We start from the raw sequence: 130,275 nt of genomic DNA on the forward strand, positions 1-130,275 counted from the left end.
GCATATTGATACTGTTTTTTTGTTTTTTTTAATTATTCACAACATTTTAACACATTGTTGGTATTTAACACTGTCATTTAACAGTTAGTATGTATACTAGAAGCAGAAGTAGAAATAGTAGCAGTAGTAGTAGTAAGAAAAACAGTATGAGTAATTTGGTGGATTTTGTAGGCAGGTTAAGACATTTTTAAGATGTTAAGATTTTAAAAATGTAAAGAAATACAGATGCTTTATGTTTAATAATAATAATAATAATAATAATAATAATAATAATAATAATAATAATAATAATAATAATAATAATAATAATAATTGCATGAATATTTAAATGCTATGTTTACATAGTTTAACATAGTTTAAAATTAACATAGTTTAAGACTGGCTTTATATGTTTAAAAATGTACTGTAAGGGAATACTAATATTTTTATGTTTTAAAAACTATTACAATAATGAAAGTAATTATGTTTTTGGAGTTCATGTAATAATTTTCTCATAATGTAAAAAGTTATAATATAAAAATAATAGTCATAATGTAAAAATAATGTAAATAACTTTATGAGCTCAAGATTTTATTACATTTTGAGAAAATTATTACATTATGAACATTTTACTACAATAATAATGCAATACTTATCAACATGATCACATGTAGTACAAGTGTGTAATCTTGTGGGATGTATACGCCAAAATGAGTTTTGGCATGAAAATAATATACACTTTATGGCGTGTGTATGACACGCTCTTGGGGTGCCACTAGGCAAAAACGGTTCGGGAATGGTTTGAGGAGCACAACGAGTTTGAGGTTTTGACTGACCAGTCTAATCCATGGAGGGTCCATTGCGCAATTTACAGGACTTAAATGATCTGCTGCTAACATCTTGGTACCACAGCACAGATACCACTGCACATTTTCAGGAGCCTATATTGGAGTCCATGCCTCAATGGCTCAGGGCTGTTTTGCCAGTAAAATGGGGACCAACACAATATTAGGTTATAATGCTATGCCTGACCTGTGTCCATTGACGTACTGTAAAACATTTCTCTCCATTACATACAGTGACAGAAATGTACAGATAAAAGAAGCATATTCCATTTGACACATTATTGTTAAATGGCATGCCACTGATATCTTTAGCATCATTTGAACGTCATCTCCATGGTCATGGGGATGCAATGCCAATTCTCAGAATTAGCTTCATTCTGAGAGATGCAGTAAATGTGATACTTTCTCATTCATCAGAGGATCTAAAGAAAGACTGCAGTGAATCAAGCTTTTGCAGACATTGCATATACACATTTACATACACTTAGGCATATACACAACCCGATTTAACCACAAACTCACCACATGAACATTTACACAGACCAACCTCTTTCTTACTTCTGCCTCATATGCACAAGCAATAAACTGAATGGAAATAAAACGTGGTTAAGATGGTTATCACTTTAACTGGAAACAAAGCAAGACCTGTCCTCAGAAAAAGACACAGACAGTGCACTTCAATAAAACACCTTTGAAGATCAACTCTGATATGAATATTTAAATTTGTTTTGATTTCGATTAGATCTTAACTGTTCAACGGCATTAAAATCACAATTCGGAAAAAAAGCAGACCTAACATGCACCAATTTTGAAGGAACAAGGAAAAACAAGAATGTATCTAGAAGCAACTAAAGTGCTAATTTCTCTTTCAAATGTAAAGTTATAAGATAGATAGTTTTAAGGTAAGATAGATAGTTTGACTGTTATCCAAACATGCTACTCAGCACAGAATGCTTCTTCCGCCATGGATTATGGTTTGAGAAAATGTAATGAGGCTAGTTATAAAATGAGTAAGAAAAACGCTGCAAATAATGAGTTTAAGAGAAATATAAATACCTAAAACTAAATATTACTATATGAAGGAAACCTACTTCTACATCCTGTTATTCAGGTCATCACCACAAAGACATTTTTAATAGAGGAAAACAACACTGTAATGCTCCCATAACAACCGGGAAACAACAGTAAGTATAACAGCATGAAAAAAAAACACTTCACTGTGTGAAATTTGTGAAAAAGTAATAAAATATCCACTCACTTTTTATATTAAAAAACTGGGGGAAAGTGTTTATTGTCTTCATTTAGTATTCACAACACTTTTGCTTCTCTTGAGGGTAAGTTTAAGTATAGGTTTTTGTGGTATTGATATGTTTAAGGGTGGGTCAAGAATGGAATGATCATGTAATTATAGAGGTAATTACAGATAGTATTTAGAGCTACATGCAGATTTTGTTTAAACGTGCAATGTAAAAACATGCATGTACATAATAAGGACATTGCATCAAATTTTGCAATGATTAGATTAATTTAAATCTAGGACCAAGTAACCAAATATGGAATTATATATCTTTTACATTCAGATGAAATGGTAGAAAGTCCTCTACCTTGTATCATTACAAGCGATGTTACATAAATGCTGCAAACTTTATTAAATATTGGAAAGTTTCAGAAAGCACCTCAGTTCTATTTTAGTTGTCCTCCATATCTGTTCTGACCTGAGCATATGTACTGAAGTCAGAACACTGCACTCGCTTTGTCTTGCGTTGTTTTTGTCTCCTGGTTATCACGTCTATAGATGCATAACACACCTCTTCATCTTGACCCTGGAATAAAAGAAAATAAATTTGCTTTCTGAAACTTTGCCTATACAGTACTATATGTCTATAATGAATGTGCATGTTTGCGTTGTTCATACCTCAATTGTATTTCTATCTTTCAAATGGTCTTTTTGATCTGCTGCAGCATCTACAATGGATTGATTAAATTAGAAAATCACATAGATTTACATAAATTGTTTAGCTTCTGCAGTGGTTATGTATTACATTTCAGTTTCTACATTACTATCAAGTTTTGTTTGCTGGCTTTGCTCCAGATTCTGCTATTTGACAAAGCTGTTTATCTGTGTATTAACTTATAACTGTGGCAATGAAAAGAAGTTTATAAAATTATACCTGTTTTCCTCTGATAGAGGCAGTACAGACAGACAGAGGAGAGGAGAACACACACCGGACACACACTGAACAGCAGCGTCCAGCAGAGAACACAGTCTGATAGAGGAGTGGAGGTGATGTTCAAGGGTCCAGAACACGAAGTCACTTGCTCTAAAATAAGCATAAACATATCAATGCATGTGGATTATATATATAGAGAGAGAGTCATGAGGTATGGAGGGTTCCGAATACAAAGTCACTTGCTCAAATATTAAATAAACACAAATGTATCAATGTAATATTATATTTTTGTTTTATTCATCTTGGTCCTTCGGTGAGAAAATTCTCCAAAAATACACAAGCAATAAAATAATAAAACTAGCAGAAATCTGTTTTCTTACCTGCAAGAGAGAGACGAGTTGTTCGCTTTCCATAATTGTATACTTCAGATGATGAGATGATGCCTTTTTCATCTTTATATACCTTAGTCCCCATTTCTGCACAGTAATACAGTCCCAGATCAGAGACACTGATGTTAGTAATATATAGATCAATAGAATTACTGACGTTGTTATAGACAGAGCTGAAACGCGGAAATATATCCAGGTTCCATTTCATCAAATCTAATACGAAAGGGGGTTGATTTTCATGAGAGCAGTTTCTTATCCATAAAAAGTGGTAACCATGAGTTACAGGGAGATCACAGTAGAGAGTGATGTTGTCTCCTGGTCTGACTTTAACCTCAATTTCTGCTCCATAGATTCTGTTCAGATTAAACAACAAAACACCTGTAAAAGAGCAAAATAGCTTAATAAAGCGCTACAATTTGAAATATTTAATACAAAAATATTCACAAACTCTCAAAAGAGCTGAAAACTATTTTTCTTACACATAAACACGATGATAGAATTTCTTGACCCCTCCATCTCTGAGTGACAGTGAATAACTGACACTGGTGAAGGTCTTACAGACGGCAGCTCTCGTCTCATTGGGTCACGTCAATGGAAAATCTTTTAAAAAATGTCTCACGTCACAGGGGGTTGTCATTAAATTAGGTTATCATGTGTGCGTACAAAGAGTAAGAGCAATATTAACCAATCATTGGTTACCCTATAGACGTTTTTGCTCTGATTTGCTTCAATTGGTTCGCAAATAACCATCAAAAAGATATGAAGAGTGGGTAAAACTTTTGTCTGATAGATATGAAAGATATGTTTAGCATAAAATAATTTGGATTCAGACATGCAGGTAAGTATCTTACCTTGAGAAATGTTGTGCTTTACATTTCACATGGTCATTTTTTTTAAACAAATTAATTCTCTGTTGTACTTCAAGCAAGCAACATGTAAACATGTCAAAACAGGAAACCACAACTCTTATATTCAGACCACTTACACCATACGCCTTCACATTTGCTGCTGTGACATTGTCAAACTCAAACTTCACATCTCTACTTGATCACTGGTGACCAAGCACAAATGTTTCCATTGGCCTTGTGTGGTTTAGTTTGTTGGTTAGAGTGCACACATTTGCACAAAGGAAGTTTGCTCCGCTTGTCTAAACTATGGTTACTGACACTAACAGCTGTCCATTGAGCTGAAATTAGCTGCATTATATTCTAAAACAGAAACAGCAACACATGTGAAGATCAAAACATTATATGATAAATCAGCTACACAATACACAAAAGTGTGTGATAATTTTTATAACAACCATTAAACAAGAAAAAATTTGAAAATGTAAGATGGGACTTAATTTTGTCCATGAGGAATTGCTTTGATTGTTGTTAATTTGATATTGCTGTGATGTCATGTGAGTGACAGGTAAACAGTAAACACATAATCAGAGAAGAGAAGAGATGTTACTGCAAGAGGGAGGGGAAGTTATATTGATTTAAGGTTACAGGGGCACACTTATAAAAAAAAAAGTGTGTGTGTGTGGGGGGGGGCATGTTTTTGTGACATATGAGGACACAAATGTGTATAATGACATAGGTATGACATAGGTATTACAAGAAGTGGGTAAAATATGAGGACATTGGCCATGTCCCCACTTTTCAAAATGCTTATAAATCATACAGGATGACTCTTTTTTAGAAAGTAAAAATGCAGAATGTTTCCTGTGATGGGTATGTTTAGGGGCAGGGGCAGTGTGGGATAGAAAATACGGTTTGTACAGTATAAAAACCACTACGCCTATGGAATGTGACGATTCTGGGGAAATGTTCCAATCAGGTTTTAAAGTATTCCATAGCACAGTGTTGGTCTTATTAAAAGTGTTGTGATATCTTTCTTGCCTTAGATAAAGTGACAACGTGATCTTGGTGCTACTTGACTTAAGTGCAGAATGTCTAAATTATATTAAATCAAGCGCAGCGAAGTTCAGTCAGGCCACGTAGGCATAATGCCGCCGGCAGCTGACTCTGTCAGCCGTCAAATCGTCCAATCACTACCCTTCTCCTATTAGACCGGGGACATATATACGTGGCATTTCTGCTCGGGAAGGACGCTTAAACTGCTAGCAACCCACCCTCCCTCCCCACTGTAAGTATCAAAAAAATTACTGTTCACCTTCTGGCTGCTGTTTCTTCCCTTTCTTTTTCAGATCACCAAAGATATTATTTAGATGTTATGGACCTCACTGCTGAGAGACATTCATCCTCATAGCCAAGCAACAGTAGATGTGCAGAGTTCAACGCACGTACATGTCACCGCCGTCCAGAAGACAATATTAAGTGTCTTAAATCATCTGTGTATCACTCAAGCTGATGGTTCCATGGGGGTTAATGCAAAGCTCTCGTGTATGTTCTATTAATCACGGAGCAAGAACCCCATAAGGAACCATACCGCCAAAGATAATTGTGTTCAATAAACTAAAGTATTGCCAAAGTGATCCTGTCTGAAAACTTGGATGGCAGAAAACTGTTTGATCTTAAATGCGGATAAAACGGAGGTTATTGTTTTGGGCCATCCAAAAAAAAAAACACTCAAGCGCTCTTAGATTCTTGTCCCCTAGAACCATATTCTAAACTTTTAGTAAGAGACTGAGGTATCCTAGTCAATAATCATTTAAAAATAGACAAGCAAATAAACTCTGTGGTCAGAAACAGTTTTTATAACCTGCGCCTGTTAGTCAAAGTAAAACCATTTTTATCACATGCAGATTTAGAGAGAGTAGGCTACTCCATTCTTTCATCTTTTTGCGATTGGATTTCTGCAACTCCCTGTATTTCGGAATCAATTCTGCATCCCTGGCCCGATTGCAGGCTATACAAAATGCTGCAGCGCGGCTTAAAGGTGTCATGAACTGGCTTTTAAAAAATGTTATACTGTTGTCTGAGGACAACTAATGATGTTTGTGTGTTTTTTACATTCAAAAACATTATAACTAATAAGGAACAGGCTATTTTCTCAATCACAGGGCTCGTAAACGTCTTTATCAAACAAACACAATGATTTATTTATTTTTCAACGACCCGCACATGAATTGACGAGTATTTTTACATTACACATAGCCCGCAAGATTGGATGAAATAAGCGCAAACCGCGTGCACACACACATACACGTGCATGCGCACCGCCCTTCAGATGTCAACTTGAGAGAGAACAGCAGAACAAGAACGGAATATAATGAGATTCATCAGCCTGCCAGGCTTTGCAAGCCCTGGCCCATACGTGTCTGAGTCCAGCGTGCTAAAGGTATGTTCTGTTAGACGGGTACATATACGCAAAACGATCTATAACAATGCAATACTATCACATATAAAAACACGTTTTACTCACCTCTATGAGTTAGTGGGCAAGGCTACTGGATTAGACGCGCTGTAGAGGCGGTGTTTCATCACGCACTGACGTCAGTATGAAGCAAAGGACTGTTTGCTGAGCCTGGTGTCTATAAAAGCTTTTATTTGACTAACAAGGAAGTTTTAAGCTTTGAAGCTTACAGGATATTCTTATATTACCATGACCTTTTATGTATCAAAAGCTCAAGGGAAAGTTCTCAATTCATCTCCCCTTTAAAAAGGGTCAAGAAACACAATTATGTTTCCCCAATATTAGCCTCGTTTCAATGGCTACTAGTTCACCTTAGAATAAGGTATAACATTTTATTATTAAAAGATCACTCCGTTCAGAAAACCTAAACCTACTTGTAGTGCTCAGGACAACCCGGGTACACAAAGGCGACCAAGCCTTTGCAGTAACTGGGGCGAGACTTTGGAATGAGTTACCCTTATCCATCAGGTCTGTCACATCCCTGCAGGGGTTTTAAGAAGTTGCTAAAAGCCTATTTAATGAAGGGGGCATATACTGTATAAACTGCATGTTTTAAAAAAATGTTTTATAAATTATGGTTGTTTATAGAATTGATTAAATAAAGCACTTTGGTCAACTCTGGTTGTTGTTAATAGTGCTATATAAATAAAGAAAAGAAAAACAACACAACAAAGTAAAGCATGATATAAGAGACTATATATATATCTCCAGCTCCTGACCAGAGTCCTGAGATGGCTCCAACCCCTGACCAGAGTCCTGAGATGGCTCCAGCTCCTGACCAGAGTCCTGAGATGACTCCAGCTCCTGACCAGAGTCCTGAGATGACTCCAACCCCTGACCAGAGTCCTGAGATGGCTCCAACCCCTGACCAGAGTCCTGAGATGGCTCCAACCCCTGACCAGAGTCCTGAGATGGCTCCAGCTCCTGACCAGAGTCCTGAGATGACTCCAACCCCTGACCAGAGTCCTGAGATGACTCCAACCCCTGACCAGAGTCCTGAGATGGCTCCAGCTCCTGACCAGAGTCCTGAGATGACTCCAACCCCTGACCAGAGTCCTGAGATGGCTCCAGCTCGTGACCAGACTCCTGAGATGACTCCAACCCCTGACCAGAGTCCTGAGATGGCTCCAGCTCCTGACCAGAGTCCTGAGATGACTCCAACCCCTGACCAGAGTCCTGAGATGACTCCAACCCCTGACCAGAGTCCTGAGATGACTCCAACCCCTGACCAGAGTCCTGAGATGGCTCCAACCCCTGACCAGAGTCCTGAGATGGCTCCAACCCCTGACCAGAGTCCTGAGATGACTCCAACCCCTGACCAGAGTCCTGAGATGGCTCCAGCTCCTGACCAGAGTCCTGAGATGGCTCCAACCCCTGACCAGAGTCCTGAGATGGCTCCAGCTCCTGACCAGACTCCTGAGATGGCTCCAACCCCTGACCAGAGTCCTGAGATGGCTCCAACCCCTGACCAGAGTCCTGAGATGACTCCAACCCCTGACCAGTTTTTCGAAAATGGCAAGAACTCCAAGGTTTATTTTTTTTTCAGGAACCCCCACAGGAAAGAATATATATATATATATATATATATATAGGTTCGCAAATAATGGTCTCTTTCTCTTTCTCCCCGGGCGGGGCACCGGTGCTCCAACTATCCAGCTCTGAGGAGGTGAAAGTTGAGAGCATCGCGACTGAAGACTCGCCACTTCAGTCACTTCAGAGCTGTGCCCAGGTTAAATATAATAAAAATAAAAAAAGAACAAGCTGGCTGGCGGAAAGATCTGAATCCCATCGAAATCAGAGAAAAAGTAATTAGATGAGCGATTCCTGCCCTCTCGTGCAGAGCCTCAACGTCGGAGCCTGCCGTTCTTCCCCGACCTGCACACCGAGGTGTCTAGGTCATGGAGGAAACCGGTATCATATAGAGTGTTCAGCCCACAAACATCTGCATATAGTAATATATTAGGGCTGAGACACTATGGTTCTGGGGCGATGCCGAAGGTCGAAGAGACGCTTGCGAGCCATCTCTCACCTTCAGCTGCACCGTCCCTGGCATTTCCCACCAAGCCGTTAAAAACAATTCTGGCGTTGGTGGGTAAGGCGTACTCCAAGTACGAGCTCGTCACATAGGGCGCTCGCACCGAGGCCTTCGAGGGGTAGGGCTGTTCTGAGGACAGTCCTTATCGCCAGGGAAGCCTCGTCGGAGAAGTCCTGACGCCAGATGGGTCAGGACGATGAGGGGTTCCCCTCCGAAGGAAGTCGGTGCTTACCTCAGCACACGGTACCCGTCTTCCTTCGGTGCCCACAGGGGGCCGCGCTGCCAACCCCGCCGCAATGTCGGGGCGCAGAGGGTCTCCGCGGGCCATCTGAGGGTGGTCTGCCCCCTCCTCGGAGGGCATGCGAGCAGTCAGGTCAGGTGTTCCCTACCGGTTCGCCGCTTCAGGGCACTGCACTCGCTGCTCAAATTACACCAGAGGCCAGCCTCGAGAGGCTGGTTCCCTTAGTTTCCCCTCCGTGGGAAGACGGTGCTTACCTTAGCATTCGGTACCCGTCCTCCTTCGGTACCCTCAGGGGGCCGCGCTGCCAACCCCGCCGCAATGCCGGGGAGCAGAGGGTCTCCGCGGGCCACCTGAGGGTGGTCCGTCCCCTCCTCAGAGGGCATGCGAGCAGTCAGGTCAGGTGTTCCCTGCCGGTTCGCCGCTTCAGGGCACTGCACTTGCTGCTCATATTACACCAGAGGCCAGCCTCGAGAGGCTGGTTCCCTCAGTGGGTCCTGCAGATAGTAGAAAGGGGGTACGCAAATCAGTTCAGAAGGCGGCTACCTCCATTCAGCGGTGTCCTACCTAAAGAGGTGGGCCCGGAGCAGGCTCTGGTTATGGTACAGGAAGTAGAGACTCCTCTGCACAAGGGGGCTATAGCAAGGGCTCCTTCTCCCAGCAGAGAGTCGGGTCTTTTAAGCCATTACTTCGTGTACCAAAGAAGGACGCATTTCCATGCCTCCATCCTTCCACATCACAGGAAGTTTCTGAGGTTTGCCTTCGGGGGAGAGGCATACCAATATCGAGTACGTCCCTTCGGTCTAGCACTGTCACCCAGCACCTTCACAAGAGTGTGGATACAGCCCTGGCGCCGTTGCGTCTGCAGGGCATCCGCATAACTCAACTACATCTACGATTGGTTGATTTTGGCTCGATCAGAGCAGATGGCGGTTCAGCATCGAGATGCTGTTCTCACACACATGTCGAAGTTGGGGTTGAGACTAAACGCTAAGAAAAGTGTACTTTCTCCGGCTCAGAGGACCACCTTTCTAGGCGAGTTGTGAGATTCGGTAATTATGCGGGCGCAATTATCGCCGATACGCATAGCATCGATCCTATTGGCGGTGAAAGAACCGAAGCTAGACCGATTCGTCACTGTGAAGCAGTTCCAGGAACTGTTAGGCCTCATGGCAGCTGCGACCAACGTAATACCTTTTGGCCTGCTGAACATGAGGCCACTGCAGTGGTGGCTCAGAGCCTAGGGGTTCGGTTCTCCCCGAGGGGGAATCCACTCCGCACGATCAAAGTCACGTGGCAATGCCTTCGTGCTCTGGTCATGTGGACAGATCCTGGGTTTCTATCCCAGGGACCTGTGTTAGGGGCTCATGTTCGTCGCGTCACGCTAACGACAGATGCTTCTCTCACGGGGTGGGCGGCGACCATGAGTGGTCGCTCATCCCAAGGTCTATAGCAGGATCATCAGCGGCTATGGCACGTAAATTGGCTAGAGATGCTGGCTGTGTTTCTTGCTTTGAAACATTTCCTGCCTGACCTCAGGGGCCATCGTGTACTAGTCAGGACAGACAAAACTTCGGTGGTCGCCTATATAAACCATCAGGGGGGTCTGAGATCCCGTCCCTTATATAGACTGGCACGTCAGATCCTCCTGTGGGCCCAAGGGAAACTGCTTTCCATCAGGGCAGTTTACATCCTGGGGGTCCTAAATCAGGAAGCTGACATCCTGGGGAGGCCCGGGGAATGGAGACTCCACCCCGAGGCGGTGGAGCTCCTGTGGCAAAGATTCAGGAAAGCAGAATTAGACCTGTTTGCTTCGGCAGATAACTCTCACTGTCCTCAGTGGTTTTCTCTGTCACATCCAGCCCCACTGGGGCTGGACGCCATGGTACAGGAGTGGCCGAGGCTGCCCCTGTACGCACTTCCCCCGATTGCTCTGCTTCCGGGAGTTCTGGAGAGGGTACGCCGGGACGGAGCCCGTGTACTTCTAGTGGCTCCGTACTGGCCGACCAGAATCTGGCTCTCGGACCTAATATCTCTCCTGGAAGGCTCTCCCTCTACTCTCTCAAGCGGGCGGGAGATTCCTAAAAGAAAAAATCATCCCCGCCTAGAGTTATGGAAACTGTGGGCCTGGCCTCTGAGGGGGCCAGGCTCCTAGAGGAGGGTCTCTTGACTGAGGTCGTAGAGACCATCCTGCACTCCAGAGCTCCATCCACGAGGAAACTGTATGCTCTGAAATGGAGATTGTTCTCTGCATGGTGCAGAGAACGCCAGGTGGACCCAGTTAACTGCCCGGTTGGTACAGTGCTGGAGTTCCTGCAGGCGAGATTCTCGGCAGGGTTGACCCCCTCCCCAATAAAGGTGTACGTGGCGGCCTTAGCTGCTTTCCACACTCCTTTGGGTGGAGTGTCTTTGGGAAGACAACCTCTAGTTACACGTTTCCTCCGTGGCACTTCAAGGTTGAGGCTGGTGGTTCATTCAAGGGTCCCGACCTGCGATTTGGCCATTGTTTTACGAGGCTTGTCTGAGCCTCCGTTTGAACCAATAGAGGAAGTATTCGAGAAGTTCCTCACCCTGAAAACTATCTTTCTACTGGCTATCTTGTCCCTTAAAAGAATTGGGGATATTCAGTCCCTGTCGGTAGGGCCCTCATGTTTAGAGTTTGCGCCTGGCATGGTAAAGGCTTTCCTTCACTCCAGACCAGGATATATCCCAAGGGTCCTACGAGCCCTAGGGGTCCCATGACTCTGCAAGCCTTCCGTCCTCCTCCTTTCGTGACGTCAGACCAGGAAAAGTTAAATCTGCTTTGCCCAGTTAGGGCACTTGACGCGTACGTCAGCAGAGCTGCCCTGTGGAGAAAGACTGATCAACTGTTTGTCTGTTTCGGAGCCCCTAAGAAGGGGGCACCCGTGTCTAAGCAGAGAATGAGCAAGTGGTTGGTCGAGGCCATTTCACTTGCTTATGAAGCGGTTGGAAAGCCGTCTCCTCTGGCTGTCCGGGCGCACTCTACCAGGGGTATGGCTGCTTCTAAAGCACTTCTGTCGGGGCTTCCCTTTGTAACGCGGCAGTCTAGTCTTCTCAGCTAACTTTTGTAAGGTTCTACGAATTGGATGTTGCATCTACAGTTGGGGCACAGGTGTTATCGTAGTCATGTGCGCTACGGTTTCACACATACGAGCACTTGGTCCTATGGCGATGTGGGTATAAGCGTTCTCACAGCGTTTCGACGCAGCTCGAGTTCCCAGATAGGGAACGTCTCGGTTACGTATGTAACCCTAGTTCCCTGAGGGGAACGAGATGCTGCGTCGCCCGGCCATACTCCCGGCATGCCCGTGATCACTTACTTCAGGCTGTTTCAGAAGCTAGTTCCTGTTTGTGTTCGCGGACACTTTATAGTTTCCGATCGATGACGTCACCGCGTCGATGACGATCGATCTCCCGAATGGACTGGTTCTACACGCACTTCACGACGCAATCACGCAGAGGTGTTCTCACAGCGTTTTTGACGCAGTGTCTCGTTCCCCTCAGGGAACTAGGGTTACATACGTAACCGAGACGTTAACAATACTCTAAAACTAGTGCAGTTATGCCTACATAAGCCACCATATTTTCTGCTTAACTTTTATTAGACTCTAGGTCGAAAGAAAAGTGCGTTTTTTCATTTATCACAATCTCTGCAGTCTGAGCTCGATGCGCGAATTAAGTTACACTGCAAGCTCACTAACACTCATGTCTGAGGAAACTCATTAACACCATCACCGCTTACAGTGTTTCTTTTAACTAAATACAATTACAATCGGTTAAAATGAATACGCAGGTTACTTTTCTGAACAAGAGTGCTCCCACATCCGTGTTTCTCACACTGTTCGTGTGAACCGTGGCACACAAACACACAATACCGGAAGTTCAAAAGGGAATGCTCATCTCTTAAAGGGGCCGCACTATCCTCGTGGAATATGGACCTCCTCCAGGTATGGTGTGGTACTGGTGTGCTTTCGGATCCGCATGACAGCTTTCGCATGACCAATTTTCATATGAACTGCACCCTGTTCTGAAATAAACTTCCAGTGTAAAAACGCCTTTTATTTATATTCTTAAAATGAGAGAAATCACTGCTTATTCTGAATTTTTAAGCTTAGGCTTAAGAGACATGAACAAGTTCTTTGAAAAACATCTGTGACCTTTGACACATGTCTAGTCTTCATGCTCTGAGTATGGTTTCACTAATAATAAATGTACATTTGCATAAAGCATGTTTTATTTATACATACCCATGTTAATTAGAGTGTTTAAAACCTGAAACATATTGATTTAAGGTGCATTTAGAACTTCTAAAAATGTGTGATTAAATTTTGATTAATAGCGAGTTAACTCATGACAATGTGCGAATTATCACGATCAAATATTTTAATCGATTAACAGCCCTACTTAAAACACAACTACTTCAACTACACAACTACTACTTAAAACACAACTACTTCAACTACACAACTACTACTTAAAACACAACTACAACCGTGCTTCATTCTGAGAGATGCAGTAAATGTGATACTTCCTCATCCATCAGAGAGTCTAGAGAAAGACTGCTGCAAATCAAGCTTTTGCAGGCATTGCATGCAAACAAACCAATTTCACCACAAACTCACCACATAAGCATTTACAATCAGAAACCAACATCTGTCTTCCTACTTCTGCCTCATATACACACACACTAAACTTAATGGAAACATTTGTGGTTACAATGGTTATCTCTTTAACTGAGAATAAAACAAGACCCTTCTTTGAGAAAAAAAGGTTCTTTTGAAGAACAACTCTGGGGGTTCAAAAGAAACACTTTAATTTAAAAAAAACTTTCAATTTCAGCCAAATATACAATTTGTAAAAAGCAAACTTTAACATTCACCAGTCTGAAGGAAAAACAAAAAAGGTATATGTTTTACAACCCACTTCACATGTAGCATGTTTGCCTGTCACCAGTTGTTATCCAAACACTCAGCAGCCCCACAATCCCATGTCTTATTAAGCATGGAGTGTGTTTCAGGGAAATTTGATGATCCTTGATTGTACACACGAGTCAGTTAAACGTTGTGGTCATCAGTTTTGAATACATTAAACTAAACACCACTTCAAGAAACCCCCTTTTACATCCTTTTATGCAGGTCATTACAAAAACAGTATGTGTACTAAAGTACTTTATTTGCCAATTCTTTACATCAAATACAGAAGCATTATAAGAGTTAGATATTTTATCTACAGACACACATGCTACAGTATGAACATGATGTTTCAATGATCATGGCACCAGCAACTTTCTAATCGATTCATTCTCTGACCTGAGCATATGTACTGAAATCAGAACTCTGCACTCTTGTTTTCTTGTTTTCTTGTTTTTTTGGTTGTTTTCTTCTGGTCATCATGTCTAAAGATGCATAACACACCTCTTCATCATCATTCTCCTGGAATAAAAAAAAAAAGATTTTTAATTTTTTTTTACAAATTTATCAACCTTTTTTTTTTTAAATATAACAAACATTTTCCAGCATCAGACAAGAGCCAGATAATGAAGTTGGCATGAAATTGTGATAGCCTTTTCTTCCCTATTATGATATTGCTATTATGAAATTGCTTCTTGAACAAGAAAAAAAATATATATATTTTTTTAAATTGTGTGTGTGTGTGTGTGTGTGTGTGTGTGTGTGTGTGTGTGTGTGTGTGTGTGTGTGTGTGTGTGTGTGTGTGTGTGTGTGTGTGTGTGTGTGTGTATGTGTGTGTGAGCCTGTTTATGTGGTTTATGAGGACACAAATTTGTATAACTACATGGGTATTACACTGGTATTACACTATAAATGTGGTTTATGAGGACATATCAAATGTCCTCATAATTCAAATGGCCTTAAAAACATACTAAATGATGTTTTTTTGAGAAAGTAAAACTGCAGAATGTTTCCTGTGATGGGTAGGTTTAGGGGCAGGGGCAGTGTAAGAGGATAGAAAATACGGTTTGTACAGTATAAAAACCATTACGCCTATGGAGAGTCCCTGTAAACCACATAGACCAACATGTGTGTGTGTGTGTGTGTGTGTGTGTGTGTACGGATAAATCCGTTTTCATAATCACTGCAATATTTCCTAAGAATATAAGAATTCTCAATTTAGATTTCATGGTGACCCTTACGAAAAAGAAGTTTTTTCAAATGTGCTATTAGTATTCTGCTTTTAAACTAAAAATAAGAAAGTACACTTTCAGTCTACTTTTTATATACTTCTCAGAAATATACTTAAAATTGCACTTAAGTATACTTGACTTATACTGATAGAAAAGTCTAAAAACATCCCCACAGCATGATGCTGCCACCACCATGCTTAACTGCAGAGATGGTATTGGCCAGGTGAGAGGTGGGGTGCCTGGTTTTCTCCAGACATTATGCTTGCCAATCAGGCCAAAGAGTTTAATCTCTGTTTTTATCAGACCAGATACTTTTATTTATCGTGGTCTGAGTGTCCTTCTGATGCCTTTTGGGAAATTCCAGGCAGCCTTTCACTGAGGAGTGGCTACCATACAGGCCTGATTGGTGGAGTGCTGTTGTTCTTCTAGAAGTTTCTCCTCTCTCAGAGAATTGCTGGAAATCTATCAGAATGACCATCAGGTTATTGGTCACCTCCCTGACTAAGGCCCATCTCCCAATGCTTGCTCAGTTTGGCTGGGTGGCCAGCTCTAGGAAGAGTCCTTCATGGTTTGGTTTGTGTTCTGTCATGCACCGTTACCTGTGGGACCTGACAAAGAAAGGTGTGCCCAAGCAACTGAATTTACCACATGTGGACTCAAGTCAAGTTGTAGAAACAGCTCAAGGATGATCAGTGGAAACAGGATGCACCTGAGCTCTGAGTGCCATGGCAAAGGCTGTCAATTGCGTCATATCTGCATTACCCTCATTGTCCGAAAGAAACACTTTACTCTTAGCAGTGTGCAATAAGTGTCACAGCAGCCGCTTAACTAACACACAGAGTAACGTCATAACATCATTTTAAACACACTTAAAGGTATCTAATATGATAAACAGAGCTGCGTTACCTCATACACATGACTGGAAAAGAGGAAATGGTGCGGGTGACTGTGTCCGGTCATAATAAAAGTCCCGCTATTCACGAGCCACGTGTTGTGCAACAATTGCAACAATTCTGCTTCATACTACAGTAACATTAATAATCACATCTATGAACTTTATTTCTACCCGATTCCTATTCCGATTCTTTTCCACCGGCTGGGACATGAAGACCACATGTCCCAAGATTCTGAATTCAAACTTGGCGTCATCAAGCTATGCTGTTGTTTTGAATAAGCGGCCTCTAGTGGATGGAAAAGTTATATAGTGTAGCTTTAAGTATACTTCATAAAATGAATTTGAAGTATACTTCTTTTTCGTAAGGGGATTTTAAGCATGTTTGTTTGTGTATGTCATACCTGAAAAATGTTTCTACTTTTCAGCTTGTCTTTTTGATCCGGTGCAGAATCTAAAATGGATTGTTTAAATTAGAACATCATTTAATGTGACCTGTGCTGGCAAATAGAACCGCAATGAGCACATTTTTCTTATAATAATTCTCTATTAAAAAAACTTCACAATGATGTATGATTTGTATGATTACAACAAATTACTGAGAAATCGAGTTCAAGTTTTCTGAAGGTTCCAAAACAAAGTCACCTAGCAACCATACCTTAAAATCCCTGGTAATAGAGGGGTGCAGGTATGACATCACTTTGTAGGCCAAAACGTTGAAGCGAGTTAGCATTTTAGCACTTCCAGTTCCATCGTCCCAAAGTCAATGGGTTTTTTGAATGGGGTTTTGGTTAAATGTCTGAAATAAGGTTTGAAGCTAACACAAGCCCTAGACACTTTCACGTTTTATTTTACGACATAAACTACATGATTATCCCACTCTGGATTTTTTGAAGCTGTTACATTTCTTAAAAAAGGCAGTTACTAACCAGTGGCCAAATGGGACTACAGAGGCTGTCAAAAAGATTAAATGCCATCAAGCAAGAAAAGATAAATTCAGTCCGCTGCATTATGCTCATACTTTTGCTCTTATGAACTATTCTAATTATTTGAGACAAAAACTGAAAGAGTTTTCGGATACTTCATAAAATGAATTTGAAGTATACTTCTTTTTCGTAAGGGGAGTGCGTAAGGGGATTCTTGCGACCGTGGTGTAGTGCGTTTATTACCCACCTTTAGCTTTATGGCGAACTGCATTTAGGCTTCAAAATTAATAAAAGTTTGTTTTTTTGTTTTTAGCGATAATCCAAAATGATATGGGAAAATCCTATTGGGTTTTTCTCAAAGGGAACCAGTGCGATAACTGCATATTAGCCTACAAAGTGACATTATTTCTGCACCAGTCTATAACACCAAATTTGGCACACATCAAGTCAAAACCCATGTCTATAGGAAATTAACATTTATTTACCTTTTTTCCCCATGAAACCACAATTGTTTGATTAACATTAATGAAACAGACAGTCCTAATGTCCCACACAGATCTAAAATAATGTTCCACATCAGATGTTTTCCTCAACAGTTAACCAAATGTTCACATAAGACATAACAGATAATGTCTGTGTGAATACTCGCCAAGACAGATATTTTGAATGACTGTAATTCTGTGTATCAGGATCGCACCCTTAGGATCTGTCCGCCAGGGTGAGTAAGAAAATTTTTCATGGACAAGGGAAAGGTACTCCTCTCATAAAACATACAAATAAAGATACCTTTAGATGTTTAATTATTTAATAGTTGTAGCATTGGGATTGCTAGATGAGGGCTTAACCCTAACCCTATCCTCTCTCTCTCTCTCTCTCTCTCTCTCTCTCTCTCTCTCTCTCTCTCTCTCTCTCTCTCTCTCTCTCTCTCTCTCTCTCTCTCTCTCTCTCTCTATATATATATATATATATATATATATATATATATATATATATATATATATATATATATATATATATATACACTCACCTAAAGGATTATTAGGAACACCATACTAATACTGTGTTTGACCCCCTTTACCTTCAGAACTGCCTGAAGGCAAAGGGGCAACTTCACATCTTGCAGTTGACTGTCTATATAAATACACACACATATATATATACCATCTGAATGTCTCAACTCCTGTAATGAGGGAGGTCAGAGGCATTTTGTGTGTGTGTGTGTGTGTGTGGGTGGGTGTATGTGTGTGTGTGTGTGTGTGTGTGTGTGTGTGTGTGTGTGTGTGTGTGTGTGTGTGTGTGTGTGTGTGTGTGTGTGTGTGTGTGTGTGTGTGTGTGTGTGTGTGTGTGTGTGTGTGTGTGTGTGTGTCTGTGTGCCTGTGTGTGTGTGTGTGTGTGTGTGCACGGCAGTAATTCCATGAGGGCCTGCCGCATTTACTTTCATATTGTTTATTTTATTTATTAAAGTAATTTAAATGTTCGCCAGTTCCCGCCTCCTTCCTTCCATGAACTAAGAACTGCTTTACAGTCTACAAGTTGACTTTACATACCAGACTCATTCCTAAGGTTTAGGCAAGAGCTGCCATAAAAATGCCTTCAGGACCTCCTGGATGAAGCAGCAAAAGAGAGGCCACAGAGATCTATCTAAATCCATTCACACATGTTTGGAGGCCTTACAATACTGCAACTCATCCACTTCCTCTTCACACAAAGCGCAGTTTATGTTAATGGTTGACTGTAAACACAACAGTCCACAGGACACGACTCCTGCCCGTATCAATAGTTGGGAGGGGTGATACGATATACTCATAACCACCCGTGACACGTGATTTAAAAATCACTGTCATCTGTGAATTTAGTAAAAATCACTACAAAAGTAAATTTTTGGTAGTGCATAAAAAGAAGAGTTTTGATCTGTGAATTATTACCTGTAGTTTTCCTCTAACAGAGGCAGTACACACAGATGGAGGAGAGGAGAACACACACCGGACACACACTGAACAGCAGCATCCAGCAGAGAACACAGTCTGATAGAGGAGTGGAGGTGATGTTCAAGGGTCTAGAACACGAAGTCACTTGCTCTATATAAAATTAACATAAACATATCAATGAATGTAAAAATATACAGAACAGAAATCAGAAATATATATATATATATATAGAGCGATCACAGTAGAGAGTGATGTTGTCTCCTGGTCTGACGTTCATCTCCTCTTCTGCTCCATAGATTCTGTTCAGATTGAACAGAAATACACCTGTAAAAGTGCAAAATAACTTAATAAAGCACTTCAAATTGAACATACAAACATCTCCACAGTAATACCAACGTTTTCATTCAAAAACAGCTTAAGACATTAGCACAATATTTCTTACATATGAGCGTGACAAGAGCAAGTCTTGGCCTCTCCATCTCTGTGAGTAACTGACACTTTTGAAGGTCTGAGAAATGTCAGCTCTTATCTAACTAGCTCACGTCAATGGAAAGTTTTAGCTAGAAGTCCTGCGTCATGAGGGGCTGACATTAAACTGGGTTATTGTGTGAACGTACAAAGAGAGAAAGCAATTTTAGGCAGTCATTGATTAAATTACAAAAACATTTTCTTCAAATTTGGCTTTGCAATCAGGAAAATCTTAAAACTTTATAAAATCTTTTTTAAATGCAGAGAGGCTTCAATTTTTTTTGTTCAGAAGATCAACACGATAAGCATTAGAAATCTTATAAGCACAAGATTTCACATGCAGTCAATGCAGATTTCATATTTCGTGATAAAAGTCCTTTGAACTGGATGACTAGTGTAAAATTTTATGTTTTTTTTTTTTTTGGTAAAAGTTGGTAAAAATAAAAAGCTATGAGGTAACAACATCTAAACATGTCAAAACAGGAAACCCACAAGTTAGACCCCGTAAACCTCCTCACATTTGTTGTTTTTAAAAGTAATCAAACTCTCAGATCTAATCTCTCAGTAGATCACTGGTCACAAAACACAAATGTTTCCATTTGGCTTTGTTAGGTTTTTTGTGTTTGTTAAAGTGCATGTGTTTGCCTCAGGCCATCTCGCTCAAGTAGTTTATTCACTAGGGAACGTTTTCAATGCTTTCTTATATAAGTATCTCAATAATTGTAATAAAGTGTGTATTAAACTGAAGATTATTATATAAAGTCAATAATTTGTTAAATATATTTTTTTAAATATTATAACAATTGCAATACACCACTTAAGCAAATATACCAAATAAGCCCAGTAGGCTTTTAAAGTAAATGCTTCAAATTTAATTAAATAAGCACTTTAAGTTTTTTATACTTTTTTAATTAGTCAGCCCAACTAATTTAAGAATGACTGATATGGATGGCTAGATTTAAAAAAAAAAATCTGTGATTATTCAATTACTAAAACAAGCTAAAATGTATTATATGGAGGAAATCTTGCCTCAAAGAAGTCTGCAATCTGTCTGCTACATTAGTCTTTCTGTTTAGCTCTGTTTGTCTCATACACCATCAGGCATGACATTATGACCACTGACAGGTGAAGTTAATAACACAGATTATCTCTTCATCACGGCTCCTGTTAGTGGGTGGGATATATTAGGCAGCAATTGAACATTTTGTCATCAAAGTTGATGTGTTAGAAGCAGGAAAGGGATTTGAGCGAGTTTGACAAGGACAAGGACAAATGGCTAGATGACTGGGTCAGAGCATCTCTGAGACCATGTCAGACCATGTACACCTTTTCATGGAAACGGTATTCCCTGGTGGCTGTGGCCTCTTTAAGCAGGATAATAAGTACTACCACAAAGCAAAAATTGTTCAGGAATGGTTTGAGGAGCACAACAACGAGTTTTAGGTGTTGATTTGGCCTCCAAATTTCCCAGATCTCAGTCCAATCAAACATCTGTGGGATGTGCTGAACAAACAAGTCCGATCTGTAAAGGCCCCACAACGCAACTTACAGGACTTAAAGGATCTGCTGCTAAAATCTTGGTGTCAGATACCACAACACACCTTCAGGGGTCTAGAGTGAGTTCATTACTGGCAGCAAAATGAGGTTCAACACAATATTAGCAATTATGACTTTATGTCTGATCGTTATATATACATGTGCGTGTGTGCGTGTGTGCGTGTGTGCGTGTGTGCGTGTGTGCGTGTGTGTGCGTGTGTGTGTGTGTGTGTGTGTGTGTGTGTGTGTGTGTGTGTGTGTGTGTCAATGCAAATGTGGCTTTTCCTTAATACTTCCTTAATATTCGGGAAGGAGGAACTCATCTTTGTTTTTCAGAATCCTTCTGCAGATGTGGTTCATTGGGTTCAGCACTGGGAGCTGTCCAATGTGCTGAATTACTTCGGGGCAGTAAAGTATCTTTTCTAATTACATTCACTTTTTTTCCATAATTGTAAATTCAGTCCGTGATATGACAAGATAATGTACATTTCTCATTAACTGAACAATGTGTGATATACATGTCCTTGTCGGTCTTAAACCAGTAACCCATTAAATGTGGAAAGCTATTAGATGTCGTTGCCATTGAAAATCCTTATAGAAAAATGCATGGATATGGGAACTACATTACATTCGTTACATTGAGTAATAAATAATTAAAAGTGAGATCAACAAAAACTTTGAGATCAAATCAGCAACCTCAGGGTAATAAAATGTTCTGGGCGTGGTCTAATTGGATTTGATTTAAAATGTAATAAGTCAGTTGTCACAAAGGAAGCTTGGCAAGAGAGATGTAGTTTTGCCAAAACGCTGTGCTGTAGCAAACCAGAATAGCCCTGCAACTGTTTGATAAATGAAATGGTTTCAGCGTGATTGTTAGCAAACACCATTACAAACACAACTATAATTGTTTTTAAGAAAAGAAAACTTGTTGACTTAGCCGTTACAGTTCTTGGCTATATTCTTATGTATGTTCTTGTATGGGTATATATTTAAACTTTATTTTCAGAGGTTGAAATATCATCTAATACCATTCACATATGAGAACACTAATAATATATGCATATCAACACAAAGACTATCATTAAATGCGGATTTAAAGTTAAATGTAGGATATTAATTGCAGATGTAATAAAACTAACTGGAATTGAGAGCGAAATTAAGTGTACAAAACCTTGGGCATATACCCCGGTCTGGGCATTAAGGTAACCTTAACCCAACCAGGAGCGAAATCCAAACAAGCCTTGCTAACAGAGAGAGCCTGTAAGTCCCCTACTTGCTTCAGAGAAATTAGAGCCAACAAGAGAGCCACCTTGAGAATCAGGATCCATTCCGGAGCTGACTCCAAGGGCTCAAAGAGAGCCTCCGTTAATCCCTCTTAAACGTCTGACAGGTCCCAGGAAGGGATCCTTACTCAAAACTGATGGCTCTGTGCCACACCCACAGCTTCCAAATTTTGTGACGAGGATGCCAAATCCTGCCCTGAAGCTGAGAGAGCAGGTCCTCTCAGACTGGAATCTCCCAGGGAGGGGAGTCCAGAAGGAAAACCAATTCTGAGAACCACGTCTGGGATGGCCAGAACGGTGCTACAAGCAGGAGACTGACTCCGCTCTCTTTCACTACAGAACTGCCAGAGTCAGCATGATGGGCAGAAATGCGTAAAGCTTCAACCTTGGCCAGGGATGAGCAAATGCATCCACTCCCAACGGCACTGGAGGGCTCAGAGAAAACCAGAGCGGGCAATGAGACAACTCCATCAACGCAAAGGAGTCCTCTTCCGATCTGCCAAACGTCTCCCAAATCTGGGTTATTTTTTGCGGGTTCCACATCCATTCCCTCGATCTGAGATTCTGCCTCGACAGAAAGTCTGCTGCGAGGTTCTGGACCCCGGGGACACGGACTGCTCTCAGAGATGGGAATTTGCTCTGGGCCCACAGGAGGAGATGACGTGCATACCTGTCCAGGGTGTGCAACCATGAGCCCCCCTTGGCAATTCACATGAGACTTCACCGCCATGTTGTCCGTTCTGACAATGACATGATGTCCCCTAAAAAAAGGAGAAAGTCCAGAAGGGCTAAAAAGACAGCTCTCAGCTCTAGGCAGTTTATGTGCCAAGCTAGATTTTCCCCCGTTCAGACTCCACAAGCTGGCCTGCCCTCGAACACCGCACCCCAGCAGGTCAGAGAGGCATCCGTCATAATCATCTTGCGACAGGAAACAGCCCCCATGTTGACCCCTCTTTGAAGAAAAAGAGGATCTCTCCACACTGACAGAGCTCGGAACAACTTTGTGAAAGTTCTTGGTGCTAGGGCAAGGCCAAAAGAAAGCAGCTTGTACTGAGAGACATTCCATCCAAGGGCGGATCTGAGGAACTTCCTGTGTCGACGAACTATCTGAATGTGAAAATATGCATCTTTCAGGTCTATCGCAACAAACCAGTCTCCCACATGCACCTGAGCAATGATATCTCAGTGTTAACATCTTGAACTTCCCTTTGAAGAGGGAGAGGTTCAGACAACAAAGGTCTAAAATAGGCCACAGACCTGTATCCTTCTTCTGAACCAGGAAGTAACGGCTGGGTTGAGGAGTCCACGTCCTGCCTGTAGGGAGGTAACATGGAAGATACACGTATGGGCTGGTGATCTGGGCAGTACAAAATACGGAATGTCTCTGGGATAGCCCTGGGCCAGTCTAGGCAGGATACTACACTGGACAGAGACATCAGCATGGAATCTGTCGAGGGAAAGACATGGGCTCGCCGTGGGGAGCCATACCATGAAAGAATACACATATGGGACCATAGGGGTCACAACACACGGCATCTAGCCCAGTAGAGGGCGTAGCACTGGGGTGTGATTTTACCTTACTGACCCTAGCGTCAGATGCTCCGCCATATCCGAGCGTAGTAAGGAGGTGAAGAAAGTCACAGGGTTTGCCTAGCTGGGGAACCCTACTGGAGCAAAGGTGTGCACTTATCCTGTCCATCGGGAGGGGAAAATGCAGCAATGGAAAAACGTGTGATATTTAAGCAGACAGCAGATTACCGACTCAGCGCACATAAGGTGAGAAAGTCTGAAAAGTTCCCTTTCCTTCCATGCCGGATGTATATGAAGTCGGACCAGTCCTGCACATCGAGACACCCTGGGTGGCGAATGTGACAGTGTTGGATAAGTAAAGTGTGCTTGAGGCAGGCAGAAATGCTATCGCAGTCTTTTCCAACCTCGACCGTCAGAAAAAGCTTTTTTTGACCTGAGGCTCATGAACAACTCAAAGGAACAAGAGCGGGGGTTGGGGGGGGTCGCTTGGTGTCGAGGCACCTATGATGTGACAAAGGATTTATGTGAAGTTGAGCCATAGGTGGCACTCTGCAGCCAGCTAGCCAGACCTAGAGCGCCCAGCAATACGCAATTTTATTTTTAATTTTTTTCATGAAAATGGAGAAAGATTGTGTGGCCAGCGTGTCCTAGACTGCAGGATTTGGAGAATAGCTCTGCTCCACAGAACCAACAAGGTTGGTGAAGTCAGCGACTGCCGCGTTTGTCAAGCAAGCAGAGAAAGATCTGGAAATGTAGATCATTGAAAAAATGGCAGCATCCTTTTTACTGGTCAAGAGCTAGGACCACTTAAAAATATCTCATCAAGTTTAGATGACTGTGACTCGCGTGGTTTGTACGGTCAGTCGATCCCGAGCTTCGCAATAGCGTGTGAAAGCACGGCAATAAGCTCAGAGTAACGTTAGGCCGCAGAAGGCGGTAGAGCGTCATCCATAGAAACCGCGAGCCTAGGGTTTTGAGAAGAAGACTATCACAGAATCTGCATTTAGAAATGCCCTGAACCACCTCACGCACGTGTGAAAAATCCAAACATTTAACACATTTACAGTGCGGGTCATAAACCGCAATGATGCGAGTGCGCGGTGGCAGGTAACAACAAAACTCCATTTCACTTCACCACAAAGAGAGCAAAGTTCCACTTGTCAGTAGTCGCAGAAGTGCTAAAGACAAAAGATGCTCAAATCCAAATTAACGTAGTTTTGGGCTAGAGAAATCGCAAATGAAGGGTGTGAATTGATAGCTTCATGAAGGCAGAGAAATCTGAGTAGGGGAGTGTAGTAAGAGCGCCGGGGCGGTGCCCACACCATCAGCCAATGAATTGGCGTGATTCTATAAGGGCTTCAGACAATCGGCACACCCAGGGGGGCGTTCCCATTGTGTTTGCGCAGACTTGAATGAACCTATGAAAAAGGACAAATATACAAATACAAGATTGTCAATCAAATACTGTCATAGAATGCACACTTACATTTCAAACTTTGTAATGTTGTAATGTTCAAAATTATTCTGGTTTTGCCACAGTTATTTCTTCCCTTAGAAACACACTTTGAAAAGCCATTTGGGCTTTTTGAATAACTACACATTTTTGCTCTGAATGATTAACAGTTTGTAAACTTTAATTTAACCTAAATCCAACCTAATTTAATTTAATTTAAAGTGATTGTCTTTACAACAGCAAATGTGTAAGAACTTAAAAGAAAATTGAAAAAAATTATATCACAATGACTATGCTTCCTGTTTTGCATCTTTCAACTATATGGCTGTTGTTTTCATTGGCCCCCAGACCCATCAGAAGTAGCTCTGTTTTTATATATTTGTAAGAAATAATTTACTTGAAGTGTTTATTGCCCCATTTATATATTTGTGTGTGCCTGAAATGCTGTCAGAAAACTTTTACTTTTTTCCTGGCTGTAACCACAAATTTGTTCCATCACATTTGTACTCTCTATACAAGCACTAGACCTAGCACTTACTAGTGCACTTACATAATCACAAGCTTGTGGTTTCCTGTTTTAGCATGTCTAAACTGAGTTTCAGAATTGGGAAATGCAGCCTTTAAGTCTTTGCAAGACTGTACTGAATTACACATGAATTGAAGAGAATATTAAAACACAACAAACAGTGAACAGGTCCCTAATAACCACATCTAAACATGCTACTTTGTTCCATATTTGAGAATAATTACATGGTGATAACAGGACTTTAGGTGGACACACATTGGAAATAGATCATTTGAAAATGTAACTTTTTCAATGTAACAAACAAAAAAGTGACAATTTTTTATTTAACAAAAATAAACTAAACACAGGTTAAAAAGGAAGTAAGCATTCACAAGAAGAAAAAGACCACTGGAAACTTGTGTGGTTTGTACTTTTACTTTAGAAAAGCAAACAGAAGGCTGGGCTTTCTTTATTGCCACCACTGCATTCACACATGAAAACCACTTGTGGCATCAAAACGCCACTGTTGCAATCAATCTGCTCACACAAATGCATCTGTGCACTGAAGACCAAAAATGGCTTAATTCAGCATTGTTTTATCTTGAACATTGAGTGTTGTCTAATCTTATATATTTAGCACTGCGTAATATTAATAGGTACAATTATGAGAGGGGGGGAAACTAATTTGTGAGCTCCGTAGCAGACCTGACAGCCAAAGTGGCGTTACGTCATAAAAGTGCAGATTTGTGGGGAAGACCGTTTAGGGTGCAGGGCCTATATCTCTCATAAAAGCATTTGTGTGTGGCCTGGTAATCCCTACGTTATGGGGACAAAATGTCCCCACAAAGATGGCAATATCCGAAATCCTTGTCCTTGTGGGGACACTTTTAGGTCCCCATGAGGAAAACGTCTTATAAATCACACAGAAGGGTTTTTTTTGAGAAAGTAAAAATGCAGAATGTTTCCTGTGATGGGTAGGTTTAGGGGCAGGGGCAGTGTAGGGGGATAGGATGTACAGTTTGTACAGTATGAAATCCATTACGCCTATGGAAAGTCCCCATAAAACATGGAAACACGGTGTGTGTGTGTGTGTGTGTGTGTGTGTGTGTGTGTGTGTGTGTGTGTGTGTGTGTGTGTGTGTGTGTGTGTGTGTGTGTGTGTGTGTGTGTGTGTGTGTGTGTGTGTGTGTGTGTGTGTGTGTGTGTGTGTGTGTGTGTGTGTGTGTGTGTGTGTGTGTGTGTGTGTGTGTGTGTGTTCGTTCTAAGGAGGACCAGACCAGTTTGAACTATTGGCCACTAGATGGAGCCACTAAATGTTCATAATTTCCTCTTTTTTTATGTATTCATATTCTCAAACATAAGCATTTTAGACAATGCTGTCTAAACATATTACTGACTGAACAATTTTTGTGCAATTTACTTCTTTTGCAATTTACATTGTATTTTGAGTAAATATTTGTAAAATCTACGGATAAACAAACACAACAGACACAACACTGTATGTTTACTTTTATTCTAGAACAGCTGCTTGGAACATTTAAATAATAATTGTTGTTGTTTTTTCCATCTTGCTTTATTTTTTGTTACATATTTAGTTCTTCATCTTAACACATTTGGAACATAATTAATGTTATATGTTATATATTTTCTTGATATGATATCAAGAAAATAAAATGTAAAATTGTAAAATAAGCATTTGATCAAGCTTAAAATATTTTTTTTACATTTTTTTATTATTAGATAGATGTGAATCAAAACATGTGCTTATTGAAAGCATTGAACTATACTTTATTGTGATTTAAAAAAAGGATTTTTTTTAAAAAAGAATGCCATATGCAATTATACTGGCTTTACTAGCAACAGCTGAGAGTGTTTGAGTGAGCAGGTAGAATCACATCTTGTCATATGGATATGAAGATGTCAGCAGTCTATAAGAGGCTTCAGTGTGGAGGCAGATCTTTCCAGTTATACTCGTCTCTCACTGATGTTTCTCTGTAGGATCCCCTGAAATGAATGAATAGGGAGGAAAGGAAGAACAACCTAAACTTGTGTTCATAGTTGACAGGCTATGTCCCAATCCAAAAGCTGCATCCTTAGAAGGCTGCAAATGTCAGACTGAGTGTTGTTAAATGGGACAGTCTAGCCTATGGAGGACTGTTCTTGAGTGACAATATACTGGACTTTTTTTTTTTTTTTTTACTTTCTGAAAACAAAGCAGGGTTCACAAACTGTAAGATATCAGTCAACATTTGAACTGCTTTAAAGTTGTTGGGGTTTTCTTTTTGTTGCTGTTGTTGTTGTTTTTCTTTTTTACATTGTAAATGTATCATTAGACATTAGACATTAGTAAATTGAAACCCAATTCTTAAGTGTAATTTGCCAATTTCTCTCTCAAAACAAATCTTGTTGTCACCAGCGTGCAATGGCTTCTTGGGTATAGGCTAGGCTGTGAAGGATCCATCTGTTGTAGTGGTGTCTTAAATCAGTGGAAATTATCGAATGCATTAGTTAAATCCCATAATACACCGTAATGAAGAGTGTATAACCGTTGTACACTCAACGACCCTAGAGAATACTCGTAATGCACTGTTATGGTCACGCCAAATTAATTCCTATGTCTTGCCAGAAGCTGACACCGCAGATGAATCATCCATCCTTTAATTTTCCAAAAATGCATTAATTTTCCACTGGTCTAATATTTGCCCAGTGTAATAACATAGATATAAATTCCTTTTTAATTGATTATTAAATAGTTTGATTAACCACTCCAGAATGAAATCGTCATGTATATACTTTCGATTTTAAATGTCTGTGGAGGATGTCTATACTTAGTAGTAAAGTACTTAGTACATAGAATGCCTATAGATTAGAGTCTCTACTTTCTGGAGATATGCATCACTTTGGCATTTGTTTTACACAAAGTAATGTATTTACACTAAATTACTCTGGTACCATTTCCGCCTGTATTTGGCCTACCCAGTTTGAAAAGCCTCCCAAACACACATACATTGTCTAAGTTTTTTTTTTTTTTTAAACATTATTTCGTAGATGTGATTTCCTGCATTATGGTGTGTTTGAGGCCATATCCCTTGCCTATACCAATAAAAGACCTCAAACCAGTCAAAACCAATAGACTAATAAAAAGACAATATTATTTTAACTGCCATAGAAAACAGTTTCACAGGTAATGATAATGAACAAGTTGCATGTTTATTATGCCCAGTGACCGTGTCCAGATAGAAAAAGTGCCGTTTACTAAACGAATGATTGGGCCAAACAAATTTACAGAAATCACTGAGTTATTTATTGTGTTTTCACTCGATATATATCACGGAAATTCAAGCTCTTGTCGGGCAAGACTGCCGGATAATTTTTAGATGATCGTGGCACACTTTGAAAATGTTCTAAATTTTGTGGCACCCCCATGCATATGTTACACTAGGTCAGCAACGGTACAGATTGCTCACGGTTTGGTTTGTATCACGGTTTTAGGTTCACGGTTTTGGTACGGTTCAGAATTTGCTCAGCCTAGAAATCTAGACGCACCCTAGCAGCAGCAAATCTAATCTGCCCCGAGTATCGTCTAGCATCTCTCAATACACGTTTGAGCTGTAAAAACCAAACTCTGGTCAGGACAATCACATCATGTATAGAGTCGGTGGGCGGGGCGTGCTACTACACAAGCTGGCGAACGGCGGTCTTTCGAATCAGCTTTGGCCGCGACTCTGGAAGACTCGGAGTTAAGCTTTTCTCTGAGAAAAGAACAAAGAACGGATCTGTTCGGAGTCTTGCTGACTGGATACGGCGAATGTAAACTATGAAGTCACGTTGAAAGCCAGTCTGGACCATAGACCGTAAAAAAATATGGACGACTCGACATCATCCGTTTCCGCTTGGCAGATTTGAAGCTTTCAGGCGCCCTTGCACGGCGCGGACATCTTGGGACCGAGTCTGCGCAGTAGCGATTTCGGGACCGGAGTTGCGCAGTAGAGCGCAGGAAGTAGAACAGGAAGTACAGTCGCGATATCAAGAGCCCGCCCACACTCTCGCAGGTGCAGAACAATTAATAATGTTGGTGTGAAATAAACAGTTATGGAAAAGTAGAAATTAAAGCTAAAGCTCTAATCTGCTCCCAAAAATGTCGAAAAAAGTCTGTTAGTGCCTCAGTGACAACTTCACTCAGAGAAGCCGTCAGTCTCAGCTGTCAATCATGACGTCACACCCCCCGTTTTTATAGCATCAAATAACTAACTCAAAGTAAACTTATTTTTAAAACGAACACCTGAAATGAAATCATCGTGATGATAACTGCCTTCAGTGACATAAACTAACTTTGGGGAAACATTTTTGAAGCGTAATTTTATTATTTAGTTTGTCTCGCGTCCATTAGAAAACACAGAGGGGCGGCTATACTGGGACCGGTCACCGGGGGGCGATCGAGGCGCGAAAGCTTCAGTAAATGAGAGGGAGACTGCAGGCTTGGTCTGGACACACGATAATAACAAAGACGTGAGAAATTAAACCATGATATAAAACGTGATATTTAATGGTCTCTTTTCATTACTGTCGCTACTTCCTGCCTCTCTTATTCACTGCGGTCCTCGACCTCAATGAAGTTTGGGGAGTCCCATAGACTGAAAAGGATTTCCACACACCTACTCGTGGCATAAGCCCCTCCCACTTGCACATTTGTCAAATCCCTCCTACTTGCAGCATAAGCTCCACCCACTTGCTGGGTAAGCTCCTCCCACCTTCAGGTCTCCGGGCTGCAGCGATACATACATGGACTTGTCAGGCTAGAAATTGCTATGTTCAGGGAAAAAGGGGCTAGGCCTACTGTCAAATAAAAATAAAGAAAAGAACAAATAAAGAACAAATAACTTAAATACAAGCAGTAGCACAAATAAATACCATCAAGCAAATAAACTGATAAAATAAACAATGCTTTTCAGGTTTTTAGGTAAGTCTAACATTAGTTTTTAGGTAGCCTACAAAAATTGAATAAATGATCAAATGTAAAATAACTGCATATGTAACTGTTTAAATGAAAGATTAATCCTTATTAAACTTTTTTTTTTAAATATTCAATTAAGAGCAGTGAGTGATGTCCTTATCTTTTGTTTGAACATTAAACAGACAGCAGTAAAGGCTACTGCCCCTTTAAGACCTAATGCAGGGATATGCATCGTCTTTCTCGACTGTATAAAGGCATATACAGACTATGTCTGCTTGGATACTCATCAAGATGGACATGTTGACATACTTTTTGTGCAAGTTTGTCCGTTCAAGAGCAAGACTTGAAAAATAACTCAATATTTGCGCGCTGTGACTGTGAGACGTGTGCGCTCTTTCGGATGACGCACAGACACAGATCTTCTCACAGCACGCGCAAGTTCTCATTCGCGTCTTCTGGCGCTACAGGGTGATGATGGTGAAAATAACTGGCCATATTTGGACATATGGCAGCACTCGCATGCATTGAACTCGCATTGAAATTTACAAAGAGAGACCGTTTTGCAAAAGTTTTTTCTTTTATTATCGCTGTTGTAATGTATCACCGAGGAGCCAGCACGTATCCATTGACAGAAACATACATAAAGCATTATTTTCAAGTTAGTCCATATTATAGATGCGTCATCAGATGTGCCCCGGTTGGGAAAACTGCCTTAAAGGGGGGGTGAAATGCTGTTTCATGCATACTGATCTTTTTACACTGTTAAAGACTTGGAATCCCATACTAAACATAGACAAAGTTTCAAAAGTTAAGGTGGACGTTTGATGGGAGTATTTCTTTGTCAAAAATACTACTTCCGGTTAGTCATACGTTTCGGCAAGTTTTTTGAGATCATGCGTCCCCATTGACGTTAGTGGGGGCGGAATTTCCTTGTATGGGCCTTACGGACAATTCTACCGGAAGCGCGTGAGAGAGAGCGAGGGAGAGAGCAACAGGCTACGCCCATCAAAGCGCTGGCTTGTAGGATGCTAAACAGGTGATATAACCAGTAGCTACTGACTTACCCACTGATAGGCCGGCGGTCGATCTGTATTAGCACTTTCCTCACGCGACGGGCGAATCACTTTCCTCACAGAGCGACTCACTTTCCTCACGCGGCGGGCGAATCACTTTCCTCACTGAGCGAATCACTTTCCTCACAGAGCGAATCACTTTCCTCACAGAGCGACTCACTTTCCTCACGCGGCGGGCGAATCCCTTTCCTCACTGAGCGAATCACTTTCCTCACGCGGCGGGCGAATCACTTTCCTCAATGAGCGAATCACTTTCCTCACAGAGCGAATCACTTTCCTCACGCGGCGGGCGAATCACTTTCCTCACTGAGCGAATCACTTTCCTCACTGAGCGAATCACTTTCCTCACAGAGCGAATCACTTTCCTCACAGAGCGACTCACTTTCCTCACGCGGCGGGCGAATCACTTTCCTCACTGAGCGACTCACTTTCCTCACGCGGCGGGCGAATCACTTTCCTCAATGAGCGAATCACTTTCCTCACAGAGCGAATCACTTTCCTCACAGAGCGACTCACTTTCCTCACTGCAGCGCGCTGCTGCACACGTCATTATTTAGCTCCGCTCACATGACACGCCCCCACCCGCTCGGCTTTTTTCGGAAAGACTCGGAACAGCGCATCTTTCTTATATAATTATAAAAAAAATAAAGACTTTTCGGAGATATGCAGGATGCAATGCTACTCTATAGGTACTCAAGATTGACATGACACTGACTGAAACTGTGTCGTAATGACACACGTAATGACGTTTCTGAGTGCAAAAGGAGTGAGCAATACAAAGCAGCAAGTTTTCAGTGTTAAACTGAGCAGGTAGAATCACATCTTGTCATATGGATATGAAGATGTCAGCAGTCTATAAGAGACTTCAGTGTGGAGGCAGATCTTTCCAGTTTTACTCGTCTCACACTGATGTTTCTCTGTAGGATCCCCCTGAAATGAATAGGAGATGAAGATGCACATGAAACAAATTAAACTATTGTTTTTGACATGCATGGCGAAGCTTAAAACAAATCACTGAATTAATATAAATACCTTAATAACATCCGCTGTGAGTATCTCTGCACTCTGCTCAGAACCTAAAGATCATGTGAAAATATGTTTATTTTAGTAAACTGTTTATTTTATATAGTTATAGTTTATCTTACAGTGTCCATGTTACACGTTGAATGTTTTTAGTATGGTGATAACAGAATATTATGCACAATTACATGCAAAAAAACCTAATCCAACCCTATACTATACATGTAGTAAATTAATATTCATCATCACTTAAGTGTATAATTACACTATAACAACACCAAAATACCAGTTAAATAATATCAATTTAAATTCACAATTATGTTTTTTTTAATCTGTAAAAAACTATAGTAACTAAAACTATAGTAAGTTCACATAGTTCATTATTATTAGAAGGGCACCTTAAAATAATTAAAATAAAATCATTTTATAGAGGATTGAATATTGTGCTCCACACAATAATCACAGTATTTTTTTATTATTAAATTGCTTAAAACTAATTGCTGTTTTTACACAGGTATTATATTCTTAGCAGCTTTAATGTCTGATCAAAGACATTAGTTTATATTAGAAAAATCACAATAAAGGTGTCAAGGGAAAAGTGAACAAGATACCTGTAGTTTGAGTGTGACAGAGACAGTACACACAGATGGATGACATGAGTGAGGAGAGGAGAACACACACCGGACACACACTGAACAGCAGCGTCCAGCAGAGAACACAGTCTGATAGAGGAGTGGAGGTGATGTTCAAGGGTCCAGAACGCTCTATATAATAATAATAATAATAATAATAATAATAATAATAATAATAATAATAATAATAATAATAATAATTGTTATGGTTAAGTGGCTGAAGAGAAGTACATGAGAAAGAAGAATTCAGTTCCAATAATCTTTAATCCAAAAAGCATTTAATCCAAAAGAATTTTAACACATTCTAACACTGACATTAAACAAAGACAAACATGGGAAGACTGGGTCTAACAGGTAGCATGAAACTGAAAAACACAAAACGTCACAATAATAATATATTATTGCATCTAATATAATATATAAAAATGTAAATGTATGTATGAATTTTAGTAAAAATACTTTTGTTCTGTTCATCTTGGTCCTTCTGCGAGAAAGTTCTCCAGAAATACACAAGCAATGAAATAATAAAATCTAGCAGAAATCTGTTTTCTTACCTGCAAGAGAGAGACGAGTTGTTCGCTTTCCATAATTGTATACTTCAGATGATGAGATGATGCCTTTTTCATCTTTATATACCTCAGTCCCCATTTCTGCACAGTAATACAGTCCCAGATCAGAGACACTGATGTTAGTAATATGTAGATAATTAGAATTACTGGAGTGGTTATAGACAGAGCTGAAACGCGGAAATAATTCCAGGTTCCATTTCCTCCAATCTATTACGAGAGAGGGTTGATTTTCATGAGAGCAGTTTCTTATCCATAAAAAGCTGTAACCAAGAGTTACAGGGAGATCACAGTAGAGAGTGATGTTGTCTCCTGGTCTGACTTTAATCTCAATTTCTGCTCCATAGATTCTGTTCTGAATGAACAACAAAACACCTGTAAAAGAGCAAAATAACTTAATAAAGCGCTACAATTTGAAATATGAAATACAATACAGAAATATTCACAAACTCTCAAAACAGCTGAAAACTATTTTTCTTACACATAAACACGATGATAGAATTTCTTGACCCCTCCATCTCTGAGTGACAGTGAATAACTGACACTGGTGAAGGTCTTACAGACGGCAGCTCTCGTCTCATTGGTTCACGTCACGTCACAGGGGGTTGTCATTAAATTAGGTTATCATGTGTGCATACAAAGAGTAAGAGCAGTATTAACCAATTATAGGTAACGCTATAGACTTTATTTCCATTTCTTAAAAATGGAAATAACCATCAAACAGAAATGAAGAGTGGGTAAAACTTTTGTCTGATAGATATGTAAGATATGTTTAGCATCAAATCATTTGGTTTCAGACATGCAGGTAAGTATCTTCCCTTGAGAAATGTTGTACTTTCAATTGGTCAAGTTTTTTTTTTAATCAAAGTTCAGCTGTAAACTTCAATTCTCTGTTGTACTGGGTTCAAGCAAGCAACATGTAAACATGTCAAAACAGGAAACCACAACTCGTATATTCAGACCACTTACACCATACACCTTCACATCGTCAAACTCAAACTCCACATCTCTGATCACTGGTGACAAAGCACAAATGTTTCCATTGGCCTTGTGTGGTTTAGTTTGTTGGTTAGAGTGCACACATTTGCACAAAGGAAGTTTGCTCCGCTTGTCTAAACTGTGGTTACTGACACTAACAGCTGTCCATTCAGCTGAAATTAGCTGCATTATATTCTACAACAGGTATTGCTATACTTATAGTAGCAAGTAAAACGTAAAAAATGGAAATAGTAAATTCTGATTTTGTGCAACCATACATAATTTTGTATTGGTGATTCCCTATTTGTGTGTGTGTGTGTGTGTGTGTGTGTGTGTGTGTGTGTGTGTGTGTGTGTGTGTGTGTGTGTGTGTGTGTGTGTGTGTGTGTGTGTGTGTGTGTGTGTGTGTGTGTGTGTGTGTGTGTGTGTGTACGAGATAATTATGTAAACACAGCTGAACAGAACTTAACTAACCAGGGTAACCAAGGAAACAAACAAGTAGCAGGAAACTAAAACAAATGAACACGTGACAGAATCAAAACACAACTAAAAGCTAAACTAAACAGACAGACATGTGACAGTTAGCCTATTAACTAAACCAGTGACCAGTAAAAGGTTCAGATTGCACAGAAAAACACCTGTAAAAGCGCCAAATAACTATATAAAGTACTTCGAATTGAATTACCATACAAACATTCACAAACATAATATTGACATTTTCATTCAGAAACAGTTTAAGAGGTTTGCATAATATTTCTTCCATGGGCCAGTCTTGGCCTCTCTATCTGTGAGTGACTGACACTGGTGAGGATCTTTCAGACCTTCAGCTCTTATCTTTGATTCACATCAGTGGACGTTTTACTGCTTTGAGATGAAAGGGTTTGGAGGACTGTAATTAGAATGGTCATCAATTTCCTTTAATTTTGTTGAATCAAGCAACACTTTTTATACTTTTATTCCAGAAGAGCATAGTAAACTGAACTATCAAATCTAAATTCTTAAGCGCTCTTGCGGTGTTGTGATGTCAAACCCCAGTCGTTGTTCGAAGCGCCGGTTGGTGGTTGTGGCATTTGTCCCGCCTCTCCTCCAATGTGATTGGACATTGATGTTCACCCAAAATTGAACTGTAGAAAACCTGCCAGCTGTTGACGCTATTGAAAAGTGCGGCGCATCCATTGGAAACAATTGAAAACATACGCCGGACGAGGCGAGAACACCCGTTTGTACACGCCGCCTTAATAGGCTATTATTTTGCTACTTCTATTATGTAGCCTACACCTCGGAGAATTACCGAGGTCCGGACCTCAGGGACCTCAAAAGGCATCGGATGAAACAGCCTCAAACTAAAAGGCATCAGACAAAGTCATCGGACAAAACGGACTCAGACATAAGGCATCAGTCGGCCAGAGAGTCTGACACTGAAAAACAAGAAAAACCTCCTAAATTGTTCAATTTAAATGTATTATGGTCAATTACTATGACTGAGAGTGACACACACATCAATGTGTTGAAAAAAAAGCTTTCAAAAGGTTTTGTTGTTGTTGTTGTTGTTTTTTTGTGTCATAATCTTTATTTCATTATGTTACATATCACTCCGGTGGATATCATGATCTCACCCCTCAAATAACCCAGACTATGGGGTGAATTATAACATTTCACTCCTTGTGTTTGAATTGAAACCACACATTTTATGTTTGTATTGCAAAGATTATAACTGTCATTTAATAGCAGTCACTTTTTTTGATTCAAACTAGTTTGAATCACATTTAGAACACTCTGGCTTAAAAGTCTCCCCTACAGAGACATCAGAGCCAGCGGCAAAAATCAGAAGGACTAGCCAACTGGATATCTCACAACCATAGACAGTAAAAGAAATGGACCGAGCGATCCCATTTACGTCAACGACAGCGAAATAATGAAGTCAACCTAGGAGCACTCACTTCCTGATGGCTGAGCGAACTGCGCAGGCTCAGCCGGAGCTTGACGACATAGATGTGACGTGAGCCTCCTGTCTGACAGCTGTAGGTCTTCTAGTAGTTGTGGAAAGTGAAATCTGAATCACGTTGTTTAAATATTTTCTCCCGTTGCTTTTGGCTCACTATGGGCTTCTCCCCATTCTTCTCCCTTGACTTTATCAGACTTTATGTCTCCACGTCCCCCCGACTGTCTCATAGACAGTAAAAGATTGCCTGCGAGCGTCTCCTCAGGTCTATACGGTAATTTCTCAACTGTGCGACAGAGTCGCGTTGGTTATGACGCAATCGTTAGCCTATTTTTACAAAAACAGCTTCTGCGGGGCGATAGTGTAAGATGCGTGGCCAAGTGGAAACCAAGCTGAACCGTATCGGAGACATCCTGTATGATGAATGCATAGGCATCTTCGGAGCTACTGCTGGAAAGCGGAGAGCTTGTCCAGTGCAGAAGGGGAGGAGGGAGAGGGAGATCGAGCAGTTGGTGAAGAGGCGGCGCCAACTCCGAAAACAGTGGAGGAAGGCAAGCAGAGAGGAGAAGGAGGGCCTGAAACCACTGTGGGACGAGGTGAGAAAAGAGCTTGCCGGCCTACGGAGGGCAGAGCGCATCCGCAAGCGCAGAAGGCGGAAGGAGAAAGAGAGGAGTAACTTCTTTAAAAATCCCTTCAAGCATGCCAGACAGCTGCTAGAGGATAAGAGAAGCGGAAAGCTTGAGATCACCAAATCTGAGCTGGAGAGCTACATAAAGGAGCAGTACAGTGACCCAGCGAAGTCAACTCCGCTGGGATCCCCTGGGTATGTCCCTCGCCCAGCTCCTCCAACCTCCCTCTTTGATGCTGCCCTCCCCAAACTCAGCGAGGTAACAGAGGTGGTCCGGAAGGCAAGATCAGCCTCAGCCCCAGGCCCGAACGGGATACCATACAAGCTTTACAAGTACTGCCCAGGGGTCTTGAGACACCTCTGGAATCTGCTGAGAGTGGCCTGGAAAAACCAAGTTATCCCGTCAGAGTGGCAGAGAGCTGTCACAGTTTTCATTCCAAAGGAGCAGAACTCCAGAACGATCGGCCAGTTTAGGAGTATCGCCCTCCTGAATGTCGAAGGGAAGATTTTCTTCTCCATACTGGCCAAGAGGTTGACCAGCTACCTCACAGGAAATGGGTACATCGATACCAGCTGCCAGAAGGCAGGTGTGCCAGGCTTCCCAGGGTGCGTGGAACACTCTGCAGTAATATGGGAGCAGATCCAAAGGGCGAAAAGAGAGAGAGGTGACCTGCACGTAGTGTGGCTTGACCTTGCTAACGCATATGGGTCAGTCCCTCACCAACTCATCGAGTTCGCCTTGGACTTCTTCCATGTCCCAATCGGTATAAGAGCCTTGGTGGCCAAGTACTTTGGAGACCTCCAGATGTGCTGCACCCACCAGGACTTCACAACAGGCTGGCAACAGCTGGAAGTAGGCATTGCCATGGGATGCTCAATCTCGCCCATCTTGTTCGTCACAGCCTTCGAGATCATCCTCATAGGGGCTAGGAAGATGGTCGGAGGAGTGAAACTGCCATCAGGAATAAGACTACCAGCAGTTAGAGGTTACATGGATGATATCACCACCATGCTCCGGACAGCAGCATGTACAACAAGACTGCTGAAGAGGATCGACGAGCTTGTGGGCTGGGCGAGGATGAAGATCAAACCACCCAAGTCACGCAGTTTGTCGATCAGGAAGGGAGTCAGAAATGACGACACCATCTTTGTCGCAGGTGGTGAGAATATCCCACTGCTGGCAGATCAACCGGTTCGTAGCCTGGGTCGTACCTATACAGCAGAGCTCTCAGACAGGCAGATGGGGGAGACAGTGAGGAAGCAGCTCGCAGATGGCCTGTTCAAGATCAACCAAAGCCAACTCCCCGGAAAGTACAAAGTTTGGTGTTACCAGACAATACTGTACCAAAGGGTGATGTGGCCACTGAAGATGAGCGAAATCCCCTCGTCAGTGGTAAACAAGATGGACGGGCTGGCAAACTCGTTTATCAGGAAGTGGCTGGGACTACCAAGATGCTTCTCGGAGGTAGGCCTCTTCGGGAGGAACACGCTACAGCTACCACTTCGATCCATCATCGTGGGATACAAGCAAGAGAAGGCTCGGCTGGTGCTGGAGCTGAGGGAAACCACTGACCAGCTGGTGAGAGCAGCGGGCACCCAGATAAGAACGGGAAGAAAGTGGAAAGCCCAAGAAGAGGTCGATGTGGCAATCGGCAGGTTGAAGCACCGCGAGGTGGTCGGCAGAGTCCAGGAGGGCCGGGCAGGCCTTGGGAGGGGCAATTTTCCCTTGTTCTGGTCAAAGGCTTCCAAAGAAGACCGAAAAGCCATGGTGGTGGCGGAAGTGGCAAAAGCAGAGCACGAACGCCTTAACATCAAAGCGGTGTCCCAGGGCCAACAAGGACGTTGGACGGCATGGGAAGGTCTCATTGACAGGTCCATGTCATGGTCCGACCTATGGAAGATCCCCCAAGCTAGGCTCAGCTTCCTGATCAGAGCAACTTATGACTCCTTGCCTTGTCCCCGAAACCTCCACCAATGGTTTGGTGCCGAAGAGACCTGTTCCCTTTGTAACACCAGCAACACAAGCCTCCAGCACATTCTGTCGGGCTGCACAACAGCATTGTCCCAAGGCCGCTACAGGTGGCGACATGACCAAGTACTGAAGAAGCTGGCAGAGGTGGTAGAGTCATGCAGAAAGGAGGCAAACAGCAGACCTTCCGCTCGTGGACGACATTCCATCCAGTTCGCGAGGGCTGGAGAGAGTGTCAGACCCTCCCGCCAGAGAGATATAGCAAGGCTCCTCTCACCGGGATGTGAGTGGACCATGAGGGTCGACTTGGGAAAGCAGCTCCAGTTCCCCAGGGAGATAGTGGAAACATCCCTGCAGCCAGACCTCGTCATGTGGTCAGAAGCTTGCAAGACCGTCTTCCTGGTGGAACTCACTGTACCATGGGAGGGAGGTGTGGAGGCTGCGTATGAACGGAAGCGAGCCAAGTACTCGGATCTGGCGACAGAGTGCAGGGAGGCGGGCTGGAAAGCCATTATCTGCCCTGTGGAAGTGGGGTGTAGGGGCTTTGTAGGTTCCTCATCCGCTCGCCTACTCCGCGACATGGGATGCACAGGAGCGAGACATCGGAAAGCCATGAAAGAGTTGGCAGAGGAGGCGGAGAAAGGCAGCTTTTGGCTGTGGCTAAGGAGGAAGGAGAAGGTTTGGGGGGCAAACACCTAGGGCATCAGCAGGGGGTGGCAGGGAGAGATCCCTGCCATCGCTCCGCCACCACGAGACGTACTGGGGTTAAAGGAGCGAAACGTCGATGAGTGGTGGTCCCCAGCTGATGACCCGTTCAGGCTCACGGAAGTGTTCAGTGTGGTGTCACGGCACACCAGTTCAAAAGGCACTGGAGGAGGTGCGTCAGGCAGTGATGTCCAGCAGGAAAACCATCACCTGTATCTTGATATACAAGGTAATGGAGCCTTTTATGCATTGTCGTGTTTCTTTAGAAATAAACAATGGACAAATGGAGTCTTTAAACGCCTCAGATGTAAAGTTATTCACTGTCAAAGTGACTCAAAAATGAATGGAGTCAATGGGATGCTAACAGCAGGTGATGGCTTGGTTAGCAATGGCAGCCCCTATAGGGGTGGAACGCTTCCCGAGCGCTAGATTACCCCCTTGCTCACAACTCGGAAACGCCAGATACATTTTTCAATTAGGTGCTCTCTTTATAGCTTTAAACAAGTACATTCTCGACTGAAAACTCTTTAAACTAATGCCTAGTTCAGACTACATGACTTGCTATTCAGTCTTGAAGTCATTTTGGATAAGCACATGCAGGCAGCAGGGGTTGTCTGTGCTACAGAGAGAGTTGGAGATTAGTAAAACATGTTTATAATGAAAAAGTAGCTGCCTGCTTGTGTTGCAGTGGTTTGGCAACAACAGTAAGATTACAAATACAAAAGACATGTAATGTGGTAAGTTGTATTTCTTCCTTTATTTCTCATTCAAATAGGTGAATGGTAAGACTGGGTCCATGGAGCTGCTGCGAATGACTGCAGAGGAGTTTGGTTTCTTGCTGGGGAAAGCTGAACACCTCATAACAAAACAGGACACCAAGATGAGACTGGCAATAGAGAGCATCTGTCATTGACACTGCGATTCTTGGCAACATGTTGGTATGACTGCATATCAAAGTTGTTTCAAATCAACGTAGTTATTGTTCATTTTAATTTCTGTCTGTGTATGTTTTGTAATTTTTGTCTCATGCAGGTGAGTCTTTCAGGTTCCAGTACAGGATTGGGACCAGCACCATTTCAAAGATAGTTGTGGATTCCTGTGCTGCTCTGTACCAGGTTATGAAGAAAAACTTCATGATGTTAGGCCGTTATGGCAAACTGTGAATTTTTTTATTTCAGATATCCACTATACCACTGCATTTTGATATCAACATCCAGAATCTTGCATACAACATGACACAAACTTCTTTTTTCCACTATTTTCTGGAATTTAGTGGAAACTGCCCAAACTGTCTGCAGGGCCGTTTAATGTTCAGTTATGTTGGAGTTTCTGTAATTTTGTGGTTGTACCATTATACAGAAGAGTGGTGCCTGTGTTTAGGCTGTGGGCACTTATACAAATTCATTGGATGAGATTCCTACTCTCAATTAAATATTTTTAGTTTGTCCAATTAGTTATTTTTGCATTTTATTTTTAAAAATGTGCTTGTTGTTATTTAAAAGTTTTAAAGGCAAATTAAATTGATAACAGTGTTCACCTTACATAATAAACTTTTATAAATTTAACATAACATCATTAAGTAAATGGCACATATATATATATATATATATATATATATATATATATATATATATATATATATATATATATATATATATATATATATATATATATATATATATATATGATGTAACAGTGAAAAATTCAATGGATCAAATTCAAATTCAATTTCAAATGGATTTACTCAATAACAACATTAATCATTAAATTAAACAATAATGGACTAATTGCACTACCAATCGGCGTTCCATTTAGAATGTTATATGGAGCTGATAATTCTTTTTCAACTGAAAAGTGCATTCAAATAAGTCTAAAACCCTGTTATATAATTTGCCACCTAAATTTCCCCTTTTTTTAATGCATAATCTCACTTTATTGTACAACGTAGGCCTACTTGGTGATGACCATCGATGATTCAGTTAAAATTAGATTATTCTGCAATCCAGAATGTGGCGGAAAGGTTTGTTTGAGCTGCACCCTCTACTGTACAGTGAGAATGTGTATTTCCTTCAGCCTTATTATTTATATTTTGGTGTGGCCTTCTCATTTGGCCAAAAATATATATATATACAGTCTTGTTCAAAATAATAGCAGTACAATGTGACTAACCAGGATAATCAAGGTTTTTAGTATATTTTTTATTGCTACGTGGCAAACAAGTTACCAGTAGGTTCAGTAGATTCTCAGAAAACAAATGAGACCCAGCATTCATGATATGCACGCTCTTAAGGCTGTGCAATTGGGCAATTAGTTGAAAGGGGTGTGTTCAAAAAAATAGCAGTGTCTACCTTTGACTGTACAACCCCAAAACTATTTTGTACAAACATTTTTTTTTTCTGGGATTTAGCAATCCTGTGAATCACTAAACTAATATTTAGTTGTATGACCACAGTTTTTTAAAACTGCTTGACATCTGTGTGGCATGGAGTCATCCAACTTGTGGCACCTCTCAGCTGTTATTCCACTCCATGATTCTTTAACAACATTCCACAATTCATTCACATTTCTTGGTTTTGCTTCAGAAACAGCATTTTTGATATCACCCCACAAGTTCTCAATTGGATTAAGGTCTGGAGATATGGCTGGCCACTCCATAACATTAATTTTGTTGGTTTGGAACCAAGACTTTGCCTGTTTACTAGTGTGTTTTGGGTCATTGTCTTGTTGAAACAACCGTTTCAAGGGCATGTCCTCTTCAGCATAGGGCAACATGACCTCTTCAAGTATTTTAACATATGCAAACTGATCCATGACCCCTGGTATGCTATAAATAGGCCCAACACCATAGTAGGAGAAACATGCCCATATCATGATGCTTGCACCTCCATGCTTCACTGTCTTCACTGTGTACTGTGGCTTGAATTCAGAGTTTGGGGGTCGTCTCACAAACTGCCTGTGGCCCTTGGACCCAAAAAGAACAATTTTACTCTCATCAGTCCACAAAATGTTCCTCCATTTCTCTTTAGGCCAGTTGATGTGTTCATTGGCAAATTTAAATTTAAGCTATTTTTTTGAACACACCCCTTTCAACTAATTGCCCAATTGCACAGCCTTAAGAGCGTGTATATCATGAATGCTGGGTCTCATTTGTTTTCTGAGAATCTACTGAACCTACTGGTAACTTGTTTGCCACGTAGCAATAAAAAATACTAAAAACCTTGATTATTCTGGTTAGTCACATTGTACTGCTATTATTTTGAACAAGACTGTATATATACAAACAAATGTTTTAAATATGTGTAATAATAAATAAATAAATAAATAAAGTAATGCATAAATAAAGTAATTTTTATTTTTAAAATAAATAAATAAAGTAATTTTTTATTACTTTACAGTAATGTAAAGTAATAAAAAAATGCAATAATTTTCTTAAAAAGTAACTTAGTAAAGTAATTAACTAGTTACTTTTTAAGGGATCAATGCAATATTTTAATACATTACATTTCAAAGTAACTTTCTCTGATTGTTGATGACTGCTTCCTAATTCTCAGCGAGTTCAATGTGGGATTCATAGATTCATACATTGCTTGTCCGTGAAAGATGGGTCAGTCAGTGCCAAGTTTTTTTGGCTCCTCTGAATCACAACCTGTAGGCTAAGTATAAATAAATAAATAAATAAATAAATAAATAAATAACGTAGTTTTGTGTTTTTATATTTTAAATAGACTGAATCTTCGAATGAATCATTTGAGAAACCATGTGAGAAACAAGTGGCCCAGTCGATAGGTGGCGGTAATATACTTGGTGTTGCAAACCGCCACAAACAAAAAGAAAAAGCACACCTCTAGATTCGTATATCTCCTAAAGCCTCGTTCACACCGCCAGCGACACGCAGCGACAAAGCGACACGATCCCATTCATTTCAATGGAGCGCTGGCGACTTCCGGCGACACGAGCGACAGTGACCGTTGGCGACAGAATGTGGGCGTGTCAAGCGACACGAGACGCGCGACAAAAGTTCAGAAATTTCAACTTTATGCAAACGAGAAGCGATTTTCGCGAGCGACAACCAATAGGAGTGAAGTCAGTGGAGTGCACGTGATCCGTCTGCTTTACTGCGGTGTCCGGAGGAGTTGTTGATATTAGCTTTTAGCAAGCCCCCTGTTCTTTATAATATGTCTCTGTGTAGCCTACATACAGAGACACATTTAAAAAAATGATGCATGGAAAAACGTGTCTGGGATTGTGGGGATATAAAGTAAGTTTTGACTAAACTGCATGCAATATGGTCTACCTATTACAGTACAGTGTGTATGTATTCTAATAACTTGCTCTGTTCTGCAAAACACTAGTAATAAAAACGGTACTATAGTACAAATATATTTAATGACGTTTATATGCAACCCGTGTAGTGGGAACGCCCACTAGCGACATGAATCTCTGGCGCTGGCGACATGCAGCGACAAAATCGCTGGCGGTGTGAACGAGGCTTCATACGTGTTGCCCCTTTACACAGTCCGCTATGTTTATCTCCTCGCTAAACCAGCTGATAACACAAAAATGGCTCAGCAACGTGGTAAAAGATGTTCTGTTGTTGGCTGTGGGAATGAGCATAAGAGTGCTCACATACTTCCGGCATCTGTGCCACTGAAGATGCAGTAGGTTAGTTTTATTTTTCAAGGGAATGCGCCTGAAAAAAATAGGTAGATACGTATATGTCAGACTGCTTTATAAACGAGGGTCAGAACAAGGCAGTATTTGCATTAAAGTTATTGCTTGGATCAGTAGCCTAACTGTCCTGTCCATGTCTCTAGCGCGTGTATCCAGCTTCACGTGACGTGTTAGCTTGGATTTCAGTATTTAGTGCATGAAGCGGCTGACAATACTACTACATCAATTCGTCAACTAAGAATGAAGAAACGTCCCATGCATTACTTGGAGTAATTCTGCTGGAGTGTTTTCTTCAGCGTCAGAAGGGTCATTCAATAGGGTTGAACTCCAGTAGCTATTCACAGTAAGCGAAAGTGGGAGGGAGCAGCAACTCATTCGCATTGGACGAGCCTTACAGCAAGGTCTGCAATGTTTATAAGATGTTTGTGCGCGACAAATGTAAAGGAACCTATTGTGAACCGCCTGTGGCTGTAGTCTGGAAGAGCTCGTGTTGTCGGCATGTCGAGAAGACGCTGTTTTTTTCGCTGCGAAAGCAAATCCACGCTGCATGGACTTCCAAAGGATGAGGATGTGAAGAGTCAGTGGTTGAAATTCATTTTTACAATGATACCACAGCAATTTAACGCCAACCTTTTGTTGTGTTCCCGTCATTTTACTGACGACTGCTTCTCAAATCTCGCCGAGGTCAACGCGGGATTTGCGAAACGTTTATTCATTAAAGATGGGACAGTACCCACATTGTTTGGGCCTTCTTGCACCTCTGGATCACAACCCGTAAGTATGATTACGTATTTTGTACAGGGTGTTCGAAATGCGAGGTTTTTTTACGGTGGACAGCTGTTCCTCTGCATGCTATCGCTCAGGTTACTGTCTTTTAGTTCTGTTAAATCAGTGATAGAGCCAAAGTAAGGTGGGGAACGGAAATTTAAAAAAAAACTGGGCCAATTGACCAATCCAATTCCGAGGACGTTTAGAGATGAGTGGTTGCCAGGTTTGTGTAACAACCATCCCAATTGCTATTTCATTCCTTGCAGAAGTACATCCTGTAAGTTTCAGAATTCAAAACTTCCTCGTTAGTCCAGAAATTATTATCACTATAATAGTAGGTACTCCACCGTTTTTCATATTAAACTATTATTCCCTTATAAAACGAGCTGATACATGCCTGATGCCTCTCTCGTTTCAGTGCGTGCACAATCTCTCTGACGCGCAGTGACATTTTGACAGCACTTAGTTTAAGCCCAGTTCATTCACAAAACAGAATTCCAGATATAAGAGACCAAACACCTCCACGTTCCCCCTATTTAAATAGAATTACACGAATAGTTGAACGACTAGGTATGGTGACAAAATTATACGTGGCGCTTTTCAAATCGGGATAAAAGGGATAACTATAATGTATGGCGGAATCGCACTTTTGAGAGTACTTCGACTATAGGCGCAGTAAAAAGTCACGTCGGAAAAATCCTCTCCCCCTTACCCTCCCATTTCCGTCAATAGAGCCAACGTGACCTGCACGCCTTGCATCAGTACAGTAGTAACGTTAGTTTGAGCGGAGTTGACGAAGTATCAGTTCGTGAATAATCATGGTTATAACGTGCATCGTAAGGGGTTGTGATAACAAGGCGAAGGTATATAGTGCCGTCATGTTTCACAGGTTTCCAACTCACCACAAACGGCGGAAACGTTGGTTGGCTGCTTTGAACGTGGATACAGCAACACCGGTGGGGATTCTGAAGAAGTGGCGTGTTTGCTCCGAGCATTTCACAAAGGAGGACTATACCTCCACAGGATTACGCCTAAAGGATGCGGCCACACCGACAATATTTAAATCTGGACAAAGTGGATCATCACCCAACACTGTAAGTGTCCTTTTGCATGGTAGCGTTATTTGGTTGTCCTGGAAGTGGCAGTAACCACGATCTGTGAAATGCTCGAAATATTTAACGTCAAATGGGGAAAACGTGGAGGTGTTTGGTCGCTTCTAACTTGATCTCTGTTTGGTACCTAATGAATGAACTAGGCTGGGCTAACGTTAAGCTAAATGCTACCAAAATGTCAACACGCGTCAGAGCGATTAAGTGCACGCTCTGAGACGAGAGGGGAATGTATCAACTTGTCTTAGTTAAGGGAATAACAGTTTAATTTGAAAAAAAAAAAAAAAAACGGTGGAGTATTCCAGTTAAAGCTTTAGCCAAGTTGCTAAAAGTAAGACTCCCTCTAGCGCTCTTGGCCTCGCCCACCGACGGTCTCACGCATGTAGTAGGAGGGGTGCAAATGCGAAAGAGAAGCAAACACAAGCTTACCCGAGCAACAAATCGCTCGAGATGCCTATGAGGATTACAAGGCGTTGTGCAGTGCTAAATTGTGGAAAAGCCCAGTCTTTGCATTGCCTTCCGCGTGATCCTACCATTAGTAACGCGTGGATAAACTTTATTTTTAACGAAGTTCCAGACCGCGTCAACAAGACGCTGTTCGTCTGTTCGCTTCATTTTACTGCGGATTCGTTTTTAAACAAGAGACAGTTCGACGCAGGCTTTTCAGAGAGGCTGAAAATAAAAGACGATGCAGTGCCGACTATACTAGAGCCGACAGTAATGTCGCAACAAACACGTGTGAGTAACAATGTATTTACCATGCGTCACTATTGCTGATACATGTCGTTTGATGTGCGTGTTTTTTTTGTTGTTGTTGTTGTTGGTGTTTTATTTTTTTACACACGCCAATGGACCCAGCACAACAGAGATGCACAGAGTATTGATGATAGCAAGCAATTTGGGTTACCTTATCCTTTTGTCAACTGTACCCTTACAAAATTACCTACAGGAATCCTGCAGGATTTTGATTTTTTTCTGCAGGATATTTGCAGGTATCCTGTAGGAATGATGAAATCCTGCAGGACACATTGACAATATGCATACTAGGACATATATGTACCGTGCATCGATTTCTTATTAGTCTAAGCCGTTTTATAATCTGTTTAAAGAGTGCGACTACTGTGTTCACAAGGATAATTTCAAATAGAAAAGGCAAACTTAAAGTACCCAGAGGATGCATTTAATTAACCGGGGTGAAAACGAAATGTAGACTGTTAAGACTCATCTGTCGCAGCTTTAATTACGTAGGGGAGGGGGAGGAGCTACCAGACTCCAAGGCAAAATGTCACAAATGTCATTTTTTTACTGTCTATGGTCACAACCCATCGCAACCTTATAAATTCACCCATGACAAAGTTCAGTACATCGTTTATATAAGTGTATGGTGGCCAATTGAAATGACTAAAGAACTACTTAATTTGTCCCAATAGACCACACAGAGCTTTTCTTTTGCTAGATGTGAGAAATGTTTACATGTATTTTGATATTTTCAATTTTTTTGTGTGCATTTGTTGTTTTTGTGACAAAAGTCCTAGAGGCCTTGTAGCGCTCAGATGAACTCAATTTTATTTCAAATTGTATTTTTATTATTATTATTATCGTATTCAGGTAAAAATGACCCAGGTGAGGGTTAACAATAATTTTAAATAGTCAGTACTATAAAATAAACATGAACAATATTTTAAATATTTGCCTATTAATCATGTTTAAAGTTAATGGATACAAAATTCATTGTTAGTTCAATGATATTCACCTGTATTTTAATAAAATAATAATTTAAATTTAATTTAAATAAATTTTAAATGATTAAATGTGTAACAATGTTGTAAAAGTGTTTCCCACTGAATTTTTTTTTTTTTTTTTTTACTATCATTACAAATAATACTTAGTGAACCTATCATGCAAAATTCACTTTGTATAAAGTGTTTAAACACCAATGTGTGTCTGCACAACCTGCCTATAATGGTAAAAATCCACCCACTCTCTCATTCATTCATTTTTTTGTGATGACATGGTTAGGAGAAGCCCCGCCCACTGCCGGTGCCGATCTGTCCTACTTGCATAGACGCAGCCCTGAGTGAGAAGCATAGTCCATCATTTTAGTGATGGGAAGTTCGGATCATTTTACTGACTCGGATCTTTGAGTCTTGTTCAGCAAAATGAACAAATCTTTTTTCCAAGTCATTTCGTTCATTTAAGCAGAATCTAATTAAAATTTTACATGTTACATTTTTTTCACACTTTTGGAATAAAACATAAACTACAAGCTAATGCAGTCATGGCCAAACTTTGAGAATAAAAATGATTAATTAATTGTGCTTGCCTAACCTCACGATCCAAATCGTTACTTCTTTAGTCACTTTACATTTAATCACGTCACTTTCAGAAAGATTAGTAGCGTTACACCACTTGTGACTTCTGGTTCGAGCTGTTAGTTTTGTCATCATGTCTGATCTGAGCCGTGACAGCCTCATTAGTTATACTACATGCGTCCGGAAACAGAAAAGATTAGTTCTCTCGAGTCATTCTTTCATACAAGTCCCAGCCCCATATAGGCAAGGCTATGCAGTCACCGGAAAAAGAAGAGATTAGTTCATCTCGCGAGTCTCCTCGTTCAAGTCCTCATAGGCTGAATGCAGAAGCAGTTCATCTCTCGAGTCTTCTCGTTCAAGTTGTTCTTCGGGTCTGACTCTGTGTCTCGTTCTTTTTTCACATGACCCTACCGCTTCAGTGTCTCACAAGTCACAACATATACAACATTACATTAGTTGTATTATTGACTGCATGTTGTAATATAGTTATTATAATAAAATAATCAGAAAATATGGGCAATAAACTGTTATTATGCCTATCCATTCTGACCAACCAAGTGTGTCCAGGGTTCTTAGGAAAAAATATTATAGGCATACTAGCTAAAAAGGTTGTGAATGAACTATTTCTGTATCCAACATGGCTATCACGTGGCAAAAGAACGAGACTAGGACCGAAGACTAAAAAGAATGAATCATTTCTGTTTCCGGTACAGACTGCATAGCCTTGTCTATGGGGCTGGGACTTGATGAACGAATGACTCAAACCCGGACTCGAAAATGAACTAATCAGTTCTGTTTCCTGTATAGAACATATGGGATGTTGTGTGCGGTCAACACAAAATGAATGAATCGCTGTCTGAGAAAACCCGTTGTTCTCGAGTCATATTAAAGATTTTTTGAAAATGAGCGAATCATTCATGAACGACACATCACTACATCATTTCTGTACCCTGCTGTAGCAGCTGGAGTTGTACAATGTCTGTGCCAAAGAGGCATTATAAGTGTAGTGTTTTGGGATGTACCAATGAATATAGAAGTCTCCATAGACTCCCACCATCTGAGTCACTGAGGACATCATGGTTAAATTTAATTTTTAAAGGAAATGTTCCGAAGAATATCGCTAAAATATTGTACGTTTGCGCCAATCATTTTGCACTGGACTGTTTCACAAACAAGGGTCTTTTCAACGCTGGATTTTCTAAAATGTTGATGTTGAATGATGGGTCAATACCAACGCTTTGTGCGCAAACTTCAGAACCAGACAAAGTAAGTATCACGTCATGTTATGAGTGCTTCCAAATTGTCTTTCTGAAAGAGCTTGGTACTTGGCACTCTGCATGGCTAACTTTGCTAAAGCTACCATTGTCTCTGGCTGTTTTCACTGATGCTGCCCACTGTTGCTGGTATGCCGGAGCACTTGAAGCTTTGCCCTCTTATTTAAAGTGAACTGGGAGCACCAGCTCATTTGCATTTAAAGGGACACCCCATATTTTAAGATTATTTATGGGATATTTTGAGCTAAAGCTTCATATATACACTCTGGGGACATCACAGACTTACTTTACATCTTCTAAAAAGAGGCATAATAGGACCTACATTGTGGACACACATAAGTGTTCAAACACCTTATGAAAGTGAATTTTGCATAATAGGTTTCCTTTTAAAGATATAGTTATTAATACATGCGTAACCATGTTTTAAAGTGTTTCCCATTTGTCTGTATTTTGTGATATGTTCATGTCATTACAAATAATACATGAAGCCACAGAGAATGTGACACATTTAATGTCAAATGTAACCTATTGAACAAGTGAAACGGGCATTTCTCAATAAGAAAATCAATAAGATTATTTAAACAGCTATAATGATCATTTAAAAAAACATAAACAGCTGATCATAAAAAACATGGAAACTTTTATCCTTACCAGACCTTTATGAAATAGTCCCAATATAATCACTTATAATAAGTAGTAATAATACTTTTTATTTGTAATGCACATTATATTTAACAAAATGTGAGTGCTGCAGATTTAAAACAATTAATAAAATGTATTTAAAAAAAATGAAACAAAAACAATTAAGAAGCAAATCAACCAAAAGCTCTGCCAAAAAGATGGGTTTTAAGACCACATTTAAAAGCATCTACTGTCTGTGGGATCTGCAAGTGGTCAGGGAGAGCATTCCACACACTAGGCTAAGCAGAAAGCCCGATCTTCCATAGCACAAAGTTTGGTCCGGGGAGTCCTGAGAAGACAAGTCGAATATTTCTGAATATACTACAGATTCTGAAGATTTTTGCTTGGGGTCCCAATAAGAAGCGCATTGCAGTAGTCCAGCCTGGAGAAGGCGAAGGTGTGGACAAACTTTTCTGCATCTGCAAGTTATAGTATGGGACGAAGTTTGGCGCAGTTTCTGAGGTGGAAAGAGGTCTTGCAAAGATGTTTGATGTGAGCTTCAAAAGTAAGTTGTGATTCCCCCCATGTTGGTGACTGCTGTGGAATGTCCTGATCAGAGAAGGCAATGCTGGTGATAATGGATTTCCGGACCGGAAGTGGAGTTCCGACTAGGATCGTTTCAGTCTAGGAGCTGTTTAGCTGCGAAAAAGTTTTGCTTCATCCACGTCAAAGTGGATGGTGTGTGAGGTCAGTAGAGGGGGATGAACTTGTCCTAAAGTTGAGTATCATCAGCATAGCAGTAAAAATAAATCCCATGCCGGCTGATGACACGGCCAAGTGATGTTGTGTGACAGGGATGTAGCTTCTCCCAACGCAACTTAAGTTCTCCTGGTAAGAAAAGATGAAAACCAATTTAGGACCAAGTCAGAGAGACTGATGGTGGAATGTAAACGGTGAAGGAGGATGTTATGATCAACAGTATCGAAAGCTGCAGTTAAGTCCAGGAGGATGAGAAGAGATAGAGAAACAGCATCTGCAAAGCTGTTTCTGTGCTGTTTCTGGTGTGGAAACCAGAGTGAATTTCTCATAGATTGTGTTGTTTTAAATGGACCTGAAGCTGTTCAGCAACAATTTTTTCCAGCACCTTCGAGAGGTATGGAAGGTTGGAGAATGGTATGTAGTTGTCATTATTACACGGCTCTGTGAAATACTTGAAATACTGGTCAATCGCGCATTCCAGTGGTATGTTATTTCCAGATAACAACCGCTCATCCGGGTACTACGAGTTATCTTGACCGGTACTACTTCTATGCTTACCGCTGGCGCCATCTTGTGGCTGTTAAATACTTAAACAGCCATGGCTACAATGGAAGATCTCAAGGCGGGTTTCCGTTATAAAGTTTTAAATATGGATATTTTTCTTACACAAACGCATCAATTCGAATCAGAAGGCTCTATTGTGGATGAGTTGTGGCAGGCGGAACGCTTATGTCCATGTGGAGCACGTTATTTGACGGACAGCTGCATTTTTTTTATTGACTTCAAAAACAGCTGCAACTACTGATTGGATTAACGTTAGACTGGGCTTTTTAAATATAACTGATTGTATTTGTCTGAAAGAAGAATGTTATATACACCTATAATGACTTGAGGGTGAGTAAATCATAGGCTTGGTTTCATTTTTGGGTGAATTAACCCTTTCAGCATTTATTTTCAACATTTAGCAGCAATAGATAAAGGCTTAAAGCAGTTTGGAACTGTTTTTCTTCGCGGAAGCTTTGCGTAAGAGCTAATAAAATATTTAATCTAAAGAAAATATTTTGTGTCTAATATATTTAAGACTAGTAGCCATGTAATAAGCGGGATAATGTACACCCAGCCGGTTGTTATCGCAGAATAAACCCCTTCAGAGTGATGCAAGACCCCTCCGCTTCGCGTTGGGGATTATTCTGCGATAACAACCGGCTGGGTGTACATTATCCCTTAAATAACATCTATAAGTGTACCATAATGATTCAGGGTAAGACAAAAGCACCTTTAGGAAAATGGATTTATGTTGTTCATTCTCATTATATAATTTATACACAAAAAATCTAAATCTCTACTTTGACAATTGCAAAAAAAAAGAAAACTGCCCATTTGTTTATAAACAATAAATACAAAGCATACAGTTAATTCAACATTAAAAAGCCCATTTACAACACACCCAAAAAGCAATCGAACTGACCACAGGAAAATCTATACAAAAAAGTATGACTACAAATTAGATAATAAAACGAGAAAGAATTGCAAAGTTAAATAAAATAAAAAATTGGTGCCACATGAACTGAAATCTTAGAGACAACTGACCATATTCACTATGCTTGTTCTGTTATCAGATGTCTTGGTTTTCATGCAGAGAAATGCCCTGCCCCGCATCTCAGTGTTTAGTGCTCGGGTTTCACACTCGCTCTACCCATCACTGCGCAATCAAATAATGCATGCAATAATGAAATGTGTATATCGTAGCATACTTGTTTCTGTTTACAATAGTTGTTGTATTTATGTTTGTCATATCAGTATCACCAGCTATTACATGGTACTGGCAGACACAAATTAAACACACAGCATAATATCATAAATAAAATGTAATATACTTATATACACACACACATAAAATTCAACAGACAAAAAGACTAGATTAAATGTGTGTACAATAGTCTTACTGTGCTGTAACTTGGTGTATATCTTTTTTTTCCAATGCGATTTTGGACTGAGTTTCGGCAGCTGAATTCGATGCATAACTAGTATTTTGGTTATTTTATAATTGGTTCTAGATCTGTGTAATAATCTTCCATCAGATGTTCCACTAACTAACGCTTTATCTAACAGAAAATATCTGCAGCTGCTGGTCTTCTGCTCCTCACTTCTGCTGTAGAGCCAGAGAAAAATACTACAAATGATGTGGTGGAGATTATAAGCAGTAGTGAAGACGATCTTGATATTTGTGACCAGGACAGTGTGGCCAGCAGTGTGGACAGCACAACAGAGGAAATGTTTATTGATGGTCTTGACCCTGTTCTAGATCGGTGAGTTTTGTTACAGTTTTTCTTTTTAAGTTTTATAACATATGTTATATATTACTTGGTACTTAACAACAACTCCGGTGAGAAATTAACCTAGGGGTAATTAACAGATGGTTACTAAGTAGATCGTTCTCTGGGATGCATTTTCATGAAATCGAATGTAAAGAGTTTTATCTCTAAAAAAGATTAGCTTATAATGCTTGTCTATGGGGCAAAGGGTAAGTGAAATTAAACCGCTAGTTAATACCACTAACAAGGCTCAAAATAGCCCCACACTAACACGGTAGCATATTGAGGGTCACTACATGCAAACTGAAGCATTGAGAACTTTGTAAGTTTAAAAACAGTTTAATCAGAAGATACTTTATAAAGACAGTACATTACACGTTTACGGACAGGCGCCATCTTGGAACCAGTTGAGCCACAAACCCAAAGACAGGAGAGCAGTAACGTTATTGTGTATATGTAGTGTTTTATAATTAACTGAGGACATGAGGACGATTGCTTAATGCATACCGTGACACTCTTAAATGCTGTTTGTTTTGTAGTATTGTTGTTCTACCACTACACTGTAAAAACATTTGGTTGGTTTTTGTTGGTTTAACTTAAAAAGGTAAGTAACCTGGTTGCCTTAAAATTGTGAGTTTATTGATATTAAAAATTTGAGTTGATACAATGATGGAAATTTGTTTTATAAATAGAAACTCAAAATATTATTGTATCTGAACCACATAAAAAATTGATAAATCATGAAAAAGCACAATTTGGCATATTTCACTGCATCATCAGAAATAAAACGCACACAATTACCCAATATGCTTTCTTTTAATAGTTTAATAAAGGTTGTCGAATCTCAAAAAGTGTTCATTGTATTAGCTCAAAATTGTAATTTCAATGAACTCAAAATTTTAAGGCAACCAGGTAACTTTTTTTCGAAATATTTTTTTACAGTGTAGATTCTCTGCGTAAGAATGCTCAGAGGTGTGCTTTATATTTACACACATTTCTACATATAAGTACAAGTTGGTAAATCCCACACTTTGCGTGAAACTGTTGTTGAGCACTCACTACACACAGAACTGTGTGTATGCACTGTTGATAAATGAGGCTCCTGAACTTTGAAAAGGTACCTTGCCAGTAGGGGCTTTCTGAGGGGGAAGTTTTTACCCAGAACTTCATTTAGACCATGCTCCCTGCAGTCAAAACACACCGAAGACCACCCCAAAGTGACTTAGTTCCTGGTTAAAGTTCCTGCATTGGAAATGTGCCTATAGATTAGCTGGGTCAGGTATGTTTGACTGGAGCTAAACTGCAGGACAATGAAGGACAGTGATGTGACAGATCTTGTAAGTATTGCAGTGACTGCTCGAAACACAAGCAAAACATGAGGGATCGCATCATATGTGTTTAAAAACTCTGCTCTTTTCTTTCACATTCTTGTCTTTTTTATATATATGTATTGCCTGTGCATAAATTTGCTGCATTCCACGGCAGATCACACTATAAAAAAAACTATATTATTCATATTACAAAATGGTATAGAATAGCACAAGTACGTGATTTGGGACACACCTAGAGTATATGTGAAAATGTTACAAGCTTCTTGGCTATTGAAATAATTTAGCTTGTCAACAAATGCACATGTACAGCTATCTACTGTAACTACAACAGTGTATATTTACGACGGTGAATTTCTCTAACTTAACCGTAAGGGTTCGCAAAAGTCAAAAATACAATAAGTCGCAAAAATACACAAAATTACTTGTTTTATATTAAAATACTACTTAACATTTTCTTCTTGTCTCATTTAATAGGCCTTCATCTGACCTTTACTCACCAGAGGAGGACTGTGATTCAGAGGACAACCCACAGCAGAGAAAGAGATTCCGTCTGTCTTCTACTTCTTATGGAGGTGCCAGGGAGAGTGACAATAATTTCTCTGGTGTATCAACTGAAAGGTGGCACATCTCAGATGAAGCAGATGTTGAGCCACCTCATATAGACTTCACACCAGCCCAAGAACCTGGACCTCAGATTTTACAGAATAGGTGCAGCAGTCCTCTGCAGTTTTTTCAACTGTTGTTCCCAAAAACATCATTGCAGACCATCGTTGGGCACACAAATGACCAAGGAGCCAAGTGCCAAAGGAGAAAGGGCAAGATGTGGGAATACATTTGTCAAAATGACTTGAAGTCGTACATTGCACTGGTCATTTACATGGGTATGTTCAAGTGCTCTTCGCTGACTGACTATTGGAGTGTGTCCCAGCACTTCAGTCTCTCCTTTCCTGCAAAAGTCATGTCTTTCCAGAAATTTCTGTCAATCTCTAAAGCTCTTCATCTAAGCGACAGCAGGGAGGATGCGCTGAACAGTGTTAGGAGGGGAACAGCTGCCTATGAACGGCTGGGTAAAATTCAACCACTGTATCAAGTCATTAGGGAGGCCTGCAAGACGTTTTTTCATCCCTTTCAGAACATCACCATTGTTGAAAGAATGGTGGCATCGCAAGCTAGAACTGGACTCAAGCGATGTGTGAATAATGAATCTCCAAGCATGGGGTACAAACTCTTTGCACTGACAGACTGCACCTGCGGCTATACGTGGGACTTCTTTATTTACGAGGGGAAGTCGTGTACGTCACAGAGCGAGGGCTTGAGTTATGAGTCCGTTATGGCATTGGTGGATGAAAATATGTTGGGCTCTGGGTATAAACTATTTGTAGACAAATTTTACTCCAGTCCCACACTCTTCAGGGACCTCCTGTGTAAAAAGATCTGGGCTTGTGGCCCAGTTTGGAGAAACAGGGCAGGTTTCCCAAGAACAAATGTGAACAGACTGTCAAGGAACGCTCCACGCGGCACCATGCGTTGGATTAGGGATGACGATCTGCTTTTTGTTGAGTGGAAAGACTCACAGGAAGTACAGATGTGCTCCACCTTCCATAAAGCCAATGATGGGGATACTGTGCAGAGAAAGGTAAAGGGTGACTTCTATCAGACGCTTGTGGAGGTTCCAGTTCCAGCTGCGATGTTGGACTTCAACAAGTACGTACAATTTATTAAGGGATTGTTCCTTGTTCATTTCATTGTACCTGTGCATTCAATCTTCAATAAGAATAAAATGTAATTGTAACTTTTATATAACTTTTTTTTTTCTTGAAATGCCAAGTTATCTCCCAATTTAGACATTTTCTCGAAGAAAACAAAAACAATTGCGAGATATACACTCGCAATTACGAGTTTGTAACTTGCAAATGAAAGAGATTAATTGAGATAAAACAAGCAGACAGTTTGAGATATGCATTTATATTTCCACACAGGAACATGGAGGCAGTGGATCCATCCAATTCCATCACTGGACATTTCAGAGCTCTACATAAACCAAAAAAGTGGTATCAATGTGTTTTTTATCACTTTTTGGACATCACTGTAGAGAATGCATTTATTATGCAGAAACTAATAGCCCAGGGAAAGAACTGGAAGCCTTTGACCCGAAAGGCATTTTTGGAGGCACTTATTTTAGAGCTTGCAGAGATCAGCCCTCAGGATTCATCTCCGTTTTCCTCAGCTCGTTCTTCCTCAGTGGTTCCTGCTTCTTTCCACAAGCCAAAGCACATCACACTGGAGGACATTGGTGGAAGGAAGTGCAGGCTTTGCAACCAGACAACTCCAGTCATGTGTGTGACTTGTGATATGTTGTTGTGCTTTCAGCCCGAGAGGGACTGTTTCAATGATTGGCATGAAAAACAAGACTTATGATTTATGGCTTCAGTAAATGTAACCATTAGGTGTCATTTTCCCCACCCCCCTTTGTCTTTGGTGCATTGCTTGATTCCAAATTTCAGAATATTTAAGGTAGTCTAAATGTGTTTTTTTTATTTTATTTTTTACATTCGTAAAGGAGGAAAATTTGACTCACACATGACAATCACAGAGTGATTTAATTTGAGTCATTAAAAAAAAGTGAAGCTATGGCTGCTGGTGCTGAATTTGAAATATTACAAATAAAACATTCTGGAAATGTATATACGACTTTGCTTCACTTTGCTTTGTTTTTTCAACATATGAAATGGGTTAGGTTTAAATTAAATGTAATGTATGCAATTTAGTTTATAATTTTCTCTTAAAGGGACACTCCACCGTTTTTAGAAATGGTGTGGGCAAATGCATTTTTGTCTCAGTGCATGCATTGTTTTAGTTTGGCAGGGTCGCCGCTAGCTTAGCTTAGCATAATGAATGGAATCCAATGTTGCTAGCTAGCATGTCCCGAGTAAAAGTGATCCACAAAAAAAAACCCACCTATTTACTTCTTGTGGCCTGCGTATTCACAACGAGTACAAATAGCGATGCAGATTAAGACTAGGTGATTTCCTATGCAGATATTGACTTGGGAATATATTATGGGGAAGCAATCGCAATGTGTTGCATGATATCTCTGTGCCCAAGTAGCAGAGCATTGCCTTCAACAGATTGAATAGACATTTAACAAATAAACCAATCAGACCTGTTTGTTTTTTTCTCCACTGAGTAAATTTTTCACCTACTTTACATGTGCTCCTTTTCTACGTAGAACATGTTAATAGGTTTTATTTTTTTATAGTTCTTTTTTACCTCTACCACAATAGGTACCATGACTGGAGCAACACAAAATCCTCCTATTTTAACCATACGTGTAAACGAGAGTTTTAATGCAGTATGGGAACTATTGCTGAAGATTTTGAAAGAACAGCTAACAATGAGATGCAGTGTAGATGATGTAAGTTGATCGGATGAAGTCTCAAAATTCAGAATGCGTGTTTGTGTACTTGATGGTTTTGATGGATGTGAGTGTGTAGACGGTACACATACAACGATATACAAATACGGTGTGCATACAACCGATCAGGCATAACATTATGACAGGTGAAGTGAATAATACTGATTATCTCTTCATCGCCTGTTAGTGGATATATTAGACAGCAAGTGAACATTTTGTCATCAACGTTGATGTATTAGAAGCAGGTAAAATGGACTAGTATAAGGATTTGAGAGTTTGATAAGGGCTGAATTGTGATTGCTAAGCGACTGGGTGAGAGTATCTCCAAAACTGCAGGTCTTGTAGGTGTTCTTGGTCTGCAGTGGCCAGTATCTATCAAAAGTGGTCCAAGCAAGGAACAGTGGTGAACTGGTGACAGGGTCATGGGCGGCCAAGGCTCATTGATGTTGGGGAGTTCAATTTGCTTAAGAAGTTAATGCTGGTTCTGATAGAAAGGTGTTAGAATACACAGTGCATTGCAGTTTGTTGCGTATGGAGATGCATAGCCGAAGACCAGTCAGGGTGCCCATGCTGACCCCTGTTCACCACTGAATGCGCATGAGCATCAGAACTGGACCACGGAGCAATGGAAGAAGGTGGCCTGACCTGATGAATCATGTTTTCTTTTACATCACCTGGATGGCTGGGTGTGTGTGTGGCGTCACTTACCTGGGAAACCCATGGCACTAAGATGCACTATGAGAAGAAGGCAAGTTGGCGAAGGCAGTGTGATGCTTTAGGCAATGTTGAGCTGGGAGACCTTGAGTCTTGCCATCCATGTGGATGTTACTTTGACGCGTACCACCTACCTAAGCATTGTTGCAGACCATGTGCACCCTTTCGTGGTAACGGTATTCCCTGGAGGATGTGGCCTCTTTCAGCAGGATAATGCACCCATGCCACAAAGCAGAAATGGTTCAGGAATGGTTTGAGGAGCACAGCAATGAATTTGAGGTGTTGATTTGGACCACAGCACCTTCAGGGGTCTAGTGGAGTCCATGCCTCGACAAGTCAGGGCTGTTTTGGCAGCAAAAGGTGGACCAACACAATATTAGGTCATAAAGTTATGCTTGGTCAGTGTGTGTATCAATGTGTGTGTTGCTGTATATTCACTAATTTCACATTCACATGCTGTTTTTCAACTAAAACTGATGAAAAATTTACAGTTTACGGTCACAAAATTGAATACAAAATCATATTAATCATTAATAAAAAAAGATTGCCCATAAAACATAAAAATTTGTAATTATTTTAGCTTTGAAGTTCCTGAAATACAATCATATTGTTTGTTGTCTAAAGTGTAAGATAAAATGAAGAGTATTCCAATGCCGATGATTAAACAACATTTGATGTAATGATAATACCTAAAAAATGAAAAATTAAATTTTTGTTGATAAGTTTAACAGAATGTTCTTAATTGTTTTATTACAAGGGACCTGTAAAGAAAACGTGTTTGTTCTGTCCTTATGAGAAGTATATGAAATTAGGAAAAACTTCCTTTCATTTCATGTTAACCCTATATGTAAAGAGGTGCACTTTAAAATGTGTACGTATAAAATGTAATGGTCAAATGTCAAATATGCAAGTAAGAGATACGGTAGAGGGCTTGTTTTTTCGGTGTGATTTGGTGTACAGTGATGGATGCAACTAAGAATACCTGCAAGACCGATACATTGGGGACACTGTTAAGTTTGTTAATTAAGGGGAAAAGGGTAACTTGTGGTATACAATTTTTTTTTTTTTTTTAACATACACAAATAAATCTTGCCTTGTGGTTTTTAAAGAGTTTTTTTTTTTTTTTAAGTAGACCTCATATTCTTTATTGGATGGTTTTGGTTTTATAATATATATATTCAAAAAAAATATCCTACTCTCCTATTTTTCCTTTTTTTTAATGTCTTTAATTTATAGTTTGGTATTTTGTGTAGAATTTGCCATGAGCATTGAGTTTTACAGTCTGGTGTAAACTCGAGCGTCAAGTAGGGTTAATCTTTTTTCCAAGTCATCTTAATGACAAAAACTGTCCCAATCACCCTGAATAAAGTTATATATTTTAGTTATAACTGCATTTCTATTGATATGTGGTTGATATCCGACAACTACATATACATTTAATAAAGATATTACTTCCGCAAACATATACGTCACAGCTTGAAAGGGTCGCCCAAACACATGCGCAAGAAAGGAGGCGAGGCAGCAGGCAGTTGCTTAGTCAGTGGATGGATTGTTTTCAGCATGTCTTGGGGACGCTGTGAGTTCCGATGCGAAAGCAAAACCCATTCGTTTGGCCTTCCAAAGACGGATGGAATTAGGAATCAGTGGCTACAATTTATGTATAACGCTGTCCCTGATCAGTACAGCCCAAAAGTTCGTTTGTGTGCTGCTCATTTTACGAAGGACTGCTTCCTGAACCTGGGAGAATACAACGCCGGCTATACACAAAGGCTACTGCTGAAACATGGAGCAGTTCCCACTTTGGTCAGACAATCTTTCTCTTCTGAATCAAAACGTGTAAGTATGTTTGATATTTGTTCAAGCAGCTGATATTGACTGTTCAAACGTAATATGTGCCCAGTGCAAAATGTGCATTCGTTATGGGCTGTAACAGAGGCTACATAAGTTCGTATCTTAACATTTGACTTAAGATTTTAAAAAGTTCTGTTTTAAGTGCAATTGCCATGGTTACGAAACATGATCGAATGCTTGAATGAGTTTCTGCCCTACAGCCTGTGGTCTTTTCAGGGTTGCCAACTCTCACGCATCTGGCGTGATTCTCACGCTTTCAGGCTCTGTCTCACGCTCTCACTCCGCCCAACTCAATCTCACGCCAAATTGCCAAACCTGCTTTTGATATTAAACTAAGCTTTAATTTTTTTAAATGTGTTTTAATGAAATTCAAACAATAAATAGCGTTTTGGCGCTAATGTGGCATAATGTTAAAGCCAGAGGCGTTGAAAAGCGGAGTTGCATGCTCTCGTCTCCCTGCGGCGCGCGCTGGTCACGTGGCCCATGAGCGCTCAATACTTCCAAGGGGGTAATCTAGCGCTCGGAAAGCGTTCCACCCCTAGGGGCGGCCATTGCTAACCAAGCCATCACCTGCTGTTAGCATCCCATTGACTCCCATTCATTTTTGAGTCACTTTGACAGTGAATAACTTTACATCTGAGACGTTTAAAGACTCCATTTGTCCATTGTTTATTTCTAAAGAAACATGACAATGTATAAAAGGCTCCATTACCTTGTATCTTACACTATCGCCCCGCAGCAGCTGTTTTTGTAAAAATAGGCTAACGATTGCGTCATAACCAACGCGACCCTGTCGCACAGTTGAGAAATTACCGTATAGACCTGAAGAGACGCTCGCAGGCAATCTTTTACTGTCTATGAGACAATCGGGGGGACGTGGAGACATGTCCTGGAGACTAGTCTGATAAAGTCAAGGGGGAAGAATGGGGAGAAGCCCATAGTGAGCCAAAAGCAACGGGAGAAAATATTTAAACAACGTGATTCAGCTTTCGCTTTCCACATCTACTAGAAGACTCACAGCTGTCAGACAGGAGGCTCACGTCACATCTACGTCGTCAAGCTCAGTCTGAGCCTGCGCAGTTCGCTCAGCCATCAGGAAGTGAGTGCCCCTAGGTTGACTTCATTCTTTCGCCGTAGACGTCAATGGGAACGCTCCGTCCATTTCTTTTACTGTCTATGAATACTTCTAGCGCTGTGCCAATGCATTTAAATGGCTTAAGCGGATACACAACAGTTTCACTTTATAGATGTTTGCTGCAAGTTTTGGTAAACAGTACAGCATAGTGTTAGTGTGTATTGATTATTAAGTCATCCATATTTACAGGATCGTTTTATTATGGAGAGTGATAGAGATTCAACATTGTTAACATTAATGTTATTCTTGTATTTAGCCCTCAGGTATTCCTTACTAATAGGTCACACTCATACTCATTAAATTATATTTATTGAATATTTTGAGGAGATCTTTTGGTACTAAATACTATTTGTGCAACAATTATTGTCAATAAATGACCACCTCAAATATTTTTCTTCTAATGTTTGTATTTCTTCTAAAATTTATATTACAATTAGTGTAGTAATTAATATTAAAATAGAGAATTCCAATTCAAAGAGGCAAATTAGAGTCATTTTGTGGCTAAAAAATATTAATGTTTATTTGTAATGCCATTAGGTGCCTTATGGCTCTTTAATAAATATACATGTATCTAATCTAGTTGCTCAAAAATATATTGCAGTCTTTGCATTCTAATAAATATTTAGATATGATGATCAAACACTAGATTTCTTTAAATGTGAAATTTCAAAACTTAAATAACTTGCATCCTAATCTTTTTAATGAATAATGATACTTATATAAGCACTCACAAGTGAATATTAAGGAATGGCACATATAATTTGACCCAAGAAATCTTTAAACTAGTGCCAAAACAAACATATTATTATGTACAGTATATATACTAGATATAAACTGATACTGAATCAAGATCAAAAGCATTACGCACCCCCCCCCCCCCCCCCCCCCGGCCCTCAAAAAATCTCACTCCAACCTGAACTTAAAAGTTGGCAACCCTGTCTTTTATGACCAGTTTAAGGCTAAATCGAAACCGCTGTATATTAGCGGTGCTGTCAACTTGCGTACATATTTCAAGTTAAAGTACATTGTTGTAAGTGCAATATATATTTAAATATTTTTTGTATGCGGTGCATATAGGCATTGACTTGATTTGAGTGATAAGGGTAACTAGAATGAAAGTGAGGGATGGGGGTTTATTTAAAGGCGCAGTATGTAAGATTTTTGGATTAAAGGTGCCCTAGAATGAAAAATTGAATTAACCCTGCCATGGTGAAATAATAAGAGCTCAGTACATAGACATAACATACTGTGAGTCTCAAACACCATTGCCTCCTACTTCTTATATAAATCTTGTGAATCGCTCCGCGTCCACACTAACATTTTCAATCGTTTTCCAAAAAATGTTCATCTACACTGAAACGTCTGAAATATATTAAATATATCTTTGTCTCCTGGTCTGAAACTGCTGGATAATTTTGCTATCCACTGATTCACTGTTTACTTGCCTTTGCCTAATATTCAGCAGCAAAAAACCACAACGGCTGATCTTCAGTACTCTCTGATGGTTTCAAAGAAAATAACTGAGAGTGGTGTGGAGGACAGTACAGGCAGTAGTGATGAAGATACTTATATTTGTGACCGGGACAGTGTTGCCAGCAGTGTGGACAGCACAGCAGAGGAAATGTTTATGGATGGCCTGGACTCTGTTCTAGATGGGTGAGTTCTTTTAAACTCATTTTCTTGTTTAGTTTTTAATATATTTTAGTGCTTCCATTTTATGTAGATTGAATATTCTGAAATCTACTTGAATAGGCATCCCTTACAAAAAATTAGTTTTACTTATTACAAATGTGCTTTGATATCATAACAGCAATTGTAGTTAGCGCAAGGGTGTAATAGAAACATTGTAGATTCATAATAAATAATCCTGTAGCAAAGTATGTAGTTCAGGTAAGGAGGCGGCAGGAACTGGTGATGGAGGGAGAGAGGAAAAACAAATATTGGCCCCGTTCCCTGAACACACTGCCACTCACTCCTCAGCCAGCTGAGAGGCCTCACTCCTGATGCCATGCGATGGTACTGGATGCTCCTCGGTGGAAGGCTTCCTACTCCGCCTCCTGGGAGAGGATGGCAGCTCATCTAGTTCCAGGCATTCAGCAGAGAGCCAACAGTTCCCTTGCTCTGCCTGTTTTCACTTAAATTAAAATAAAACAGGCCTACTTTTGAATCTGCTGATCTACTGTGTTTCTGTGTCCACAAATCACCCATTTACCAAGTTGACATATAAAGTAAATGACAAAAAGATTGAAGCTGCATGAAGCAGAGACTTTTTGTGCATTAGCCCTCGGTTTCACAGAATAAAATGCATATTTGAGCTGTCTTATATACTTGTTGCATATAAACATGACATAAGAAAACATGGCCTGTTCACATCAATACATGATTAATGTGATAAACTTTTTTATCTGAGTGAATGGCTGTAAGTGCGTCTATTCAGATTAACAGAACATAGAAAAATCTGAACAGCTTTTTGAAAACATGTAAATACAGTTTGACTTAATTTCTTCTCCATGACAAGCGGGTTAGAAACGAATTGCACAGCGCTGCTTTGTGAATAGGGTTACTGCTGTATGTCTGTTTTTTTACTATTTGAGAGAATTTGTATATTCATTCATTCTTTCTTTCTTTTTTTTCTTTTTTTGCATGATTTGTACAAATATTGAATTGATTGAATACAAAAATCAGACCAAATATGTGTGTTGGTGTGAACTGGCCTTTTGTCAACAGAATTATGAAGCACATTGCTAATCCTTTTCTCTTCTTCTTGTGTCATGCAGTAGGCCTTCAACTGACAATTACCCACCAGAGGAGGACTGTGATTCAGACACCAGCCCACAGCACAGAAAGAGATCCCGTTTGTCTTCCACATCTTCTACTGCTGAGGGAGGTGGCAGGGAGAGGGAGAATGATGGTTTCTCTGCTGTATCAACAGAAAGGTGGCACAGCTCAGAAGAAGCAGATGTTGAACCGCTTCAACTGGACTTCAGTCCTGTCCAAGAACCCGGGCCAAAGTTTTTACCGAATAGGTGCAGCAGTCCTCTGCAGTTTTTTCAACTGTTCTTTTCAAAAGCATCATTGCAGACCATTGTAGGGCACACAAATGACCATGGAGCCAAGTGCCAAGAGAGAAAGGGCAAGGTGTGGGGCAATATTTGTCAAAATGACTTGAAGTCGTACATTGCACTGGTCATTTACATGGGTATGTTCAAGTGCTCTTCGCTGACTGACTATTGGAGTGTGTCCCAGCACTTCAGTCTCTCCTTTCCTGCAAAAGTCATGTCTTACCAGAAATTTCGGTCAATCTCTAAAGCTCTTCATCTAAGCGACAGCAGGGAGGATGCGCTGAACAGCGTTAGGAGGGGAACAGCTGCCTATGAACGGCTGGGTAAAATTCAACCGCTGTATCAAGTCATTAGGGAGGCCTGCAAGACGTTTTTTCATCCCTTTCAGAACATCACCATTGTTGAAAGAATGGTGGCATCGCAAGCTAGAACTGGACTCAAGCGATGTGTGAATAATGAATCTCCAAGCATGGGGTACAAACTCTTTGCGCTGACCGACTGCACCTGCGGCTATACGTGGGACTTCTTTATTTACGAGGGGAAGTCGTGTACGTCACAGAGTGAGGGCTTGAGTTATGAGTCCGTTATGGCATTGGTGGATGAAAATATGTTGGGCTCTGGGTATAAACTATTTGTTGACAAATTTTACTCCAGTCCCACACTCTTCAGGGACCTCCTGAGTAAAAAGATCTGGGCTTGTGGCCCAGTTTGGAGAAACAGGGCAGGTTTCCCAAAAACAACTGTGAACAGACTGTCAAGGAACGCTCCACGCGGCACCATGCGTTGGATTAGGGATGACGATCTGCTGTTTGTTGAGTGGAAAGACTCACAGGAAGTGCAGATGTGCTCCACCTTCCATAAAGCCAATGATGGGAATACTGTGCAGAGAAAGGTGAAGGGTGACACACATCGGACCATTGTGGAGGTCTCAGTTCCAGCTGTGGTGTTGGACTTCAACAAGTAAGTAAAATGTATTCAGATATAAACTCGCAATTGTGAGAAACAAGCATCCATGATTATTCTGTCTGTTCAGAGCATAGACCAGGAAAAAAATATGGACGATGCGACATCATCCGTTTCCGCTTGGCAGATTTGAAGCTTTCAGGCGGCCTGCACGGCGCTGGCATCTTGGGACCGAGTTATGGAACAGTTATGGAAATGTAAAAACTAAAGTTAAAGCTCCAATCTGCTCCCAAAAATCCCGCAAAAAGTCTGTTAGTGCCTCAGTGACAACTTCACTCAGAGAAGACGTCGATCTCCGCTGTCAATCATGACGTCACACCCCCATTTATATAGCATCAAATAACTAACTAAAACTAAAATTATTTTAAAAACGAACACTTGAAATGAAATCATTGTGATAATAACTGCCTACAATAGAGTGCCGAAGTTCTGACGTCACTTTGTAGGCCAAAACGCGGAAGTGAGTTAGCATTTTAGCACTTCCGGTTCCCTCGCTCAAAAGTCTATGGGTTTTTTGAATGGGTTTTTGCCAAATCACCTGAAATAAGGTCTGTGGTTAACAAAGCCTCTAAATATTTTCACGTTTTGATCTATGACATAAAACACACTAGTTCTAACCTGCTTGAGATTTTTTTAAACTTTATTGTGTCTTAAAAACGGCGGTTGCTAACAAGTTGCTAAAAGGGACTACATCCTTTGGCCGGGACTTTAGGACAAACGGGAAATCTCACCAGCCCGCGTTTCATTCACACTTGAATTCTGTAAGTAAATATTTAATAAAAATACAAAACTAGCCCGCGTTTCAGCCTCACGTTCTTATAAGTTTACCTTTCAGTTAATATACATAGTTATATATTTAGTCCTTTCAAATAGTGGTGTTTCCAAATATTGTTATACACAGAAATCTGTGATATTAAGGTAACCGATTACCAGTTCTTCATTTCTGTGGAGAGACTGTAGTGTAGGGACATACGATTGTAAATTTATACGGCTAGCTTACGTCGTCAGTGCTTCGGAGGCGGTAAAAGCACTTTTTTTCTGACGAATTAGCAAATGGTATGCAAACATACAATCAAACACAAGATTCTTCAAAAGATTCTTTAAAGTCTATTTGGGGCACGATGATCAGGCATAATAGCCTAATCTTAATCACAAAGACAATAATATTAAGCTTTAAATATAAAATAACAAAATAATAAATAAAACATTAACAAACGAGAAAACAAATCTCAGATCGGCACACATAAACCCAATTAGTTTCTAACATTTTTGGAAAAAGCGAATGGGCAATATTTCTCATGAAAAAGTGGATAAGTGTTCATACACAGCGCAGATCATAATGAGCGAACGTGTTTTTTAAATAAAGTTTGATGAAGCTTGATGATGACGTAGATCCGCGACTGTGTGCTGTAGTCCGTTAATAGCCTACCGTTAGCATTTTATATCTGACGGCTTTATTTAGGCTTCAAACGGTATACATGTTGGATTCACTTGTAAAGATTATCTTGATAGACAAAACGTGTAAGAATCATAACTCTTTGTTGAACACAGATCTTATTTTTTGCGATTGTCCAAAAGTCTATGGGGAAAATGCATAGGCTTTTGATCGAGGGAACCCATGCGCCGCTAACTTCCGGGTTGGCCTACAAAGTGACGTCATGACTTCGGCACTCTATGACATAAACTAACTTTGGGGAAAAAATATTTGAAGTGTAATATTGTTTAGATTGCCTCACGTCCATTTGAAAACAAAGAGGGCCAACTATACTGGGACCGGTCACCGGGGGGCGATCGAGGCGCGAAAGCTTCAGTTTCTGAGAGGGGCACTGCAGGCTTGGTTTAGAGTTTGAATATGCATTTATATTTCCACACAGGAACATGGAGGCAGTGGATCCATCTAATTCCATCACTGGACATTACAGAGCTCTACATAAACCGGAAAAGTGGTATCAATGTGTTTTTTACCACTTCTTGGACATCACTGTAGAAAATGCATTCATTATGCAGGAGCTAATGGCTAAGAGAAAGTACATGAAGCCTTTGACTCGAAAGGCATTCTTGGAGGTGCTTATTTTAGAGCTTACAGAAATGAGTCCTTAGGATTTGCCATCAGTTTCCTCAGGTTCCTTCTCAGAAGTTCCCTTTATTTATTCTACAAGCTGAAGCGCATCACACCAGACAAAAAATGAATAAAATAATCATAAAACCCTGTAGGAAAATCTTGAAGGAACCACGAGCAAATTAGTCTTCCAGGTTCTGATGTCATATCTGCGGCACTCTATTATCAAAATATTGAAAATTTAAAAACATGGTGTTTTGTTGCATTGTAAAGTGGAATAATGTTTTGAATGCTTTTAAATGATATATTTGTCTACATTTTATGTGCTTTGTTGGTTTAGATGTGTGCATAGTTCTCAAATGGTCTTTTTTGAAAACATGTGTTGGCAAGAGGAATGTTTCACAGGCATTTACATGAGAATTTGGTCAAATCTAATGTGGTACTAATGTCATTGATAGGTTATTTTGAGCAAACATGGTGGTTTATAATGGCACCTATTATTTTAATGCCATATATTTTATGTTACAGAGATTCTCTTGAAAGTATGCATCTCAGCTAGCCTGAAAGAACCTTTATATAGATGTAAATTGTTATTTTTGTTATTTCCAAACTGAAGAAGAGTCTTGTGTGTCAGTGTGTTTCATAGCAGGAGGAAAGTTTGACTTCACACATTACCAAAATATAAGAAACCAAAGCTATTAAATGTTATAAATTACACTGGAGTTTTATTTACTTTGTTTCATGACAGTTGTATCAACAGGCTAGTTTTAATGAATGTATTTTCGTGAGGAATTTAGAACACAGCCATACAGCCAAATGTAAATTTATTGTAAATATGCAATAAAAAATTAATTAAAAGTTTGTCTATGGTGTTTTTGATTCAAGTGGACCTGTCTGAAATGCAAATCGGGCTTTATGTAGGCTTTGAGTTACTATATTCAATTAGCTGAGTCCTGGCTGTAACTGGCATAATCATATTTGTATCAACATGAACATGAAATATGACATAATAGGCCTATATGCAGTCAAATTGGAAACATTTTAATACATTCTTAAAATTCTGCTTAAAATGAAGGTGCTTATCGGGAGTTGAATTGGGAGCAAATCAGTCAATGAAAATAATAAAGCAGGGATAATATCTAACATTGACTATGGCAGTATGGTGTATAGCTCTCTGAATAAAATTGACTAAAAAGAATGAGACCATACACAATGCAAAGCACCAGTAAAAGGAAAGTATGTTGCGGAGCATTTAGATCATCACAGTCTTATTACAGGTTGAAATAGGAGAAATGCCTCTAGAATTACATAGACTTCAGGTTATTATTGTCCAGTTAGGGTAGCAGACACATCCTTCTTATCCGCTTCACACGCCAGACCTGTAGGCGGCGGAAATGCACCGTTTAAGTAGACTTGTTTGCCAAAACGCCATAAAACCCGAGAAGAAGAAGAACCGATTCGCGGGAAATATTCCTATTTTTAATCACGCCACTCTTGAACTCTCGCGCAGAGAACAAATGGATACCGTTTTTGTTGACATATGTCAACGTTAGGACGCGAGTTGTGTAAGTTTTATGATTAATCTTCTGAACGGCATATGTTGTTTTGTTTGTTTATTTTTTGCGGTGCTGTCATTTACATACTATAGGCTATGGTAAAGGATGAGTGCTGAAAGGTTGGATGTTTTATTCCATATTGGATTAAAGATAACGTGATATGAAAACGAGATTGCAAAGTCTGGTGGTTTGTTTATATTAACGTTACACTGGCCACTGATTTTTCAGCAGCAGACATCTGCAACGGTTGATCTTCAGGTACTCTCCTCTACGATGGATTCAGAGAAAAGAACTGAGAATGGTGTGAAGGACAGAACAGGTGATGAAGATACTGATGTTTGTGACCAGGACAGTGTTGCCAGCAGTGTGGACAGCACAGCAGAGGAAATGTTTATAGATGGCCTTGACTCTGTTCTAGATCAGTGAGTTTTTGTAATAATTTTCTTTAAAATATTTTAGCGATTATTCATTATACGAGTTAAATTCTGTGCTTGATGCAAATAAATATTTTTGTATGGGCATCCCATATAAAATGTAACATTGCTTTGCAATAGTAACAACAAACTGGGAGTTTGGATAACATTTTGTAATCGTGTATATATATATATATATATATATATATATATATATATACACACGTACATTTGTATAAAGCATGCATATTTGTCCATATCCATGTTGATTAGAGTATTAAAAACTTGAAACATTAATTTAAGCTACATCTAGAACTGATGAAAATGTGATTAATCGCGAGTTAACTCATGACAATGTGATTAACCACGATTAAATATTGTTTTATATATATATATATATGGGTCATAGACATGACATATATATTTCTAAGTGTAGCTTAAATTAATGTTTCAAGTTTTTAATACTCTAATCAACATGGGTATGGACAAATATGCATGCTTTATACAAATGTACATTTATTAGTGAAACCATTCTCAGAGCATGAAGACTAGACATGTATCAAAGATGTTTTTCAAAGAACTAGTTAATGTCTCTTAAAGGACAACTCCGGTGAGAAATGAACCTAGGGGTAATTAACAGATGGTTACCGAGTAGATCGTTCTCTGGGATGCATTTTCATGAAAATCAAATGTAAAGAGTTTTATCTCTAAAAACAGATTCGCTTATAACGCTTGTCTATGGGGCACAGGGTGGTAAAATTAATTGGCTAGTTAATACCAATAACAAGCCTAAAAATAGCCTCACACTAACACAGTAGCATATTGAGGGTCACTACATGCAAACCGACGGCTTGAGAACTTTGTAAGTGCACAAACAGTTTAATAAGAAGATACTTTATAAACACAGCGCATTACGCATTTACGGACAGGCGCCATCTTGAAAAACAGTCTCGACGAGTCGAACCACGAGCACTATGCTAAATCGATATTTAATACCACTAACAAAGCTATTTTGAGCCTTGTTAGTGAAATTAAATAGCAATTTAATTTTACTACCCTGTGCCCCATAGACAAGCGTTTAAACTAATCTGTTTTTAGAGATAAAACTCTTTACATTCAATTTTCATGAAAAGGCATCCCAGAGAACGATCTACTCGGCAGAGTCCTGCACGGGTTCTATTTTGTAAATCCGTACCCGCGGTGCGTTAAACCGCATCCGACCCATTTTCCGACACGGAGCACTAATTAAAATCTGCACCCTACCCGCTTAAAATAGAACCGACACCTGACCCGCACCAGAGATAAAATCAGTTTAGCATATAACATTATATAGGCCTACAAATTTATTGCCAGGTCATACAAAAGTAAATACAGCACTGTGCCACGTCATTAAAATTCGAATACATCATTTTCAATAAGTGTACTCACACCGGCGGTGGCATTCTGTGCCTGTCCACGGCAACTCGGGAAGTTGTTCAAAATTGGTACTGAAGTATCGGTTCTCATGACATCCCTAGTTTGAAGTGAACCACTCTTTCTTCTTTTCACTAAGTGGCACCTGATGTCAGAGATCAAATTGATGTTCATTCAGCATATTGTCCATGTTTTTATGCATTGGTCTAAACGGGTAAATCAAATGCAAAAATTATTATATAGTGTAAAACAGGCCTATAGTCAACAGAGTTGAAAGGTACATTGCTAATCCTGTTTTATTTTTCTCTTGTCATTCAAAAGGCCTTCACCTGGCATTTACCCACCAGAGGAGGACTGTGATTCAGACACCAGCCCACAGCAGAGAAAGAGATCCCGTTTGTCTTCCACATCTACTGCTTATGGAGGTTGCAGGGAGAGGGAGAATGATGGTTATTCTGCTGTATCAACAGAAAGGTGGCACAGCTCAGAAGAATCAGATGTTGAACCGCTTCAGCTGGACTTCAGTCCTGTCCAAGAACCTGGGACAAAGTCTTTACCGAATAGTTGTAACAGTCCTCTGCAGTTTTTTCAGTTGTTTTTTCCAACGACAATGTTGCAATCTATTGTAAGGCACACAAATGACTATGGAGCCAAGTGCAAAGATGTGGGTGATCAGTGGCTCTACGTTTCTCTGAAAGACTTGAAGTTGTACATAGCACTGGTAATTTACACCAGTCTCTTGAAGTGTTCTTTGCTGACGGAATATTGGAGGAAATCACATTACTTCAGTCCATCCTTTCCTGCACAAGTCATGTCTTATCAAAAATTTGTGACAATCGCAAATAGTCTTCATTTCACTAATACCAATGAGGATGAGAAAAATGACTCGAAGAAGGGAACGGCAGCCTATGAACGCTTAGGTAAAATTTTGCTTCTATATCAACTCCTTAGGGAGGCTTGCAAGTCTTACTTTCATCCCTTTCAGAACATCACAATTGATGAACGAATAGTGGCAGCACAGCCTAGAACTGGACTCAAACGACACATTGAAAACAAATCTTCAGATAGAGGGTTCAAACTCTTTGCACTGACAGACTGCACCTGCGGCTATACGTGGGACTTCTTTATTTACGAGGGGAAGTCGTGTACGTCACAGAGCGAGGGCTTGAGTTATGAGTCCGTTATGGCATTGGTGGATGAAAATATGTTGGGCTCTGGGTACAAGCTATTTGTAGACAAATTTTACACCAGTCCCACACTCTTCAGGGACCTCCTGTGCAAAAAGATCTGGGCTTGTGGCCCTGTTTTGCCGACCAGGAAAGGTTTTCCAACAACAACTGTGAACAGACTGTCAAGGAACGCTCCACGCGGCACCATGCGTTGGATTAGGGATGACGATCTGCTTTTTGTTGAGTGGAAAGACTCACAGGAAGTACAGATGTGCTCCACCTTCCATAAAGCCAATGATGGGGATACTGTGCAGAGAAAGGTAAAGGGTGACACACATCAGACGCTTGTGGAGGTCCCAGTTCCAGCTGCGGTGTTGGACTTCAACAGGTTGGTAGCATTTCAGTGAAGTTACCTTGCCTATTTTAAAGGTGCAGTGTGTAGTGTTTATAAGGATCTTTTGACAGAAAAGCCATATAATACACATTTTTTTTTTTTTTCAAAGGTGTATAAAGACCTTACATAGTGAATAGGAATGGGCAACAGTGGTTGAGTACTCAAACGTGACAGCGGAGATCGATCATGAAAACGATGATCGCCCTGACTTTAAAATATATATTTGTCTGTTTTCCGGATTAGTTGTGGCATTTTGGGCGGTAACTGAGGTCTGATTGATAACCGGCTTGAATTTTTTTTTTTTTTTTTGCCCACTTTAAACCTACTCTGAGTGTATTCAACTAGCTTTGTGTAAGAGGTTTAGTCATTTTATTTTGCTAATGCATTTATTCACAGGAATGTTTCTCTTTTGAGTTTAAAACCGTAGCTTTTTTTCTTTCCACCCAGGAACGTGGGGGCAGTGGATCCATCCAATTTCATTACTGGACATTACAGAGTGCTGCAAAAACCGAAAAAGTGGTATCAATGTGTTTTTTATCACCTTTTGGACATCGCAGTAGAGAATGCGTTCGTTTTGCATGAACTGGTGGCAAAGAGAAAAAAACAAGAAGCTCTGACGCGGAAGGCATTCCTCGAGACGCTTGTTTTAGAGCTTACAGAAATGGATGACGAGAACATATCTGGCTCTGCACCGGTTGACAACGCTCATCCTCCAGCTCCCTCCTCGTCTTCTACTCCTTGCTCAGCTTCTCCTGAACCATCAGTAACTGAAGGATCCCACAAGCCCAAGTACATGATGTCGGACAGTACTGCTGGTAGACGTAAGTGCAAGCTCTGCCACCAGAAAACTCCGATCATGTGTGTAACTTGTGAAGTGCCGTTGTGCTTTCAACCCAAGCGTGATTGTTTTAATAACTGGCATGAACCAAATGACTGACTTATAACCGTTTCATTTAAATGGATGCAACTGTTACTTTCTCCTACTTTTATTTCATGACACTTAATTGAATATTTAAATAAAACTCCTTTGGTTTTAAATTTAATTAATTATTGGTAGTTTATTTGACATAAATGTGTTGTGGTATGTCAGTTGGAACTACCATTTAAAAGTTTGAAGTTTTAAGTATAGTAGTAATGTAAAGAGTAATATTACTCGGTATCTTTACTTTTTTGTTGACAGCAGTTGTGCTGCTTTACATTTTTCAAAGGAATTAAGAAGGATTAAAAGGTCAGCATTTACTTGTATCCTTTTGTAACATTATAAAGACCTTTACTATCACCCTTGATCAATTATAATGCATCCTGCTAAATAAAAATGTCTTAAAATTGTTTCTGCTGAATCTAATATTGTAATGTATGCATTAACATTGTGTGACTCATCTATCTTTTCTATTTATTATGATTTAGGATTTTTTTTTTCCCATTTGTGTATCATCCAGCATTGTCATCAACAATAGATTGAGAGAGAACAAGCAGCACATTTAAACAGACTACTACAGATTATTTGCCCAATCAGTACATGCTAAATTGCATATTTTTAAACCTTGGTTTAACATCTCATCTGAAGGACGGTCTTTTAACAGTATAGTGTCCCCATCACTATACTGGGACATTAGGACTCTCACAGACCACAGGGTGAGCTCTCCCTGCTGGACTCACTAACAGCTCTTCCAGCAGCCACCTAGTTTTCTTAGGAGGTCTCCCATTAAGGTGCAGATCAGGCTCAGCCTGCTTAACTTCAATGAGCATCCAGTCTTGGGCTACAGGATGATATGACTGAAAATGACATATTTTTAAGTAACTTGAGTAACTTTAGTCCAAGGCCTTTCTGTCCTTTGAATGTATAGTCTTGTTCAAAATAATAGCAGTACAATGTGACTAACCAGAATAATCAAGGTTTTTAGTATATTTTTTATTGCTACGTGGCAAACAAGTTACCAGTAGGTTCAGTAGATTGTCAGAAAACAAACAAGACCCAGCATTCATGATATGCACGCTCTTAAGGCTGTGCAATTGGGCAATTAGTTGAAAGGGGTGTGTTCAAAAAAATAGCAGTGTCTACCTTTGACTGTACAAACTCAAAACTATTTTGTACAAACTTTTTTTTTCTGGGATTTAGCAATCCTGTGAATCACTAAACTAATATTTAGTTGTATGACCACAGTTTTTTAAAACTGCTTGACATCTGTGTGGCATGGAGTCAACCAGCTTGTGGCACCTCTCAGCTGTTATTCCACTCCATGATTCTTTAACAACATTCCACAATTCATTCACATTTCTTGGTTTTGCTTCAGAAACAGCATTTTTGATATCACCCCACAAGTTCTCAATTGGATTAAGGTCTGGAGATTGGGCTGGCCACTCCATAACATTCATTTTGTTGGTTTGGAACCAAGACTTTGCCCGTTTACTAGTGTGTTTTGGGTCATTGTCTTGTTGAAACAACCGTTTCAAGGGCATGTCCTCTTCAGCATAGGGCAACATGACCTCTTCAAGTATTTTAACATATGCAAACTGATCCATGATCCCTGGTTAGCGATAAATAGGCCCAACACCATAGTAGGAGAAACATGCCCATATCATGATGCTTGCACCTCCATGCTTCACTGTCTTCACTGTGTACTGTGGCTTGAATTCAGAGTTTGGGGGTAGTCTCACAAACTGCCTGTGGCCCTTGGACCCAAAAAGAACAATTTTTCTCTCATCAGTCCACAAAATGTTCCTCCATTTCTCTTTAGGCCAGTTGATGTGTTCTTTGGCAAATTGTAACCTGAGTTCTAATTGTAATTCTGCACATGCCTTTTTTTTAACAGAGGGACTTTGCGGGGGATTCTTGAAAATAGATTAGCTTCACACAGACGTCTTCTAACTGTCACAGTACTTACAGGTAACTCCAGACTGTCTTTGATCATCCTGGAGGTGATCATTGGCTGAGCCTTTGCCATTCTGGTTATTCTATCCATTTTGATGGTTGTCTTCCGTTTTCTTCCACGTCTCTCTGGTTTTGCTCTCCATTTTAAGGCATTGGAGATCATTTTAGCTGAACAGCCTATCATTTTTTGCACCTCTTTATAGGTTTTCCCCTCTCTAATCAACTTTTTAATCAAAGTACGCTGTTCTTCAGAACAATGTCTTGAACGACCCATTTTCCTCAGCTTTCAAATGCATGTTCAACAAGTGTTGGCTTCATCCTTAAATAGGGGCCACCTGATTCACACCTGTTTCTTCCCAAAATTGATGACCTCAGTGATTGAATGCCACACTGCTATTTTTTTGAACACACCCCTTTCAACTAATTGCCCAATTGCACAGCCTTAAGAGCGTGCATATCATGAATGCTGGGTTTCATTTGTTTTCTGAGAATCTACTGAACCTACTGGTAACTTGTTTGCCACGAAGCAATAAAAAATATACTAAAAACCTTGATTATTCTGGTTAGTCACATTGCACTGCTATTATTTTGAACAAGACTGTATTGCCCTAATATAAGGCCTGATACAATGTAATTTCCCACCATAAACATCCCCTAACAGCATTTTTCCATTCAGGTTTGTGACCTAAACAAATCAAGCTATAAATGCAGACACATGCACAATGTGATCATCTGAAGGTTGTGGTTTTCCACAATAATTTTTTCATAATAAATTGATCATTCTTACTTGAATTGTTGGAAAAAGATTATTTTTGCAAGATAAAAATATGCAATTGATTACTCATGTCTTTAAAAAAAAAATTAAAGCCCACACAGCTACTGTATATATTAGTCAACACAGAGATTCATTTAAATAGATGAATTCTCAAGAAACACTGGAAACATTGTGGTTAAAAAAGTGGCATGATTTACCACTTTACAAGAACCTGTGAACAGAATGAAATCATCAAAACATACTGGAAACACCCTTTTTGGCAGCATTAAAAATGTCTAAAATTAGTTTGAAAAAAGCAGAAGACTTCCTGCTATCGGTCTCATTTCAAAAGCTGTGTCCTCCGGAGGTCACATTGCATATGTCATCAATGATGTCCTATTTCTGAAAAGTAATCATTATAAACTTGACTGTAATTTCATTGTGACATGCAAATAGTTGTAACTGTTTTATAACTTTGGAATGGAACGAATGGTTACTTTACAAAAATGAGGCAGCCTTAATGCAACGGGCACTGAAGCTCAATATGACTAGTCAGCATCATCTGACCTATATATAAACAACAAACCATAGTTTGTTTGTGTACATGACATTTAAGTAAAAGGGTCATCACACTAAAACGACCCTGCTGAAATAAGGAGTTTCATGACACTTCAAAATAGCAAAGTGGTTTCTCATTCAAAACAATACAGCAGTCATTAGACAACAACAAAAAAATGATTTAGATGTAGATGTTATCAAAAATTCATACATGCAAATTAGACCATATTATACACTATATTGCCAATAGTATTGGGACACCCCTTCAAGTCATTGAATTTAGGTGTTCACTTCCATGGCCAAAGGTGTATTAAAAAAAAAAGCACCTACACATGCAGGCCCTTCTACAAACATTTGTGAAAGAATGGGTTGTAATCGTGGTATCGTGATAGGTTCCCACCTGTGCATTAAGGCCATTCAGGGAATTTCCTCACTGCTAAATATTACATGGTCAACTGTTGGTGGTATTATAACAAAGTGGAAGCAATCGGGAACACCTAGCCATGAAGTGGTAGGCCTTATAAAATCACAGAGCATGCTGAGGCACACAGTGCACGGAAGCTGCCAACTTTCTGCAAAGTCAATATCTACAGACCTCCAAACTTTGTGTGGCCTTCAGATTAGCTAAAGAAGAGTGCGTATCAATGCACATCGTCGGATGCAGGGTTGTAAAGCTGAGACTCTAGAGCAGTGGAGAGGTGTTCTCTGGAGTGACAAATGCTTCTCTGTCTGGCAATCCGATGGACGAGTCTGGGTTTGGCAGTTGCCAGGAGAACGGTACTTGCCTGACTGCACTGTGCCAAGACAGTGTAAAGTTCGGTGTGATTACTGTGTGGGGTTGTTTTTTCAGGGGTTGGGCTTGGCCCCGGCCCCTTAGTTCCAGTGAAAGGAACTCTTAATGCTTCAGCATACCAAGACATTTTGGAATATTTCATGCTCCCAACTTTGTGGAAACAGTTTGGGGATGGCCACCTCCTGTTCCAACATGACTGCCCACCAGTGTACAAAGTAAGGTCCATAAAGACATGAGTGAGTTTGGTGCGGAGGAACTTGACTGACCTCAACCCAATAGAAAACCTTTGGGATGAATTAGAGTGGAGACTGTGAGCCAAGCCTTCTCGTCTAACATCAGCGCCTGACCTCACGAATGCACATCTAGAAAAATGGTCAAAAATTTCCATAAACACACTCCTAAACCTTGTGGAAAGCCTTCCAAAAAGAGTTAAAACCGTTATAGCTGCAAAGGGTGGGCCAACTCCATATTAAACCCTACAGATTTAGAATGGGATGTCATTCAATTTCATGGGCATGTAAAGTTAGGCATCTCAAAACTTTTGGCAATATAGTGTATATCTGGAAACAAAAATATGCCTACAGGTGTCTTTGTGAATATCTTGTTTATTTGCTGTTGCTTCAGATCATATGTTTGAAAATTGTTCAGCAATATTCATCGTCCAATATATTCAGAGACATTTGTTATAAATTTAGGAAAATCCAGGCACTAATTTAATCTAAGAAGCGTTAATTGTAGCAACCAATTCATTTCTGACAGTTTTCAGGTTATAAGGATCTGTACACTCCTGACTGCTGGAATGTACATTACCAGCAAGGTTAAACATTTTGACTTACATTCATTTTAAATGAGGTTTATATTTTATATTTTGCACAAGAACATACAGAATGAAAAAGAGCAGGATATGAATGAATATTAAAAAAAAAGTAAAATACATTTAAATAAATTTATTGCACACTGGAAAACAAAATGTTGCCCAAAGTGCAGTACAACTAAATCAGACCGACACTTTTAAAAAAATACTTACATACGTCATAAAATATGTGTACGGTTAAGGTCAAAAATGTCAGGAAGAAAAGAAAAAATCTAAACATCTAAAAAATATTTGTCTGTGTTGATGACAAATATAATCATTAATATAAATACAAATATCCTCCTCCGTCAATGAAATGCTACTTTTTAACTTGAGTGATGTGGACTAAGAACAATATTTTAAAATACAATATAATCCTATTTTATACTAAATTCCTAATTGGATTAAGTCTGTATTAAATAATACATTAAAGCTTCATTGGTATTAAATCCAATACACTGAAACACATTCATTAACAATAGGCTCATCTAACAGTATATTAGTCAACCATTAGTAATTATTTTGGTTGGTTTTGTCTTCTGTTGCCGGCCTTCTGCTTTTTCAGAGTTTTTGTGCAAAAAAGTGTCAAATAAATAAGAATTAAGAATTAAGTGATTGTCTCTTCAATGCAACAATGATCTGTTGATATGCTCATCAGTTCATCAAAGCAAGAATTATACAAATCCATTTAGTCGCAAATCATTTCAAATGATGAACACAACTGCATGAAAAAAGAAAGAAAAATGTGCAATTAATAGCTTAGCTTTGCTTATGTTATAGTTTCTAAGGCATATTTTGAAGAGCCTCAGGCCTTTTAAAAGTGTCTAAATTCCTACTTCTTGTCGACCGTCAAGAGTCTTTATCTTTCTCCTTCTCCTTTTTCTTTTTGAACAAATTCTTGAGCTTAGAAGACTTCTTGACCTTTTCTTTACCCCCAGATTCCAAAGACGATGAATTTACAGATTGAACTTCATTTCCCAGAAGGCTTTGGGAAGAGCCTGACACCGAAGTCGCTTGACTGAGATCGCAAGAGCTAGCCAGGAGAGGGTTCTCGTAGGACTTTTCTAGAATGCCGTCGTACACTAGCGAGCTGAGCGACTCTGAGGCTGGTTTGTAGAGCATTGAGGAGCTCACGGTGAGGTCAGGTGGACCAAAGTGTCCTGAGCTTGTAACCACAAATTCCTCGTGTGATATTTTGCGCCTTGGAGCCTCCACAGATAGACCCACGGTTTCCCTCTGTAATTTACCAATGGGAGTTTCCACAGAGCTATCCATCTTGCGTTGTATCCGTTGTGTATCCATCGCAAACTCTTGTTCATCTCGAGAGAGTTTTCTTGAGGGAATTTCCCTGTACTCTTTAAAGGACCGGCTTCTCTCAAACTCATCTCTTATGATGTTCCTCGAAGCAGTATCCATGGCAAAGTCTCGTGTTTTTAGTCTTTCGAAATCCGCGGACACATCACATTGGTCATGCGGCATCATTCGTGAAAGGATGTCTTTGGATAAATCGGTTTTGCCTAACATCTTAAATTTTTTTGAGCTTTCCATTGAACTATTAAAGGTGGCATCAAAAGAGTTTTCCCTAAACATTCTTCCTCGCTGGAAGTCAAGGTTTTCTTTGTGCTTAATGGAAGCGTTCATTAAGGCATCTGAATATCGAGTTCCACTTGAGGTATCTGAATCAAGCTCTGCTTTTGGTAAAACTCTGGAAATGCTGTCCTTATAATCCTTTCTGTCTCTGAGTGATCGTTGTCTTTGACTGTCCATGCCGATCGCTGCTGGGGACATCTTTTCTGTAGAATAGTACCTCATTGTGGAATCTATAGACAGATCCCGGGGTAATTTCCTTGAATCAAAGCTAGCTTCGGTTTCTCCTCTAGCCGATTGTCTAAGTTCAGTTTCTCCTCTAGCCGATTGTCTAAGATCAGTTTCTCCTCTAGCTGATTGTCTAGGAGGGTCCACGGAGGCTTCTAATTCCTCTCTAGATGTCTTTCTTGACGGAGTGTCGATGTCCAATTCTTCTCGCGATACTTTCCTTGAGGTGTTCACCATCAAAGACTCATCCATCTCGTCCTGTGAGCTCTTGCGTGAGGGACTGTCGTCCTGTTCATCCAACGAGATCTTTCGGGGCATTTTATCAGAGAAAATGTATTTTCTCCGAGGGACATCAAGGCTTCCGTACATTCTGATGGATGACCCAATAGACTCTGTAGACTCAGAGGATGTTTCCATGGACTCCCTGTCAGAGAGAGGGACACTCAGCAGATGTTCTCTCAAAGAATAACATTTTGTCATCATTTATAAAGTGACAGTTAAAACAAAAGACAAAATGCCAGGCTGACATACTGTTTCACAAGCGTGGAGAATTTGATATGCTCTTCTTCCTCGTCTGTATATCGGCATAGTGGAGATCGTATAGGAATCAGGAGGTCTGGGTCAGGTGATAGTATGACAGGGGATGACACAATATGCCCAGATCGGCGAGAGCGAACCAGAGACCGTGGAGAACATTTCAGAGGGGAAACTGTGACTGAAAAATAAAATATATGAATAATTAATACCCGTTACTAAAAAAATTGAACACTTAATGAAATTATTGAAATGTGTTGTAATCTATTTGTTTTTTCAATACCATGCATACAATTTCCCGACTACACATTTTGTATCAAGATAATCTCCATAAATGAACTTTTATGAATTTTGAAGACTAAATACAATCAGCATAAGAAAAAGCTATAGCTAGGCTATAAACAAATTACATTACAGCTGCAAGACTTCCAACATTACCAGCTCTTTTAATCTTTATTTAAAATCTAAAATTTGGAACGTCTGAGTTCAAATAGTTTGCAAGTATTTACACAATGATACTAGAGAAGTAGATCAGTTTTTTGTGTTTGGCTTAGTGACATTTAATGTCCTCGACAACCTCTGCAGTCTCATTTAGCCACTACTTGCCAGTGGCTTTTTCAAGACGTGTAAAAGCTTACAAGAAATCCCTGAGAGGGGATACAAATCAGAGCTAACAAAACAGTGGGAACATTGATTTGAAATGTTAATATTATACAGTTTTCTTGTTGTGATTAGAGGGTTATTTAAAGGTTATAATAAAGTTAGTACAACATTCTCCAAACCTTATTATTTGTACTCAAAATATAACATTCTCTGAACATTTATTTACAATATTCTTAAAACTTTAAAATGTCCAGTTTCTTGTCGTTATTGCAATATTTAAAGGTTACAATAATGTCAGTACAACATTCTCTGAAAGTGTATTTTAATATTCTAAAAATGTTGACATGTCCAATGTTTTCTTATCATTATAACATTATTGAAAGGATACAATGTTATTATTAAAAACATTCCTTCCTCACAAAACAATGTTCTTAAATGTTTATTTGTAACATTTTATAACATGAACAAACGGAAATTTTGAAGCATAAAAATCAAAAGCTGACATAACATTTCTGTCAGCTCAATGTTAGTTGTAATAAAAACTAAGGGGAATTCTTTAAATTTTGCAATTAATAACACGTACATTTATGCATTTATCCAAAGCGAGCTACAATAGAGGAACAAAAGCAATTTGTCTCACAGACAACAATATTTATGGCAGGTTTATTAGAAAGCTAGACTAGGAAACAATCTCAGAGGTGAAATGCAAAGAAAAATTATGCTTCATGTTTGTATATCCAAGTGGGAACTTCAACCTGAATGCACACGGACTCATTGTTATTAAAAAAATGCATAAGGTTTTGGGTAGAAAGTGATGGGTATATTTAGGGCTAGTGCTAGTTTAAGAGGATAGAATATACAGTTTATTCAATATAAAAACCATTACGTCTGGAGTGTCCTCACAAAGACATAGTGAACTAGATGTATGTTTGAAGTTGTGGGATAGTTCACACAAGAATTAATTCTGTCATCATTTACATTTATCATGTCATTGCAAACCCATAATACTATCCTTGAAACAAATGAAAACAATGAAACAAAATATTTATGTTCCCTTCACTGTTCAGGTCCATCCAAAAAAATATGGTAAATAGAAACTTAAATGTGCCTGCACGATGAGCAAGAACCAGTGAAGTTTGTTCTGACGTGCCAAGCAAGCATGTTTGAGCTTCCGTTTACCATATTTAAAGCGCTCTATGTTTGTGTCAATTAACGTTTGTGTTGGTTATATAAAGTAACGTGCCTTTTCAGAAGACATGGATTAAACCACTTCATTCATATGGATACGTTTTACTATGGCATTATCACTCTTAATTTGTGTTTTGAAGATGAAAAAAGTCTAATGTATTTGAAACGACATGAGGGTGAGAGAATGATGACCGATTTATGATGGCTGATTTTGTGTGAACTGGCCCTTTTACTGCTTGTAAAAGAGATGTATCTTCAGTTGCTTCTTGAAGGAAGTGATGGTCTCAGCAGATGTTGGCAGCTCATTCCACCAGAGAGGGGCAAAGAAGGTGAATGCTCCCCCTGTAAAGTGAACAGATTACATTAGGTTATATAGGTTCACTTTTATTATAGGATGAGCACAAGATATTCCTAGTTTGGCTACATCAGAAACTGAAATTGAATCATAAAAGCCTCACAATAAATAAATAAATAAATAAATGAATAAACAATAAACAAACAAATAAATAAATAAATGCATTTAAGGTTTACTAAAGCTGGGATGGTTAAATTATTAATATGATTAATTTTAATATATTATTTAATAAAATATATATTACATACAATATATATTAATATTTGGATGTATATCAGTACATAACAATACACATGTTAATTTGTCTCAATAAAACATTTCTCCCAACTAATGCTGTAAACCAAACAGTGAACCCTGTCAGCAAGTACATTAATATAAACATCTGGTTTGAATACAATTACATCAATTGCAGTTTTTAATAATAATAACATAATAAAAATAACTTTTTAATAAGAGTACAGATATGATGAATATACACCAATCAGGCATAACATTAGGATTAACAATACTAATATTGTGTTGGTCCCACTTTTACTGGCAAAACAGCCCTGACCCATTGAGGCATGGACTCCACCAGACCCCTGAAGGTGTGCTGTGGTATCAGGCACCAAGATGTTAGCAGCAGATCCCTTGAGTCCTGTAAAATACGAGGTGGGGCCTCCCTAGATCGGACTTGGATGCTCATTAAGGCTCATTTAAGGAGATTAAGATCTGAGGAATTAGGAGGTCAAGAGGAAATACCATTTCCATGAAAGGGTGTACATGGTCTGCAACAATGCAAAGTAATATCCACATGGATGGGAGGACTCAAGGTTCAGTTGCCCAAAGCATCACACTGCCTCTGCCGGTTTGCCTTCTTCCCAGAGTGTATCCTGGTGCCATGTGTTCCCCAGGTAAGTGACGCACACGCACCCGGCCATCCACATGAATTAAAAGAAAATGTTATTCCTCATATCAGTCCACCATCTTCCCTTGCTCTTTGGTCCAGTTCTGATTCTCACGTTCTTGCTGGTGGCGCTTTCAGCGGTGGCCAGGGGTCAGCATGGAACCCTGACTGGTCTTCAGCTATGCAGCCCCTCATGATCCTGTCGCTGGTTCACCACTGTTCCTTCCTTCAGCCACTTTTGATAGATACTGACTACTGCAGACCGGGAACACCCCACAAGAGCAGCAGTTTTGGTTATGCTCTGACCCAGTCATCTAGCCATCACAATTTGGCCCTTGTTAAACACGATCAAATCCTTATGCTTGCCCAGTTCTCCTGCTAATAACACATCAACTTTGAGGACAAAATGTTCACTTGTGCCTATATATATCCCACCCACTAACAGGTGCGTGATGAAGAGATAATCAGTGTTATTCACTTCACCTGTCAGTGGGCATAATGTTATGCCTGAACGGTGTAATATAGTGAACTTTCTAGAATTAGTTTTTTTGTAGTCATTGAATGGCTTTCCTGAGGTAAATGTAACATTACATGGCATGTTGTTTGACATAGACATTTCATAACTAGTCGTACTTTATCTTCCAACATACCTTCTAATGTTCATTCATGTTTATTTCATACTATAATTAGTAATAGAGTAAGAAATCCCTCTGGAACTTCCAATTTAAAGAGTGCCAAAACCCACATTTTTTAAATTTGTAATACCATTTACAAAATTTGTGTTTTCCTATCAAAAGTAACCTGCTATGTCTTGTCTGTCAGGGCATTGTCAGTGTTCTCTTTGCCTTGTGATGTATTTTTTCACTGCAAGCATGAGAAAATCAAAAGCTGTTGCAAATAACAAACACACGTGACTGACCAAGACCTATTGTGTGACGATTTGGCAGCCCTTATAAACATTTAAACATTAAAAGATAGATTAAGACTAGTGTTGTCAAAAGTACCAAGCGCAATACCAAATCGGTACTGAAGTTTAAAAATGTGACGCTTTGAGCGCTGTTGAGCTGTAATTGTAAACACCTCTGACTGGCCATTGTGCTCACATGCTCATCAAATAGGTCTGTGATTGGCTACAACGACCAGTGCTTCACAAACATGTTGTAAATGTGACACTTTTCAGTGACACTTTTAACAGAGCGGTTAGACAGATACACACGGAGGATTTGAATGCAGGTGTCTATCCGGATGTGCCTGTGATTGGCTACAATGTTCAACACACAGGAGCGTTTGAAAGCACACGGAAGTGTTTTAAAGGGTTTTGAAAGTGGGAGCAGGAGCGTTTGAAAGCACAAGCAGTGGTCAACCAGCGGACCGGTAGGCGGATAGACACCAGCATTCAAATGCTCTGTGTGTATCTGTGTAAGCACTCTGTGAGAAGTGTAATTGTTGTACATTTACAACATGTTTGAAGCGCTGGTCGTTGCAGCCAATCACAGACCTATTTGATTAGTGTGTGAGCACAATGGCCAGTCAGAGGTGTTTACGATTCTGCTCAACAGCGCCAGTAATTTTGACAACACTAATTAAGTCAACAAAATTCATAGACCTAATAATTCAAGAAAATAGTTAAACAATTAATTTATACACTTACCTAAAGTGATTTCTGAAGCGAGGTTCAGCCATTCTTCCCGACCGATCTTCACACGCATACACGCGAAAAAGTGTCTTTAAGAGAGGTAGTTCTAAATAAACCACATTAAAAATATATTCCATACATAGAAAAATACATCCAATTTGGATCCATTTTAATATTACGAGTCTTAGAATAAATAACAATGTTTTTGTATTAACACTAGGGCTGTCAATCGATTAAAATATTTAATTGTGATTAATCGCATGATTGTCATGAATTAGCTTGCGATTAATCATAATTTAATCGCACATGTTTATCAGCTGTAAATGTATATTGGATGTATCTTAGACCTGGAGTCTAAAAGTTAAACAGAAAATATGGTAGCTTGTAGGCAATAACTGCACTTTTGGTTTAGAATACTAATATTAATGTTAATGTTAACCCTTTTCTTTCCCTATTAATGTTTGCTGTTGCATCCTTTACTATGGCTTATCTCAATTTCTCCAGCTACACCACAGATCAAACAGAAAATGTGCACTGCGTTAATAAATGTTTTATTAATTATTAATAAAATGTATTAATAATTAATACATTTAGTGCCGTTAAAATGAATTTACATTAACACGTTATTAATGTGTTAAAGGTCCCGTTCTTCGCGATTCCATCTTTCAAACTTTAGTTAGTGTGTAATGTTGTTGTAAGAGCATAAATAATAGCTGTAAAATTATAAAGCTCAAAGTTCAATGCCAAGCGAGATATTTTATTTAACAGAAGTTCCCTTTCAAAGCCTACAGCAGGAAGTGCAGGGATGTAATGACGTCACTAGAACCGTTTGTTGACTAACCCTCCGCCCACAAGAGCACACAAAAAAGGGGGTGTGGTCTTGTTGCTCTCCCACATGGAGAAGAGCGCGCATTCAGCGCTTGCATCTCCCCGTTATGGTAAGAGGCGGGACCTTTCCGGGCAAAGTGCGCTAAGCTGCTGTCCAATCACAACACGGGAAGCGCTGGCCCAATCAGAACTCGTTATGTATCTCATAGGTCTTCATAGAACAAGGAAATCATCAGGCCGTTTTTAGGACAGAGGAAACAGCGCTGTACAGATAAGTAAATTGTGTGAAAAATACTGTATTTTTTTACACACGAAACATGAACTCATGTTATATTGCACACTGTAAACATAATCAAAGCTTCCAAAACATGCGAAGAACGGGACCTTTAATTTTGACAGCCCTAATTTACACTGTTTATTTCTGGGGGGATTTAATGTGGAAAGTTTTTAATATCATTAAAGTTGCAGTAAGAGATTTCTGAGAAATGCTGTTCATATTTGAAATCCCATAAACAAATGCAACTTTACCCAAAATTATTACACCCCTATCTTGATAGTTCCGCCCCCAAATTCATTTACACATTATGCAGCAGAGGCACCTCCCCCCCTCATGAATCTATATGCCCCTTACTGCTGACTGGCTACAAGTGTGTTTTAGTGCTCGGTCCTATCCACTTTCAACAGTGTTTTTCAGAGTTCGTTTTAAACTACATGATCATACTCATGATCACCTTTACTAGAATTTATCACATTCATATTATTGTGCTAAATTTTGACTAACTTTGTGTAGAATTTATAATAGATAATTTGTTAAGGGAATAGATTTTTCGATAAAATATTATATTACAACTGTTGCATGTTGTATAGTTTATATGTGTAGACTGCTTCATAACAAATGTTATAGATTCAAAATGAAAAAACTTAACATTGGCATTAGTATGATAAAGAAGAGTCATCAATGATCTTAACTGTAAGTATATCCTTAAATGCAATAGTTAAACAATTACAAGAACTGTGTTACATTTTCATAAGGTCAAATACAAGTTAGAATCAAGAGCTTTAAAGTCTGGACCTTCTTGAATTATTGACTAAACAATTGGTTTTCCCCATGTGTAAAATGTGTTCTGTTAATAATGACAGATATTAGGATAAACCTGGTATTCAGATATTGGATGATATTCAAAAAATTAACAATTAACATGTTCAACATAAAAAAAACTGTAAATAAAGTTCTTCAAGTAAAATTCTGTCAAAATTGAAAAGGTTTTAGGTGCTTAAATAATATAAATGTAAACAAGTAAACTAGGCTATTACTTTATTGCAGTTATCAACTTTCAAATATCAACTTTGCATGTGGATGATGCTAAAAACGATTTTGTAAAAATAAACAAATAAGCAAACAAACAAACAAATCTCATGAGGGAACATTTCCCATGGGATCCTGCTAAATGGTTCACACTTAAGCCCCTGCAATGTTCAAAACAAAACTACAACCTTGATTAATGTCAAAGATGTTGAGAGAATGCTGATCTAAGAAAGTTTTCTCTAAGCATTATGAGAACGTTCATCAAATAACATTAAAAGGATGTTGCATGAACTTGTGCTGTCAACTGATAAAAAAGTTATGATATTAATCATGATAAATCCTACATAACGTAAAAAAAGTTATATTGTAATGATTTCACATTTATTCTCCAAAATAATGTAGAAACAACAAAGAGAGTAACCTCATGGGCGTCGAAGCAAATAAAAAGTGGGTGGGTCAGTAGCAGCTAAGGCAAAATATGATAGGTGGGGCAATTGTTTTGCAGGGGGTCTGGGGGTTCTCCCCCAGAAAAAAAAAAATGATTTCATAGATGTGAATTCCTGCATTATGGTGCGTTTTAGGCCATATCCCTTTCCTATACCAAAAAAGACCTCAAACCAGTCAATACCAATAGTCTAATAAAAAGGCTATATTCATTTAACTGCCATAGAAATCAACAGTTTCACAGATAATGAACAAGTTGCATGTTTTTTATGCTCCGTATCCAGACAGAAAAAGTGCCGTTTACTAAACAATTGATTGGGCCAGACAAAATGACAGAAATCACTGAATTATTTAATGTTGCTATAGAGTAGGGGTAAGACGCATGGCATCAAGTTGACGCATATCGCGAGCATAGGATCGAATCTGCCTTTTGCCACACTCGCTCTACTCCCTTTCCCCATCACATTTCAGATCGGAAAGGTATTTATTTTCAATAAAAAAAAAAAGAAAATATTAGAAAAGGGGAAAAAAAGTGTTTAACATGTGTTTAATAATAAGTTTCTTAATAAGTTTCTCGGTTAAGGGGTAGTCAATGTAAGCAGACATGTGCTGAATTAGAGACGATAAAAGTGAGTGGGTCCAATATCATTGGGCTTAAAAAGTGGGTGGGTCTTGTCCCACCCACACACAATGGTTCCGACGCCCATGAGTAACCTATATTTTAAATATTTGTTAAATGGCACCTTTTTTATGAAAGAAGGCCAGTATCGCCATTACGATTGGCCCAGTCAGACCGGTTTAGATTTTTACGTGCCGTCACAATGCACAAAAAGTTATTGTTTTTGTTGTTTTTGACCCATGTAGCCTTGTAAACAGAGCTCTATGATTTTCAGGTAGGTCTAACAGGCAGGAAATACAAACCCGAGTCCAAAAAGGTTGGGACACTGTACAAATTGTAAATAAACACAGTATCTAATGATGTGGAAGTTTCCAATTTCAATATTTTATGCAGAATACAACATAGATGACATATCAAATGTTTAAACTGAGAAAATGTATGATTTAAAGGGACAAATAAGTTGGTTTTAAATTTCATGGCATCAAACATCTCAAAAAAGTTAGGACACGGCTATGTTTACCACTGTGTAGGATCGCCTCTTCTTTTTAATAACAGTATACAAGCGTCTGGGGACTGAGGAGACAAGTTGCTCAAGTTTAGAAATAGGAATGTTGTTCCAATCTTGTCTAATACAGGCTTCAAGTTGCTCAATTGTCTTTGGTCTTCTTTGTCACATCTTCCTCTTTATGATGCACCAAATGTTTTCTATGGGTGAAAGATCTGGACTGCAGGATGGCCATTTCAGTACCCAGATCCTTCTTCTACGCAGCCATGATGTTGTAATTGATGCAGTATGTGGTCTGGCATTGTCATGTTGGAAAATGCAAGGTCTTCCCTAAAAGAGACGATGTCTGGAAGTGGAACATATGTTGTTCTAGAACTTTCCAGATGTGTAAGCTGCCCATGCCACATGCACTCATGCAACCCTATACCATCAGAGATGCAGGCTTCTGAACTGAGTGCTGATAACAACTTGAGTTGTCCTTGTCCTCTTTAGTCTAGATGATATGGTGTCCCAGTTTTCCAAAAAGAACTTCAAAATTTGATTCGTCTGACCACAGTCAGTCACATTCACAGTCCATATTAAATGAGCCTTGGTGCAGAGAAAACGCCTGCGCTTCTAGATCATGGTTAGATATGGCTTCTTTTTTGACCTATAGAGTTTTAGCCGCCAACAGCCAATGGCACAGTGGATTGTGTTCACCGGCAATGTTTTCTGGAAGTATTCCTGGGCCAATGTTGTAATTTCCAATAAAATAGCACTCCTGTATGTGATGCAGTGCCATCTAAGCGCATCCAGTATGGTTTTCCGGCCTTAACCCTTACGCACAGAGATTGTTCAAGATTCTCTAAATCGTTGGAAGATATTATGCACTGTAGATGATAATAACTTCAAATTATTTGCCATTTTTCTTTGAGAAACTCCTTTCTGATATTGTTCCATTATTTTTCGCCACAACATTGGGGGAATTGGTGATCCTCTGCCCATCTTGACTTCTGAAAGACACTGCCACTCTGAGAGGCTCTTTTCATACAAAATCATGTTGCCAATTGACCTAATAAGTTGCAGATTGGTCCTCCAGCTGTTCCTTATGTGTACATTTAACATTTATGGCCTCCTATTGCTACCTGTCCCAACTTTTTTGGAATGTGAAGCTCTCATGAAATCCAAAATGAGCCAATATTTGGCACGACATTTCAAAATGTCTCACTTTCGACATTTGAAATGTTATCTATATTCTATTGTGAATAAAATATATGTGTTTATGAGATTTGTAAATTATTGCATTCTTTTTTTATTCACAATTTGTACAGTGTCCCAACTTTTTGGGAATCTGGCTTGTATACAGAAATTGAATACAGCTATCACACTCTTCACAGTATTCACTGCATAAATTATAAATTAAATATAGAGTAATCCTTATTAAAACTACAAATGTTATTCAGTCAAGAGCAGTGAGTGATTTTCTCTTTTTCTTTTTTGTGCCTTGCCATGCTTAAATGGTTTCAAAGCATTTGCATGACTAAGAGCGTGATCATATATTGTGATGCTAGCCAACGGATGATGAGGAAAAGCAGATGCTGCGTTAATTGCGTAAACACGTTAATTTTGACAGCACAATTTTTATGACAACATTATGAAGACATTTAGTAAATATGAATAGCATTACAAGTATGTTCCAAAAATGTCGCTCTAAGAATGTTTTTTTTTCCCATACGTGTATTGTGTGGAGTGCTGCGATGTGATTAGGAAAGCACACCAAACATTAACAGATTCCATTCACAAACAGATACAAAAACAGACAAATTAAAACACATTAAACTAGGAAAGAAATAAGTACCAACCAGGAATCTGTGGTATAATCTGTGGCATTTCTTCCTCCATGTCTTCCACTGAAACAGGTACTTGATAGGACTGTATCGCAGCCCGGGGCATTAGCATCCAGTTGGCATCTGGGTAGAGTGTAGCGGTGAGATTGGGTAGGCCCGCATTTTTCATTAAAGGAAAACCACACAAGCTCTCAATCTGCTGCCACCGGTGCAGACGCTCCCGAAGACAAGCAGTCACCTCTGCTAGTGCATTCCTTTAACACAATACAAATCCAGATCAATGTAAGTCCATACTTAGTGTACTCATAATTTAAACATTTATTTTGAAATATGAAATTTAGCATTGATACAGTAGACCCAAAACTGTTTGAATCCACATTGAAAATTGTATGCATTATGTATTCAGTTATAAATAAGAATAATCTAATTACTTGGCCTCAAGAATTCTCTGATCCACTTGATCCAATGAGGAGCTGTGTGCAACATGTAGTGTACCCAACAGTGAACTCCTTTTTTTCTTGATCTTTTCAGCCTGTGGAAACATTCTATACATTAAAGGGGTACTTCAGCGCTGGGAAGATGAATCTGTATTTAAACTGGGTCATCAATGCAGTAGAAATGTGAAATTATTTTTGAATTTGGTGTCTTCTAGACTGAGAAAAGACAGAAAATGTATTTTTGTCCCATGGGGATGAAAGACTACAATTCCCAGAATGCTTCGCTGCCCTGTGAGGCCATTCCCAACGCTACCAACTTCATTACTGTGACTGAGTTAGAGAAGACACTATAATTAAAAACTGAACGTGTCTGTTCAATATAATGAGTGAGTCACCGTGCGAGTATCACAGCACTGAGCACTAACTGCACGAGTAATGAGAGCTGAGGTAATCGCGACTACATTCGCGGCATACATTCACAACGCGAGTTCAGTCTGGCGCCTTTCAGTTCATGCCTTTGCAAGCTTAACTTTCATAGAAATGAATTTGAGAAGTTAAAAGACTTACATTGCACACCATAGCTCCGTTTAAATGATCCTGTATGCAAGCTGAGCTCTCCCTGCAAACTGAGTGTAATCTCCCATCCCCCATGCGCAGATTCAAAACATGCGGAAATGGCTCCCTCTGCTGGCTGTAGTCTTTAGCCTCTGGGCAAAAATTCCTCCTATGATGCAAAAATCGTCATTTTGCATCATAGGAGGAATTTTTCCAGAAATAAAATGCATAAATCTCTCGTCTGAGGGAGATATGAGGGGGGAAAGCACAATAATTTGAATATTCTCCAGGGTTTCTACTGATACAAAGCCATATGCTAATCGCTGAAGTAACCCTTTAACTCAAAAGGCAAAACAATTAAAACCTGAAAACATGATTCACACTGTATTTGATTTCATGCGGCTGACTCATTAATTTAATACCTCATCTTTAGCCGTGACAAGTTGTTGTTCCGCACTTTGCTTCTTGACGTTGTAGTACTGGACCTCCACCTCATAGGTGAGCTGTAGCCACAGCTGCAAAGATTCAGGAACTGCCCAGAGGGACTGCATGTCTTTCTCTGCCCTCTTCAATGCATCACGTACCTGTACCAAGAGCACAGAGAGCCATGGGGTGTAGCGAAGTCTTGTTGAGAGATGCTTTCCAGGGACAAATGCAGATCTTTACCTGTTCAAGTTCTTCCTCGGCATACCGAAGACGACTGAGTTCACTCACAGCTCCATCTCGGAGTCTGTGCAGGCGATTGGCCTCTTCCTGAGCACCTTGAATCTCGTCCCTCATCTTTTCTTCTAAGTTCTTTTTCTCTACAGCCACTGTGCGCTTCTCTTCCTGAGCCTTTTCCAACCTTACAAAAACATACAAAATGCAGCGTTTGTTACATAAAATTCTGAAAAATGCTCTACAATGTCTCCCCCTCTCTTGTATGTTTTCTTGAGAAGCCTAATTTTAGTGAATTTATTACTTCTGTTGTAAATTACCTGGATTTAAATGTAATTGTATAAAAACAATTAATTATATTTTTTATTTAGGATATTTATATATATGTTAAAGTTTAAAAGGGTCACACAGTAGAGACCCTTTTTATTTTAGTGTCAGGTAAATGTTACCATCCATGTTTAGTGACAAATACTACTGATATTATAATGCTGTCAACTACCTCACGTTTTTTAAATCACAAATATAGTCATTTTTTTGCCTTGCACACATTTGGCTTGATGTATTGAAGATTGTTGTTTTTGTATTTTGCTGATTTATATATTGAAAAAAATTAAATATTTACTAATAAACAGAGCAATTCCAAGAGGGTCCCTACACCATTGGTGCTCGGGCCGTAAATATTATTATAATAGTATTTTTAGCAATTTAATATATAAAATATATAATATATACAAAATAATATATAGCTGCAATGGACATCATAGCTGTCCCTTTTTATATATATATACATATATATATATATATATATATATATATATATATATATATATATATATATATATATATATATATATATATATATATATATATATATATATATATATATATATATATATATATATATATAAAAGAACACAATGTTTATTGAACAGTATAAATATATTTCTGACATTTAAAGGTATAGTTCACCAAACCTGTATGAATTTCTTTCTTTGTATATGCATGTATGTGTATTTATATATGCATAACAGTACACACACATTTATTACGTAAACACAAACTTTATTTTGGATGTGATAAACCACAATCGTTTGACAGCAATGTCTGATCCAATGTTGGATCAGGTGTAAATCAAACAAATTTATTTATTTTGGTGAAAAATCCTGATTTAAATATTTAAATTAATGCTGAATGTGGAGTTTGTAAAGAAGGTGTACTCACTGCCCCTGTAAATCTCTGAGGCTTTGTTCAGCTCTCTGCAAGCTTTCCAGGTCCTTTATCATCTTTGAAATATGTACTTTAGATGCCTTATTCTGTACTCGTGCAAACCAGCATCCACCAATCCCCATTACGATTGACACTATCAGAAGCAGGTCTTTCAACCAGTTGTGTGGAGGTCCTGGAGCAAAGGTACATGGGGATTTTAGTCAGAGAGCCAATGAAACACTGTGGCACGATGTCTGTGTGTTTAATTCGCATGCTGGCTGGATGTCTGCTGAATATATTTTACAGGGTGAGAAATTAATTCTGTGGAGAAATTCTCCACAGGCCTGCATGGATATTTGATTTAACATGTGTTTAAATGATAGACATTAGTAATAGTGACAATCCACAGTATGGGACCTTTAAAAAGCCACAAGGAATACATTATTTTATGATCTAATTTCCAATCACTGCGACTGCAGCTACAATTTTGTACAAGAGCTAAATTTTCAGAGACAAATATTTATATCCTAAATGTAGAACAAAATGCTGATAAAAAAAATCATTACATTTTGTCAGCATATATGAAGTGTATACATACGTGTAGGTGGGCCAAACAGCACTACATCCAGGGCCTTGAGCTTGAGTTTTTGTTTGTGTTGCTGGTCCTGGATTTTCAGATAAGCACTCATAAAGGATGGCTCATTGGAAGCAATCCTGTAAATTCAAAGCAAGAAACTATTAGTGGTGTTACTTACTTCATGGAGCTGCACTGAAGAAAAAAAGTAAAATTAACTCATGTATTTTGCAAGTGTTTGCATGCAGATTTTTAAAGTAAATTTCACATATGTAATTAAGTAAAATCTCTCCAAATCCTTCAGATTTGCAGATCCATGTTGGTTTAGTCCATTTGTCTCACCTGGGCAAGGTGTTTCCATTGACACGCAGCTCTCTGAAGCCCTTTTCATACTGAGGTAACTCCACAAACTCTCGTAGCCACCTCAAGACATCCTCCTGAGTCCAGTTATGAACTGATAGAGAGAAAGAAAGCAGTAAAAAAAAAGAACCAAAGGAGAGGCAGAAAGACACAATCATGAATGGAGACCATCTGACCCTCAGAAGATTTCCAGCCCCTCCAAAGTTCCTCCAAAGTGATATGCTGGTCCTCTTGATGGAGTTTACTGTGCTTGTTTGCCTGTTGTTGCTGCTGCATATCTTCTATGATGAACTACAGCAAGAAGAGATGCAGATGCAAAAGACAGACTGATTTAAATAAACTTCAGCACACAAGAAACCCACCCTTCACAAATACTATAAATGCAGTCTCACCACACATAAAACAACAGCTGAGTAAACATTCAAGATCAAAAGAGCTCAAGTGTCTGTGAATGTGTCTTGGAATCTGTCTCTGCACCACTTGATTCCAGGCTTCTTCGCTGCTCTGAGCCACCTAAACCTTTTCTATAGCAACAAGAAAAAGAAACCTGATGCCAGAGACATGGACGCACTTCAGGACATTACTTAGAAACTCATCCCCTGCTATGCTCTCCCAATGCCAAGCCTGAACAGTTTGTCTTAGGTGTTGGATGGAAACATGTGTTTCTAAATTGACCAACAGGCTTGGGGGAGGAACTCAAAGGTGCTTTGGAATAACACTCTAGCACTTACACAAACATACTAAAATGTAAAGAGCTGATCTTGTTAGAATGAGTGTGAGTTTAGAATGTTCACATCCTTGACAACTACTACATTCGTGCTACTCAACCATCTGTTCCAAATATATATATTTAAGGACATTTTAACTAGGGCTGCATGCTTTGGAGATTGCGATTGTAAGATGTAGTAGATTTAAGTAGCAAATGAGAATCGCTAAAATTATTTAATCTATTTTGAGACAAAAGTATTAATATTTTATTAATTGTTTTGTTCAAGGTAATTAAACAGTTTTCTTTTTATTATTATTAACGGAATATATATGTAAAAAGTATGGTATTTGGGGTAAAGGCACCTCTGCTGTTCGGGCTAAAGACACAATAATTAACATGATAATAAATAGTTAGCTGACTTTTCCATTTATGACACGACATGGTAAAATTCAGATGGTATATCATATATTAGTTGGGTATCGACCTTAGAGATAATCCCCATATTTATAATGAAAGCATCATATTTAAAAATACGATATTAATCATATCATATAATAAACTGTAATTTATTGTTATTACTGTAAATTTATATTAAATTATTATGGGATCTCCTTCAATGGTTTCAGAATCTTCATTTATTATATAATTTTGTTTCTGTATTTTTAAAATATATTTTTATATTAACATATTTGAATGACATTGAACAAAAATGAATTATTTTAAATATCAAAATAAACTGAAAATAGTGCAAACCTATCTAAAGGGATTTTATTGAACAAGTAATAATTTAGACATTATTAAAAACATTATTTTAGATGAAGTATTAGCTAAAGTAAATTATATAAATCACTAGATAAAAACAAAATATAAGAAATATTACTCTTGCTATATTTCACAGTAAAATAGAAAATATTTGAGAAACATAATATAATAATAATGAAAATAATTTCATTTTTTATTACACACACTAAACATTCTGGGTTGTTTCAACCCATGCTTGGGTCAAATAAAGAGAAACCCAACTGTTGGGTTTAAAAATGTAATTAACAAAAATTAAACCGACAGTTTTACAGTATTATTAGTTATCCATCATATGTGGTACCATTTGAAAGCTTAGAGTCTCTACTTTCTGGAGATATGCATCACTTTGGCATTTTTTTGTTTTAGGCAAAGTAATGTATTTACACTAAACTGCTCTGGTACTATATGTTGTATAAGTTGTCTTAGCTGTAATAACCCCCCAAAAATTAGGTTCTTTTATTTTTTAATTTTTGAAAGTGTGTAACTCAGGCACTGTGTGCTCTAGCACCCTGCAGACAGTTTGGGCTGTTTCCAGCATATATAATTAATAATTAATGACACTGGAATATTGCATTTATATCACTGTATATGGTGGGGGGGGGGGGGTAGCAGGGGAGGGTCCCTTCAGACCCGTTTGAATAAATCTTGCATACAACATGACACAGACAAACTTCTTTTTTCCACTATTTTCTGGAATTTAGTGGAAACAGCCCAAAGTGAATCTAGAGCACACAGGGCCTGAGTTACACACTTTCAAAAATAAATGTATAAAAAAAAAAAACTCAAAAAGCCCCTACTTTTTGGGGGGGTTATTACAGCTTAGACAACATATACTTACGTTATGTTTACGACTTTTAGCAGTGTTTTATGTAACTGCAAAGGGTTTCCTGTAAAATGACACCAACATTTTGAACTGTATGTGCGTATGGAAGACTTTTAAATATGGGTAGGCCAAATCCGGGCGGAAATCCCAAAAAATGGTCCCGGACTTTAGCCGGTTATGGCTGTCTTATTTTCAAATCACACTTCAATGAAACATGCAGTGCATATATTGATTTAATTTGTTATTTATTTAATGTTTATTAGCAGCCTTTGCAATTTGATAATAGCACTATGCCGCATTGTGATTTCAGTTTTATTTCAATTAATTGTGCTCCCCTTGTTTAATGGCTTAGAAAAGTCATGTAAATTCTATAGATTTTTACAAATCGTTTTTTAAAAAATATTATTTTCTATTTAAAATCAGCTATAGAACATTTCATCAGCTAGAAACGGCTCTTTCCTTTTCCTTTTGACTAAAAATTTCTATGTAAATTGATTGGCCAGAAGTTGCGGAAGCCCTGAAGGATTCACATTCGTTTGTGAGGAAACTTCTTCCTGACTTGTGATTGTGACATCTGTCTTGATTACCTCGACACTCTCCTCCACCTCAATGCATCCATCCTGATCGTCATCCATCTCCCTGTGGATGTGTTGAAGAGCTTCCAGACTGAAGCGGTCAGCCTCCGTCATACACGGAGGGCTCACTTGCAGACATGGATCTGTGGTGAAAAGAGGACAGAGGAGTTAAGCAATGCAGTGAACACTAGTAATGTCAACATGTCATCATTATCTTTACACAGAAAAAAAATAGGGTGTCAAAATTGTACCTTTAGGGGTACAACAGCTTGTCGCTGGGGCAGTACCCTTAAAAGGACAACTTTGTACCATTTTTACCACAAAAAGGTTCATAGTAGTACCTTAAGGTACGCATTTGTACTCAAAGGTACTAATATGCACCTTTTAGGAGTAAAAAAGGTACAAGATGTCCTTTTAAGGGTACAGCCCCAGTGACAAGCTGTTGTACCCCTAAAGGTACAATTTTGACACCATATTCTTCTGTGTGTAACCACCAGAGGTGGGTAGTAACGAATTACATTTACTTCGTTACATTTACTTGAGTACATTTTTTGGGTAACTTGTACTTTTAGAGTATATTTAAAAATGGGTACTTTTACTTTTACTCAAGTACATTTCTTGTGAAAAAACTGTACTTTTACTTAGTTACATTCGGTGGCGTTCCTCCGCTACTTTCAATGGTGATAATTAATTATATATTTTAAAATAAGTTATGACTTGTTCGCAAGTCTCGCGAAACGTTGGAGAGGCTGCTTCGCGAGAGGTGGATACGCATCACCCGCATAAAATTAGCGCGCGATTTAGTCAGAAGATGATGGCCGAAGCAGAGGGAGATGTGTGTGAGCTACGGCAGATCATCCGTACGTGGCCTCAAGTTCAGCCTGTTTTCAGTCAAAGATGTCAAAAAGAACAGTTTCATAATTTAATGCATGCTGTGTGCACCAATATGAACTGACATCTCAGCATACAATAATTCCAGCTCCAACCTGAGAGAGCAGTGGTAAGTGTAACAATGATGCCTATATTTGAACACTGTTAATGGTAAATTGGTAACTATGGGCACTTTTCCTTTATTGTAATACTATTTCACACACTGTCCGAGTGTTTTCCTCATATGCGCTCTTGTGCAAGCATTGACAAATCGTTTGAATCCTCCGAACACACGTCCACAAACAAACGTTCACATCTGCACATTTACATATCTTTTTTTTCTCATAAAACGAGCAACCTCATTGGCAAAATGTACCTGTGACAATGTTTTTGCAAACCACAAAATACGTACCAATACACACTGCAGCAGTGGCGTAACTTACTAATGATGGGCCCCAGTGCAGGCTATGCAGTTAGGCCCCCCCTAACCTAGTATGTAACACTTTAGGTTTAGGTTTCATTTCTATATCAGGATATCGGTTGTTTATTATTATTTACAAATCAAATATTAATGGCTCATTCTGTGTCACCGTAGGGCCTACATCCCTTAATTGTAAAAAATACACTCTTTTATAATCAGTAAGATTCCAAATGTGAGTTATTTAGGGGGGTTGGGGGCTCCCCCGAGAAAATTTAGATTTCTAGGATCTGCATATGTGCAGTTTAAGATGTTCTGAAGGCCAAAAAAGTAGATCACAATATTACTAGAGACTCATCAAGATGGACATGTTGACATAGGCTACTTTTTTTGTGAGTTTGTCCGTTCAAACGCAAGACTTGAAAGAGAACTCAATGTTTGCGCGCTGTGAGACTGCGCGCTTCCGGATGAGTGCACAGAGACAGATGTTCTCATTCGCGTCTTCTGGCACTACAATGACTGTCCATATTCGAACCTAAGGCAGCACTCGCATGCATTGAACAAAGTTTATAAAGAGAGACCGTTTGCCCACGTTTTTCTTTCATAATTGCTGGTGTTAGTGTATCACTGAGGAGCCAGTGCGTGAATCCATCAAGAGAAACATAAACAAAGTATTATTTTCAAGTTACAACCCATAGATGCGTTATCAGATGTGAGATGAACCACATCTTTAGACAAGCACGCAGGTCGCGGTTTCTGTTTGCGTCATCACATTTCGGACGTATTGTTTCGGTGATGAAAGTCTTTCGGCCAAGAATGCACCGAGAATGCACATGGTCCATTTTCCGCCGAATATTTGATGCATCCCTAATTAAAATAATAATTAATAATAATAATAATAATAAATTATATTATGGGCTATTATTTAAACATAAATATGAAACTAAATAGGCTACGGTTTCTTTAACCCTCTGGCTGAAGAACGCACCGGCTGTTTTTTCCCCCTCATGTCATGACGGGGGATAGCCTATAACTCGCAATACTCCGTAATTTTTGGCCATACAGATAAATGTGAGACATAATTATAAACTATTAATTGTCTACTTTTCTTTGTGTATACTCACATAACAACAAAACTTTGTGCTTTAGTAAAATAAATAAAAAATGTACGTACGCTTTCTATCTGCGAGAATCTGAAACTCGGTGAATACATGACATAAACATGAAACATACGTCTAAAGAAAGCTTGAAATCGCTAGATTTAAATCAAATAATTCAGATTTTATAGTGAATTGTGGAGCTCGCTGGCATAGAGCAGAATATCTAGCGGAGCGTCACGCAACTGTGCTCCGCTCACATGCTGAAAAAGGTGGTCAGTAGCCTATCCTAAGCGTGACGGTAGAGCGCGACAGTCGTGTGAAATCTGAAACCAGTGTTTTTCATTTGAAATGTGAGTGTCACAATATTCTGCGGAGTCACTTTGTCGCCAGGGGCACGTTTGCAATGTGGGCATGGGCCCGTGTGCGCTGCGGGCCCCCCTGCCGCACGGGCCCCAGTGCGGCTGCACTGCCTGCACTGTCTATAGTTACGCCCCTGCACTGCAGGAATTCCAACAGAAATGAACACTATCAGAAAAACTGCATTTTTTGTTAGTCTATGGTTTGTAAAACATTTTGAATTTTGCGTCACAGCTCCATGTTCTGCTTTTCTGATTCACCAGACTTGCTCGATAGCTCAGCTGATACAGATTTGTATTTGCAATGCGAAAAGCTTGAGAACGAACCCCATGAAGAACGAGTCATGATAAAAGAGCTCAAAGACGAGTTCTAAACACAAGCTAAAAATACATGGACACAATTTTATTGTTGTCACATTTGCTTTTGTTAACACTTTCGGGTAGGTTTAGTGTGGGTGTAGGCTAGGTTAAAAACACAACGTAACAAAACATGTCAGATTCACGCAAATCTGTTCTGGAAAAAAATAATCTTTTAGCGCCACCCAGTGGACATTTCACTTTGAAACTGTCGCAATATGTACGTATTGGTACATATTTTGTGGTTTGCAAAAACGTTGCCATAGGTACTGATGAGATCAGGCTAAAAACGAAACAAATTGAATAGCCTAATGTGACATCTTGCATTTATACACATATCCGGACAGACAACAGTCTGCAGTGTATACATACGTTTAAAAATGGGACTGTATTTTTAAGAATGCATATACTTATAAAAATATAAGAACAAAGTATGTTTTAAAAAGAGCTGTGGTTAGCCCAGCACACCATTAATTTACACTATTTAACCATTAAACACACACACACACACACACACACACATATATATATATATATTTGGAGGTGTGTGAAATCTCTCTAAGTAGTCTGAAATTCAGGGTTTTTGGATCTTATCAATCAGATCGAAAGTAACTAGTAACTAAGTACTTGAGTAGTTTTTTCATCTAATACTTTTTTACTCGTACTCAAGTAACTATTACGGTTGTTACTTTTACTTTTACTTGAGTAAATATTTCCGTAAGTACTTGTACTTTTACTTGAGTAAAGATTTTGGCTACTCTACCCACCTCTGGTAACCACAAGAAACCATCAACTATGAGATCTCTTTCATATCTTGGTTGTTTCTCCAAATCAGCAATGTCTTTTAAAAGAAAATTTTGCAGAAATTTTACAATGTGTCATGTGGGTTCAGATTTGATTTGAACATATTTTAATATGAATTATGTTGATGTATTCTATGACAAAATTATCTGACAACACCGCTTTAATTTTATAGTTCAATGCTTTGAGTGTATAAAATGTCTAATGTGTCCGTTTTTAATCGTACTCTGAATTAAGAATATTCAAATGATTGTCATTATGGTAACTTTATATTGCAGTCCATCGCCTACACATTTGACATGATAAATTATTATTATTATTATTATTTTGGTGGTGGTGGTGTTTTTTAATCACAGGAAATATACCAAATTACTATATATTATTTAATGTTAATTAATATTTTATTACTCAGCACAATCTCCCAAGAGACTGAGCAACAGTACAATTATTAATATGCAATTATTTTGTGAAGCTGCAGTTTCTGTATAATTGCTCTTGATATTATTGCTGCTGTAAATAACAAGATAATGGAGGGAGCATTCTGAGGCTACTATTAACTTTAAAAGCATTATGAATATTAACATAATTTGGTCGTGCACACGTGCCTGTTGAAGTCACAGTTGTGTCCTTGTACAGTCCAGTGTGGGCTTCATCGCTGGAACAGACGCAGATGATCAGCCCGCGCAGCACAAGCAGAACGGTGAGGCAGAAGGTTTGCATCGCAGGGTTCAAGTGCCACTTACTGGCTATGATTTAAAAAACATATGTGCGTCCAAATGCAACGTTACGTGATAGTGATGCTATAAACAGCTCCAGCTCCAAGAAAAGGTATCGCCTTGCCGGTTAGAAAAGAAACAGTGTGGACATTTCAAAAAATAAATCACAAAAATAACATAAAAACTGCTCGAAATGATTGATTACAACTCCAAAGCATAAGTCACATAATTTAAAAAAGGTAGATACATCCCAAAATCTGGTTTTGCCAATTAAGTTTTTGTTGTTGTTACATTCCAACGAAATGGCGGAACAAAGTTAACAGAATAATAACAATGACTGTTAAAAAACAATTCCAAAGAAAGAACGTTCCACTTTCAAAACGGCGTTAGAAATAAAAAATACGATGACAAAGAATAGAAGTCCTTCTGAAAGTCAGGTTCCTTGTGTTACGATAGTACTTCTCTCCGGAAAAGTTTGGATAATGCGTGTCCAATAAAAGTGTTCCAGTTTCTAAATGTCACCAAACTTTGTATGCTCCTCGTATTGTGCATGAGTCTGCTCTTCCAGCGCCAAAAGCTTTACTAATCCTTAAGCGACGCCTGGCTCATGAATATTAATTAGATTGCGTGGCGCTTGGCAAGTAGCTAAACTGATTTGCTGAGAGGTAGACGTTGCGATATGAATATTTTATCAGTTAACGTGATTAGGCGCTCCAAGAACATTAAAAAGTAGGCTAACTTGAGCACTAACCAATTGAAATAAATGATATAGGCTAGTAAAATATTTATAATTAAGGCTAAATTACTAAATTAAAAAAAATACTTGAATACATTGAAAGTATAATGAAAAGTTTCATTTGTGAATTTTTTAAAAATATTTTTGTTGGGATTATAAGAAAAATGTCTAAGAAGACATGTTGACTAAAGTACTTTGATAGTAGCCTATTTGTTTTACAGCCTATTATTTATTTGTGATTACATTGTTGTTTTGGACCCTACTGACTTCCAAATTAAACAGACAAAAACTGTTAAAATATATATATATATATATATATTTATAATGTGAAGATCTCTTTAAATAAAACACTGGATGGTAAAATGTAATTTACTGCAATAACAATTATATAATTATGAAATTATAGCCATACAATAATAAACAATGTTAATTAATAGGCATTCATCAAAAGTCTTCAATTTGTGGGCTTTCAGAGTAAAATAAACCCTACACATTTACTCTCTCATATCAGGTCGACTGCAGTACAAACTTAATTTTGTTCTCAGAATTAAATTTAGAGCCCTATCAGATTACCATGGTTGGAGACTCGTACACTCAGAAACAGCAACAGAAAGAAAGTTTCAGGTTACATCTCAACAACCCCATAAGGTCTAATAATAAAACTGGGCCATGAGCGAGTGGATGCCAAGCAGTGGGGGAAACGTTTGGCACTTGAAACATGCACAAGTGACAGGTGTCTGTCATTGTAATTCAGGGCAAACTCACTTCAAATGAAACACTATCTCATTTCTGCCCCTCGTGGCCATTGTTTTTGTCATCAATCTAATGTAAAAAAAAAAAAACATTCTGTAGGCTTTGCTTCTCATATGCTGTATCATTTGGCACACAATTATCCTGTTGTTTTTAAACATGGGTATAATAAACTGATGATTTTTGTTGAGGAGAAGAGGTTGAGATGTTTCTGTCCCATCGGTTTATGTTTAGAGATGGTTGGAGAAGAATTTATGGGATTCGCCTGCAGAATCACTGTCATTTTAAGAGTTTTAGCAGTATTGAGGGCCGATCTGTTGTTGACACACAACCCACTTCACTACTGTAAAGATTTGCATCTCAATTTACATTGCGACCAATGAGAGTGGTAAACAGTCGGTATCATTCCAACACACTAATATGGTGTTTCCTGTGCTGCTTACAAGCAGCACTGCATGACTAAACCAAGGATTCCCCCACAGCAAAAAGCTATTCTGTTGGACAGTGGTTCCCAACACTGCACATTTTGGATATCCTTCTTATCTGACACACGTATCTGAGCTCTTGGGCTGTGTTTAAAAGGATAGTTTATAGTTAGTTTATGTACAGCATTGCTTACATTACATGAGTGCCCACTTCTGGGGGAAGCGGGACACCCAAGTCCTTGATCACTTGATTCTGATGTCTACTTTCTAAAAACAAAAAAAACAAATATATATATATAAAATAATTCTATACTGCTGAATAAACAGCTGTAAGCTTATTTTCCGTCAATCGTTTGAATTATTTAAGGTGTGGATAAATTAAGTTTTGCATTGTTGTCTATGGATCTGCCTGAAGTGCCTACACTCTGGACTCGTTCGTCGCTCCCCGTGTCAAAATAAAGTTCCCTTTCACTAGAAATTGAAAGCACATTAGAAATTGTGGTGGGGTTCCTCCCAAATTGAACTGCTTAGGGAAGTTTGTTAGTGCATGTCGAAAAGTGGATTTAAATGCAGCCTTGAAATCTTTAAGCTGATAAGTTGCATCCGTTATGCTTGATTAGGCCCTAATCATTAGGGGGACCTCTAAACTGTGCAGTGCTTGGAAACGGCATGAGTGAAAAAACATCAGATGTTTTTGGCTGAACCATCCCTTATAGCAGTGGTCATATGACAGTATTGCAATCTCTGTACCACATTTCCTTGATGGTTTTGTATTATGCCCTCAATTAAGCACCGTAAAAACTAAAATAAATGAACAGCTTGACACTTTTTGAAACTATTACAGTGTTTAGTGATCCATTCCAAAAGCAATAGATACACTGGCCCTTTAGGAGTTAGACAGCACCAATACAGTTCAAATCTGCTAAGAGAGCATGCACTCAAAATCAGAATGGCTGGTAGCCATTTGACAAAGGCTGGTAACTTCCAAAATGTAAAACAATCCTTTGAAACAGTTGAGAAAACAGACACCAATTCTCACCTTTTTTTTCTACAGACAAAATCGACAAAGATAACAGTGATCTAATACACTATAGTTTCTGCTCAATGTAAGCACAGTGGCACATGTGACAGGCAAACTTACTAACTTATGTGATAGTAATAATGAAACTCAACATGGTTAGTCTTGAAATTAACCATTCAGATCCTCTGATTCAAACACCCTGGAAGACAGCGGGATACAAGACAAAAAAATTAAAAAAAAATAACACTGAAAACATATATGGAAAGGTTGCATTACCTTCACAATTTGACCTTTAGATTTGGCAGTTTCTATTTCGGCACTTCCATGTGATGATATGGTTTAATATTCTTCCCTGATTGAGCAATTGAATGAAATATCCCACGATCGTTATCTCACGCAAGTTAATTGCTTTGCAAGAATTACTGGGTTTTGGCTTTTATTTCTTTGGGAAGGCCTGATAGTTAAAAAAAAAAAAACTTTTTTTAAAGGAGTGAGGTAAAAAAAGACTTTTCATAGTAATTTACCCTCAATCATGGAAGAAAATTTGAAATTTTAACATAACCATTAATATAATTTCATAATATTATACAATAAAAAAAATTATATCAAATGATCAATATAACATTTAGACACACTCGTATATTAATATCAGCCATGGAAGACCTGATAAATTAAAAGAACCAAACCCATTGAGGAATGACTTCTGTTCCTAGATAAATCCCATTGCATACCAATTGGAAGCAAAGCACACCATTTCATGAGTCTCTTTCTCTCTGATGCATATGCATATACATTTGAGTGGTGGTGGTGGTGGTGTGGGGGGGGGGGGTATTTAAACAGGACAACAAAATAAGAAACAAAAGATGCACAGAAAGCAGATTTGAGATGACTTTTCCCCTGTGACTTATATTGAAAAAGTATTTTTTTTAAATTATGTCCTTTTACAAAAGAGCACAATTTGTAGTGTAATATCTTACCACCAGATCCTGTAATCAAGCAGTAGTGGTTTAAGGCCTCGTTTTTAGTTTACTTTAGACTACAGCTATTACAGAAGTGAACATTTGGTACTGAACATTTTAAACAACCAAAGAAAATTGTGGCATTGTCAATTAATAATAGGGGTCATTTTATGTACATTAAGGCTGTCACTTCTGCAGTTTCATAATTCAAAACATATAAAAGGTAGGATAAGATTCTGTTTTCTGTACCCTACAAATCAAACATCTTCACGCAGCAATGCAATAAGTGCTTTTTACAGCTTGACACCGATATGCTAGTTGACTACAAGCAAAGACAAACTAATCATTTAGTGAGGCTGACTAGTTTATCTAGATTTTTAGTACAACCATACACATTTAAAAATCCATTTGAGCATCCCAGTATGAGTGTTGTTTTTAACTAAATGCCACATTCAGTTAAAAATGGTTAGCTAAATACATTTAAAGCAATTTTTTCCGGTTATGCTCCATCTAGCCGTTTTCAAACACAAGAGCACACCTTATGTAAACTAAGAAAAACGTCTGATCAGGGTAAGCTGAACGGGAGACCAACCTAATTACAAAGATTTACACCGCTTCTATAAGACCAATTAGTCAGTCAGGCAAACCACTAATTGGTTGGTTCTGAAAATAAGTCATTTTGCACATGCATATTTAGATGCACAGAGAATCCAAACTTTCCTAGCCAAAAAAACAGTCAGGGCTGCTTGTAGCTGTACTTACAGATTATCCACAATCCCTTCTCTATATGGTTTAACCACATGACAACAAAGCAGCAATTTTCCTACACACTGATTTTAGTAAGATACTAACAATAATCATGACACTGAAAGCATGAATGATATGCAAACGAGACCAGTACAGTCATTCCCTACCACAGGATTTGAATAAACCAATTCATTAGAAAACCGTTGACCCCCCAAACAAAGCAACAAAAGGATTATGTGCGCTTATTTTCAACTAAAGGTAATCCATTTGGTGTGGGATATATTTATGTTGGCAGTTTGAACATCTGTAGCCAAAGAAAAAGGGCCAGATCAATGGCTACGCGCATCTGATGAGTATATGGCACGTAAGGCCTACCAGCAAAGTCAGTTAAAGCTTTTGTGTTAAAGACATCATATGAGAAAAGTTTAACAAAGCCGAAGTCACCTTCTCCCAAATTCGCAAATAATGGCATCAATATTACACCTTGGTTTAGTGGAGAGAGAGAGCGAGACAGAGAGAGAGAGAGAGAGAGCGAGAGAGCCAGAGAGCGAGACAGAGAGAGAGAGAGCGAGAGAGAGAGCGAGAGAGAGAGAAGATTGGGGAAATTACTAATATACATGACAAAAAAATATTACAAAAGAGACAAGGGTCTGGTGAAACTCCAAAAGACTTAAGGCATTAGCCAAGACGAGTAAAGGCAGCTATGAGTTCAGGCTTTCAAAACACATGAACCTCTTCCTTCTGAGCCCAAATGCTCACAAGAAATATACAAAACTATTTGGTAACAAAAGTTTACTATATGTTATAAAACTTAAAAAGGTGAAAAATGTACCTTAGCTAAAGCTTATAAAATTATATATCAATAAAAATAATAATAATAATAATAATAATAATATTCCTTGGTCCGTAAAAACTATATTACTATGATAACTTTTCTTCCAAGCCTGGCGAAACAGTGCATTAAGCCCTTTAGTAGAAAACATCTCGCAAAGCCATTTCCATCCCGCACTTACACAGAAAGGGCTTTGTTTTGAAGAGAAGGTGTTTTTTTTGTTTTTTTGACTGTTTTTTCTTTTCATGTAAGGCTAATGCATTGATCCTGTGGCATCTTGATCCACGGCACACATCACTTCTGTTGCCACTTCCTCTGACATGAGGAAACAGATTGAAAAAGAACCGCAATAAAGAGAGAGAAAAGAAAAGAGATGCCTTCATTTGTTTTGTCCAGTCTTTGTGTGAAGTCTTGTCTCTCTTTTGCTTCTCTCTACGTGGCACCATTATCCGTTTTTGTAATAAGTATCCCATGAATCTTTGCAGGAAGTCTACGAACTGACAAATCACCATCTCTCACAAAGGTTCACTTACTCACACACGCAAACGCGCACCAAGATTCCCAGGTTAGGAGACAGACATAGCTGAGGAAGAGGAAGATGAAGACACGCTCCCTGCTGCTGCGTATCCCGCCTGGCTGTCAACAGCTGACTGCAGCAGTAGGCTGGAGGATGAAGATGGTGAGGTGGAGGAGTTGCTGTTGGCCCGCAGTATAGCTCCCGCAGCGCTGCAGTGAGGACGCGGTCCCGGCTCTGGCGTGTAGGTAAATGTCAAAGCCGTGGAGTAGATGATGCCGTCATTACGGACCAAAGTCACAGGAACCTGCACTGGCTGCCGGACCCAACGCCACCCCTCACGGAACGCAGAGATGTCAGGAACAACGCAGAGCACACTTTCGCCACACCTGCGGGAGAAGGGGCCGTACTTAAGCATTACTGACATTTATGTACTAGACACTCTGAATAATATATATATATATACACACACACACACACAGGTCCTTCTAAAAAAATTAGCATATTGTGATAAAGTTCATTATTTTCCATAATGTAATGATAAAAAATAAACTTTCATATATTTTAGATTCATTGCACACCAACTGATATCTGTCAGGTCTTTTATTGTTTTAATACTGATGATTTTGGCATACAGCACATGAAAACCCAAAATTATTATTTTATTTTTTTTAATTAGCATTTTTCATCCGACCAATGAAAGAAAAGTGTTTTTAATACAAAAAAGTCAACCTTCAAATAATTATGTTCAGTTATGCACTCAATACTTGGTCGGGAATCCTTTTGCAGAAATGACTGCTTCAATGCGGCGTGGCATGGAGGCGATCAGCCTGTGGCACTGCTGAGGTGTTATGGAGGCCCAGGATGCTTCGATAGTGGCCTTCCTCCAGACCTGGCAACTTGATTTCCGAATGACATGCAAAATTTGCTTTCATCCGAAAAAAGTACCACTGAGCAACAGTCCAGTGCTGCTTCTTTGTAGCTCAAAAGTGTCTTGGCCTGGGGAATGCAGCACATGTAGCCCATTTCCTGCACACGCCTGTGCACGGTGGCTCTGGATGTTTCTACTCCAGATTCAGTCCACTGCTTCCACAGGTCCCCCAAGGTCTGGAATCGGTCCTTCTCCACAATCTTCCTCAGGGTCCGGTCACCTCTTCTTGTTGTGCAGCGTTTTTTGCATACATTTTTCCTTCCCACTGAGGTGCCTTGATACAGCACTCTGGGAACAGCCTATTCGTTCAGAAATTTCTTTCTGTGTCTTACCCTCTCGCTTGAGGGTGTCAATGATGGCTTTCCGGACAGCAGTCAGGTCGGCAGTCCTACCCATGATTGCGGTTTTGAGGAATGAACCAGGCTGGGAGTTTTTAAAAGCCTCAGGAAACTTTTGCAGGTGTTTAGAGTTAATTAGTTGATTCAGATGATTAGGTTAATAGCTCGTTTAGAGAAACTTTTCATGATATGCTAATTTTGAGATAGGAATTTTGGGTTTTCATGAGCTGTATGCCAAAATCATCAGTATTAAAACAATCTAAAATATATGTTTAATTTTTATCATTATGGAAAATAATGAACTTTATCACAATATGCTAATTTTTTTTAGAAGGACCTATATATATATATAAATAACAGGGTATCTGCAAAGTTTTCAAAATCAAATTATACAAGAACTTTGAATACGTTTTTAAAGGGTTACTTCAGTGATTTAGCGTTACACTTTGTATTTAAACTGGGTCATTACACACAGAAAAATAGGGTGTACCTTTAGGGGTACAACAGCTTGTCGCTGGGGCAGTACCCTTAAAAGGACAACGTTGTAACATTTTTACCACAAAAAGGTTCATAGTAGTACCTTGAGGTACGCATTTGTACTCAAAGTTACTAATATGCACCTTTCAGGAGTAAAACAGGTACAAAGATGTCCTTTTAAGGGTACTGCCCCAGCGACAAGCTGTTGTACCCCTAAAGGTACAATTTTGACACCCTATTTTTCTGTGTGTACTGTAGTAGAAATGTGGAATTATTTTTGAATTTGGTGCCTTCTAGACTGAGAAAAGACAGAAAATGTATTTTTGGCTTGTGGATGAAAGACAACAACTCTCAGAATGCATTTGTTTCGCTCCCCTACGAAGCCACCGCTACTAGTTTACTAGATCACTTTTAAGAGCTGAGGCAAGCGCGGCAGCAGCATAAATTCACAGCGCATGTTCAGTCTGGCGCGTTTTCAGTTCATTTGGAAGCTTAATTTTCATAGAAATTTATTTAAAAAATTGAAACGCTCACTTTGCTTTTACATGAATGCCTGCAGCTGCCAAGCCGAGCGCTGTGAATTAGATCCCACTCCCCATGGGTTGGTTGAAAATGTGGAACTTCTAGCTCCTTCTACTGGCTGTAGTCTTTAGCCTCATAAAATGACGATATTTGCGTCACTGGAAGATTTTTTCAAGAAATAAAATACATAAATCCGTCTCAGGGGCATGATCATTCCAATATATACTTCCAGGTTTCTACTGATACGAGCTATATTCCAAATCGTTGAAGGCCCTGACATACTCAGACCAAAGTGTATTTTCATTTTTCGCTTAGAGGTGAATCAAAGTTCAAAATATCTGAGTAATCCAACGCCGCCCACATTGCTGAGAGCGGCATTCAGATGAATATGTAAATATGTGCTGCATGCCTTCCTTTCAATAGTAAAATAATCAATGAAAATGACAGCAGTGAGAAAACAGCAGTTAAGAATGCATCTGATTTTAGCGATGTGCAATATGCAACTCGGCACTCCAGTAAAGTCACATTAGGTTTATTTATATAGCACTTTATACAATAGCAAGCAATTCCCTTTCATGGGAACTCACTCTGTGTCACCGCATTGGGAACTGCTTGCCAATGCGATGACAGCCTCTCGTTCCCATATTCAGGGAACTAAGGTTAGTCGTAACCGAGACATTTTCACAAATAACCATGTCAGTGTCTCTCCAGTGTGTTTACATGTTTCTTTTTTTTTTTACTGTTGGTCATCTGACCTCGATGGACTAAACACAAGAAATTAACTTCATGCCAATCAAGATTTTTACACCAAAGAAGTCGGGAGTCTCAAGAGTACACCTATCTATTATATAATCGACTCAAACCAATAGTAGTTCAAAGGTGTTTAACAGCCAGAGTAAACTTTTCCAGAAAGCTTTGGCAAGCTGTTTTAAACACCAACCAAGTTTCAAGTTTATTTAATTTATAAAAGCACATTTTATATGCATTTAATGTATAAAAACAGCCACAAGAATGACCAATGTGCTGTAAAAAATCTAAATACAAATCCTAAATATACACACTTAAGATATTGACAAAAAAACAAAATCAATACACCAGAGAATACAAATAAGTTTTTAAAAGAGACTTAAAATTTGTCAGGCAAGGTGCCACTCTGATCTCTAAGGGCTGGTTGTTCCATAACCGTGGCCCAACCACAGAAAATGCTTGATCCACTCTACATTTGAGTCTTAAGTGTTAGACTAGGAAAGAGGTTTTAGTTGCTTGATCAAACTTTGTTTTGGCCTGATTTTGTTCAAAAAGACATCACACCAGTTTGTTCTTCAATTTCACTTAAAGTATATTTGGGCCTTTAGTCTTTCTTTTTTTGTCTTGATAGTGCAGCTACAATAGTTTATGTTTTAATAAAAGGTAAACAAATGGCAATAATTGTATGCATACTAGTACTAATACTAATCATCCCATTACACCTCAATGATAGCATGAATCCAACTCATTTATGGCATTCCTGATTTAACTGTAGATATTTTATCTATTTTCTTAACTGTACAGCACTGTGGTTGGTGTGTTGATTTCACCTGTACATAGTGTCTGCCTCCACATCTCCAAACCAGACTCTGAGGTTAGGTGTGAAGTTCTGTCCTGTCAGTTCCAGCATGGCAACATCTCCTCCTCCATTCAGCTACAACATTCAGGGTTCAAGGTTACTTTCTAACAGATATGATGACACGCCCTTTTTAATAAAAAACAATTGTAATGTAACATAGCCATCAATGTTATGTGCTGATATTATTAAAGCACCTGGGATTGCTCACAGCACCTTTAAAGAACTTGACTGTGACTATGTGCATTACCTGTAAGCTCTCAACAACAGGCACGGGTGTGACAGGTGAAGGTACAGGGCCCATGCCCTCATAGAAAGTGTACTCTGCTTTGTCTGTGCTGATGATTGTCCATGACGCCCCATCATTGATCATTTCTTTGTTTGTTTCTTTGGGACAGGGTGTGGCCTGAGAGTAGTTCAGTGTTAAGAGAACAACATTTTAATTGTTTACCATTAAAAAAGATTATAGAGTAAGAGAGAAGAGTAAGTTTTATTTTCATTGTAATTCTAACAGAGATGTAAAGTTTTCATCAATTATAGTGCATTTTTTCACATCTATGTGGCAAAAACATTCCAAATATAATTATCAGATCTAATAAGACTAAGTTAAAGACTTATTTGAAAGACTTATTAGACTTAACTGTATTAATCTAATAAACTTTCTGTACCAGTGGACTGACCTGGAACTGAATTATCCTTTCCTGTGACAGGCAGAGATACATCCTCTCTGTGTCTTTAAGGTAGAAGGCACATTTATGTAGTTGGGACACAGGATCGTCAGCATCCATTAGCGCTGTCTGCTTGTCCACTTTACGGATAATCTACACACAAACATGCAACATTTCACTTGCAATATCCACAGCATTACACAAACATATGACATCAATTCAGAGTGACACAACTATATACATCATTCCATGATTGAACAGGACATACTTTCTTAGCCCTGCCCTTATAATCAACAATGATCATGAACATTAAAGTGGATAAGCGCTTACCAGTCGGGGTAGAGCCATGCCTGTCACAGAGCACACCAGCTTCACCGTCTGACCGTAATGGATGTAACCGTCTCTGACTGTAAACTCTTCTCCCTCTGACTCATCATCATCCACTGAAATTAAAAATGACCAATTCATAATTAATAAGCAAACAAATCAGCAGATTCAAAAATTAAAAGAGATCGAAAACTTTCACTCATTCTTTTATTAGATGTAATGAACTTTGCCACTAGGGCTCCATGTCAAGCCTTGTTGGAATTTTTAATATAGCATATTGTGTTCAATAAGACACAAGGGAAGCACTTTATTTTACAGTCCGGTTCCACATGTATTAACTGATCTGTAATTATATTAACCATAGACAGTTAAATAAATGGACAGAGCGTTCCCATAGACTTCAACGGCGGAAAGTGAGATCAATTAGAAGCAATGACTTCCTGATGGCTGAGCGAACTGCGCAGGCTCAGACTGAGCTCGACGACATAGATGTGACGTGAGCAACCTGTCTGACAGCTGTAGTTCTTAGTAGTTTTGGAAAGTGAAATCTGAATCACGTTGTTTAAATGTTTTGTCCCGTTGCTTTTGGCTCCCTATGGGCTTCTCCCCATTCTTCTCCCTTGACTTTATGTCTCCACGTCCCCCCGACGGTCTCATAGACAGTAAAAGATTGCTTCTGAGCGTCTCCTCCTCCTGTCTATACGGTAATTTCTCAACTGTGCGACAATCGCGTTGGTTATGACGCAATCGTTAGCCTATTTTTACAAAAACAGCTTCTGCGGGGCGATAGTGTAAGATACAATGTAATGGAGCCTTTTATGCATTGTTGTGTTTCTTTAGAAATAAACAATGGACAAATGGAGTCTTTAAACGCCTCAGACGTTAAGTTATTCACTGTTAAAGTGACTCAAAAATGAATGGAGTCAATGGGATGCTAACAGCAGGTGATGGCTTGGTTAGCAATGGCCGCCGCTATGGGTGGAACGCTTCCCGAGTGCTAGATTACCCCCTTGATATTATCTGGGTAATAACTAGGTACTAACCCTGAACTTACCCCTAAACCTAACCAATGTAGTTACTTTGTATTGCCCACTACTTTCTTTGGTAAGTACACACATTGTAAAACAAAAGTACAACCGACATGTTGTGAATGACTCACATAGATGAATGTAGAAGGCTCCCCACTGCTGTGAACTAGCATGGAAGTTTCCCCCTTCCACGTGAAGGTACCGCGTACTGACAGTCTGAGACCGCAAGCGGTTAAAGAGAGCCACCTTCGTCCCAGAAGCTATGCACACTAAAACACATTAAACAAATGAGCTGAGCAAAAATTATGGACAAATCTACTCATTTAGTGACTTAAATGAGAAATTATTTTGACTCACGGTCTGCATTCTTCAGTGATTGCTTCTTTTTGGAAGGTTTGGAGATGACCTTGATTCGTTTGCTGAGGAAGACACCGATATCCGCACTATTTCCATAGAACATTTTCACTGACAGCATGAAGTGCTTACGTTTGTCAGAGTCAGAAATGTATAACGTTTTTGCTGTGCAAAAATTCTGCAGAAGCAAAATACAAGGATAATGACATGAGGATGAAGATATTTTAAAGATCAGTTACAATATGTGTTGCCATAAAAAAAAAAATCCATAATGCACCTTGCCCTCCAAGTTGAGCTGCTGCATTTCTTGTTCACTGTTTCCAATGCCAATGAAGGCACAAGGCTGAGATTCTTGCTCCGAACAGCCCTCTCTCTCCATCTGCTCCTTCTTTTTTTTCCAGCCACAACCCATCAGGTACACACATGGTGGAGGACAAAAGAATCTAACAGAGTCCAAGAGAATTTGAACTGAGTAAAGAACAACTTAATTTGATTTTACAATTCAATCTGATTTTACATAACTCTACCTTCATTTACATTTATTGTGCAGATGCTATGCATAAACTGGACCTAACCAAAACTTAAATTTACTGTCAACATTAAATTTAACAAGATTGCAAATAGGGATGCACCGATACCATTTTTTCAGAACTGATCTGATATTTAAAATTACGAGTATCGGTCGATATCAATACTAAACCGATCCGATACCAATGCAGTTTTGTTTAAAATTTCTATGTAGAATTTCTAAACCTTACTGTGCGTTCACACCGCCGGCGGCGAGAGCGGCAAGCTGGCCGGAAGTCATTCATTTTCAATGGGAGCCGGGCGGCGAGCTCCAGCGAGATCGGCGCGTCTTGGACGATTTGGGCGTCGAGGAGAGTTGAAATCAGCTCAACTTTATGGTAATGAGCTATGCTCGGCGGCAACAGGCGGCAACCAGTCAGAATGTAGAAGTGCTCCGCTTGAGAGAAATACAGATAACGCAGGCCTGCAAACTTTGGTTCCTACCACATTAGTTCCCAAGCAAATTGTAGGAGGGGTTGATCATTGCTGTGTGGGTTTCCCTATCATTTATGACAAGATCATTCATAGTGATGTGTAATTTGTTAAGAAGTCGCACAACACTATTTTACAGGCGCTAGAACGCTCGTTGTTCAGCGGGTATGCAATTAATTCTTACTTTCACATTTAAACGATTTCATGAAGTTAATTTATACCCTTCTTGTGGTTAGTATATGCATCAACATGCTTGTTTGATTTGTGGCTTCTTTAAGTTTAAAAAAAGAAAAAAACATTTGATCTACGTCAGAACGCCAGCACGTCCACAGAGCTTTCTACAGCCTCGTTGTCAGGGCGGCAAGAGCGAATTTTGACGCTCTCGCCGGCGGTGGTGTGAACGCACGGTTAGTGTGTTGAATTGAAAATCACTCTTTTGTGAGTTAAACACAATCAACTAAATACAGACTTCATTATAAAAAATAAAAAATTAAAAAAAGATATATACAATCACAATCCATGACAAAAATAGCCTACTACTATAGATTGTGAATAAATTAGATTAGTGGATAATTCAGCAGCTTCAGAAGCTTAAAATTCTCTTGGACTTTGTTAAATTACAAAATTACGAGTGCACAATAATTGTATAAAATCTAAACATTTAGTGGGGGAAAAATAAAGGAAACCACAAAAGTGAATAAGTTTAGCTCTAAATCTGGTAAAATGTTACATAAAATATATTTATGAAAAACAAGTCAATATATTTATAGAAATATAGCCTATGTACTAAGAAATTACATTTATTTGAAATGTATAGCACATCTTTTTAATGAGGCAGCAACATATTATAGATAAGGCAGAACAAGAAAGACTATTAATGAAACAACACAGTCACATGCTCACAGCGCGCCGCATTCCCTGTCCCTGCGCCCTCCGTGTCTCCGTCCGCATTGAGAAGTTCAAAACAAGATATATTGACGCGTAGTGTATCTATGCAGTATTCTTATAAGCCGTTTATTTTGAACAGTTTAACATTTCAGTTACTGTGTGAAGAACAATACAATGTGAAGTCCAGTGTTGTGATATAACAGACACCGGTAGAAAGTAACACGATAAAGTCATTTTATGAGAAACCATAGAGCACTACAGATCAAGCATAATAACAGAAACAATGAATAATCTGGAGAGAATCGAACACGACACACAGTTTAAAAGCTAAATGGAGATTGACTGACAGCCGCAGCGGAGGGAAGCGTGCATTGACGTGAACTTGAATTTAATGACTTAAATATTCATCTGTACTCGCATTGAATTATGGAATGGCTTTAGAACACTTTTAATATAGTGCACAAATCGTTGATGATAATGCTTTATAATGTTTTGTGCCTTTTGTGAGGCACTGGGGCTTAACAATAACAGAATATTATACGCAGAGTATCGAATTTGAATCGGTCCTGTCTGTCTGATACACGATCCGGCAAATAATGGCGGATCTGAGCCGATACCGATACTGAGTATTGGATCAGTGCATCCCTAATTGTAAATATTTGCAACCCATTAACATCTCTACTGGGGTCGATGTAAAGTAACCATCATTTTATTCATTTTTTTTAAGAAATATTGCACAAAAAGTATTCTTGTCGCTTTATAAAATTAAAGGTTGAACCACTGTAGTCTACTTTAACTATTTTAACAATGTCTTTACTACCTTTCTAGGCCTTGAAAGGGTTAATTGCATTGCTGTCTATGGAGGTGTCAGAAAACTCTCAGATTTCATCAAAGATCTTCATTTGTGTTTTCCGAAGATGAACGAAGGTCTTACGTGTTGGAACAACATGAGGGTGAGTAATTAATGGCAGAATTTTCTTTTTTTTTATGATATCAGATGAATAGAGGAGAATTTTGATGAATGAATAACAAAGACTAAACTGGACTATTGGGCACTGATTAATCACTCACAATAAGACGAAGAATGTGTAATAAATGTTTAAACCATCACTCACCTTTTTTCATTGCCGTACGATTTCTGTGCGACTTTTGCATGCAGTATGAGCACTGTCTGATCTCCTCTCTCCTTCAAGTAGTTGCGCATGGCCTCTCTACAAAACCACACAATACAAAAGAAAAGCTTGTTTCAGCTTTAGTTTACTAATATGCATTAGCGCTGTCATTTAAAAAAAACAACAACAAAAAACATTTGAACAGATATCAAATATCAAACAATGTATTCGAATATCTATCTTAATTCAGTTTGGGCATTATTATTCCAATTGAGGTGTTTATATAGAGCAATTTCATTCGGATTGGACTTTTAAAACGATTACAGTGCTCCATGTAAACGCACCAGACTGTAAAAAATTGCGCTACATGACACTTTAAAAGCCGGAGTGTTTATTTATAGTTAGATTACAGATATTTCACATCATGTTTGAACGCATATTCGAATATCGAATAAAAAGTAACAGCCCTAATATGCATTTGATAAACTACACATGGACTTCTCAGTGCATTTACCTTGTTAAACGCTTTGGCTGAGGGAGCTCCCCAAACTTCCTACAAAACAAAACAGTCAAGACAATTCAAACATCACTTATTATTTATTCCTGCAAATAATAACAATAATGTTGGCAAATAATGCTGCCACAGCCTAAGGATCTGCCTACCTAGACAACATTCTGTGGCAGGATAAACAAGTTTAAACGTACATAAGATGGCATAATCAGCTGTCTATTTAACTTAGATAGCTCACTATGTTTTGAGAGACAGACAAAATAAAAAGTTAAAAGAAGCACTAGCATTTTACATAGAAGTGTAATTTTATTATTATTTTTTTAGCTAAAACTACTTTAACTGAAAAGTCTGACATTTAACAAAGAGAAAATGTTTGAATCCCCCAAGTCTCTTTTGTGGACTCACTAGACTGGCTAACATCTGCTAACCTGCTCTCTCTCTCTCTCTCTCTCTCTCTCTTTCTCTCTCTCTCTCTCTCTCTCTCTCTCTCGTGCACCAACCTCACAAGTTGGCTCAAAATTAATACATGTATTTTTAAGCTTAAAGTATGATAAAGTACCAAAACACACAGTCAATACAACCTCACTGTGTTAACAGTTCAATATTAACTCTCCGTAGCATTCAGTGTTTACGGAAAACTGCTGGAAATCTATCAGCTAACTAAAAGCTAAGTGGCTAACTGAATAAAAGAGACCATCGTAGAAAACCTCAAAAATCACACAAAAGTACGCAGAAACGGGAAACCAGCGCAGAAACACACGGCCGGGGTCGTAGATAAATAACCCAAAGCAAGTTACCATGACCAAACAGACAAAACTTATTTTAGTTGTGACTTTTCCATGCCCCGTCCGTTAATAATTTCGCTGCTTACCCTGTCACAACAGGCGCCATCTTCACCAACTCTCTCTAATAACGCCAACAATCGCGAGATTTCCCCCGCTCCGCACCACATTGCAACAGACTGCATTTAGACGAGGGGGGAGGGGCACTGTGAGAAATAACGCAGGAAGGTGGGGGGTGGCACAGGCGTGGGAAAGTTTTGAAGTAACGCGAGAATTTCCGGTCGATTATTATGGGAGTCTATGAGAGAGAGTACCTTGTCATCGCGAGAGTAAGTCGCGGACGGCTGTCAGCCAAACGCGTGTGAAAGTTCTCACGATGGGAAGACAGACCGCACCTTTTAAGCGAGGACCGTGAGAAAAAGATTTCTGAAAGGAAGGAAGCCCGGGTACTGGGGCACCGATACCAGGAAATAGTGTTCTGATGTGCAGCAGTTAAAAAAGGATGTTGTTATTAAAAATAAGAGTAGAATAGTTCAGGAATAGTTAAATGCGTACGTTCCAGTATTCATTATGAACGCACTAATAAATTACGAACCTACACATTATATGTATGTGGTGTAATAAATACAATGAGTCTACCACTGAGCTGTTTTCATATCACCAGATGGCAGTATTGCTTCACTGTGTGAATGCTGCCATGCCATACACGTGTTAAAACCATGGTTAAAACCTTAAAAATGGCTGAGAAAGGATAGACATCATGTTTGAACAACAGGACAAAATGATGCCACACAATAAAATCATCAGAAGTAGGTTCATATTTAAGTTGCTTTAATCTGTAATATTATATACACAAAATGAACTAAATAATACAAGTTGTTTTATTAAATATTAAATTTCACTAAACTCCCTTTCATTACTTAAAGTGTTTCCTAGTGAAACTGGGATTTTTGTGTGTCTGAGTGTCTCCAGTTTTAACTGAGTGGGAATTTTTAAACTCTAAACAGCAAAATGTAGCTAAATATTAAAAAATATTGTTTTTGCTACAAGTAGCATGTATTGTAATCAGAAAGTTGCTAGTCTGATCTACGCAAGGAGCAAGCCATGATAATGATTATTAATAATAATCACTGATCCCTTGAATAAGGCACTTAACCTCAGCTTGATTCATTAGAAATAAAATAGGACACTACTAATGTGGCTGCTAACGTACTATATACATAATGATTATGTTTGTTCTTCTTTATTATGTTCAATTAGCAGTCAATCAATGAACAATAAGTTCAAGATTTCATCAAGGGACCACTTTATATTAGGTGGCCTTAACTACTATGTACTAAAATTTTAATTAATAATTTGATACAATGCTCTTATTGTGTTTATACATGTTTTTACACTGTACTTACATTTTAAACATGACCTGCATGTAATTACATCTGTAATTCATTTTTGTAGTTACATTTATAATTACACCCTTAAACCTAACCCTACCCTTAAAGTGACCCATCTGTCCCTAACTTTACCCATATCCCACCTCAATATCAGCAAAAGGGTTTTGCAAATATAAACACAGTCAGTACATTTTACTTATTTTTTGATGTAAGTACAAAGTAGTTAAGGCCACCTAACATGGGGTCTCATGGAGTCTTTGGGTACATTTTAATTAGGACTAAAGCTACATAATTGTGTAGATTTTTACAATTGAAGAAAATCTGAAATTTTGGGGTCATACAAACACATTTATAGAAAGAAAAAAAGCTTTTTAAATATATTATATGGAAATATACTTGATTAAAATATGACCACTTTTTATTAGGTGTATATTATATTTATATCAGGGGGCACTTTATATCAAAATTTGATGAAGGAAATATCAATGCCACTACCTGGTACCAAAACGTGTCATTTATAGGAAAACAGTTCAGAGTACTGCCCCTTAATACCATTTAACCCTCAAGTTATGAAATTACTACACTCAAAGATCAAAGGTTTACAACCAGATAGTCCTGGTTTATTCTAGGCACAAGATCACTTGGATCATTTGACATTAAGATTACCCGCTTACTTAATTATTCTCTTCTAAACCTATTATCTTATCAGTGTGATCTATCTCAACAGTATTTTAGACATGACTAGATAGCATCATTAAATTGCAATTTTACTATAATAGCAGTAAAATAAATGCTGCCTGGTGTGAGATCCCTGAGACACGGCGCTGAGCTTCAGTCCGGTGTGCGACCCCCTGTAGGCACAATCGGCTTCAGAACGTGCATGTAAACGCACTCAAAGTGTTCTTTTCCTCTCTAGGCAGGTATTTTTTTTAGGTTTATTTATCAAAATGTTATTTTATACATTCTAAAAAATGCTGGGTTAAAAACAACCCAAGTTGGGTTGAAAATGTACTAACCCAACAATTGAGTTGTTTTAACCCAATGGTTGAGTTGTTTTAACCCAGTGGTTGGGTTAAATGTTGCTTAAGACAACCCAATTGCTGGGTAAGAACAACTCAACCATTGGGTTAAAACAACCCAATTGTTGGGTTAGTGCATTTTCAACCCAACTTGGGTTGTTTTTAACCCAGCATTTTTTAGAGTGTATATTTGTATGATGTTCTGTATTTCGATCGCGGCTTTAACATGTTATGAGAACGGTTTATTAATGTTTATCCACCACATTACCTATAAGGCTATTTAAACCTAAATAAGAGAGCCATTGTCAGTTCGTCTGTCAGTTGACAGGCAATTTTGGTCGCTTTATTAAAAGTTGTTGCTGTTTATCATGGCTATAAAAATCCAGTATTCTGTATTTTGCGTACGTGAGTTTTTGTTGTAGGTGGCTATTGTAGATGGCTATTAAAAAAAAAAAAAAATGTGTACTGTGCTAATTACAACAAGTCCTCCAACCCATACGACCATATAAGTCGTGTATCCATACCTTTAAATACGACCAATACAAGCGTTTCCTATAATAGTGCCCCTACCGGCAGCTGGAGATATGTCACTTTAAGAAACTCTCGCCTCAATTCATTGTGGCTTTTCTATCTACTTGCTCTTTTGTTAAACTCTTGCAGCTATTCGAAGTGGTTTGTTTATTCCTATAAAAATATGGATTTTAGATGACTTCGAGACACGTACAGGTAGGGGTTCCATACATCCCGTAAAGTAGTCGATCGTCACGTATTTATGAATGAAATCATGTGTCTTGTTTAAATATGGGACATTTTGTCCGATTTTTCAAGCACGGTGACGTTCAAATCATTAATACGGACGCCAGCATAGTAAGTTTTCATTGTAATATTCATTTGAAATTCCCCAGTGATGGGAAAGGGATCATGTTAAAAGTGCACACGATGTTACCATGTTTTTACCATAGTATATCGAGCATGTCGTGTAGTAAAAGCAGCCCATGCTTCTCCCAGCGTAACTGTAGTTTTACTGTGGTATTTGTAGTTAAAGCACAGTAACTACAACACTTGCTAAGCTTTTACCACAGTAACCATAGTGTTACTGTGGTATTTGTTGTTAAAGCTCAATAAACACTTTTCATGGTTTTACCTCAGTAACCGTTTTGCTGTGGTATTTGTAGTTAAGCACGGTAACCAGAACACCTGCAATGCTTTTACCACAGTAGCCATGGTTTTACTGTGGTATTTGTAGGTAAAGCACGGTAACCACAACACTTGCAATGCTTTTACCACAGTAGCCATGGTTTTACTGTGGTATTTGTAGGTAAAGCACGGTAACCACAACACTTGCAATGTTTTTACCACAGTAACCATAGTTTTACTGTGGTATCTGTTGTTAAAGCATGGTAACCACAACACTTACAATGCTTTTACCACAGTAACCATAGTTTTACTGTGGTATCTGTTGTTAAAGCATGGTAACCACAACACTTACAACGCTTTTACCACAGTAACCATAGTTTTACTGTGGTATCTGTTGTTAAACCATGGTAACCACAACACTTACAATGTTTTTACCACAGTAACATAGTTTTACTGTGGTATCTTTTGTTAAAGCATGGTAACCACAACACTTACAATGCTTTTACCACATGCAGTAACCATAGTTTTACTGTGGTATCTGTTGTTAAAGCACGATAACCACAACACTTGCTAATCTATTAAAGTTACCACAGTAGTAGTACCCATATTTGTACTGTGGTATTTGTTGTTAAAGCTCAATAAAAAACTATTTTCATGGTTTTACCTCAGTAACCATAGTTTTGCTGTGGTATTTTGTTGTTAAAGCACGGTAAACACAATACTTTCCATGGTTTCACCACAGTAAGCATAGCTTTACTTTTGTATTTGTAGTTAAAGCACAGTAACCATGACACGTACCATGGTTTTACCTCAGTAACTGTACTTTTACTGTGTTCTATTAGAAGTTAAAGCACTGCATACCATGGTTCTACCACAATTACCCCAACACTTGCCATGCCTTTAATGTTTTTTTTTTTTTTGTAATTCAATATTTATGTTATTGTAATTTAATATTTTTCTGTCTTGCAGTGTCTTCAGATCACCTGCTCCTCCATCTCCAACAACAACCTTAAATCCAACAGTTATTTTAAGAAGCCATCTCTTGCAAAAGCTAACTTACTATCTGTCTGTCTATCTTTCTGTCTGTCTGTCTTTCTCTGTCTCTCAGCTTTTTTTCTGAACTGTATTTTGTAATTCATCTAGACATATCTTGGCATATTTTTAAAACTCAAAATCTAATTTTGACCAGTTATGTCAGAAAGCTGCTAGTATTAACAGGGAACTTGAACTCAAAGCTCCCAATGCTGATCTTGAAGAAGCTGCAATGGAGGCTGAACAAGTCCTTTAAAGGTTCAGCCCTTCACAGGTAAAGGTGAACACATTTAGCTTTAACAGATTTGTTTTTAAGGAATGTATCTTTATTATGTTATGTGTTATTAACTTTCCTTAAAGTCCTTCCTCTTATATATATTGGTCACAGATCATTTTTAACACTGCCTCAACATGTATATATTTCTCTTTGATTCAGCTGAAAAGGAAGTGATGTCAAGGGCTTGTTTAACCTGTCTTGTTCGTGGAGTGGGATGAATTTGGCGGTTTATGGAGAAGACTGAAGAAAAGAGAAAACCTGCAACGGTAAATATTTCTAGTGGTATGTCTGTTTTTGTCGTAACCCTTGATTGAACATCACTGCATTCACATTTCGCACAGCATTGGAGGTTTCTTTAACTTTACATATCACACTGCTCCATCAGTAAGATGGGGATATCATGTCGACGTAGTAGTAGTTCACACAGATTGTTTATATATGTAAATACGCACTACACCTTACGTCTTTTGCAATGTCTCGTGCATGACATAACATTATAAAAAGTCGGGGCTCAAGTTAAAATCATTTCAACTTCTCATCTCGAGACCTTGCGGGTTATTTTCCCATTCCACTGCCCGCGACTCGCGTTTTTCAAAGCAAACACGCTTTCTGTGTGAAAAAGGCCATGATTCATTGTCTCGCTATCACCAGAACAAGCTCAATTTAAGATTGAACATGGGTCTGGGGAGTCTGCTCAGTATTTTCTACCGCACTAGTGGCATGATCAATGGGCCTAATTCAAATGACTTTGTTTGCAATTGATAGTCCATCAAACAATCAGACCACAAGAGGCGTGAGCAATAAGCATCGACCTATCGCTTCTCTATCCGTCATCGTGTTAAATCCAACAATAGCCCACCTGGTGGATAAGCCAGTCTGTGATTGGTTTCCGCAAAAGTGTGTAACAGAACCAGTAGAAATTAATGTGCAGGTTTCCAGACTGAGCTGCAGGGTCAAATCAAATCGCTGGCAGATCGGGCTGGGTTTATCCAGTCTACATACTTCATGCAATTTACCAAGTCAGCAAATTCATAAGATATTGGACAAGCAAACTTGTACAAAATTCTATGGCTTTATTCCTGCTGCTGTCATTGGCTATTGTCTCAAGTCTCGTGCCGATTGTGCCCCTTGTAAGTAGTCAGACAGTTTATATCAGACATTTTATATTAAGTCCATTTTATTCTATATTAACCTTTACAAATAGGAAATGTTTCTGCCGTTCCAACAGTACATCATATCTGCACACACCTCATAGTCTGCCTTTTTTCTCAATGTTTTTTTTTTTATTGAACACATCTGTTTAAGAAGCAAGAGTCTAGAAATAATAGTTTAACATGTCACATGACACATCAGATCATTTAAGTTTGTTCACACCAAGACCAATAACTATAATGATAACTATTTTAACATCAACACCAACGGACAATAAATTTCTGTTTATTATAAGCACGTGCTGTGGTTATGTTGTCTGCCATTTTAAGTGATCTAATTGGCTGTCAAGGTTTTTATTTTTCATCAGCTGGAAAAATATTTTTAAATGATTCCAACGATATTGTTCCTTTGTGTCATTAAATGTTATATAGCTGCTGTGTGGACTTGTTCCTTGGTGTAAAAAGGCCTTCAAACTGCTTACAGCAATCCAAACCAGTCCTGTTGTGGATGAAGAATGAACATGGCCATCTTGTGCCCGAAGAGAAAAGACAGAATGACGAAAAGGTCCACATTTCCATTGGTATGTCTGTATTCAAGCAATGCAATTATATGTAGTACAGCATTTGATGTTGATCTCTCAAAGGACTGTTCAAGTCAGCAGTTATCATTTTTCACTTATAAATCTTTTTTATAGAATGAGCAAATCAGCTGTGCCATTATCTTTGTAATTTGGGCAGGAAATTACTTAATATGGTGAGACACCTGTTATTCACCAAAACTCTTTTTTTTCTAGAATTTTTATTGACTTATTATTTTCTCTGTTTGTTTGAAGGAGGATAAAGCCAGTTGATAAAGAAATATGCATTTTGTACATATGTACTAAAGAGTTTTCAATAGATTACTGATTTGTTATGACTGCTTGTATTATGTTCTCATTTTCTACTTGTACAGAAATAGTACATCAAGAAGTAGAGGAGCTGCTACCTGGCATTGAACACACACAATGGTCAGGTCAGTCTTTACACAGTTAGTCAGTTTGTATGGCCCAGACTAAAGAGAAGCGGCTTTGAGGCCAGATATTGTGTAGTCTTTGTTGACGGGGGGAATCTGTAGGCACCAAGTCATCAGTTAAATCATCAGTTAGAGACAGTTATGAAAGAATTATTTTGGCCCATACCTCCAACAACCTCCTATACATATATATGTATGTGTGTATATATATGTGTGTGTGTATATATGTGTGTGTGTATATATATATATATATATATATATATATATATATATATATATATATATATATATATATATATATATATATATATATATATATATAAAATGTGTATAAATAATAAAATATATTGTTTATTTATTTACCACCTCCTAAATACATGTTTTCTTATGTTAGGTCTTCATCCCCTGGTTGAGAAAAAGCTACACTGGATCAGTAGAGCTGAGGAACTATTTGAGCTCTGTGTTCATATCTCCAGTGATCAGTGACCACACATGGCCCATCTACACTGATACTGTGCTAAAGAAGGCTCATCAGTGTCTTTTCTTCCTCAGATAGCTGAGGAAGTTCAGTGTGAGCCCCAAAACCCTAAAATCAGTTACACATGCACTGTGGAAAGCATCCTGGCAGGAACTGCACCACCCTCAACTGCAAAGCTCTGCAGAGAGTGGTACGAACTGCACAGAACATTGTTGGAGGTGAGCTTCCCTCCCTCCAGGACAGCTACACCAGGTGGTTTGTGAGGAAAGCACAGAGGATCATCAGACTCCAGCCACCCGAGCCATGGCCTGCTTTCACCATCACCATCAGGCAGACGTTCTTGCAGAACCTGCACCAGCAGACTGCGAGACGAGTTCTTTTCACAGGCAATCGGACTACTGAACTCGTACCAGTAACACCACACACAGCACACCTCATATGCACTGCTCTCCATCAGTTACACTGACTGGACTCTGACATAGTATTATACTGCACCCTAACAATATATTTGCACTAATTCATGCTGCTTTGCAATGGTCAAGTCACCTTTATTTATATATCGCTTTTTACAATGCTGATTGTTTCAAAGCAGCTTCACAGTGTTAACACAAAAAAATAATGCTACAGAATTTGATTTGGTTATACAGCCGCTCTGAAGAAAACTAATTATCATATAGTGACAATGCAGGCAGATCAGTAATTTAGTTGAAAATTTATTTGAATATTTAGTTGAAAAAGGCGACAGTGGTATATGTATACTGTAATTATTGTGTTTATTATTGTTTTCATTTAGTGCTCTCTGTATAGTATAATATTGTACCGTATATTGTTCTCTCTCTACCTGTATCGAGTCCCTTATGTGTACATTGTTAATACTGTATATGTGTTCTATACTTGTCATCCATACTGTCATGCTGCGGAGTTTGCACAAAATAATTTCATCAACTGTACACTTGTGTTCATGGTATTGTGACAATAAAGGGATTTTATTTGAATTGGTCACGTCTTTTGTTCAACATTTGTTCTGTACAATGATGGATAACAATTGCAAATTGTTTAGAGATATGGACAGCCAAGCAAGAGGAATAAAACCAGTATAGCTCTGATAATGAAAAGGAAACTGGATGTGATTTCACAATGCATGAATTTGTGTGGCAGCTTCATTTGTGAACTAATAAACATCATATGGTTTTAACATAACCCATTTTTATTTCTCTTAAATGACATGTCTTTATATGTAACATTAGCTGTATTGTCCAGTAAAGTTTTGGATAAAGTATGGTTGATATTCTGTATTAAGCATGGTGTTAATTAAATACACAATTTAAAATAAATAATACATAAAATAACCATGATTGGTTTAATTGAGACATGAACATTTAGTCATATTAATGTCATTTAGGACAATAATTTGCTAGAATGTAACCACTGCATATAGATGCTGCCTAGATGCTGAGTCGAATACAGTAAATATGACAAATTACAGTGAAGGGGAGGTTGAAAGATGCATTTGAAGAGATTGTATCGGCTATATTGTTACAGACACTTCAGACACACTGAGGGTGATGCACCAGAGAAAGATCAACATGGACCCTGTACTACAAGCAAGATGAGCATGCACATAGTACAATGAAGTGTCACAAGGTGTATTGGTTGTTTAAATAGATGTCTTCGTTTATTGTTAACACTGTATTCTTGTTCTAGTTAAATACATTGAGAAGCATGTTCTGTATGAGCATTTGATAACTTTGGGGGTATATTCTCGTTCTGTTAACTATGACTGAATTAAAGATTGAAAGTCGTTTAAAAGACAATATTAATGTGACACTTGACACATGTCCATGATAAGTATACATCTGTGTGTGTTTTACTGCCCTGCCATCCCCAGGGGCCAAGTATAGTCCCCTAGAAGAGCATCAAAGTCTGATGATAGATTCAAAAAGAAAATTTGTATGACAACTAAATAATGTTGGTCACCGTTTTCAAATCCATCCATCCATCTATCTATCTATCTATCTATCTATCTATCTATCTATCTATCTATCTATCTATCTATCTATCTATCTATCTATCTATCTATCTATCTATCTGTCTGTCTGTCTGTCTGTCTGTCTGTCTGTCTGTCTGTCTGTCTGTCTGTCTGTCTGTCTGTCTGTCTGTCTGTCTGTCTATCTATCTATCTATCTATCTATCTATCTATCTATCTATCTATCTATCTATCTATCTATCTATCTATCTATCTATCTATCATCTATCAAAAGGTGATATAAAGGTTTTTTTTTTTAAATGCTCAAGTAAAATACCAAATTCAGCCTGCCTCTCAAATACCTCATAGAGGTTTACACAATGAACATGATTAGATATCCCTTTGCTCATTAAAGATAGTAATGTTTCCAATTTCTTTCTTACACGTTTTAAACTGCATTACCCATAAGCCTCTGTCACTATATCGATGGGACGCCATTGTCTTAGTTTGTAGTTCAGTGAAGTTACACTTAGGGTTAGGGTTAGGATCTTGGTAAAGAGGTAATTTCTCACAACATAGCAACACCGCATTTTTAACTGAATGCATTACTGACGTAATAATAACAACAAAACGTACTTTGCAACATTAACTTTTTTTTAATGCGGGTTTAAAGATTGTCCAACCACAACCAGTCCTGTCGGTGCCGGAAAATGTCAAAGCCAATGACAACTCAGTTGAGGAGATGCGTCACACTTCCTTGCCCATATATGGTATTTTATGACACGTTCTTTCAGGGACTTGTGATGAATAAACAGATTATCAGTTAAACATGTATTTGTCCCCATTAAATATAATACAACTAAAATGACAGATTGCATTTGGGGGGTTTACCTGATGCAGCAATAGATTTGTTGATTATAGTGATTTTTTTCACCCCAAGCAAGGGCCTAATGGTTTCCATTGTATACATTACCCAACTATTAATTAATGCACAACTTTTAAGTTCAAACATTCTGCAGTTGTATACTGTATGACAAATAAACATAAAAAAAGTCCTTTGTTTTACAAAAAACAACTAATCTAAAGATAAGACCAAAGATAAGTGCAGCTAATATTTAAATAAAG

The 130,275-nt window shown here is 38.8% G+C and overlaps 7 protein-coding genes and 1 long non-coding RNA gene across 17 annotated transcripts; 3 read left to right on the forward strand and 5 right to left on the reverse strand.

Moving 5' to 3' along the window:
* Window positions 1-1,401: 1,401 nt before the first annotated feature.
* On the reverse strand, window positions 1,402-4,059 carry LOC137074096 (uncharacterized). 2 transcript variants are annotated; one of them, XM_067442788.1, is made up of 6 exons: window positions 3,864-4,059; window positions 3,658-3,762; window positions 3,376-3,471; window positions 2,996-3,145; window positions 2,740-2,789; window positions 1,402-2,647 (listed from the first exon to the last, which is right to left on the reverse strand). In XM_067442788.1, the coding sequence occupies exons 1-6, from the start codon at window positions 3,961-3,963 to the stop codon at window positions 2,513-2,515; spliced, it is 636 nt and encodes a 211-aa protein (XP_067298889.1). In that variant the 5' UTR covers window positions 3,964-4,059; the 3' UTR covers window positions 1,402-2,512. The 2 variants fall into 2 exon arrangements, with proteins under 2 accessions (XP_067298889.1, XP_067298888.1); XM_067442787.1 differs by having other exon boundaries at window positions 1,403-2,647; window positions 3,376-3,762; window positions 3,864-4,054.
* Window positions 4,060-14,170: 10,111 nt separating this feature from the next.
* LOC137074097 (uncharacterized) lies at window positions 14,171-19,075 on the reverse strand. Its single transcript, XR_010904911.1, has 3 exons — window positions 18,927-19,075; window positions 16,480-16,529; window positions 14,171-14,473 (listed from the first exon to the last, which is right to left on the reverse strand). It is a non-coding gene; the product is annotated as an uncharacterized lncRNA (long non-coding RNA).
* Window positions 19,076-28,040: 8,965 nt separating this feature from the next.
* LOC137073442 (uncharacterized) lies at window positions 28,041-34,565 on the reverse strand. The gene is made up of 5 exons (XM_067441941.1): window positions 34,430-34,565; window positions 33,937-34,323; window positions 33,362-33,514; window positions 32,763-32,806; window positions 28,041-32,660 (listed from the first exon to the last, which is right to left on the reverse strand). Exons 1-5 carry the CDS (start codon window positions 34,527-34,529, stop codon window positions 32,547-32,549), a joined length of 798 nt encoding a protein of 265 aa, XP_067298042.1. The 5' UTR covers window positions 34,530-34,565; the 3' UTR covers window positions 28,041-32,546.
* Window positions 34,566-44,666: 10,101 nt separating this feature from the next.
* LOC137073443 (piggyBac transposable element-derived protein 4-like) lies at window positions 44,667-58,013 on the forward strand. 4 transcript variants are annotated; one of them, XM_067441947.1, is made up of 5 exons: window positions 45,430-45,614; window positions 46,498-46,702; window positions 53,796-53,992; window positions 55,804-57,033; window positions 57,309-58,013. In XM_067441947.1, the coding sequence occupies exons 1-5, from the start codon at window positions 45,562-45,564 to the stop codon at window positions 57,745-57,747; spliced, it is 2,124 nt and encodes a 707-aa protein (XP_067298048.1). In that variant the 5' UTR covers window positions 45,430-45,561; the 3' UTR covers window positions 57,748-58,013. The 4 variants fall into 4 exon arrangements, with proteins under 4 accessions (XP_067298047.1, XP_067298048.1, XP_067298046.1 ...); XM_067441946.1 differs by lacking the exon at window positions 46,498-46,702 and having other exon boundaries at window positions 44,667-45,614; XM_067441945.1 differs by lacking the exon at window positions 45,430-45,614 and having other exon boundaries at window positions 45,642-46,702.
* Window positions 58,014-60,936: 2,923 nt separating this feature from the next.
* LOC137074098 (piggyBac transposable element-derived protein 4-like) lies at window positions 60,937-69,386 on the forward strand. Of its 2 annotated transcripts, none has more exons than XM_067442789.1 (4): window positions 60,937-61,294; window positions 63,907-64,100; window positions 65,222-66,466; window positions 68,344-69,386. In XM_067442789.1, exons 1-4 carry the CDS (start codon window positions 60,956-60,958, stop codon window positions 68,567-68,569), a joined length of 2,004 nt encoding a protein of 667 aa, XP_067298890.1. In that variant the 5' UTR covers window positions 60,937-60,955; the 3' UTR covers window positions 68,570-69,386. The 2 variants fall into 2 exon arrangements, with proteins under 2 accessions (XP_067298890.1, XP_067298892.1); XM_067442791.1 differs by having other exon boundaries at window positions 63,910-64,100.
* Window positions 69,387-69,939: 553 nt separating this feature from the next.
* Window positions 69,940-74,803, forward strand: LOC137074099 (piggyBac transposable element-derived protein 4-like). 2 transcript variants are annotated; one of them, XM_067442792.1, is made up of 4 exons: window positions 69,940-70,093; window positions 70,313-70,506; window positions 72,232-73,467; window positions 73,921-74,803. In XM_067442792.1, exons 2-4 carry the CDS (start codon window positions 70,358-70,360, stop codon window positions 74,408-74,410), a joined length of 1,875 nt encoding a protein of 624 aa, XP_067298893.1. In that variant the 5' UTR covers window positions 69,940-70,093; window positions 70,313-70,357; the 3' UTR covers window positions 74,411-74,803. The 2 variants fall into 2 exon arrangements, with proteins under 2 accessions (XP_067298893.1, XP_067298894.1); XM_067442793.1 differs by having other exon boundaries at window positions 69,959-70,093; window positions 70,316-70,506.
* A 3,089-nt stretch (window positions 74,804-77,892) lies between these two features.
* Window positions 77,893-103,725, reverse strand: stim2a (tromal interaction molecule 2a). Of its 2 annotated transcripts, XM_067441948.1 has the most exons (12): window positions 103,053-103,725; window positions 98,558-98,688; window positions 95,814-95,928; window positions 95,620-95,731; window positions 95,302-95,417; window positions 94,719-94,896; window positions 93,507-93,684; window positions 93,263-93,424; window positions 92,280-92,380; window positions 91,864-92,102; window positions 81,650-81,833; window positions 77,893-81,542 (listed from the first exon to the last, which is right to left on the reverse strand). In XM_067441948.1, the coding sequence occupies exons 1-12, from the start codon at window positions 103,165-103,167 to the stop codon at window positions 80,153-80,155; spliced, it is 3,021 nt and encodes a 1,006-aa protein (XP_067298049.1). In that variant the 5' UTR covers window positions 103,168-103,725; the 3' UTR covers window positions 77,893-80,152. The 2 variants fall into 2 exon arrangements, with proteins under 2 accessions (XP_067298049.1, XP_067298050.1); XM_067441949.1 differs by lacking the exons at window positions 77,893-81,542; window positions 81,650-81,833 and adding an exon at window positions 82,719-83,785.
* Window positions 103,726-105,900: 2,175 nt separating this feature from the next.
* Window positions 105,901-119,855, reverse strand: rbpja (recombination signal binding protein for immunoglobulin kappa J region a). Of its 3 annotated transcripts, none has more exons than XM_067441950.1 (11): window positions 119,777-119,855; window positions 118,909-118,947; window positions 118,398-118,493; window positions 115,673-115,838; window positions 115,399-115,573; window positions 115,173-115,310; window positions 114,017-114,129; window positions 113,699-113,839; window positions 113,269-113,424; window positions 112,993-113,096; window positions 105,901-109,536 (listed from the first exon to the last, which is right to left on the reverse strand). In XM_067441950.1, exons 1-11 carry the CDS (start codon window positions 119,794-119,796, stop codon window positions 109,200-109,202), a joined length of 1,485 nt encoding a protein of 494 aa, XP_067298051.1. In that variant the 5' UTR covers window positions 119,797-119,855; the 3' UTR covers window positions 105,901-109,199. The 3 variants fall into 3 exon arrangements, with proteins under 3 accessions (XP_067298051.1, XP_067298052.1, XP_067298053.1); XM_067441951.1 differs by lacking the exon at window positions 119,777-119,855 and adding an exon at window positions 119,703-119,722; XM_067441952.1 differs by lacking the exon at window positions 119,777-119,855 and adding an exon at window positions 119,613-119,631.
* Between the last annotated feature and the right edge of the window lie 10,420 nt (window positions 119,856-130,275).

The sequence above is a fragment of the Pseudorasbora parva genome, chromosome 4, assembly GCF_024679245.1.
Source record: "Pseudorasbora parva isolate DD20220531a chromosome 4, ASM2467924v1, whole genome shotgun sequence".
NCBI classification, from domain to species: Eukaryota; Metazoa; Chordata; class Actinopteri; order Cypriniformes; family Gobionidae; genus Pseudorasbora; species Pseudorasbora parva.

Bases quoted from the DNA above. Each gene is read 5' to 3' on its own strand.
- LOC137074096 (XM_067442787.1), bottom strand. From the start codon at position 3,963: ATGAGACGAGAGCTGCCGTCTGTAAGACCTTCACCAGTGTCAGTTATT. The intron at 3,763-3,863 runs GTAAGAAAAATA...GCTCTTTTACAG, and splicing joins TTCTATCATCGTGTTTATGT to GTGTTTTGTTGTTTAATCTG. The intron at 2,790-2,995 runs GTATAATTTTAT...AATCCATTGTAG, and splicing joins CCTCTATCAGAGGAAAACAG to ATGCTGCAGCAGATCAAAAA.
- LOC137073442 (XM_067441941.1), bottom strand. From the start codon at position 34,529: ATGAGACGAGAGCTGCCGTCTGTAAGACCTTCACCAGTGTCAGTTATT. The intron at 32,807-33,361 runs GTATCTTGTTCA...CATGATCTTTAG, and splicing joins CTGTCACACTCAAACTACAG to GTTCTGAGCAGAGTGCAGAG. The intron at 32,661-32,762 runs GTATTTATATTA...TATTCATTTCAG, and splicing joins TCACAGCGGATGTTATTAAG to GGGGATCCTACAGAGAAACA.
- LOC137073443 (XM_067441942.1), top strand. From the start codon at position 47,168: ATGCCTATGAGGATTACAAGGCGTTGTGCAGTGCTAAATTGTGGAAAA. The intron at 47,456-53,795 runs GTGAGTAACAAT...TTTATCTAACAG, and splicing joins TAATGTCGCAACAAACACGT to AAAATATCTGCAGCTGCTGG. The intron at 53,993-55,803 runs GTGAGTTTTGTT...CTCATTTAATAG, and splicing joins CTTGACCCTGTTCTAGATCG to GCCTTCATCTGACCTTTACT.
- LOC137074098 (XM_067442789.1), top strand. From the start codon at position 60,956: ATGCGCAAGAAAGGAGGCGAGGCAGCAGGCAGTTGCTTAGTCAGTGGA. The intron at 61,295-63,906 runs GTAAGTATGTTT...CCTAATATTCAG, and splicing joins TCTCTTCTGAATCAAAACGT to CAGCAAAAAACCACAACGGC. The intron at 66,467-68,343 runs GTAAGTAAAATG...ATTTCCACACAG, and splicing joins GTGGTGTTGGACTTCAACAA to GAACATGGAGGCAGTGGATC.
- LOC137074099 (XM_067442792.1), top strand. From the start codon at position 70,358: ATGGATTCAGAGAAAAGAACTGAGAATGGTGTGAAGGACAGAACAGGT. The intron at 70,507-72,231 runs GTGAGTTTTTGT...GTCATTCAAAAG, and splicing joins CTTGACTCTGTTCTAGATCA to GCCTTCACCTGGCATTTACC. The intron at 73,468-73,920 runs GTTGGTAGCATT...CTTTCCACCCAG, and splicing joins GCGGTGTTGGACTTCAACAG to GAACGTGGGGGCAGTGGATC.
- stim2a (XM_067441948.1), bottom strand. From the start codon at position 103,167: ATGCAAACCTTCTGCCTCACCGTTCTGCTTGTGCTGCGCGGGCTGATC. The intron at 95,732-95,813 runs GTCAGATGGTCT...TCTCTCTATCAG, and splicing joins GGGCTGGAAATCTTCTGAGG to TTCATAACTGGACTCAGGAG. The intron at 92,103-92,279 runs GTAATTAGATTA...ATTGTGTTAAAG, and splicing joins CAGAGAATTCTTGAGGCCAA to GAATGCACTAGCAGAGGTGA.
- rbpja (XM_067441950.1), bottom strand. From the start codon at position 119,796: ATGGCGCCTGTTGTGACAGG. The intron at 118,494-118,908 runs GTAAATGCACTG...GTGGTTTTGTAG, and splicing joins CAGCCAAAGCGTTTAACAAG to AGAGGCCATGCGCAACTACT. The intron at 115,839-118,397 runs GTGAGTGATGGT...GGACTCTGTTAG, and splicing joins TCGTACGGCAATGAAAAAAG to ATTCTTTTGTCCTCCACCAT.